This window comes from Pleurodeles waltl, chromosome 12 (assembly GCF_031143425.1).
Source record: "Pleurodeles waltl isolate 20211129_DDA chromosome 12, aPleWal1.hap1.20221129, whole genome shotgun sequence".
Classification (NCBI taxonomy): Eukaryota; Metazoa; Chordata; class Amphibia; order Caudata; family Salamandridae; genus Pleurodeles; species Pleurodeles waltl.
The window spans coordinates 98,188,805-98,332,983 of NC_090451.1; the positions used below are offsets into that span (position 1 = coordinate 98,188,805).

A 144,179-nucleotide genomic window follows, 5' to 3' on the forward strand; every position below is an offset into this window, starting at 1 on the left:
GAAGCTCCATGGAGGCAGCTCTCTAAAGCTAAACAGCTGCAGCACATCCTTCCTTGCAGAAGGGAGCAGTGCGCCTGCTTTACAAGACATCACGCTGTTTACAGCACATGCATTAACCTTGTAACTCCAGGAGTTAGCTTGGATAGTCCACATATTGCGGTTTTTAAATGGAGAGTGACAGGCATCAGGGTGAAGATAGAGGTCGAAGCTTCTTAAGAATATCTGGGGGCCCTGGATCAAGCTTATTTTGGGGGGCCCTGTTCAGAACAGCTTTGAATGTATGATCCAATTTCAGCTCTTTCATGCCCCCCTTGCCAAGATCACTGACTGTACAGACTCACTAGTCCAAATTCCAAATGTGTTCACATCTAATATTCAGGGATAGTGACATGTCTTCAATATTATAACACAGCAGCAGCTAAAATTATTACAAACAGTATTTATGACCCCTCACATTTCTCATATGTGAAGTCCTGTTTTGTTCTAAAATATTTTTTATGGCTGTTGCATGGTGTTGAAAAACATAAGAATTTCTCTACAAAATGTCTGTACTATATTCCCATAAAAACCCTACATTGCAAATAAATTAAAGGGAAACTGTATTTAAAAGAATCTGTTTGAGAATTTTTCAGGGTCATCAGAACAAGACTCCTCGCAGAGCAGAGCAGGCTCTATCTGGGGCTCCTCAAAGGCTGGGGTCCTGAGACACAGCCCCCTTTGCCCAGGCCCTAAAATGTCTCTTCATCTGTGGAAGGGACGGTGGCTGAATAGGTGATTTTTAAGGTCATTTTATTTATCTACGCCCTATCTGGATCCCTATAATTATCCAGTCAGATTTGAATCTCAGCACTCCCTCAGTAGTTCTTTTAACAAAAGGTTGAGTCCGCCCAGGTAGTATCATCTTACCTGGGTGGGGCTAGGTGGTCAAATGATGAAGCATGACACTATAATGTGTGTGAGACCACCTAGTCCGTAAAGGGAACTCCCTCCTGTAGACACAGCCTCATTCACATCCACCCCCCACCTTTATCTCTATCTGGAAATTACACGCATAGCCAGCGCCCAATGAACTGGGCTTAACAGTTGAGTTCCTCCCAGTCTCACACCCCACGCCTTTAGTGGTTTAATAATTTGTGATGTATGTATATCTGTGTGGATTTTATTTTGTTTGCCTCAAAAATGTTATGAGTTGGCTTGTGAATATTATATATATTTTCCCTTTGTGCAGCTTCTTAAATTTGAATATAGGGCACTCTAAATGATTTAGATACCTTATGCAGTGTAAAGGTTTCTTTTTTATCATTTAGCCAAAAATAGTTATCAGTGTAGGTACAGCACTTGAGATGCCCCTAGAGGTTCAGAAAAGGCAAAATTTTCACATTCTGGAATTCAGAAAGAGGCTTTGAAAATCACACTGTTTGCATGCGTGTGTGTGTGCGCGCGCACGTCTGTTGGCATTGGAAAGGAATATGGAAAATAATTTCTTTGAACATGACCATGTTTGTTAGCAGTCTTATTTTGAGGGACACCCTGATTCCCAATGGTTTTTGCCTCAATGTGCTGTTTGCTGGCCCTGCGTACTACTATGAAAGGTCACACCTGGAAAAGGGAAGACACAATGCCTTCAGTGGATAAATACCTTCCATTTGTGCATTGACTATGTCTCTTACCCCAGTGCTCATGCATATCAGAAGTATCAGTGTGAGCTCTGTGTACAAAATTTACTTTCACTCTTTTGTAAGGGTTCAAATATAAAACATGGCATTACGGAGGATGGACCCTTGAGTCTTTAAAATGGGCTTACATCATGCAAGTGGGTGAGGGCAAGGGATCTGATGCGTATCCACCCTTGTGATTAATGATTCAATGCATAAGAACAAGTCAGTGCTGAGGAAATGTTGCTATGGATGCAGGTACAGTTCAAGCAGCACTTGGGCTGCTGGGCTGTTATTCATGGACCATGCTTGCGAATATGAGATCAGAAAATTGGAGTAAACCAGTTGCCTCTACACAGTTGGTTCTATTTGTGACCTAGATCTCCAGGAATGCTGGGAATGGCCATTCAAACTTCCATTAACATTGCTACAGAAAACCCATCAGACTGAGATTATGAAGCTAAAAAACTACTCTGGTTATGGGTAAAGCACCAACAGAGATCATCTCTAAACTCTTCATTAGATAACAATCTTTATATGACTGTTCTAAGCAGAATCCTGTGACAAGACGTCTGATTTTAAAAATTGATCTCAGTGCAGAATTATAAAACTGACTTGTATATTAGGTTCACAGAGCAGCACAATTTACAGGAAGTGCATTGTAAGTCAAAAAGTGGATAATATTTGTTAGCAATGTTTCTAGTGCATCAACCAGATTAATGCAAGGTGTTTGCTGATCTCTGGAGTTATCTCTCTTCATTTTGTTCCAGGTCAATTGAGATGACTGCAAACCAGGGAGGCCCCAGCATGGATGAATATCCTACTGTATCCATGATGACTCCACCTCTAGAAGATTACTATGATATTGACATGGAAATTGACATTAATTATCTATATTACTCCATTATGGCACTACTATCCATACCCGTGGTCATTTCTGTTTTTGGTCTGGCTGGCAATGGATTGGTACTCTCTTTTTTGAGGTTTCGAAATTCTCGGAACTCCTTCACCATATACATTTTGAACTTGGCCATCGCAGATTGCATAGTTCTTGTCTTTATGTCACTTTTTTGCATATTGTTCTTGATGGAAATGACTGGATTGATCGATGAGGATATTCCCTATTACAGTGTTTTAGAAATAGGTTCTTTTGGGTTTTGTACCAGCCAGGGATTCCTTACAGCCATCAGTGTGGAAAGGGCCCTGTCTGTCCTTTACCCCATCTGGTACCGATGCCGCCGTCCCAGGCACCAGTCCACCATTGTCTGCATCATTGTATGGATTTTCTCATGCTTGATGTTGGCAGTAAGTCTTTTGGTTGCAGCAAAATGTGAGAATTGTTCAGAAGTTGACATAATTGAAGCTGTTTTACTTTTTTGTATCTTTCTACCCTTAATGCTTCTGTCGAACTTGTTGCTGCTCATCACTATCTGGAAGAATTCACAAAAGCGTCACCCACCGAGACCCTACATACTCATCCTCTCAACAGTTCTTGCATTCCTTATCCTCTCTTCACCGTTTGCTCTGTTTCAGTTTCTTTATCTGTTTGTCAACATCGATGTACAATTCTCCTATATTTTCATTTTCCTCTATAGCTTCTGCATTAACAGCAGTCTCAACCCCATCATCTACTTTCTAGTTGGTGGCATCAGGCGGCATGGACGTAGGAGCTCTTTAAGGGGGGCCCTTCGGAATGCATTCCAAGATGAAACTGAATCATCACAGGATGATGTTGGTACCTCGTCCCCACGCCAGAGTTTCAGAACCAGTTCGTCACTTTAATCCAGCTTCTTTAGGAACCCTAGTCCATGATATTCCAGATAAGAACTGTCTCAACCAGTTCATACTGATCACTTTTAGGCAGTTGGACTGCCTGGGGCAACATTATCAAATTATGAGTAATCACGGGCTACTGTGATCATTGCATAGCAATTTAGACTCTGCATTAAAGGAGGCATATTGGAAATGATGTCACATACATCTCCAAGCCCAAGCAGACTTCAACAAACCAAACAATATTCTGGTACCCTATTGTTGGTGACTATTAGGAATTGCAGAACTAGTTCAAGACAACTGTTGATTTTCCGTACACTGGATGGCCCTTCTAAGCACTTGTGGATTTCATTCATAAAACTATATCCCGATATCTGGGCTGAGGTTCTAGAGTCTGAAAGGGCGCCACTAAAAAGAAGAATGTCCTTTCCTTACAGGGAAGAATCAACTGTTTGCTCAGGTTACTCAAATTATTTACCAAATTAGCAAATCATCAAATTCAGGAAAACTCCTAGCCGTCTTTCACACCTTCTTCAGTCTCCCACACGACTCCATCCCTTGTTGCATGCTGCTGTATTTAGCTCTTTTTCCCATTTCTCTAATGGTGCAGATTTCCGTACTCAGACCACACCCATCCTGCACCCATGTTTCTCATGATGAGATCAGACTTCCCATCCTGGGAGCATCTGGACCTTGGAGCGGCAATTCCTAAAGTAGTTGTCCTCTCCAGTCAACTCTGATTTACATCATTCCTTCTTGAGAACAACCGTGTACTAAAAAGTCATTTAATCAGACCATCAAGCTCCTGTTGCTGGGCATTCCACACCACCATCCAGAAATGTTAATGATAATGCAATAGGTTTATTATGTACATACACTGCATGGTTTGTCCGGCCTCTGCCTCTATCCCTCTACTCATCGGCTACCGTCATCCCTAATCTTAATGAAAAACCTCCTGATGATAATTTAAGTACCAATATGTTTGTTATATTAAACACTTTTGTTTGAAGAGCTCCCTCAATAATGAGAAATACATTTACAAATCTATGTTTTGAAAAATGATTGTCTTCATTTGATGCAGAATAAAGCAATTTTAATTTCATAAGATTTTGAATTTTCAGCTTTCTTATAGGTTGTTGGTGCCTGGCAGTTCAGTATTTATAATAATAATAATAATAATAATACAGTATGTGGCTGTGAATACTATGTAAGTAATAAGTCAATAAATTAAAACTGGGCTTAATACCTGGTAGCTGTTATACAGAGCAGACAACTTAGGAAAGTATTTTGCAGCACTAAAACAATAAACACACTACAAATCCCACAACCAACTGCTAGAAATTAAGAAAATGTTTAATAGGAAAAATGACATCAAAATGACAAAAAAACAGATAACCGGAGATCTGAACTTTTAAAGTTTTATGGCAAAAAAAGTATCACAAAAAAGTAAAGCGCCAACCAGAAATCAATTTTCATTGTTGCCCAGACCTATGCACAATTTCAGGCTGACCAAAATGCAGAGGAGGCCAGATACACCAGCATGTTGGCCGATCAAAATGTTTATCTTCTGGCTTAGCCTTTTTTATGGAAGTCAAATTCCTCCAGCGAGGCGTGCTTGAAGGCTGTATCCAACGAAATCCTCTTGTATCCGGATAGCTGGTGGAGAAATTCCAGCTGATGCCATTAGTTTTGGCAGGGAAAAGTACCATGCTGAATATTTTTTGGCTGCCAAAGTCCTCTCATTGGGCAGATACTTTTTGCCTCTTCGCCTGGTCAATATTTCTAACTTTGGACTTGAGACCCTTTTTTAGTTTTTCCACAACTGCCTCCCAAATTGGATGTTTTGTTTTTGGAAAACAAAAAACTAATGACCCCAAAATCCTGGGAATGTTCTCCAAAGGTTGTGGGGGTCATTATTGATTTTTCCCTGTCTCCCACTGCAAGGTTTTTCTTGGATGTGATGGGCATGGGAAAAAGGCATTACACAATCCATCTTAAATAGAGCTGACAGTGTAATGTCATTTCTCTGATGGCTCACTCTCTACTGAGACATCGGAGGAAGTATTAATCTAAGGATGAACTGGAGAATTCATCAACTAAATACTTACGGTCACCCCATCTCTAAATGAGGCAGATAGACTGAGGGAGCACCTTGTATGCCAAAATCTAAGTATGGACTTTAGTTTCTTTTTTAGAGATCATGGTCCTCCAGCAGGGCAAGCCTGAAGCTATATCTGACAAACTGCCTCATTACAAGTTTGGCGGAGGGGATCACTCCATCCCAAACGTGACGGATATCCCGCCCGCCATATTACAAGTTCCATTGTATCCTATGCGACTTGTGATACAGCAGATGGAATATCGTCACCTTTGGAATGGAGTAATCCCCTCCGCCAAACTTGTAATGAGGCCCAAAGTCCTTACAAAATCAGTCACCCTTGCCATGTGGTCCCGCTGAAGGCCCGGCATCTTTGGAGCCAAACAGTCACAACTTGTGAGACAATATGAAACAATTTCTGTTGGTTACTTTTGAGGTTCCACATCAACACCACTGATGGACCAGGACACACTCCAGCAGAAGCTACCAGCAGATTCCAGTCCATTTCCTGTAGCAACTGCTGAACTGGTCACCACAGGGAAAATGGCCTCTTGCAATTTTTGACATCCCTGTTGTGACCTAATAGGTTAGCCAACTTAACCTTACCGTTCACTCCTTAGTCCTTCTTACTAGCTTTGAGTCGGGGGGGTGAGGTTCTACTTTTGTTCAAGTCACTTGACAATGGGTGGATGTGACTCCTGGATACAAAATAGTTACCAGGGTAAACCCTCCCACTTTTATGGACATCCTGTTTGCCTCTGTACACCATTCTCAGTAAAAACAATCATTTTGGACTTATGGCTTGATTTAGAGTTTGGCAAATGGATTATTGTCTGTCATGGTGACAGAGTACTTTACATCCCCTCGACGAAATTTAGAGATATCCGCGTTCCCTAAGGACTTCGCTCAACATTTAAAGGAACCACTGTCACGGCTGTTCCTGTCAATGCAGGAACAGGACCATCAGCAGTGACAGCTTCCTTCTATCTTTTAAAGAGTTTTTTGCTTGTCCAAAATAAATCCCAATGTGGGAGTTTGTTTGTGGAAAACATAAAACGGTCTTTTCCGCATTTTTCATTATCCTGTAGTCATACGAGAGGTTAGCCAACCTGCTCTTAGAGTCTACTTCTTAGTCCTTCTTAAAGGTTTTGAGGAGCAGTGGTGAGGTTCTATTTTTGTTCAATTCATTAGCCAATTTGTGGAGGTGACTCCCGGACACACAAAATCCCCAGTGGCAAACTTTGCAACTTTTGCAGGACATCCTGTTTGCCTCAATGCAAAGTATTCCACTATGCACCATTCTCAGTAAAATCAATCATGACAGATACTCGATACCCCAGAGGGAGCTTGTGGCATACCTAGGGCTGTGTTTAGGATAATAAGAAATTCCCACCCACCCAACCATTCCAAACAGATTCTGGGGTCATGTGTTATTACCTAAGTAGGGCAATTTTATTGACCTCAGAGGCATGAAAGGCAGACAGGACCACCCGGGACTCAGACCCGTGATCTTCAGGTTGAACAAAGATCTCTACAATGAATGTATTAGTCCACCGAGCTACCTCCCTAGCTCAGCTTATATCTTATATCAGAAAGATGAACACCATCCTAAAAGAGACACGCCTTTCAGTTGTAAAACATTCATCTCAATACATAGCATTGTTATTCTGTAGAAGTAATGGTGTGATGCAAAAGTATATTACACCTCCCAGTGTCTTATTGACACAGTCGATGTTCTTATAGCTTACCTGCAAACTCGTTGTCTATATGTTTATGCAATAAGAATCCTCCTTAGGCATGGTTTATTAACTGGGGTATGAGAGGCATGTGGAAGGGGGGTGCAGATGAAGTATTCTGGTGGTCTACCTAGTTGAGCCTCAGATTTTCATCTTTAAGGTCCTGACATGTTTGCATGGGATTAAGACTGTAAAAGAAATAGCCCTATAGAACTAATTTCTACTTGTAAGAAAAGGAGTACATTTATTTTGAGACAAACTGTCCCTTACCATTTTAAACGTACGCAGTTAGATTGCTGTTTGGTGGTGGGGCAAATACCATATGTAAGAATTATTGAGCATGTCTGTTGTGTCATTAAGTATCTGGGATTTTCCATTTTTCAATTTATTATTTAGAGTCTTATGGAAAAAAGGTTTTCCTGCAGGATGCTTGCATATGTATTGTTGCTTTTATGCAGAAGCATCATTTTTACTTTTGGAATTAACAACAGTTGTTTTACACTAGAAAATTTAATGACTCAAAGGCAGATATTTGGATGTGTAAATATAGTCGCAGGTAAGCTGAGTGGCTAGGGAGTGCCTTATAAGTTTTTGCACCAATCTGATTTGATACATTTGTGGGTGTTCACAAATTCTCCTTTCACCCATCCCCATTCTGGAAAAGGTTGGAAATTTGTGGGGGCATTTTATTAATTTGGAGAGGGTTCCAGGACGGGGCTCCACTGCCCTGCTGAAGGAGGGCTGCCACAGTTAAAGATCAGCACCTTTTGGGAGGGATCTCCATGGTCAGTGCATCCACCGGTGCAGCGGAGGCACTGAATGCAGATGACAATGTGGAGTGGGAACCACCTTTGTTTGCTGTAGGTAACTCGCAACCCCGGAGATTAGTAAAACAAATAACACCAGAGCTCTTAAGCTCAGGGAGTTTCCCCCTGTGTGTGGGCCAATGATTTGTTTTCTTCACTGGGAAAATCAAGGATGCTTGCCCTGCCTTTGCAACTATGACACATAAGTCCGGTGTGCATACCGGTTCAAGGACGTCAATGGATGTAACGCTACAATGCATACAATTCATGTTGATTGTTATATGTTTTGCTAAGACGTTGCAAGGAAAGTGCAAAGAAACGTTGTGGTCTCGGGTAGAAGGAGCCACAGAAAGGAAACTGCCCCACGAGATGATGTGATGTGCGTGCATCTGTGTGGATTTTACCTTTTTGCACTCGATTTGAAGTCTGTGAGTTGGCTTGTGAATATGATATATTCTCTTTGTGCAGCTTATAGAATCTGCAGATGGAGCACCCTGAATGCGTTGGACCATTGATGTGATATAAAGGTCTCCGTGTTTTCTCGTTCAGCCAAAAATAATTATCAGTGTAGACCCAACACTTCATGTTGTCAAATACGATTAAAAAGGCGACTTTAGCACATTTTGTAATTCAGAAAGAGGCTTTGAGTGTGTGTGTGTATGCATGTGGGTGTGCCCGCGCATGCGCCTTTATGCGGAGGCAAGGTGTATAGAAACTCTTTGCTATGGACGCAGCCTTCTGTGTTGCAGTCCCATTTCGAGGCACACTCCTGGTTTCCCTTGGGGCCTCAGTGTGTTCTTGGTCTGGCCTTTGAATGAAAGATCACACGTAGGAAAGACGCAGCGCCCTCAGTTAATAAATATCGCCCCTTTGTGCATTGACTATATGTCTTACCCCATTGCTCATGCATATAATAAGAATCACTGTGAAGTCGGTGTACCAAACGTACAACCAGTCCTAGTCAGAAGAAAAACTTGGATTTTCTGAGAATGAACCATTTCACTGCACGTCATGCACGAGAGTGGAGGGCCGGTGTGCATCCGCCCTAGTTGTTACTGATGTCCAAGCCCAAGAACTTGTCAGATGTGCTGCGGATATGTTGATATGAATGGAGGCAGAGTCCAAGAAACCTTTAGGCTGTGGTCTGGCATTTCTGACATTTCCACAGTTAATGGGGCATGCTTGGAATATGAGATCCGCATATTGGAGTAGTTGCCTCTGTGGGCTTACAAGTAGTAACCTTCCTACCACAGATGTGTGAGTGATTGTTTGCGACCTAGATCTCCATACACAACAGATGTGATAGTTCATCCTTCTATTAACATCGCTACAAAAAAACTCATCAGACCAAGATTATGAAGATTTAAAAACGTGCAGCAGTTACAGGAAAAGCACCAACAGAGATCATATCTATGCTCTTCCCAAGATAGTTCAAGTTATTGTTCTAAGCAGAGCCTTGTGACAGACTTTTTTCTTAAAGATGAACTCTATTGCTGAATCGTAAAACAGATTTGTGAATTAAGTTTTCAGAGGAGTGCTTTGTAAGTCAAAAACTGGATAATATTTGCTGTAACTGCAAAGTCACCCCTTTCACCACTCCATTTAGCTCTGGGGGCAATGCTTATGGTGCGCTAACCAGAATCATGTCTGGTGTTTATATTTATTCATTTCTTCTGCTCCCTTGAAATTAGTGCAATCCTGGAGGTCCCAACATGGAAGATTATCCTACTGTCATCATGAAGACTCCAGATACAGACAATTACTATGATATTGACTCACTTGACATAGAAATTGACTTTATTCAAATATATTTCTCCGCAAATGGAACTTCTCTCTGTGTAGTCAGAGTATTTTCTGTCTTTGGTTTGGTTGAGAATGGAATGGTACTCTAGTTTTAGAGGTTTTTCAATTCCCAGAACTCCTTAACTACACACATCTTGAATCTAACCATAATAGATCGGATTATTTTTGTGTTCATGACTTTTTTGTGCCGAATTAAAGATGCAAGTGATTGGAATTATCAATGAGAATCTTTTCCTATGACAATGTTTTAGAAATAAGTTGTCTTAGGTTTGGCACCAGCCTGGAATTCCTTACAGAGATGAGCGTTAAGAGGGCTCTGCCGGTCTTCTATCCCATCTGGAACCGATGTCACCGTCTCAAACACTAGTCCACAATTGCTTTCATAACCTTATGGATTCTCTCTTGCATAACTTTAGGAGCAAATGTTTTGGCTGACATGAAATTTCAGGAGTGTACAGAACTTGACATAAATGAGGCTGTTTTACATTCTTGTAAATTTCTACCCATGATGCGTTTGTTCAATGTGTTGTTACTCATCACTATCTGGAAATGTGCACAGAACCGTCACTCACCAAGGGCCAGATGTAGGAACCGTTTCGCATTGCGCAAACTTCACAGTTTGCACCATGCAAAACGAGCATCGCGATGCACATTCACATTTTGCGAGTCGGTACCGACTCGCAAAATGGGAATGCGTCTCGCAAATAGGAAGGGGTGTTCCCCTTCCTATTTGCGATTAGCACCGCGATGCAGAATTGCTTTGTGACCGCGAACGCAGTCATAAAGCAATTCACAGTTAGCACCCATGTGAAGTGGGTGCTAACTCATTCGCAAAAGGGAAGGTGTCCCCATTGGATCCCTTCCCCTTTGTGAATGGCGACAAAAATATTTTTTCAGAGCAGACAGTGGTCCAATGGACCACTGCATACTCTGAAAAAATGAAACCAAATGGTTTCATTTTCCCGAGTGTATTGCAACTCGTTTTCCTTTAAGGAAAATGGGATGCAATCGGTGGCGGCCGGCAGCTTTAGGAGGGAGGGGGGGAGGCGGGACACACACACTCAGTCTTTCACACACAGACACGCACGCACGCACATCCATTAACAACGCTCATACCATTCAAACATGCACGCACGCACCAAACATTCATTTTAAAAGATCGCACACATTCATTCTTTCACACACGCACGCATGCACATCCATTAACAACACTCAAACATGCACGCCTGCACCAAACATTCAATTTAAAACATCACATACATACACACAGACACACACACACTTACCTTCAGCCTCCAGGTCCCAGGAGGGTTGGGACTACTGCCTTGAGGGAAGGCAGCAGTCCCAGCCTCGTCACAGAGTGGGATGGGGTCAGTGAGACTGCTGACCCCACCCCACTCTGTGACGAAGTGTCACTGATTGACACTCGCCCTGGGCACTTCAGGGCTTAAACTGAAGCACCCAGGGACAGTGTCAATTGGTGACGCTTTCCTCGTCACCCAGGGGAAGGCCTCGAGGCACCTTTGCTGAGCCGAGGAGGTCACTCCCATAGGAGCTGTGACCTCCTCAGCCCAGCAAAGTTCAGCTCAGGCAGCCAGGAGTGTGCGGAAATTGCGCATGTCTGCTACTGGTTGCCTGAGCTGAACATGGAGAGTGTCTGTCAGGCTGACCTTTGTTCAGCCTGACAGACACTCTTCATGAGGGGCAAAAGGTGGAGGGGCGTGGCCCCTCCGCCCTAAAGGACGGGCCACCACTGGTTGCAATACAAAAAAAAACTGCTTTATTAAAAAAGCAGTCACAGACATGGTGGTCTGCTGTCTCCAGCAGGCCACCATCCCTGTGAGGGCAGGGAATCGCAAGGGGGTCGCAAATTGCGACCCACCTCATTAATATTAATGAGGTGGGTCTTTGCGACCCCCTTGCTATTCGCAGATGGTGTCAGGGACACCATTCTGCATATGGTTTTGCGACTTGCAAATTGCGAGTCGCAAAACCATTACTACCTACATCTGGCCCCAAGACTCTACATGCTCATCATCTCGACCATTCTTGCATTCCCTGGCCTCTCTTCAATGTACTGCTGTTTATATACACTAATCACCCCGGACAAGGTACAGTATTTTAAACAGTAAATTCCACAAAATGAAACCATTTTATAGAAAGAAACAAAAAATTCAGTAGCAGCAAATGTTTATTCCATCAACAAATGGCAGCCAACACGTGTTTCGTCTATGACAACTTTTTAAAGGCGGCAAAAGCAATATTACAAGCAATCATTGGGTTACACATATACTCAACAATAAACTGAAAAAAACTACACCTACATGTGAAAAACTTGTGTAATTCAAACACAAAAAAATGATGCACACAAGACAAACCATAAGTGATTTACTGAAGGATTTTTTAAGAATGTGAAAAAATCACTGTGCAAAAAGGAGTGCAAAAACACCACCTCCTGTTAGACCTGGCATCCTTGGTGTGTTTCCCCTGGTTTTTTTTTGCCTCTGCTTCCTATGTTTTGATTGTGTGTTGGACTTTTTGTTGGTTTTGGCACTCTGGGCATTTTACCACTGCTGACCAGTGCTAAAGTGCAAGTGTTCCTTGTCTAAACTGTATGTGTAATTGGCTTTTCCATAATTGGCATATTTGATTTAGTAGTAGGTCCCTAGTAAAGTGCACTAGAGGTGCACAGGGCCTGTAAATCAAATGCTACTAGTGTGCCTGCAGCACTGATTGTGCCACCCACGTGAGTAGATCTGGAAACATAGCTCAGAACTGTCACTGCAGTGTCTGTGTGTGCAGTTTTAAACTGCCAATTCGACTTGGCAAGTGTACCCACTTGCCAGACCCAAACCTTCCCTTTTTGTACATGTAAGGCACCCTTAAGGTAGGCCTTAGGTAGCCCCATGTGCAGGGTGCAGTGTATGTTAAAGGTAGGACATGTAGTGGTGGGTTTTACATGTCCTGACAGTGAAATACTGCCAACTTCGGTTTTCACTGTGGCAAGGCCTATCCCTCTCGTAGGTTAACATGGAGGCTGCCTTTAAATAACTTTTAAGTGCAGTTTCCCTTTGGGAGCATATAGGAGATATGGAGTTTGGGGTCTCTGAACTCACAATTTAATCTTGCTTAGCCATTCTCTGCCTGCTTGTGTATTCCCTGTCTGGGTCAGACTGACAGTTGGGCTGTTGTGAATTCCCTCTAGACAGTGACACAAAGGGAGCTGGGGTGTAGCCTGCATATCCTGATGGGTCTCCTGGACTTGAGAGGGGAGGGAGGAGCTGGCACTTATACCTGAAAAGGCTGTGCCTGCCCTCACACAACGCAGTCTCCAACCGCTGGTGTGTGTCTGAAGCCAGGCCTGGGTAAGGCAGGATCTTGTGATCAATAGAGATTTTCCTTTGAAGTTTGCCAGCTTCAAAGGCTAAGCACCGGCACTTATTTTTGAGGGCTGGGGCTTATTCTTGTGCCTCAAGCATTTGCTGCGAGCAAAAGACACATATGGGAAAGACGGAGGAAGGGGAAAATGAAAAAGCATCTCAAAGGGAGAAAGTAGAAAGCTGCAAGAGTGAGCTGAAGGGGGAGGGAGTGGCTTTATATAGATTGAAGAGGCCCGATATGGCTTCAGGATTACGCTGCCTCAGTATTCAATGTTCACACATTTAATTGCAACAGCCGCATGTTTAAGAGGAGGGCTTTGGGCACCTGTAACTTTTTATTTACAAATTAAGCACTAGACGCACCACCTGCATCACAGCTGGGAAATCAACACATCACCTGCAACGTGGCTGGAGAAATGAGGCAAAACCTGCTTGCGGCTGCTAAAATCAACACACCGCCCACACAGCGCAGTGCGTCGTCACAGTGCAGCCAGTTTTCGCATGCATCGTCGCTGTGCGTCAAAATCAATGTGAACCTGCCAGGATCCAAGGTGCCCGTCTGGAAATCGATGCATCGCTCTCTTGCGAAAGAGAAAAAAGACTCATCACCTACCTGACCAGAGAAGAAACCACACACACCCTCACTTGCGAGTAAGGAATCAACGCATTGCTAACTTTTCCGACGCACGATCACCCGTGCACCTTTATTTTTGACGCAAACCAGGTACTTTGTGTAACATCCATGCATACATTGTTTTCTATGGTGTAAGACTCATTTTAATTTAAAAAATCCTAACCTTACTTGTGTATGTTGGATTTTTGTCATTTTGGTCTTATTTGATTTATTGTCTATTTTTGCAAACTGGTGTGGTGTCTACTTTGTTGTGTCATTTTGGTCTTATTTGATTTATTGTCTACTTTTGCAAACTGGTGTGGTGTCTACTTTGTTGTGTTTTCAGTGTATTACTGTGTGTTTGTATAAATACTTCACACATTGCCTCTGAGGTAAGCCTGACTGCTTGTTCCAAGCTACCAAGGGGGTGAGCAGGGGTTGTCTGAGGAATGTAACTCTCTCACCTTACTATAGTGATGGTTCCTGCTTGGACAGAGTGCCAATTGACTGCCAACCAGAGATCCCATTTTTAACACCTCCAAATTACAAATCCCCCACATTTTCATCAATGCAAAGATCCAAGATTCATTAACACTGTCAACCAATCCCTAAGGACTCAAACAGAGGAAATGTGACTGAGTGATCCTCCTTTAATCAGATCTCTGCATTCTGATACAAGTCCTATTTTATCAGACTATCCAAACAAGATTCCGCCCCATTTGGGATGATGAAAATGGCTTGATGCTAATCTGCAATAACATGAATACTGTGTGAAAAGAAATGGAGTTACAACACTTGTACTTTTTAACCTGTTTCCAGCCTTTGACACTGTACACCACCAGACTCTCCTACTGAGACTACAGGAGTCTGGAATCTAATAAATTATCCAGAACGTGATATCTTCTTACTTCTCAGGCAATACTGCTATCATCTTGTCCTCCCCCCCATATACATCAACTCATTTCAGCATTAATTCCAGTTTCCTTCAAAGATTAATTATCTGATCTTCCCCCTTGAATTCCTGCCTCAGCATACTACTGGACCCAATCAGGTTTTTCACCTAATTAGAGTTGGAAAAACAATACACAGCCCATCCTAAGCTGCCTACCAAAGATTCTCACAGTCAAATCTTCTGACCAAAGGTTTTGTCAGAGAGGTGACAAACACCAGACTCCTTGCCTATTATAGTAGATTCAGTGTAGCACAATATCTATCTACAGGCTTTAATACAATGTCAATCAATCAATCAGGGATTTGTAAAGCACGGCTACTCACCCGTGAGGGTCTCAAGGCGCTGGGGGAGTTTGGGGGGTGCTGAGGATCAGTCGAAGAGCCAGGGCTTGAGGTCCTTCCTGAACTGTGACAGGGTGGGGGATTGCCTGAGGTGGATGGGGAGGGTGTTTCAGGTCTTGGCGGGATGTGGGAAAAGGATCTTCCTCTGGCTGTGGTTTTCTGGTTGCGGGGGATGTTGGCGAGGGCCTGGTCGGTGGAGCGGAGTTGTCTGTCAGGAGTGTAGAAGGAGAGTCTGTGGGTGAGATAAGCTGGTCTGGCGTCATGTAGGACCTTGTAGGCGTGGGTCAGGAGCTTGAAGGTGATTCTCTTTCAGATAGGCAGCCATTGTAGGTCTCTTACAGGTGTGGCTGTGTCGTGGGGCATTCTTGATGAGATGGGCAGATGCGTTCTGGATGCGTTGTAGTCTTTTCTGGGTCTTGTCAGTGGTTCCGGTGTAGAGTGCATTGCCGTAGTCGAGGCGGCTTCTGACAAGGGCCTGGGTGACTGTCTTTCTGGCTCTGGTGGGTATCCACTTGTAAAAAAAATGTAAGCATGCGCAGGGTGTGGAAGTAACCTGATGAGACTGCGCTCACCTGTCGGTCCATTGAGAGTGATGAGTCTAAGATAAAGACCGAGCTTGCGGGCATGGCCGGTAGGGGCGTTTCCGAGGGTGGTGGGCCACCAGGATTCATTCCAGACAGAGGGTGTGGATTCGAGGATGTTTTGTCCGAGTTCAGTCTGAACTATTTTTCATCCAGCCGGCGACTGCTTTCATTTCTTTACTGAAATTGTTCTTGGGGGTGGTCGGGTTGTTGGTGAGGGAGACTATCAGTTTGGTGTCGTCAGCGTAGGAGACGATGTTGTGTGTCTTCTGACGATGGCTGCCAGTGGGGTCATGTAGAGGTTGAAGAGGGTTGGACTCAGCGAGGATCCTTGGGGGACGCCGCAGCTGATCTTGGTTTCTTCCGAGAGAAAGGGGGGAGTCAGACCTTCTGTGTTCTGCCGGTGAAGAACGAGGCGAGCCATTGCAGTGCTGAGTCTCGGATGCCGGCGTTGTGGAGACGGATGTGTAGCGTGTCGTGTGAGCTTGTGTCAAAGGTGGCAGAAAGGTCCAGGAGGATGAGGGCGACGACAGAGGTCAGAGTTCGAGTTAGGACGGGCTTCCACTTACTAGTGGAGCTATGCGGAGGCAGAGCAGTTCACTGACCAGGTCACTGACAATGTAATAACAATGTATTAACAATCTACCCTGAAAGACCTGTTAGGCTTTTACAAATGCTTTTCACAATAAATAATCAGGCCTACGGATTCTGTCATACAGTTTCAAAATAACAGATCTACCACATGGCATCTGACATTACTTTCTTAAATGAACCAATCAGATCTTTAACTATTATCTTTGGGGTGTAACAATCACCAGTTCAGGACTACTATATTGATCATAAGCTTTCTTACAAAGCAGCTATGAGGTAAACAGTCAGAAAAATCGCAAAGACGCAAAACAAAGGGGGTCATTATGAGTCTGGTGGTCACTTGATAACTTGGCCACATTATGACCACGGCAGTCGTGCTGCGGTCGGACCACCAGCACCAGAGATCCCGGCGGTCTGGCGGTTGCAGCGGTCCTAATCCAACAGTACAACGCTGCAAGCAGTGCTGCCCTGGGGATTACAACCTTGTTCTCTGCCAACAATTTCAGGGCGGCAGCACCGCCATGAGAAGGCTGGCAGACAATGGGTGCAGGTGGCCCCAGGGGGGCCCTGCACTGCACTTGGCATGAGCAGTGCAGGGGTCCCCCTACCCAGCAACCTCACAATATTCACTGTCTGCTTTGCAGACAGTGAACACTGAGAGGGTGCTGGTGCACCCTGCATCCTACAGCATTGCCACTGGTTCGATTACAAGCTGGAAACAATGCTGTAGGGTGTTTCCCAGCTGACCTAGCGGGAAACTCCTAATGGGCCCAGTGGGGAGGTAGCCACTATGGCAGCAACTTCCCTGTCGGAAGTTCGGCGGATGCCTAAACCGTCTGCCAAACTCATAATAAGGCCCAAAATGTCTAATAAAGATTCTCACTGTGCACATCTTCTACTCATTGAATTTATCCGAAGGGGTAATCAATACTAAAACCCCTTCTAACTAAGTTTATATGTGGGATTCAATGCAGTGCTGAATTTGTAAAAGAATGAGTGCCGGTGCCTAAAGCTGTGAAGGCCGCAACTGGATCTATTAGATATCAGCGTGCTGAATACCAAGGCTGTGTAGGCATGAATCCTCCTCATGCCTCTTTAATCCACTACCAGACACTGACTGGCCCTTTAACTCACTCACAGGAAGCTTTTCATGCATGTACTTCAAGAGGTGGGGAGTGGAATGGAAGTACCAGAGTTTTTGGGAACAACATTTTCACTTTCAAAACCGATGTAGATATATGGGTATAGATTTCGGTGCGTGGAGGAAACACGGAAAAAGTTAGCAGATAAATGTGCTTTGCTCGTTAGAGTTATGCAATGGGAAACATACATATTTGCTCATAAAAAATGGAATTCACAAAACGATTTGTGGAGTTTTCATGAAAATCTGTGACTGTCAAAGGTTGTAACTTGGCCAACCAGTTGTGAATTCCAAAATGAAATAAATTGATCACCATGCGAGGCGATAGATCTCTGGGTATAGGTTTGCACATTTTCATGTGAATCGGAGCCCAAGTCTATGCAGTGCTGGCTGAACGCTTTGAACAAGCTGGGTATTTTCTGATGTCACGGAAACCCACTTAGGGACAGAGAAATCATACAGTATCTGTGACAGTCCAGATGTTTATCAGAAGGGTGGAAGGAAGGAGTGTTCAGCGGCTGATAGAGGCTCTTACAACGATATCTCATGACGAGAGTCCTGCCAACACAGTCACATCTCACCATCGGTCCTGGAGGGTTAGTACTTCGAGATCACCAAACCGCCTGGACCAGAGCTTCTCCGCTCACATCGAAGAGGATGGCCTGGCTGTCTTCGAGCTCGCCTCTAACCACTAAAGAGTAAGTCTATCCCTGCTATGAAGAATTGAAGATTGCCTGTGCCCTCACTGTCTTTCTCATGTCCTGAATCCCACCTCCCATGGCTTTTTTTCCACCCTTTCCATTATCCATTTTATTTTTCCATCTCTTTAACTCACTCATTTATATTCCATCCTCTCCCCTCCTGTTCTTTCTCCTTCTGTGTTTACCTGCTGCCCCCTCTCACTGCGTCATATTCCGTGTCCTTCTTTTCTGTATCGTCCCTTGTGTGGTTCAGCCTCCCATGGTTTCTTCCTCCTCGATCCGGCTCTGACGTTCATGTCAACCTGGGTATCGGTCCCGTACTTTCCTCAGTGCTCTAACCTCCACTGACAGCCCACTCTTTCCACTGCCTGTTAATTTTGCTCTCAGTTTCCTCCAGACATAATATGTCTGATCCCTCCCGCTCCCCCATGAGTGAGCTGTGGTTGGTGCAGCCTGTGAGAACTGGGAAACCCAGACGTGGATATGGGACCTGAGTGCAGCCTAAATAGAAACGGGCTTTGTAAGTGCCCCCGGCAGTGGCTGTACAAGGTGTCTACTCTGAGGTGTTAATAAAGATATGTGAGTGCGGCTCACCTAGGGCCCCAGAAAGGTTAGCAGTAAAAAATGGCGTCCATTGCACCTCCTGCAGCTAGGGAGGCCCCTCACAACGTAGGGGTTGATATAAAGTTTCGTGGAGAGATCCTCCTTCACAACAGAGCTGGAGTCCTCTCTCCGCCAAACTGCCCTATTTAGAGGTGACAGGCAGAAAGTATGTCAACCGACACACATGCTCCTTCAACAGCTTGTCCGAGCACAGGCTGCCCGAGGTTAGCCCCGCCCCCCGCCGAGCATACAGTGAAAGAATGGATGGCTTTTTTGCTGTTACCGCAAGAAGAAAACACCCATAGTGTGGAGTGTCATTAGATTTTAATTTTTCCCGTTTTGGAAGTTTGTTTTTGAAAATTTTAAACTATAAATGTTTGATGGACTGCCGTACAGTTTGACGTAGCCGTCAGTCAAAATTATACAACATTGACACGCAATGGCGACGACTCCTTCAACAGTTAAGGGATGCCCACTGAGCTGGCAGACTTCTCTAATTTTGGGGGCACTATGTATGTCAGGGTGACGGAGTGATTCCCTCATTCGCCCTGACGGACATCATTCCAGCCTCCAAACTTTAAACCAGGCCCTTGGCCTTCCTTGTACCAGGACACCAGCAGTAGAAGCAGTACTTAGCAGCAAATGACAACGTTGCACGAAAATACTTGGGAGCATGTCTTTACTCCATCGATTTAGAAGGATGTATGGTGTGAAAGGGTGGATGCATGGGTGATCCTGAGGATTGATGGGTAGATGGATGGGTGGATCAGTGAAAAGGATAGCGAAAGGATAGGTAGATGGATTGATGGATGGATGAGTGGTTTGATGAGTTTGAGGGATAGATTTGGAGATGGATGGAAAAGATTGGATAAGAATGGGCAGATAGATGTACGGAGGGGCAGGATGTTGAAAGGATGAAATATGGATGAAAGATTGAAAGTATGACTGTAGGAGTCTGGCCTGGTTTGTAGTGGGTACCTAAGGTACTTACACCTTATACCCGGTCCAGTCATCCCTTATTAGTGAGATGTAGGCAGTGTTCTAGCAGCTTAAGCTGTCTAGAGGTAGCTGTAGCAGAGCAGCTTAGGCTGAACTAGGAGACATGCAAAGCTCCTGCAATACCACTATAGTTACACAGTACTTATACACAATAAAAGACAATACTCAGTGTTACCAAAAATAAAGGTACTTTATTTTAGTGACACAAGGCCAAAAATATCTTAGAGGCAGTACTCCTTCTGGAGTTAAGCATTGTACACAATATATACACTAGAGACCAAAATCAGGTAAGTAAATAGTCATAGAATAGTGCAAACTGTAGAAAATACAATAGAATGCAATAGGCCTAGGGGCAACACAAACCATATACTAAGAAAGTGAAATGCGAATCACAAATTCCCCCCTAGGCAAGTGTAGTGTTTAGAGGGGCCCTGGGAGTGAAAGAAAACACCAAAGGTAAGTAAAATACCCCAATCCAGAGCCTAGGAAAGTAGGAGTAAAGTACGGTAAGTTTCCTCAGGACACACTACAAGTCGTGATAAGATTACTGCAAGAATCAAGCAAGACTGCAGCAACAATTGGTGGATTCCTGGACCTGAAGACCTGTGAAGAGAGGAGACCAAGTCCAAAAGTCACAGAAGATTCCAGGAAGGACAGGAGCCCCTGCCAACCTAGAAGATGGTGCAAAAGAGAATTCTCTGGTTAGAAGAAGTCTGCAGAAGAGCACCAAAGAAGATGGCTGCAGGTTCCTGCATGGTGCAGGAGGTGTCCCACATCGAGAAGTTGGATGCAGGCTGTTTGCGTCGCTGGATTCATCCAACAAGCTTTGGTTCAAGTAAGGTCACGGTTTGCGTCATAATGGCGCTGCCTGGACCCAGGAGGGACCTGGGGGCCTCAACTCAGACTGAAAAGGTAGAGGGGGCTCCCAACACTGGAGAGAGCCCACAGATGACCAGGTAGCACCCACAGGAGTCCCAGTACATGGGGACAAAGAAGGTGCAAATTGCTGTTGGTGCAGTACAACAAAAGAAGGTCCCACGCCACCGAAGAACAACTCAGCGAGTTGTGCATCGCAGGATGGAGTGCTGAGGATCTGGGCTACAATGTGCGCAAAGGATTCTTGGAAGAAGTGCACAGAAGCCCAAGGAGCTAGAGATGACGCTGTGCAAACTGTTGCAAACCGGGAAGGGAAGCTCTTACCTCCTCCAAATTTGGACAGCTGGACCTTAGGATAGTCTGGGTCAGATGGGTCCACCACCTGTGTTCCAGGGAGCACGCTCGTCATCAGGAGAGGAGTCCCAGAGAACTGGTTGACGTCTTGGAAGGTGCCTGCAGGAGCAGGGAAGTGACTCTGTCCCTCCACAGGAGATTCATTTGGTTCTTCTGGTGTGGGGTGAAGACAAGGAGTCCTCAGAGTGTGCATACCTTGGAAACTGTTGCAAGTGCTGGCTGGAGCTGAAGTTGCAGGTCACAGGAGTCATCCTGGATACTTTGTTGCAGTTACAGCGGTTCCTGGAGCGGTCTATGGTTGATCCAACGGTCAGAAGCTGAAGCAGAGGATGCAGAGGATTCCTGGAGGAGTCTTGCAAGTTGAATCTGAAGAGGGACCCACAGGAGAGACCCTAAAGTGCCCTTCGAGGGGGATTGGCTACCTACCCAGGTATGCACCTATGAGGAAGGGTCTCTGACATCACCTGGTGGCACTGGCCACTCAAAGATCTCCAGTGAGTCCCCACACCTTGGAAAACAAGATGGCTAATGCCAGGGACACACTGGAGGAGCTTTGGGCATCACCCCTGGGGTGGTTATGGACAGGGGAGTGGTCACTCCCCTTTCCTTTGTCCAGTTTTGCACCAGAGCAGGGACTGGGGGTCCCTGAACCAGTGTAGACTGGCTTATGCAAGGAGGACACCATCTGTGCCCTTCAAAGCATTTCCAGAGGCTCTGGGAGGCTACCCCTCCCAAGCCTGTAACACCTATTTCCAAAGGGAGAGGGTGTAACACCCTCCTCCCAAAGGAAATGCTTTGTTCAACCTTCTTGGGACTCAGCTGCTCAGACCCAGGAGGGCAGAACCCTGTCTGCGAGGTGGCAGCAGATGTAGCTGCAGTGCAAGCACCAGAGAGCTGGTTTGGCAGTACTGGAGGTCTATGGTGGAGCCCCCAGGATGCATGGGATTGGCCCCCCAATACCAGATTTTGAATGGGGGTACAATTCCATGATCATAGACACCTTACATGGCCATATTCTGAGTTACCATTGTGAAGCTACATATAGGTATTGACCTATATGTAGTGCACAGGTGTAATGGTATCCCCGCATTCACGAAGTCCGGGGAATTGGCCCTGGACAGAGTGGGGGCACCTTTGCTAGTGGAAGGGCGCCCTCACACTTAGTAGGTTAGACATCTAGGTGACTTATTTTTTTTATTTTTTATGTTATTTTATTAAAGGTAAACAAAAAGTACAAATATATAGTGAATATTTTTGCAATTTTTCTTCTTCACATTAAATATTTCTGTAATGGGTACATACACAAATGCAATCTAACAACAGTTTCTGGCCCATTAGGTGACATCATAAGCACATTCGGGATGGTAGTCTTACATCAAAGAAGCAATGAATGGGGGTGTCTTATGAGTTAAGAGTGGTGGAAGATAAAGAGGAAAGGGGGGAGAGAAAAGGGGGGATTAGGAGGGTTAGGGGAAGGAGAGGGGTTGCTGAGTGTGAGGACTATGGGATGTGTAGGAGATGGGGTTTTATTGTCCCCGTGCCAGTCGTTATGCTACTTCCGTCAAGGCTTCTCTCTCTCGAGGGCGATCAGTTTTAAGGTTTGGGCTCCCTTTTTTTTTTATATAGGATGACATGGGGGTAAGGGTTCTTGCCTCTATTGGGTATTGGTGCTGAGAAGCGACTGCATGGGATAGGGGGTGGTGAGGCCGTTCGTAACGGACTGTTCATTATTACAAAGTCTTATTTTAAGTTGAACATTCTTTTTGCGTATTTTGATGTTCTGGAATAGGTTATATGGGGAGACCGGTAGAAGATGTTTGCTTGCTTGATCCTGAGTCTGATGTGATTATCTAAGTGGGACAGCTGGGAGGTGAAAAAAGAAAAAAGAAAAAAGAAAGGGGAGAGAGTGGGGCGAGCAGTCATATGGGAGAGGGAAGGAGTAGAGGAGGGAGGTGTGAAGAAGTGAACGATATAGGTTATAAGGGAGGATCATTATTTCTCTCAAACCTTTGTTCGTTGGCCCTCCGCCAGTTGTTTTATGACTTTGTCAAAAAAGGATGCCAGACTTCCTCAAATTTTTCTGTTTGGTCCTGTAAGTTATAGATCACTCGTTCATGGGTGGCTGTTTGATACATAGCAGTCATCCATTCTGTCGGCGTGGGGGCAGTGCTAGCCCTCCAGTGCCGGAGTACACATTTTTTGGCCGTGGCAAATGCGGTGTGTAGTAACCTTTTTTGGGTGCGTGTTAGGGAGGGGAATAGGCGTGTATCATGTAGGAGAATAAGCGATGGAGGAGTCGGGTTTGGGATCTGGATAATATCCAACAGGGTATGACGTACTGCATCCCATAAGGGCTGGATCGTCGGACAGTGACATAGGATGTGGAGTAAGTCGCAATGGGGCTCTATGCATCTCCAGCACTTTGCGTGTGTTAGCAATCCAGCCCTAAGAAGTTTGACGGGGGTCCAGTACCAATCTTGCAGAACTTTAAAGAGGCAGAATTTTAGTCGGGCTTCACGTACTCCCCTATCGAGTGCTTCTAGTATGTCTGACCATTCTTCTTCTGTGTAGGTTAACCCTAGTCTATCCTGCCATTTTACCCGTAAACGTTCAAGGAGGGGTTGCGAGTAGAGATGATTTGTTAGTTCGGCGTAAAGGCCCGCCATAACTCCTTTGTGTCGGCCCCATTTCTGAAGATAAGTGACGATGGGTGAGGTTTTACACGTCCATGGGGGAGTCCCTAGTGAGCTGAGCATGCAATGTTTGAGCTGCAAATATCTCCATTCTTGATTACTATGGATACTGAACTCTTCCTGGAGAGAGGCGAAAGTTTGTAAGTTATTTCCGTGTATTATATGGGATATGTTATGGATTCCTGCCTCAGTCCATTGGGGCCACAAGAGAGGTCTCCCTCCTATTTTTATGTTTTTATTCCCCGCTAAAGGGGCCTGGGCGTGTAGAGAGGGATGTATGTCCAGCAGGCGATGTGCTCTGCGCCATGCTGTGTCGGTAGCTTTGAGGATGGGGTTAGGAAGGGAAGGATGGTCTGCGTATACCCCTCCCATCGTGTGCTGTCCTCTTAGGAGTCTCTCTGTGACCACCCATTGTGGTGGATCTAGCGTATTTGGGAGAGTGTATGCTAGCTGTGAAAGTTGTAAGGCTAGTGAGTATTGTTCTATTGAGGGTAGGCCTAAACCTCCATAGGGGCGTCGGGCTAGAATAGTCGCCGGCTTCAGTCTCGGGCGGAGGGAGCCCCACGCAAAGGCCCTCATGGATGCGTCAATCGAACGGAGTATCGGGAGGGGTATCTGTAGGGGGAGCATGCCCAAGACGTATGTAAAGCGTGGTAATGTAGTCATTCAAACTGCTTGAGTCCGTCCCCACATCGACAGACCCAGTAATGACCATTTAGCAAAATCCAGTTTCATTTTTGATATAAGGGGATCTAGGTTATCTCTAACTATATGTTCCAGGCCTCGGTTGATATACGTTCCTAGGTATTTAAGGCAAGTCGGCGTCCATTGGAATGGCAGACCATGCACTGCTGCTCTCGTTGTCATGCGGGATAGAGGCAGTGCTTCACTTTTGTCCCAATTTACCCGGTATCCAGATATAGGCGCAAATTCCTCTATGGTGGAAAGCAGTGCGGGTAAGGATGTTTCTAGGTCAGTCATGGTTAGTAGGATGTCGTCTGCGTAGAGATAAATTTTAGATAAGCCCCCGGTTATTTGGATACCTTTTATCTGCTGGGAGTTCCGTATAGTAGCTGCCAAGGGTTCCATGGCTAATAGGAATAGGAGTGGTGACAGGGGGCAGCCCTGACGAGTGCCTCTTCCTATGGGGAAGGGGTCTGATAAGAAACCTCCACAGTTAACCTGTGCTGAAGGGTGGTCATATAATAAGTGGACTTTAGAGATGAATTGCTCTCCTAGGCCAAAGTGTTTCATGGTGGCGAATAAATAGGGCCATTCGATGCGGTCGAATGCTTTCTCTGCGTCTAGGGATAATGCAAGGGCTTCGTTGGGCATATTTAGAGCTTCCAGTAGTGTATGAGAGAGAGTGCGCATATGGTTTCTGGAGGAGCGGCCAGGTACGAACCCCACTTGGGTGTTATGGATCAAAGATGGTATCACTTTACGCAGGCGTGCTGCTAGAATGCTAGCTAGGAGTTTGACGTCTCCATTCAAGACGGAGATGGGGCGATAGCTGCCACAAAGAAGGGGGTCTTTCCCTGGTTTAGGTAGTACGACAATTGTGGCCCTGTTGGATAAAGCTCCTAGGGAGCCTTCCTGACATGCTTCGGTTAGTGCTCCATGGACTGCATTGATTGCCTCTTCTCCGGCCCACTTATAGAATTCCACAGGGAATCAGTCCTCTCCTGGAGATTTATGATAGGGGAGGTTTGTTACAACTTGTGTTATCTCCTCTCTGCTTATATCACCGTCTAAGAGAGTTCTGCCTGCTTCCGACAAGCGGGGTAGGTTGGCAGTCCTAAGAAATGTTTCTATGTGTGTCTGATCGGACGATGTTTTCGGCGTGTAAAGGTGCCGGTAGTATTTAGCAAATTTGTTCACAATATCTTGTGGGCGAGTTAGCACTGCCCCCGATGGGGATGTTATGGCCGAAATGGCGGAATCTGCATCTCTTTGTCGGAGCTGGGCCGCTAGGAGGCGTCCTGCTTTCTCTCCTTGTTCGTAATGGCGGTTTCGCAGTTTTTGTAGTGCGTATTCTGCCTGGGACGTGAAGAGTTCATTGTGTGCTATTCTGGCTTGTTCTAAGGAGCAGCGTAGTCTAGGGGACAGTTGGGTAGTGTACTGTTTAGTGAGGTTCTGGATTGTGGTCTCCAGAATCGTTTGACGGGCGATTCTGTCTTTGTTAGCCAATGCTGCGTCTCGCATCATATTGCCTCTCAGTGTCGCCTTTGCAGCTGCCCATAAGATCCTTTTGGAGGTCACTGTATCTTTGTTCTCTGTCATATATGTGGATACGTGTCCTCTTAATTGTTCCTTCCCTTGGGGGGAGCGATATCTGCGCACGGCCAAGCGCCACGGTTTTCGGCCCGGAAGGGACAAGCCTATCTGAATCAGAGTTAGTACTGGGGAGTGGTCTGACAGGCCACTGTCTAAAATACTGGAATCCAGCGCTCTGGGGATTACAGTTTGTGACACCAGAAAGTAGTCCAGGCGTGATTGGGTGCCATGGACGGCCGACAAAAAAGTGTATTCCTTGTCTTTCGGGTGTTGTATTCTCCAACAGTCCACTAGGCCGACATCCGTCGTTATGTCTGTCAGGAGAGCTCTATCATGATTGTTGCCTATATCTATGGGACCTGTCCTATCCAGTATTGCGTCTTGGGCCAGGTTCCAGTCTCCCCCGATTATATACCGGGCTGTCCCGATTTCTGTCAAGATGCGATTTAGTTGTAGGAAAAATGTGCGTTTTGAACCAGTTGGTGCATAGACAGAGCCCACGCATAAGAAAGTGTTCCCTATTTTTAGTTTGACAAATGTGTATCTTCCTTCTGTATCGCTCCATGTTTTAATGATTGTAATCGGGAGAGATTTTCGTATTAATATCGCCACCCCGCACTTGCGAGGTGTACTGCTCCTCGGTTCTTGACTCGCCTGGCAACAACTATGAACGACCCTCCCTACCCAGTCCCGTTTAAGCTTGTCGGATTCTAAAGTATCAAGGTGGGTCTCCTGTATTAAGGCAATGTCTGCTTTTTTGGATTGAAGGTAAGATAGTATTTTTTTCCGTTTAACATAGCTCGTCATGCCATGTACGTTCCATGAAAGGATACGCAATGGCCGTATCCCTTGAAGAGTTCTTCTCGACATCTTTGAACAGATGTACCAGATCACGCTTATTTCAGTGTCAACCCTAGCAGGTGAGGGGAAGGGGAAATGTCACCTAACTCTTTGTTCAAATAAGAGTTGTGTTTGTTATGATACAATGGGTTGTGGGAGGAGGAGGTGCAGCTGGCAGGGGTCGGAGATGTACTCTATGGAAGAGGAAATGAGAGAAAAGGCAAAGGTTGGAGGGGAGGGAAAGAAGCGATATACGCAGGAAAAGAGGGAAATAGAAAGAAAGGTAAGAGAGAAGAAAAGAAAAGAGAAAAGAAAAGAAGGGGAGTGAAGGCTGGAGGACCTGCCTCCTTAGCTTAGTTCTGTAGACGGCGGGTCCGGTTCCTCTCGGGGCTCACGCGTCGACGGGATGGTCCCTATCGGGGGGGCGGAGGGGAGCGCCGGGATGGGAAGGACAGTTGACAGTCGGTTGTCCGCCTGTTAATGACGATGGGGTGCGTAGGGGAACCTGGTTGTATATTAAGGGTCAGGGGGGCAAGTCTGACGTATGTTGCCGTTGGGTTGTGATAGTTGTCATGTTATGTTTGATCATTTATATGACTAGGATATGTGGTATTGGGGGGTAAGGAGAGTGGAAAGGTAGTGAGTTATCTTATGGCTAGGTGGTATTGCCGTAGGTTACGATTATCTGTTTATGAAAGGTGGCAGCCGGTTGGAGGGGAGGAGGAAGGGCTGGATGGGAAAAGTTTGTTCAGGGTGGGGCTCTGTGCATATTACATGGTTTCTGATGTTTCTGGAAATAGGGGGGGATGTGAGGGTGTACTTGGATGGTGTAATGGGGGAGGTGGAGGGGTCCTGCGGTGATATTGTCAGACGAGGATAGGGTTTACAGAGGGGAGAGGGTATTCAATTAGGAAGATTGGGGTGGGGAGGGAGTGGGAGCAATAAGGGGGGGGAGCGGGTGGAGTTATGTAGCATTAGTACCTTTATGGATCGAGATGCTGAGAGTTTTAGGTACACAGTTTACACCGGGTCCCACTCCCTCGCCCCAACATCACATTTTTTATCTGCTTCAACATTTTTATAACCTTTTGATTCTTGTTAACATTACACATCCTTGTGGCTATTATTACTTTGTTATGTTATGAGCTGTGGATCTGAGTATCGGTCTATGTGTCGTGCGGTAAGCAGTGAATGCAGCACAGTTCCGTGGCATGCGAGAGCATTGTGTGGCCTGCCTCCTTGCTGATGTCCTATCAGGTATTATTGCGTCATGATACTATTATGGGGTGTATGGTAAACGGATGCCAACCATTTAGTAGTGTGGTGCTTATTGCCCTTATTGTCGTTCTTTCTAGAAGGGGTTCGCAGGCATTCGTAGTGAATGATCTGTGAGCAATTGAGAGCATCCTGGGTGGAGGGGGGTATGTATCTTATATGTGTTGCGATACCTTGATGCATGGGATCCCGCGTAGTTGTACTATGTTCTTTTGCGTCTTTTGTTGTGTATGTTTGATGTGTGGTGCTAACCGGTCTATTAATATCCAATGGGTCGTATTATGTTACATGTGTCTCAAGGGATAAATTGGAAAATCCTTTCATATCCCAGTCGCGGTCCCGTAGATCCTGGTCTAGGCTCTTATGGAGTCTGAGAGAAGGGGAAGGATTCTAGTCCTTACGTAGGTATGTGTGTTCTTGTCATACACCCAGGGCAAGTTACAGTTTGTACCCATTGTAGGACTTTATACCGGATTGCAGTGTATGTGTGCTTTTGGAATGTCAAATGTAGATGACTATATTAACGATCATAAGCAATTACAAACAATTATAAAGAAGGCACACATTTGTATAAACTAATTGGGTACTCATCCGTCTCCAAGTTCAGGAGCTTCTAGGATTGTCTTGGTTTAGGCAAATGTCTTTTTTTTTCGTGTGTGGGGTAATGTCTTCTACTCAGGGGGGCATAGTCGTTGGTTTTAATGGAGAACGAGATTTGTCCCTTTCCGACAGCTGGGTGTGAGTTACCACTGCGTGCAATACTTGGCCCCTGTCATCATGAGATCTGACCATTCTCTCTATGTCTCTGCCTCTTTCCCCTACTCCAGTGTCACAGTGGGCTGTGTCTGTCCTTTCTTGTCCTGTGGGTAGGTGTCCTTCGTTGTCGCGTCCGTTGTCATGTGAGTCGCTTGTGTTGGTAGAGTCCATTGATTGGGGTTGGAAGGAGTCTAGGAATAGTTGCAGTTCTTCGGGGTTGTAGAAATCCTTTGACACTCCGTTTTTAGTGACCCACATTCTTGCGGGATCGAAGAGGCCGGATTTTATCTCCAATTGGCGCAGTCGGGGTCGTAGGGCTAGGAAGGCCTTTCTGCGGTCATTTGTTTCCTTAGAGTAGTCGGCGGTTATGCGGATGTCATACTGATCCAGATGGAAGAGTCCGTGTTTGCGTGCCACTTGAAGTATTTGACGAGTCTGGTTGTGCCGTAGTAAGCACACAATGATTGGTCGAGGTCTTGAGGAGTTGCCAGGGCGCTTTGGTCCTACTCGGTGCGCCCGTTGGAATTCTATCGGTGGGTCAAAGTCCAATGAGGTCAGTTTTGGAAGGATAGATCTCAGGAAGGTTTGCACGTCCCCGCCTTCTTCGTTTTCCGGTATCCCATGTAGACGTATGTTATCTCTCCGGCTCCTATCTTCCATGTCCGTTAGCTTACTCCTCAGATAGATCAGGTCTTGGTCTCGGTCCTGGGACATGGTGGTCTGTGCCTCTACCAATCCCATGCGTTGTTCCAGTCCAGTCACTCTGGATTGAAAGCCTGCAATTTCAGCTCGCATGGATTTAGTCTCTAGCGTTAGTGAAGTTATAGAGGTGTCCATCCCCTCTATGCGGCGACTGACAGTGGTGATTTCCTGTAATATCCTATCCATTGTTGTGGAGTGGCTCTTTTCTGCCATTGTGGTGGATTCAGTTGGAGGTGATGATGTTTGGGGGTTGATTGAGGTAGAGGCTAGGCGTTTGTGTTGGAGTGCTTCCGAGAAAAATGAATTGTCGTGCGGGTTTACTGGCGGCTTTTTGATTCAGTTTGTTACCGGGCATCGCCTCGATAATCCGCCCGAGTCTTCTGCTTAGTGTACTGTTCTCCCTCCTCTGAGTCCAGTTGAGGCATGGGCTTTTCTTTGGCCGTTGGTTCTTACTTCTATTCTTTCACTTCCATTTTATTCCCCCTTTTTTTTCTCTCTTTTTTCCCTTCCCCCCCTGTCTCCTTGCCCTTCTCTGAGCGATTTCTTTTATTCGTGGTTCTTCGTTTTCTTCTGTTGCCTTTTACCCCTTCTCTGAGCCCCTCTTCTGGGTTGATCGGGTTTGCACGTGGCTGCGTTCCTGTGGGGAGAGGATGGAATGCAGTATGTATGCTTATCGTCGCCTCTCTGCTCCTCGTTTGTCTCTCTGCCCCCTATTTTTTTTTCCTCCACCTTACGCTTTCCTTTCATTTCCACCTTGCCCCCTCTTTTTGTCTCTCCACCTCATCTTGTTCGTCCCCATTCATTCCCCTCTTCCCCTCTGAGGTCTCCTCTGTCCTCTCCTATTCCTTCAAGGGTTATGGGGGGGAGAGGAGGGGTGATTGCGCTTGATATCCCCGTGGGGGGGGGGGAGTATTCCGATCGTCCTATAGTTTTCGGCTTATGGAGAGCTGGGGGGGAGGGTGGTGATGGGTGGAAAATAGATCGTACCTTCGTCTCCGTTGGTTTGCTCTGTTTACGATCGTCCCGGCCGGCGGGCCTCCTCGGAAGATCTAAATGTTTCGTGCAGACTGCTCCTCCGGTCCCGCGGCTCAGCGGTCTGTTCCACGGCCGCACCATGTGCGGCTCTTCTTTCACGCGGCTCCGCCCCTCCAGCCAGGCCCTCTCCGTCGGAAAGGAAGGGACTTGGGCCAGTCGCGAGATCTTGGCTCCCCGGTTGCCCTCACTGTGTCTCCCGGCATCAGACCGGGGCACAACGGTTATCAGGGCGGGTGTCGCCGTGCACAGTTTGTTTTCTTGCCATCTCAGCGCCCCCGTCGCCCCCCGTGTTCGCCGCGACGCGGAGCTCTCGTATTAGGCGGCCATCTTTCTTCGTGGCCCGGCCACGCCCCCATCTAGGTGACTTATAAGTTACTTAAGTGCAGTGAAAATGGCTGTGAAATAGTGTGTGCACTATTATCACACAGGCTGCAGTGGCAATCCTGAAGAAGGGTTTGCTTGAGCTCCTTATGGGTGGCAAAAGAAATGCTGCAGCCAATAAGGATTTCCTGGAACCCCAATGCCCTGGGTACCGAGGTACAATATATTAGGGACTTATAAGGGGGGTCCAGTGTTCCAATTTGAATTGGAATATGAAATCACTAATCTATAGTAACTAATTTGGAAGCAGAGAGAGCATAAGCACTGAAGTTCTGGTTAGCAGAACTTCAGTGACGTGGTTAAGCACTACTGACAACACACACATTAGGCCATAAACTATAAGAACTGAGGAACTGGCTAGCAGGATCCCAGTGAGACAGGCAAAACATATTGACAAACAGGCACAAATTGGGGGTAACATACCAAGAAAGATGGTACTTTCCTACAATGACAGAATGTAAATGTGAAATATGGATATCAGTGTGTGGATGGGAGGATGAATGGATAGATGCTTGGATAGAAGAGACAAGAGAGCTCTTCTGGGAAGCGTTGCCATGACTTGCTTTGCTTGCTTGGTGATATAAGAGCTTTGGTTCAAAGTGGGGGATATTTTAATTTTAGGGCTACTCCCTTGCCACTGTTGGTGCCAGGGTTAAATATATCCCAGGTTTCAGGGGTACTTTAAGGCTGCCATCATATTCATAAAGTTAGGCTAATATGGCCCTGATGGATGGTGTGAGTTCCTGGGTGAAAGGCGCTGTCAGGCTTGGGCCATATTGTGAACAGAAATGAAGGCAAGCTAGCATGGCTGTGGTTCCTGATTTCTCAACCCTTGGTAGCAGCTGAAGGAGTCTATCCCAAGGTGGACTTGTGCCAGGGATACTGTGGCTCAAAAATACTGGTTTGAGTTAACTGAAAACCATGATCCCTCTCTGGATTTAGGCTGCTGGTCAGGCTTTTGATGGCTCGGAGACAGGGCAGAATGTGGAGATGCAGAAATGGCAAACTGGCGTTTAATACTCCCATCAAACATCAGAATTTATGAGTAACAGTTCAGTGAAGTCTCCGCAATTTGGGTTCCTCCCATCGTGAGTGACAGACAGTGCCCTTAAGGAGATGGATGACCACCGTTATGATATGTTGTTTTATGGTATGTTCTGTTCTGTTATGACTTGTGTCAAGTTGTGTTATGTGATGTGATGTTATGGTTTGTTATGGTATGTTAGGTTATGTTATATTATGACGTGTTAGGCGGTCTTATGTTTTGATATGCTATGTTATGTTACGTTATGTTATGATATGTATTATGTGATGTTGTAATATATGTTATGTTATGTTATGTTATGTTATGTCGTGTTATGTGAAGTTATGTTATATTATGACATGTTACATGGTGTTATGTTATTATGATATGTCATGGTATGTCATGACATGTTATGTCATGTCATGTTAAGTTATGTCATGTCATATTATGTTATATTATGCCATGTTATGAAATGACGTGTTACGAGGTGTTGTGTTATCTTATGGCGTGTTATGTTATGTTATGACATGTTACGTGGTATGTTATGTTGCGGCGTGTTATGTTATGTTGTTATGTCATGTCGTGCCATGTTATGTTATGCTATGTCATGTTATTGTATGGTATCCAGTATGTGTAAGGCACAACATCACCAGTGACTGTGCTAGTGGCTAGTGTGGCCTGGGAACGGATGGAGGGTGAAGGTGGGTGCAGAAGGATGCTCTTTGCACTGCTGCTTTTGATGGATTTTAGGAGCAGGGTTTGGTGGAGATAAGACAAAGACTGAGCGGGAGCGCGTTCCACCAGCAGCTGCTTGACAGCCAGGGGACAACCAGCACATCCTAAGTGAGGACAAGAAGTGCCTGGGAAGTAAAGCTCGAGCCTTGGAGAGACATTGCTGATGATACCTATTCACTGAACTCTAGTAATGATGGCCTGAGAAGCAGATTCCATACCTGTCATAAGGGCACGGAGAGTAAGGATTGTGAGGACTGCAGTAGCAAAGCAAGAAAGCCACGATCCATGGATTAAGCATGGAAAGTGGCCTATTTGACTGCTGTCAGGGTAGCAAAATACAGCAATTATCAGGGCTCTGGGTCTTGGTGCCACTGCACCTGCTGCACCAATACTACCTACTTCCCTTGGGCTGTGGCATCTTTCAAAGAGCTAGGAAAGATGCAAGTGGGGAGTGACAGATTAAGTATAATGCATGATTATGGGAGCCGAGAAGGAGAAGTGAACATGGATGATTTAAGAGGAGGGAGTATGCGGTGTTATCACCAAAGGAGCCTTCTATGGGACTGGGGACCCAGTTTTGAATCTTAGCTTCAGCTCAACATCCTGTGATTCTGGACGGATCACTTAGGCCCTCATTACAACCCTGGCTGTAAATCCCGCTTACCGCCGTGCTGAAGGCCACCAACATACTGTGGCCGCGGCGGAAATCCGCTACAGGGATTACGATCCACATCTCGTAATCCGCCACAATACAGACACCCACATAAGTCCGCCACACCAAAGGTCAGTGATAAACTGGCGATAGCAATACCCACACCGTCACGCCAACAAGAATACGCCCACACTACCACGACCCATGAATCAACGCGGCGGTCTTTCAACCGCGGTAATCCATTGGCGGTACACACCGCCGCGCTCATTTACAAAACACAACCACATTGGACAATTCTAAATACACAAACCTGATACACATACACACACCACACCCACACGCCCCCACCACTATAAAACACATTACCCACATTACCCACAACCCCTAACAAGAACATATTTGTGAAGAAGCACAGAGAAAGAATAGCCAACACTACACCAGCATCCACAAGCACACCTCACCATCACTCATACAACATCCAGGCACCTCAAAGAACACACACCAACACAACATTTAACATCACCTCATACATCACCACACCACGTCATGGTGGAGGAAATCATCCGGGTCGAGCCACAGCTTTTCGGTTCTCAGGTGCAACACACCTCCATTGCTAGGAAGATGGAGCTATGGCGGAGAATCGTCGACAGGGTCAACGCAGTGGGACAGTATCCAAGAACACAGGATGACATCAGGAAGAGGTGGAACGACCTACGGGGGAAGGTGCGTTCCGTGGTATCCAGACACCAGATTTCTGTACAGAGGACTGATGGTGGACCCCCATCTCCTCCCCCACAACTATCAACATGGGAGGAGCAGGTCTTGGCAATACTGCATCCTGAGGGCCTTGCAGGAGTAGCAGGAGGACTGGACTCTGGCAAGTCAAATCTTAATTACCATATCCCCTCACCCCACCTGCATGCCATCACATACCCCCACCCTCCCCCTCACCTGCATCACTCCAGCACCTCACATATGCCCCATTATCACAACCCAGCCATCCCAATACCAAGCCCTGCATGCAACACCAAAGCATGGACACCCATTGGCAAAGCATGTCCAGTACAGACACCCACACAGACCCCAAAACACTAATCAAACAATGGCAAACACAACAAGGCAATCACAGGAGTAGAGGGTAACTCACCCAGTGCACAAGATGTCACACACAGATACTAAAACTATGCATTTACACCCCAACAGGACCCATACCCAACGTCACCGGACAGGAGGTGCCAGACATATCCAGTCCCCCCACAGAAGAGGCCCACAGTGACGACAGCAGCTCTGCACGCCTGGATCTGGATGACCAGCCCGGCCCATCAGGGACCTCTGGACAGTCGGTTCCCCTCCCACAGTCACAAGCCACCACAGAGCCTCCCCCCTCAGGAGACACCACCACAGCACCCACCCAGCGGGCCCATACCTCTGTCCCCAGGACACGTCAATCAGCAGTGTGTCCACCACTACAGGGACCCCAGGCAAACCCACCAACCCAAGACAATCAGGGACCTGGGGTCAATGGCAGTGGGCACACGGTCCAGGGGACAGAGGCACAGGATAACAGGGAAGCTGGGAGGACTGCTGTGCGACAGGGGGAGGACAGTCCCAGGGAACCCACTGTCCATGAGGCACTCTCCAACATCATGGGAGCATACCGTCATTCCCAGGAGACCATCGGCACGGTACTGGCCAAGTTTCAGGAGACCCAGCGGCTGCAGGAGGAACACTACCTGGGGATCAGGGAGGACTTGAAGTCCATCAACACCACCCTGGTCATCATTGCAGGGGTGCTGGCAGAACTGGCTAACACCATGAGGGACACAGTGGCACACAAACGGGCCCCTGACACTAGCCTGAACGATGAACAGCCCTCCACCTCCGCCAGCGCTAGTGGACAGGAGAACCACCCCGCAAACGGTCCCTGAGATCCAGGAACAAGACAGAGAACATTGCCAAGACCCCCCCAGGAAATAACACTCTCCTGATTGTCACCCTTCTGTCCCACTTTGTCATCCTGTCCACCTTAAACTGTCATTGCTCCCCTTCCTATGCCCCCTTGGACAATGCACCTGTGAGACCAAGAGACTGAACTTTACCATGGACATTCCTCCACCATCACCCCAGCCCATTGCACCCCCCCACTCCACTCATTAGTACAGAAATAAATACCCTTGAATCACAAATCAATCTGGAGTCAGTCAGTATTTTTACAAATGTGCAATTGCAACCTTTCGGAAATATAGCAATGTCAATGTTCATGTTCACATACCAATGTTACACAGTTGTTGGGCAGCAGTAAACATAGCAGACGGCACAAAGTGGTACCCAGATCTGTGAAATGGAAAGCCAAAGTGACATGTCAGGGTCCATACACAGAGGTAAAAATGCAGATCTATGCTATGTCCTACAGTACTATGAGATGTGAGAAGGAGTGCCATCCTCTTACCTGTGTCTCACTGGAAGTATTGCATGATGATGTTGTTTTGGTTGTCTATATCTTCTTCTTCTGCCTACTCTTCTTCATTGTTCACAGGCTCCACAGCTAGCATAAGACCAGCATCAGGCCCATCCTCCTGCAGAAAAGGCACCTGACGTCACAAAGCCAGGTTGTGCAACATACAGCATGCCACGATGATCTGGCACACCTTCTTCAGTGAGTAGTATAGGGAGCCACCTGTCAGATGGAGGCACCGGAATCTGGCCTTCAGAAGGCGAAAGGTGCGCTCTATTATCCTCCTAGTTCGCCTATGCACCTCATTGTAGCGTTCCACTGCCCTTGTCCTGGGATTCCTCACTGGGGTCAGTAGCCATGACAGGTTGGGGTAACCAGAGTCACCTGCAAATATTGAGGGGCATCTATTAGACACGCACCAACCCTTAGTGACTCTCCCATACCCAGACACCTATTAAAACTGTGTGGGGACCTTGGGCTCACCTATTAGCCACACAATGTGCCTCTGGAGTTACCCCATCACATAAGGGATGCTGCTATTCCTCAAAATGTAAAAACAACAAGTGATGGACGGAATGCTGAACATTGTCAAACATTCACCCCCAGTACAGTGATCTGGGCCTAAATCCATCGTTTTTTTGCTGCCCATGCCATTCCAGTTTGGACCCAGCCATATGCAAATCAGTCTTGACCCTGTTCCCCATGGGAACAGTCCAGCCCGAACTGCTAGGCCAGGTCTTCCCTGGACTGGAAACAAGCATCCTGGGACCGGTTTCGGGGTTTCACCCCTCATCAGCCAGGCTAGCTTGAATCCAGTGGCATGGGAAGCACGGGATCCACGTCTGGGCATACCCTTACCACTTAGGGCGACACAGCAAAAACAACAAGTGTTGGACGGAATGCTGAACATTGTCAAACATTCACCCCCAGTACAGTGATCTGGGCCTAAATCCATCGTTTTTTTGCTGCCCATGCCATTCCAGTTTGGACCCAGCCATATGCAAATCAGTCTTGACCCTGTTCCCCATGGGAACAGTCCAGCCCGAACTGCTAGGCCAGGTCTTCCCTGGACTGGAAACAAGCATCCTGGGACCGGTTTCGGGGTTTCACCCCTCATCAGCAAGGCTAGCTTGAATCCAGTGGCATGGGAAACACGGGACCCACGACTGGGCATACCCTTCCCACTTAGAGCGACACAGCAGCAAAAACAACAAGTGATGGACGGAATGCTGAACATTGTCAAACATTCACCCCCAGTACAGTGATCTGGGCCTAAATCCATCGTTTTTTTGCTGCCCATGCCATTCCAGTTTGGACTCAGCCATATGCAAATCAGTCTTGACCCTGTTCCCCATGGGAACAGTCCAGCCCGAACTGCTAGGCCAGGTCTTCCCTGGACTGGAAACAAGCATCCTGGGACCGGTTTCGGGGTTTCACCCCTCATCAGCCAGGCTAGCTTGAATCCAGTGGCATGGGAAGCACGGGACCCACGTCTGGGCATACCCTTCCCACTTAGGGCGACACAGCAAAAACAACAAGTGATGGACGGAATGCTGAACATTGTCAAACATTCACCCCCAGTACAGTGATCTGGGCCTAAATCCATCGTTTTTTTGCTGCCCATGCCATTCCAGTTTGGACCCAGCCATATGCAAATCAGTCTTGACCCTGTTCCCCATGGGAACAGTCCAGCCCGAACTGCTAGGCCAGGTCTTCCCTGGACTGGAAACAAGCATCCTGGGACCGGTTTTGGGGTTTCACCCCTCATCAGCCAGGCTAGCTTGAATCCAGTGGCATGGGAAGCACGGGACCCACGTCTGGGCATACCCTTCCCACTTAGGGCGACAAAGCAAAAACAACAAGTGATGGACGGAATGCTGAACATTATAAATGTAAGCATCATGCACAGAGCCAGGATACTTGGCATTCACATGGGAGATGTACTGGTCTGCCAAATACACCATCTGCACATTCATAGAATGGTAGCTTTTGCAGTTTCTGCACACCTGTTCATTCCTGCGGGGGGGACAAATGCCATATGTGTACCATCAATGGCACTAATAATGTTTGGGATATGTCCCAGGGCAAAGAAGTCACCTTTCACTGTGGGTAAATCCTCCACCTGAGTGAAAACGCTGTAGCTGCGCATGTATTTCATCACGGCAGATAACACTATGGACAACACATTTGAGAACATTGGCTGTGACATCCCTGATGCCATGGGCACTGTTGTTTGAAAGGAGCCACTTGCCAGGAAATGGAGCACTGACAGGACCTGCACTAGAGGGGGTATTCCTGTGGGATGGCGGATAGCTGACATCAGGTCTGGCTCCAACTGGGAACACAGTTCCTGGATTGTGGCACGATCAAGTCTGTAAGTGATAATGATGTATCTGTCTTCCATTGTCGACAGGTCCACCAGGGGTCTGTACACCGGAGGATACCGATATCTCATCACGTGCCCCAGCGGACGTGCCCTATTGAGGAGAAGGGTGAGCAGAGGGTCATTCACCAGATAGGTTTCACAAGGCTGTTTAGCACAATCATGAAATAATCTTTGTGTGCCTTTGTCTGTCTGTATTCCTGGCCAAAAGTGCTGTGACGCAGTTAGTTGGCTACCTGAAATGGCGGCTGCCTGACCTGTAAGGAGGGACAAGGGGAAATGAGGTAACTGTGCTGGTGTTGTGCTGGTGTTGTGCAGTGTCGTGGTAGGCGCCGCGCAATTCAGCATTGTTTGTCATTGGGCCCTATGGGTTCCATGAGCCAATGATGATGTACGGCGGCATTGACGGTACGCACCACCGCGTACATGACCGCCATATTCTATCACTTCCCTCACTTGATACCTGACCTTCAACAGGAGAGGACCTGTACTGCAAGTGCTGCTGTGACCTGCGTCTGGAAACGACAATGGCTACAGTGTTTGGGGAAAGGGCCCCTGCCTTCACTGCGGAGGAGTTGGACAAACTGGTGGATGGTACTACGCTACTCTACGGTCCTCCAGACAAACAGGTGAGTAAACTGTGTGCATGGTGGATGGCACATGATTGTATGGAGTGTCGTGGATGGAAGAGACGGGGGGTACAGGCCAGCATGTGAGGATGGTGAGTGTATGTTTTTCTGGGCCAGGGTGGGAGGTTTGTGGCGAATGAGTGAGAAGAATTGTACGGGGGAGTAACATCCATTTTTACTTCACTATTCCTCTAGGTCAGCGCCCACCAGAAGATGGGTATTTGGCGTGCCATCGCCAAGGAAGTGCAGACCCTGGGGGTCTAACATAGACGGAGCACCCACTGCCAGAAAAGATGGGAGGACCTGCGCCGTTGGAGCAAGAAGACGACAGAGGCCCAGCTGGGGATGGCCTCCCAACGTGGAAGGGGTGCCCGTTGCACCATGACCCACCTGATGTACTGGATCCTGGCGGTGGCATATCCTGGGTTGGATGGACGCTTGAGGGCATCACAGCAGCCACAAGGGGGTGAGTACAGTCTCATTCAGCTGACTCTGCATGCTTGACGAGGTGTCTGGGTGGGGGAGGTGGGCTGTGGGTTCCCCTAGGCCAGGGCAGACGCGCCAAGGTACACCCATTGTTTTGCAGGCTCAGTGCCACCCCCTCCCCAAAGGTGGTAGTTGCCCTCTACACCTAGTCAGGCTCCTATGGGTTCCATCTGTGCATGAAATGGGTCTAGGCAGAGTCCCCCATGGGCATGTGCTTTTCCCCTGCACTGTTAGTGCATGCGCTAGTGCATAGGGCTGCTCCCTGTGTGTTGTGTCCGCCAACGGTAGTGGTGTTGCAGGCATTGACCATGTGTCTCTTGTGTCTTGCCCCCCCTTTTTGTTTTGTCACCCTGTCCTTGTGTGCATTAGCATCATCTGGCGGAGGAGCATTGGCACCGGAGCAGGAGGGAGCTGCAACCCACATGGCCCTGGATGGTGAATTTATGGAGTCTGAAGGCACCTATGGGACGGAAGGCGAGGGGAGCTCCACGACGGGGACAAGAGCAGGGGACAGCGACTCCTCCTTTGATGGGAGCTCTCTTGTGGTGGCGGTCACCTCTGTGCCCACCGCAACAACAGGTACAGCCGCCACCCCCCCTACCAGCACCCCCTCATCGAGTTTCCAGTGCCCGACACCCAGGAGGGTGGGCATCTCCTTCGCCCCAGGCACCTCAGGCCCTGCCCCAGTCAGCCCTGCTGCCCTCAGTGAGGAGGCTATTGACCTCCTGAGATCCCTCACTGTTGGGCAATCAACCATTTTGAATGCCATCCAGGGTGTCGAGAGGCATTTGCAGCAAACAAATGCATACCTGGAGGGCAATCATTCTGGCGTGGCAGCCCAACAAAGAGCATTTCAGGCACTGGCCTCAGCACTGATGGCAGCCATTGTCCCTGTGTCCAGCCTCCCCCTCCAACATCCACTACCCAGACCCAATCCCCTCTACCTCAGCCTATCCCAAGCACACCTTCAGACCAGCATGCCCACTCATCAACACACAAGAGTGGACATGGAAAACATAAGCACCACACATCCCACAGGCACTCACACAAGCACCATCCCCATGCAGACACACCAACATCCACTGCCTCCACTGTGTCCCCCTCCTCCACGTCCTCCTCCACCCTCCCGGTCTCATCTTCACTCACACCTGCATGCACCACATTCTCAGCCACTACCTCCATCACCAGCACGCCCCTCACCACACACCGCTCACGTACACTCACCACCCCCACTACCATGCACACGTCCCCTGTGTCCTCTCCAAGTGTGTCTGTTAGCCCTCCTCCCAAAGTACACAAACGCAGGCACACACCCAGCCATCTACCTCACAACAGCCAACGGCCCATGCACCTTCACCCAAATTCAGCAGACATACATCTCCTACAACCACTACCTCTTCCTCCACTCCCAAACCTGCTCCATCTTCCCGTCCCAGTGTGTCTAAAAAACCTTTCCTGGCTAACATTGACCTCTTCCCTACACCCCACCCCGTCCTTCCCTTAGGGCCAGGATGTCTAGGTCACAGCCCAGCACCTCAGCGACCAAATCCTCCAGCACTGTGGTCTCAGCAAGACCGGTCACATCGTGGGCGGCACCCATCAGGGCTGCCAGTGTGCCACTTAGCGAGGCCAAGGATCAGCCCATTCCGCCACCTGCCAAGGTGAAGAAGGTGCTCACATGCCGTAGGGAAAAGCCGCACCAACCACCCAGCAAGGCCTCCTCCAAGCCAAAAGGGGACAGTGCCAAGGGACCAGCAGCAACATCCAAGGTGGGGAAGGACACAAGGCTAAGGGGAAGTCAGGATAGGGCATGGACCCTCCGACTGAGGGACTAGAGTCACCCCTTCTGGCAACCAGAACAGCAACCTGTACGGCGGTGGACACCGCTACCTGCACCGTCACCTGCACCACCACCTGAACCACCACCTGCACGTCTGCTGCCTCAGCAACAGTCCCCAGCATCATCCCCAGTGCGCAGCTGTTCAAGGCTGTAGGAGACGTCCTGGCCCCTGCACAGCATACATGAGGCACGACACCCAGCACTGTTTGTACCAGCAGGTGGCAGGCAAAGTCGCAGCAGGGTGGAGTGTGTCTCAGACCATGGAGTATCATGCTACCTGTTCCAAGGCAATCTCGTGGCACACACACCCAGGTGAGGGAATGGGACCTGCCACACTGCATGTGAAGCACTCTGGGCACCAAGCCCCCTTCCAGAACCAGTGGAGAAAAACATCCACAACCCCAGTCCTTAGCAGGATGAAGCACTCTGGGCACCAAGCCCCCTCCTGAAACAGTGGAGAAAAGCATCCACAACCCCAATCCTTGGCAGGATGAAGCACTCTGGGCACCAAACCCCCTCCAGAACCAGTGGAGAAAAACATCCACTCACACAGTCCTTGGCAGGATGAAGATCTGGGCACCCAGCCCCCTCCGTAACCAGTGGAGAAAAGCATCCACAACCCCAGTCCCTGGCAGGATGAAGCACTCTGGGCACCAAGCCCCCTCCAGAACCAGTGGAGAAAAGCATCCACAACCCCAATCTTTGGCAGGATGAAGCACTCTGGGCACCAAGCCCCCTCCAGAATCAGTGGACAAAAACATCCACTCACACAGTCCTTGGCAGGATGAAGCACTCTGGGCACCAAGGCCCCTCCAGAACCAGTGGAGAAAAGCATCCACAACCCCAGTCCTTGGCAGGATGAAGCACTCTGGGCACCAAGCCCCCTCCAGAACCAGTGGAACATGCCAACATCTTGAGAGACAGTGGCTTTGCACTCCCCAGGACCAAACAGTGGGCAACCCACCCACTTGAGAGACTTGAGAGATTGTGGCTTTGCACTCCCCAGGACCAATCAGTGGGCAACCCACCCACTTGAGAGACTTGAGAGACTGTGGCCTTGCACTCCCCAGGATAAAGCAGTGGGCAACCCACCCAAGTGAGAGACTGTGGCTTTACACTCCCCAGGATAAAGCAGTGGGCAACCCACCCACTTGAGAGACTGTGGCTTTGTACTCCCCAGGATAAAGCAGTGGGCAACCCACCCACTTGAGAGACTGTGGCTTTGCACTCCCTAGGACCAAACTGTGGGCATGGAGCACCCTCTTGGAGCAGTGGCATTGTCCGTTCATCCGGCTGAGGTGCTCCCCCCACCCTTCCCCCTGAGGTGCCTGTTTATTTTTGATGTGATGCCCCAGCAGTGTTCTCTCTGTTTCGAGTCAGGTATCATGTGTGGGCTTCACCCATGCATTTTGGGACCACTGGTCCACGGACAATGAATGGAACACTATCCGGACTTGTGTAGTTGCTGTACATATTTGTATATACTGATGATTTAAAGTTATCTTGGCCTATCTGATTTTTCGATGATTACACTCGTTACAATCATTTAATTTTGTCCTTGCGTTCTTCCAGGGGGTGACGGGGTGTAAATGTCATGTTGCTGCCTGTATTTGTATGTATGTTGTTGTGGGTGAGGGTGGGGTTGAGGGTGTTGTGTGTGTGTGTGTGCCACTCTCTCTTTCCTCCCCCCCTCCCCTGTGTGCTAGGTGCAGTACTCACCGTGGTCATCGTCGGCGACTTTGCTGCTCCTGGTAGAAGAGGAGGTAAACCAACATGGGCAGGACCTGTAACTCGGGCTCCATGGCGTCCTGGTTCCTCGTTGGGTGTCAAAAGGTGAGTGGTTTCGTTTCAAGTCCTGTTTCCGCCGTGCTTTTGATGGCGTTGGTACCGCCCCGGAAAAGGTGGCGGCTAGGCCTGTTGTAATACAGTGGGCGGTACATTGTGTTCCGCATGTCTGTGGGTGGTTACCGCCGCAGTGTTTGTTTCTACCGCCGTGGCGGTCGGAATGTTAAAGTGGCTGTCTATGTTGCCGGTTTCCGCCATGCTCGTGATTCCATTTTTTTAACCGCCGGCCTGTTGGCAGTATTACCGCCGCTTTAACACCGACCGCCAGGGTTGTAATGAGGGCCTTAATCTCCCAGTGCCCGAAAAACAGACTGTAACCTTGTGTAATGTAACTGGTGCTCACTAAAGGGCTCCATTCAATACCATCAGGTTGAGTTTGCGCTATACCAGGGGTTCCCAACCTGTTGACTTCTGTGGACCCCCCCACTTGAAACATTACTGGAACCCGGGGTCCCCCACTGAATCATTATTGAAATCCAGACACCCCCCCACTGAGTCATTACTGTAAGCTGGGGACCTAATCTGTTAATAGTTTTTAATTTTCTAAGCAGTTGCGGACCCCCTGAGGAGGCTTCACGGACCCCCAGGAGTCCCCGGACCACAGGTTGGGAACCACTGCACTATACAATGTGCAAAAAATAAACAGACATGTATGAAGTTTATCATGTATTCACGTATGGTGTCAGTGATAGCGTTAACAGAAGGAAAGTCCTTCTCAAAGGTGTTAGACTTGGCATCCTTGGCATGGTCTCCCCTAACTTTTTCCCTCTGTTTCTCAGGTTATTGATGTATGCTGGTCTCTGTTTTTGCTGTTTTTGTTACTCTGGGCACTTTACCACTGCTATCCAGTGTAAAAGTGCAAGTGAGCCCATGGAAAATGTATGTGTAATTGTCTTTCTATTATTGACATATTTGATTTACTAATAAGCCCCTAGTACAGTGCAATTGAGGTGCCCATGGCCTTTAAATCAAATGCTACTAGTGGGCCTGCAGTACTGGTTGTGCCAACCACATTAGTAGCCCTGTAAACATGGCTCAGACCTGCCATTGCAGTGTCTGTGTGTGCAGTTTTAAACTGCCAATTCGACTTGGCAAGTGTACCCACTTGCCAGGCCTAAACTTTCCCCTTTTTCCTATATGTAAGGCACCCCTAAGGTAGGCCCTAGGCAGCCCCATGGGCAGGGTGCAGTGTATGTAAAAGGTGGGACATGTACTTATGTGATTTACATGTCCGAATAGTGAAATACTGCCAAATCTGTTTTTCACTGTTATGAGGCCTATCTTTCTCACAGGTAAACATAGGGGCTGCCTTTAAATATTATTAAGGTGCAGATTCCCTTTGGAGTTTAGGGTCTCTGAGCTCACAATTAAAGTTGTTTTTAAGATTGTGTGTTTGAAAATGCCACTTTTATTTTCTTGCTTGAACCATTCTGTGACTCTGCCTGTTTGTGGAGTCCCTGTCTGGGTCACTTTGAGAGTTGGGCTGGTTGCACCTCACACTAGACAGTGACACAAAAGCTGGGGTGTAGTCTGCATTTCCTGATGAGTCATCTGTGCTAGGAGGGAGGGGAGGAGTGGTCATTCACACCTGAAAGGGCTGTGCCTGACCTCACACAGTGCAGTCTCCAACCCCCTTGTGTGTGCCTGGCAAGGCAGCATCTCACAAACAAGAGAGGTTTTCCTTTGAAGTAGGCCCACCTCAAAGGTAGAAAGGGGTATAAGAAGAGCACCCCAAACCCCTGAAAATTAGATCATTTCTGGAATCAAGAGGAACCTCTGCCAAGGAGAAGAGCTGAGGAGAAGTGCTGCCCTGCCTGTGACTGTGCTTTGTTGGGCTATCCTGCAGTTGCTGCTTCTACCTGTGAAAGGGGAGAGAGACTGGACTTTGTGGTATATTCCTCCTTGAGAAGAATCTCCAAGTGCTTGGACTGAGCTTGCCCCCTGTTCTGAAGTCTCAGGGCCATCAAAGACTTCCCCGTATCAGCTCATGGACTCTCTGCTGCGACTCCTGCCCTGACAAGTGGTACCCTATCCAGTCCCTGGGCCCTTGAAAGGAGAAGTTGGTGAAAATCCAAGAACACCAACTTCGGACGACTCCGGACCGATGCCGCTGCTGGATCCCGTGACGCAGCCTGCAACCGACTCCGTGGTCTTCCCTGGAGTGCGATGACCCTTGCAGGCCCGACATCACTGCAGCCCTGCCAAAGTCCACGAATCCGTAGAAGTACATGGATTCAACGCTTCGCACTGACGCTGCCTCACCTCCACCGCTCTGCAGAAAGGACCCGATGCTTCTTCGTGATGCCTCCGCTCCTTCGCCCCGCAGCACCGGAACCAACACCGCCTCGGATCCAGCAAAGCCACGATCCCCGACTTTGCGCACCAGCTTGTTCTCACATTTTACTAAGGTACTGTACCTGGGGGTCTGCGTGACTCTGTACATGGCGCCATTGGCGTCGGATTGTTGGGAACGACTCCATCACAATGCTGTGTTATCACCTCATCGAAGCATTTTGTGTTTCTAAGCACTATTTTTTAGTTTAATCTTTAAAAATTCGAAACTTGAGTTGTGTATGTTGGATTTTTGTCATTTTGATCTTGTTTTTGATAGATAAATATTACCTATCTTTTTAAACCTGTGTTGTGTCATTTTGTATCTTTGCACTCAGTTACTGTGTGTGTTGGTACAAATACTTTACACCTTGTCTCTGAAGTTAAGCCTACCTGTTCGTGCAGAGCTACCATGGGGGTGACCAGGGGTTAACTGAGTGTGATTTCCCTTTACCCTGACTGGAGTGAGGGTCTTTGCTTGGATGGGGGTAACGTGACTGCCAACCAAAGACCCCATTTCTAACAGTGTGGAATGGGGCAAATACATGTCCAGAATATTGATTTTAGGGGTGAAATGTAGCAAAAGAGGCTCCATTTAGTGGAGGCAGGGAAGTTGAGCTGGGGGTGGGTACCACTTGGCAGTTCTCTTTACATTTTTGTACATCCTTTGACTGCGTTCACAGACTGCTGTTCTCCAAGGCAGGAACTCAGGGATACCTCTTGATGGGGCTATTATGATGGAGTTGTGGGATGGGCAAAGGAATAGGACAAGAGAGCATAATGGGAAGGAAGGAAAGTGAAGGAAGTTTCAGAGAACGATTAAGTAGATGGAAAGGAATGCAGGGGAAGGGAGAAAGGGAGGATATTAAATCTGTGCCTAAACTCAATTAGCAAGGCACAGAGTACTGCGGATTACTTTATCACCTTTGGCTCTAAATAGGGAGTAATTAATAGTTTGTTCTCAACGTTCTGTATGGCTGCTGGTGGCACTTCAACTTCCCTGTGACTGGTCCTGGGACATATTTGTTTTGGGGCAGTCATGTGAAGGGGTGTCCTGAGGGGGAGTGAGGGGATCACTGTTCTGGATGGAGCTTCCTGGCTCTGTTGGAAGGGTCAATGCTTTGTGGGAGTGGCACACAGCTCCATGGACGCAGCCCTCTAAACCACTGCAGCTCACCCTTCATGGCAGAAAGGGGCCTTGCGCCTGATTTACAAGATGCCATACAGTTTACAGGCATGCCTTAACCCAGTTACTCGAGGAGTTTTCTCCTCTAGTCAAAATATCACAGTTTTTAAATAAAGGGTGCCAGACATCAGTTTGTAGGCCTTACTATGACCTCACTCCCAGCCTGCCCACAGGCTGAGAATGGAGCTGTGCATGGGTTTTACGAGAAATATTTCAGTAAACGGTGAGTGAACTAACTCAGTAACTATGTGACCTCAAACTTTAAAGCCACAATAGTTTGGAAACATAGTGACCACATCTCATTGGTAAATTTGCATGTCAATTTACTTAATTGTAAACTTACTCATGCACCCAGTAATAACAAGACGTGTTTGCTATTAACCAGTTGTGAGTGTAAAGTTAGTACTTGCATGTCTCCACCACGCAATAGAACCTCTGTAGGAAGTTTGCTCTGTATATACTATCTCAAAGTGAGATACAGTGTGCACAGTTCAATGGGTCCCCTTAGAGGTTGATAGTGGCAAAATTAGATAATACAATGCTCTATTTGTGGTATTGTGGTCGAGCAGTTAGGCTTATCCGAGGGCTGTGTTAAGCATTTGTTGTACACACACAGGCAATAAATGAGAACACACACTCAAAGACTTAACTTCAGGCCAACAGGTTTTTGTATAGAAAAATATTATTTTCTTAATTTATTTTAGAACCACAAGATTCAGAACTCAAGTAAATGCATAAATTATAAGGTACTTGACATAGGTAAGGATGGAACTTTGAGATAAACAATAATGTACACAGTTTTGGCAAAAATGGCAATAAGCTTTTTTAAAAGGGGACACACTGCAAAATTCAAGAGTTCCTGGGGGGGGGAAAGTATTGGTTAGTTTTTCAGTAGGTAAAGCACTTACAAGTTCAGTTCCCGGGGCATAGATAGCCCACTGTTGGGGGTTCAAATCAACCCCAAACACCCAGCACCCAGCAACACAGGGCCAGTCAAGTGTAGAGGTCAAAGTAGGGCCCAAACAACATAGGCTCCTATGGAGACAGGTGGTGCTCCGGTCCCGGTCTGCTGGCAGGTAAGTACCCGCGTCCTAGGGGAGCAGACCAGGGGGGTTTAGTAGAGCACTGGGGGGGCCCAAACAGACACACACAGTACACCCTCAGTGGCACAGGGGTGGCCGGGTGCATTGTGGGAAGTAGGTGTCGGGTTTTGTATTGAAAGCAATGGAGGGCCCCGGGGGTCGCTCTGGCAAAGTAGGCAGGGCACCGGAGGGGCTTCTCAGGCAAGCCACCGACTGGGCATGAAGGAGGGTCGCCTGCTGGTCACTCCTGCACCGGTAGTCATCTTCTCTCAGGCCTGGGGGCTGCGGGTGCAGTGCTTCTTCCAGGCGTCGGGTTCATAGTTACCGGGCAGTTGTGGTCAAGGGGATCGTCTGGATTCTCCCTGCAGGTGTCGCCGTGGGGGTGCAGGGAGGTTGTCTCAGGGTGTCCACGTTGTGGGAGTCACCTGGGGGTCCTCACTGTGGTGTTGGTTTCTCAGGACACGGGCCGGGGGCGTCGGGTGCAGAGTGTTGGGGACTCACGCTTAAGGAGTGAGGCTAGAGTCCCTTTAAAGATAGTTTCTTTGTTGATGTTTTGGACAGAGCCGCTGTCCTCGGGAGCTTCTTGGTCCTTTGGTTGCAGGTCAGTCCTCTGAGTCCTCAGAGGTCGCTGGTCCTGCTGGATGCGTCGCTGTTGCAGGTTCTTTGAGTCTGGAGACAGGCCGGTAGGGCTGGGGCCAAGTCAGTTCTCGTCTACGTCGTCGTCTTCAGGTCAGCAGTCCTTCTTCTTGTTAGGTCGTCAGAAAATCTGTTTTCCTGGGTTCAGGGTCATCCCTAAATACTAAATGTAGGGGTGTGTTTAGGGCTGGAGGACAGTAGCCAATGGCTACTGTCCCTGAGGATAGCTACACCCTCCTTGTGCCCCTCCCTTCGGGGAGGGGGGCACATCCCTAATCTTAATGGGCTAAATCCTCCATGCCAAGGTGGAGGATTTTCTAAGGAAGGGATCGCCTAAGCTCTGGACACCTTAGGGGCTGTCCTGGCTGGTGGGTGACTCCTCCTTGCTTTTATCATTATCTCCCCCTGGACTAGCCGCCAAAAGTGGGGGCTGTGTCCCGGGGGGCATCTCCACTAGCTGGAGTGCCATGGGGCATTGTAACACGAAGCCTGAGCCTTTGAGGCTCACTGCTAGGTGTTACAGTTCCTGCAGGGGGAGGTGTGAAGCACCTCCAACCAGTGCAGGCTTTGTTTCTGGCCTTAGAGAGCACAAAGGCTCTAAACCCTTGGGGTCAGAAACTCGTCTCATGGGCAGGCTGGCACAGCCCAGTCAGTCCTGCACTGAAGGATTGGGTAAAACACAGGGAACATCTCTAAGATGCTCTCTGTGTGCATTTGTTAATAAATCCAACACTGGTATCAGTGTGGGTTTATTATTGATACCAAACTTCCCAGTATTCAGTGTAGCCATTATGGAGCTGTGGAGTTCGTTTTTGACAAACTCCCAAACCATATATGGCCACACTGTACTTACAATGTCTAAGAATGGACCTAGACACTGTAGGGGCATATTGCTCATGCAGCTATGCCCTCACCTGTGGTATAGTGCACCCTGCCTTAGGGCTGTAAGGCCTGCTAGAGGTGTGACTTACTTGTCCCACAGGCAGTATTTTGTGTGCATGCCATCCTGAGGGGGATGCCATGTCGACTTTGCTTTTTTCTCCCCACCAAAACACACAATCTGCAATGGCAGTGTGCATGTGTTAGGTGAGGGGCCTCTCAGGGTGGCACAATACATGCTGCAGCCCTTAGGGACCTTCCCTTGTCACAGGGCCCTTGGTACCACAGGTACCTTTTACAAGGGACTTATCTGTGTGCCAGGAGTGTGCCAATTGTGGAAACAATGGTACTTTTTTAGTGAAAGGACACTGGTGCTGGGGCCTGGTTAGCAGGGTCCCAGCACACTCTCAGTCAAGTCAGCATCAATATCAGGCAAAAAGTGAGTGGGTAACTGCAACAAGGAGCCATTTTCCTACAGCCTCCGATAACACAATTGTGAAGCCTCCGCAAACAGGATTTGGATTGCCTTTTACTTACAACTTTTCATACATAGGTGGAGGTTTCTGCCATTGAGCGAAGATCTCCCTGTCGTAAAATACAGAAACCTTCAAAAATATTACCAACATTTTATTATTAAATATTAGTGTACAATAATTTGAATTGTTTGGAATTACCACAGAAATGTTACAGCACATTAACTTAAATGAGTATTGTTGGAACTGGCTCTTACTAAAGGGTCACCCCAAACTTTTTACCTTCCTCCTCCTCTTTTTCTGACCTTGTTTTTGTTGGCATCGGGACTCGGGGCATTTTACCACTGCTAAACAGTGATAAAGGATATGTGCCATCTGCTTAAAACATGGTGACATTTACTTTAATTATACGTCACCCCTAATGTAGTCCCTGGGTAGCCCATGAGGTAAGGTGTTATAGAAGTAAAAGGCAGGACATATAGTAGTAATGAAAAACTCTCAAATTCATTTTTCACTACTATGAGGCCTACCCCTCTCATAGGATACATTAGGGATTCCTTATTACAGTTAATACGTTTTATTTCCTGATTGACCTGTCATGTTTAGTTGAATTGTAGTGACGAATCCTCTTTAATGGTAAAGTCAGATTTATTATTACAATGTTGAAAATGCCACTTTTAGAAAGTTGGTATTTTCCAGCTCTTAGCCTTGTGTGCCTGCAGACTGTCTCCAATACACATCTGGGGAGGGATGGCAATTGGACTTTGTACATTCCCTTTAGACAGCCACACACAAAGGGAGTTTAGGTGTGACTGATGGGCCATCAACATCCTGATGGGCCATCCGAGGCTGGATGGGAGAGAGGGGCTTACACCTTACTAGGCAGTGTCCTGTCCCCACACAAAGGGTTGCATACCCCCGTAGTGAGTGTGGAGCCAAAGCAAGAAGAAAGGATTTCTATGCACTTCAAAGCCCTTTCTTGAAGTCTTCCCCACTTCAAAGGCACCACTGGGTATAAGAACTGGACGTCTGACCCTACCAACTCAGTACAACTCTGCTAGACCCCTGCTTTGCTGAGCTGACCTGCTGCCCTCTTACCTAAGACTTCCAGCTAACCTACTACAGCTTCTGACCTCTAAAAGGTGCCACTCTGATCCTGGGCCCTTGGAAGTGGGTTTTGGCTCCTGAAATCAAGCTTTTGGGCTCTTCATGACTGTGAACGTGCCCGCTCGCACCGGAACTGCTCTGCTCACCTGAAGAATGAGTGCAAGTCGCCAGAAGTTCATCTCTTCGCACAGCAAATATTGCCGCTTGCAACCATGAGGCTTCAGCCTGCCCGTCCGTAGTGCCCAGCTGCCTCGTCTTGCCCGCGGACCACCGCCAGCGTCGCTCTTCTTGCTGTCAGTGACGTTCTTCCCCTTGAACAGGACACTTGGCTCAGTTCTTGAGAAGGTAAAACTTCAACGGGACTTATCACAGTCGACCTGAACTTTTGGATTTAACCTGATCTAGCGTGACCACATATCCCCGGTTGGCGCTTTATGCGGCTAAGCTCTATATTTCTTTCTAACCTTTAAAAAATCACATCTCGACTTCTGCTTATTGGTTGTTTGCCATTTTCGCTTTGTTTTGTTAATTACACTCAATGTTAATAATCTGGTGTGGATTATTTCTGTGGGTGTCTGCACTGGTTTCTGTTTAAAGTGTTATGTTAAGTCTGACTGCTCTGTGCTAAGCCACCAGAGGGTGAGCACAGGCTAACCTAGGGTGTGTTTGTGACTTACCTTGACTAGGACTGTGATTCTTGCTTGGACAGGGCGCATGCCTCTGCCAACCAGAAATCCAGTTTCTAACATGTATTAATTACTTAATGATTTAAAATATATTTTTTATTTAGAAATAATAACCATAAAGATTAAATTCAAACAATTGCAACTACATTGAAATATTTATTTTTATTTAAATGTGTTAAAAGGTATGTAGTGAATTATCCTTAAATACTAATAATTATTTAACAAAATTGTTAAATTTCATTACTTTTTTTTAAAGAATCTTTATTGATTTTACGCACCTTCACAATAAATGGTATTATCAAAACCAAATAAACAGATTAAGCACACAGTGCATGAGTAAGTGTAGGAAGCTGTCTCTGTATATACTATGTCAACATGAGATATGGTGTGCACAGAGTCCAGGAGTTCCCCAGAGGCTTAACATAGGCTAAAGTAGATAATACTAATGCTGTCTTTTGTGGTAGTGTAGTGGAGCAGTTAGGCTTATTCGGAGGGTAGTGCAAAGCATTTCTTGTACACACACAAACAATAGAAGAAACACACACTCAACAACAACTCCAGACCAATGGTTTTTATAAAGCAAAAGTACATTTTCTTAATTTATTTTTAGAGCCACAAGATTCAAGTTGCAGATAAGTACTTCAATAGATTCGTATTTCACACAAGTATCAACAGCACTTTATTTGAAATAGGTAAGTAATACAGCTTTTGAAATATTGGCAATAATCTATTTTAAAAATGGACACTACAAATTGCAGAAACAGTTCCTGGGGGAAGAAATGTTAGATTGTTTAGCAGGTTAGTACAACACTTACAGTTTGATTCTCCAGGTTTTAGGAAATCAACCGGTTGGGGTTCAATTTAACCCCAAACACCCACCACCAGCAACACAGGACCGGCTGGGTGCAGAGGTCAAAGATGAGCAATTTTAACATGGGCTCCTATGGAGATAGAAGGAATCAGGTTTGCCTGCAGGTAAGTACCCGTGAGTCTGAGGGCAGACCAGGTGGGATTAGAGGAGCACTGGAGGGGCCACAAGTAGGCACCAAACACACACCTTCAGCGGCACAGGGGCGGCCGGTTGCAAACTGGACATCGGGCTTCCAATGCTGGTCTATGAGGGGACCCCGGGAGTCACTCAGAGGCTGCAGGCGAGCTCCAGTGGGGTGTCTCAGGCACACCGCCGGCCGGACAGGAAGGAAGGCCGCCTGATGAACGTTGCTGCACTAGAGGTCGGGTTCTCCAAGGCCTGGGAGCTGCGGGTGCATGGTGTCTTTAGGCGTCGGAAATCTTTGTCTGAAGCTTCGCGGTCAGGGGGTCTTCAGGATTCCCTCTACAGGCTTCATCATGGAAGGATGGAGAGGTCAACCCAGGGTGGGCACTTGCTCGTAATCACCTGGGGACTCTCTCTAGCTGGGTGAACCACCTGGACACTGCCCGTGGGCGTCAGGTGCAGAGTGGTCAGGACTCACGCATCCGGAGTGAGGTGGAAGTCCTTAGTTGTTTTTTTTTCTTGGACAGGGCTGCTGTCCTCAGGAGTTCTTGGTCCTTTTGGGAGCAGGGCAGTCCTCTGGAGCTGAGCAGAGGTCTCTGGACCCGCTGGATGCATCGCTGTTCTTTTGCAGGGTCCTTGAAGCAGGAGACAGGCTGGTAGGGCTGGAGCCAAAGTAGTTGTCATCTTCCTTCTTCTCTGCTGGGGATTTCAGCTCAGTCGTCAGGAATCTGGTGAGTTGGGTTCAGGAAAGCCCTTAAATACAAGATTTAGGGGCGTTACAGAGGTCAGAGGGCAGTAGCCAAAGGCTACTGTCCCTGAGGGTGGCTACACCCTCCTTGTGTCCACTCCCTTTGGGGAGAGGGGCACATTTCTATCTCTATTGGTCCCTGTCCTCCAAACCAAGATGGAAGATCCTGCAGGGATGGGGACACTTCAGCTCTGGCCACCTTATGGGTGGTTCCCAACTGAAGAGGTCACTCTACTTGTTTTTCTTAAGTTTCCCGCCGAACTGACCGCTAAAAGTCAGGTTTTGTCCATGGGGTGGGCATGTCCACTAGCTGGAGTGCCCTGGGGCACTGTAACATGAGCCGCGAGTCTTTGAGGCTCAACGCCAAGTGTTACAGTTCCTGCAAGGGGGAGTTGTGAAGCACCTCCACCCAGGGCAGACTTTGTTTCTGGTCTCAGAGAGCTCAAAGGCCCTCACCACGTGGGGTCAGAATCTCATCTGCTAGTGGCAAGCTGGCACAGACCAGTCAGTCCTACACTAGAGGATTAGGTAAAATACAGGGGTCATCTCTAAGAAGCCCTTTGTGTGCATTTTTTTATTAAATCCCCTACTGGCATCAGTGGGGATTTATTGAGCTGAGAAGTTACCAAACTTCCCAGTATTCAGGGTAGCCATTATGGAACTGTGGAGTTCGTAATGAAAAACTCCCAGACAATATACTTAACATGGCCACACTGCATTTACAATGTCTATTAATGGTCTTAGACACTGTAGGGGCATATTGCTCATGCAGCTATGCCCTCACCTGTGGTATAGTGCACCCTGCTAGAGGGGTGACTTACCTATGCCACAGGCAGTGTTTTGTGGGCATGGCACCCTGAGCGGGATGCCATCTTGACTTTGCCTTTTTCTCACCACAAACACACACAATCTGCAATAGTGGTGTGCATGTGTTTGGTCAGAGGTCCCTGAGGATGGACCTTCCCTGGCCACAGGGCCCTTGGTACCACTGGTATCTTTTACAAGTGACTTATCTGTGTGCTATAGGTGGCCAATTGTGGAAACAATGGTACATTTTTAGGGAGAGAACACTGGTGCTGGGGCCTGGTTAGCAGGATCCCAGCATACTCTCAGTCAAGTCAGCACCAATTTCAGGCAAAAAGTGGGGTGGGGAGTGGTAACTGCAACAAGTGCCAGTTTCCTACAGCAAGGTTTTGCAACAAATTAAACTCCCCCTCCCTACCCCTACAAACCTTGCATTAGGGATTTGATACAGTACCTCCAGGAGAGATGTAACAGTTATTCAAGCTTTTGAATAGGGATAGTGTCAGGTGTGTATTCCACAGTGATATTTAAGGGAGGCCTTTGAAGTTCAGTAACATGGCCGCCCAAGCATGGAGATTATCTCTACTTTGTTGTCCGTATGGACAACTTTTATACTAATTTCTATGGCTGTAACCCATTACCATAAAGTCTAGCCAGGAGGAATGGGATTCATCCATTTAATCGGTATGCGTCTCTTCACAAGCGTTAGGCCGAATACAACAAATTTCCTACTGAGTTTCCAATTTGAAGGAGAAGGGAGTAAGCCTAATAGTACTTGTTGGGACTCCACCTGCGCTGTCTAACCAGAGGCCCTATTAAGGTTGTCACGGACTTGCTACCAAAATACTGAAAGGGCCTTTCAGTGCCATGATATATGTATAAAGTCAGCTAATGGGGGATGGCTTTGGAGGCATCTATCTGAGCATGTAGGGTAAGTTTTGCTCAGTGTGGCCAGGGAAAGGTAAGTTCGGTGAATGTAAATTGTATTGTTAGTTTAAATTGTGGATTGGAACAGACTTGTTGCACCCCTTCATGGATGTGTTCCCAATCCTTACTAGTCAAAAGATATGGATGTAATTGATCCCACTTAGTTTGAATCAGGAGAGGGTATTTCAGGAGATCATCACGTAGTGCCCTATATATGTGTGAGACTAAATGGCGGCCTCCCGCCATATCAAGCAGCGTGGTGAGGGTAGTAAAAGCTGGGTGAGCATCGGGGAATGTGGTCCATATTTCTCAGGCTGTAGCTGATATTTTTTGATATTGCAAAAACTGACCTGAACCTAAGGCAAATAATTGAACGGCTTCAGCGTATGGTATAAACCGCCCTCCCAGGTAGAGATCTCCTAGGGTACGACAACCCCCCTCCTTCCATCACCGAAGTGACACAGACTTCTCAATCTGGATAAAGAGTTTTAATATCCAAATTTCAAAGTCTGGCGTAAATGGGGCTCTTTGTATCACCCTTTTCACTAAGTCCTCCCAAATTCAGACCACCTGTTGGATCACATAGGGTTTATTAGAGGGAACACCTGAACTGGTCATTAGTAATCTAGGAAGTGTCTTGTCTCCATAAGAAGCTTCCAACAGTGTTGTCTCCCATGAATTTTCATCTGTTAACCAATGGATGGCATGTTGGAATTGTGCTGTCATGTAATAAAATTCAAGGTTAGGGACCTCAATACCACTGTGGGGCCATGGTCTTTTCAATGTGGAGAGACTCACTCTTTTACGCTTATCAGCCCACAGCAAGTCAAGTAAGATACTATCAATTATTCAGAAGTATCAACGGGAATCGCGTAGAAGGTATTCTGAAGGGTATAAAGGCATCGAGGGAGAAGTATCATTTTTGAGATTGCTAGTTTTCCCATAAGGGAAAGAGGCAGGTTTTGCCAAAAATAAACTGATGCTTTAAGGTTTGTGATCACCCTCCCAATGTTCAGATCTAAAAAGTCCTCTTCTGTAGGGGCTTAGATATCGAACATCTCTAGGTTGCCAGGTAATACCCACCAGGGAAGAGCCCCCGTCATGTCTCCAGTCAGTGAGCACAGAGGGCATAATTTGGAATTGGAGGGATTAACTCGTAGCCCTGAAATTTCACAGTACGTTTGTAGTAGCCGCATAAATATATGGACAGAAACTGTTAGATGACGGAGATATACCAGTGCGTCATCCACATGAAGAGAGACTACATGTGTGGACTTCCCTATAGTGATCCCCCATGGCTGCAATGTATGGTGTTATTGCCATGCCAGAGGCTCCATCGCTAGGTGAACAGGAGTGGTGAAAGAGGGCAGCCCTGCCTAGTGCCTCTGTGTAAACTGAACAGATTGGAGACCTACCCTCTGGTGCGCACCCTAGCACAAGGGTTTGTGTATAATAGTTGTATCCAACGAATACATTTCGGTCTCAGTCCAATTTGTTTAAGAACATGCCATAAGTATATCCAGTTTAATTAATCAAAGGCCTGCTCGATATTCAGGAGCGCTACTGGGAACTCCTCTTTTAAGTGTTGCAAAGCGTGATATACATGTGCAAGTCTTCTCAAATTATGTAACGTACTATGTTTTGGGATAAACCCTGATTTGTCTGAGTGGATGAGGAAGGGCAGGAGCGGCATAAATGATTGGCAAGGACCCTACTGAGTATTTTAATGTCTATATTAAGGAGAGAGATGGGTCTGTATGCTGAGGCTGTGGTGGGGTCTTTACTGGGTTTATGAATCATGATGATCAGTGCTTCCCTGAGTGTGGAAGGGAGGTTCTCTGTTTGAAAGGCTGCTTGGTAGACTTCTAGTAACATATCTACCAGTAGTTCTGCATATTTACAGTAAAATTTGTCCGGGAAGCCATCATTCCCAGGAGTTTTTGCAGTTCTCAAGGTTCGAATAACTGCCAGGAGTTCTTCTTGAGTGATAGGGTTATCTACATTCCTACTATCATCAGAGGTGAGGCTAGGTATTGGTATATCAAGGAGGAAGTCTGTTATGGTGTTGAGTTGGGGCTGATCACGGTTAACATAGATAATACTTTACTTAAGGGTGTATGTAAAACTCCATTAATGTCTCTTTTGGTATAGACCGGTGAGCTCATTATGACTTTGGCGGTCTTTTGCCAAGACCGCCCTGCAGAATGCTACCACCATACCGCCAGTGCTGGGGGTACAGTGACCACCGTATTTAAACATTTGCAATGTGATTTAAGTAACAGGGGAAGCAGATGTAGCGTCAACGAAACCCACACATAATCCCAACACTCCCCACCCCGTGGGCAGTAGTGCATTTTCCCCCTCCCAGTGTATTGACTGTCAGGGGATGGAAAAAGCCACCACATTTCCCAAAAACAAGACATACAACTACTTTAAACCATGAAACACAATATGAAGTTAGCTAATGCCTTGCTAGAGCCATGGGCAAGCGAAAGTGACAAGAGGTTCAAATCACACAGTTACCCTATCACTCCCTCACCACTCTGTCCTAGAGCAGCCCATTGTTGTTGTAAGCAGAGAATCAGGATTGACCTATTGTTTACATGTGTGGCTGCCATCCTTTCTTTAATCATGAATATGTATAGTCTCAGTGTTTATTAACGGGAGTAAATATCCTACAAAAAAAGGAGGGTTGATCCTTAGTTAACCCCGACATGGGAGTCCCGACTAATAGTATGAGAAAGTCACAGTTTTTGGGATGGTGCAGTACTCACTGAGTGCCATACATATTTGAAGTGTTACTCCATTTCGGAGCCCTCCCTGACTGTCTCAGCAATGTTGAGATGACTCTCTGGAGTCTGGGATCACATCCGCTGCTTGAAGAGTTCCATCAGGACACATTATGATCTTCCTGGTTTGAGAAGAGTCATCTGTAGAGGTTTTCTTTCCTTTTCCTCGTTGACTGGGACAGGCAGACTGTCTCCACCACTGTGGAGACCGGAGAGTCAAGGACCTGTCCGAGTTTTTAGAGAGGATGTCCCACTAATCATTCACCTCTGTTGGATTTAAAAACAACTTAATAGTACCCAGGTGCGGCTTCTCCGTTAGGGCGGAGGAGCATCGCCACCCACGCCAGCAGCAGCTGCTGCAAACCTTTTACTAAAGAACGATAATAAACTTTGTTTATTATTGTTTTTTAGTAAAAGGGGTAGGGCCACAGGCTGTGACGAGCAGTGAGGGTAAGTGCACTGTCATCCCCTCAGATTGCATGTTTGTTTAGCCAGCCGTCTCGGGCCGGCCAAACACACATGCACCGTAGGCAGAAGTCACAGCCCTGTGGACGTGACCTCTTCAGTCTAGCAAAGGTGCCTCGAGGAACTCCCCCTCATGATGAGGGGGAACATCACTGATTGCTTAGGACCTGGGTGCTTCAGTTTTCAGCCCTGAAGTGTCCAGGGCCGAATGTCAATCAGTGACACCTCGCTACAGAGTGGGGTGGGGTCAGCAGTCTCACTGACAGCATCCCACGATGTGACAAGTTGGGACTTCTGCCTTCCCTCATTGGCTGACCTTAGGTTGGCCAGCGAGGAAAGGTAGCAGTCCCAACCCTCCTGGGACCTCCAAGGCAGAGCAGAAGGTAAGTGTGTGTGTGTGTGTGTGTTTTTTTGTTTTTTAAATGAATGTTTGGTGCGTGTATGTTTGACTTTTTGATAATAAGTGTTGTGAATGGATGTATGTGTGTGTGCGCAAATGAATGAGTGTTAGTGTGCCTGTGTGTCCCGCCCGCCCCCCTCCCTCCTGAAATTACCCGGCGCCACTGCTCTGCAGCACATTCTCATATCACAAATGTGCCTTTTGGAAATTCATTATTGTACTTTACAACACTTTCTTGTGTTGGTAATTCTCCTACTCCCCTAGCACTTTTTTACTTAAGTTTCTATGTCCATTTCCAACATACTTTACATGTTTATTAAAAAGGTACATGGGACAAGTTTACCCTTTACTTCTATTACATTATGGGTGTCCAATAAAAGACCACAAAGGAAAACAAGTAAATTTATAAATAAGAAAGAACAACCAGAAAATTAAAAGTGCGTTTACACTTCCTTTAATATTTTCTATGTGCTTTTTTAGGTTATTATCATAAGCAAATAATTCTTTATCAATAAAACATTCACCATGACTACATATGTTACAATAATTTTACTATTTAAAAAAATACCCCTTCCTGTATGCGTTTCCTTCTGAACTCAAGCCAATAGCCCAAATTATTTACAGTGACAAAAAAAATCTTAGAGCGCATACCCTTTTTTGTACGCAAACACACAGTATTTACTGTTATCTCACTCACACATGCTAATAAATTTATGTCTTCGTATTTCTGCTCTTTAGATTTAATCTCTTGTCAAATCAAATCAAATCAGGGTTTATAAAGCACAACTACTCGTCCATAAGCGTCTCAAGGCGCTAAGGGGTTTGCCCTCTGAGTTTTGGTCAAAGAGCCAGGTTTTAAGGTAGTTCCTGAATTGGGGTAGTGATGGTGACTGCCTGATGTGCAGGGGCAGGGTGTTCCAGCTCTTTGCCATGAGGTAGGCAAAGGATCTCCCAACAGCAGAGGTCTTCCGTATGCTGGGTACGGTGGCTAGTGCTTGTTGAGTGAAACGGAGAGACCAAGTGGAGAAGTAAAAGGTGATGCGGTGGTTGAGATAGGCGGGGCCTAGGTCATGGAGGGCCTTATATGCTTGGACAAGGAGCTTGAAGTTAATTCTCTTCTTGACAAGGAGCCAGCGGAGGTCTCTTAGGTAATTGTAGACATGTTCGCTGCTAGGAATGTCCAGGATGAGCCTGGCGGATGCGTTTTGGATGTGCTGTTATTTCTGTTCTTCTGGGTGGAACCGGCGTAGAGGGCATTACTATAGTCAAGTCTGCTAGTAACCAGGGCATGGGTTACGGTTTTGCGGGAGTCCTTTGGGATCCATTTGTAGATCTTCTGAAGAAGTCAGAGTGTGTTAAAGCAGGAGGATGTGACTGAGTTGGCTGGGTGGGTCAGGGTGAGTGATGAGTCCAGGATGACGCCAAGGTTGTATGTGTGGTTTGTTGGGGAGGGGAGGGTTGATGGCTACCAGGAGTTGTCCCAGGCTGTTGTGGATGGTCCAAGGATGAAGATTTCGGTCTTGTCAGAGTAGAACTTGAGGAATCTGTCCTTCATCCAGGCGGTGACGTCTTCCATCCAGTTGTGGAAATTCTTTTTGGCAGTAGTAGGGTTTTCCGTCAGTGAGGTGATCAGCTGGGTATCGTCAGCATAGAAGATGATGTTTAGTCCATAGTCCCTGATGATGGATGCAAGAGGGGCCATGTAGATGTTGAAGAGTGTTGGCTCAGGGAGGAGCCCTGTGGAACTCTGTAGCTGATCTCCCTAGGTTCTGACAGGTAAGGCGGGGTCTGACTCTTTATGTTCGGCCAGACAGGAATGATCGTATCCATTGTAGGGCCTTTCCGTGGATGTGGGCTGCATTAAGCCCGGAACATGTGGTGAGGTATGAGACCGTTTCAAAGGCGGATTATAGGTCCAGTAGGCTGAGGGCTGCTGTACAGCTGTGGTTGAGGAGAGAGTGGGTGTCATCTGTGGCAGCAAGGAGGGCGTTCTCCGTACTGTGATTGCTCCTGAAGCCTGATTGAGAGGTGTCCAGGATGTGGTTGCCCTTGATGTGCTTACAGAGCTGAGCATTGATGGCCTTTTCAATAACCTTGGCTGGAAAGGCAGTAGAGAGATGGGGTGGTAATTCTTGAGGTCCAGGGGGTCAGCTTTGGATTTCTTCCAGAGCAGGCGGATCTCGGAGTGCTTCCAGTCCTCTGGGAAGATGTCTGGTCACCATTACTTCCTTCTTTGAGCACACAACTTAAACTAAAGCTCTGATGTAGGCTTTTTACTGCATTCCGCTAGGTCACTGCACTCCATACCTCTCAACTCTACACCAACTATACACCACTGCACTCTACGCAACTCTACTCCGCACCACTGTACTCTATGCCAGTGTAGTCACTACAAGTGCACTCTACGCCACTATACAAATACACCACTTCACTCTGCACTGCTACACTCTGCACAACACTACTCTATGCCACTGAATTCTGCACCACTCAACTCTACACCATGGAATGCAAAGGCACTCTACTCCACTGCACTCTGCTTTACTCTGCACCACTCTACTTTGCATAACTGCATACTACTCCATTTTATACCACTTTACTATGCTCTCTACTGTACGCAACAGCACTGTGTGCCACTCTACTCTGCACTGCTCATTGCCACTGCAATTTATGCTACTGTACTTTACACTACTGTACTCTACACCACTGCATTCTACGACACTCAAATCTACTCTATTCAACTCCACTCTATGCCACTCCACACTATGCCACTGTATTGTCCCCTAATCTACTCCGAATCACTCTACCCTACCCCACTGTACTTTATCCCACTCTCCTCTACTCTACTCTTCACCACTGCATTCTATGCCATGGCACTCTGAGCCACTCTATTCTACACTAGTCTTCTCTACGCCATTGAACTCTATGCCACTGCACTTTATGCCACACTACTCTGCACCACTGCAATAATGCACTCTACATCACTCTAGGCCTCACCACTTTACTCTACACTACTCTATACCACAGTACTTTATGCCACTGTACTCTACACCTCTATACTCTACACCACTCTACTCTGCACCACTGCACTCTGCACTACTCTACACCACTCTACACCACTGCACTCTGTGCCTCTGCACTCTACACCACTCTAGTCTACACTGCACTTTATGCCACTGCATACTACTCTGTTCTACTCTATGCCACTCTACTTTACTGTGCACCACTGCTCTCTAGGCCAATGCACTCTATGCCACTGTACTCTATGCCACTGTACTCTCCACTGCTCTATTCTACACCACTCCACTCTATGGCACTGCACTTTACACCACTGTACTCTACTCTACACCACTCTAATCTACACTAGTCCACTCTACTCTGCACCACTAAATGCCACTGCACTCTATTTCACTCCATTCTTCATCACTTTACTCTATGCCACAACACTCTAAGCCACTTTACACTACTCGTCTATGCCAGTGAACTCTCCGCCACAGCACTTTATGCCACACTACTCTAGACCACAGCTCTCTAGAACACTTTACACCAACACATTCTATGTCACTCTACCCCACTGCACTCTAGGCCACTGCACTCTACTCTACTCTACACCACAGCACTCTTTGCAGCTGTACTTTACCCCACTGTACTCAAGCGACTCTACTCTTCACCACTGTACTCTTCACCACCCTACTCTACTCTGAATCCCTCTAATCTGTGCCACTGCACTCTACGCCACTCTACTCTACACTGCACTCCATTCCACTGCCCTCTACTCTGCTCTACTCTACTTTACTGTGCACTGCTGCACTAATGCATGTTATACCACTGTATTCTATGCCACTGTACAGTATGCCACTCTAATCTACACCACTCCACTCTATGCCACTGCACTCTATGCCACTGTACTCTACTCTACACAACTCTAATCTACGCTAGTCCACTCTACAGCAGTGCTCTATTTGTCACTCTACTCTGCCCCACTTTACAGCACTGCACACTAAGCCACTGCAACCTACATCACTCTACTCTGTGCCACTGCACTCTAAGCCACTCTACACTACTCATCTTTGCACCACTGATCTCTATCCCACTGCACTTTATGCCACACTATTCTACCCTACTCTATACCAGCGCACTCTATGACTTTTTACACCAATGCACTCTATGTCATTTTGCACCACTGCACTCTTGGCCACTGTGATTTACTCTTCTATATACCACAGCACTCTTTGCCACTGTATTCTACGCCACTCCTCTACTCTGCACCACTTTACTCTTCACCACTGCACTCTACACACCTCTACTGTATGCCACTTTACTCTACTCTGCACCACTCTATTCAATGGTACTGCACTCTATGTCACTGCACTTTACGCAACTCTACTCTGCACCACTTTAATCTATGCCTCTGCATTTTATGCCACTGTACTCTACACTGCACCCTATGCCACTGCATTCTACTCTGCTCCACTCTACGCCACTCTACTTTAGTGTGCACCACTACACCAATGCACTATATGCCACTGTACACTATGCCACTGTATTCTATGCCACTCTAATCTACACCACTCCACTCTATGTCATTGTACTCTACTTTACACCACTGTAATCTAAACTAGTGCACTCTATAAAAATGCACTATTCGTCATGCTACTCTATACCACTTTACAGCACTGCACTCTATGCTACTGCAATCTATGCCACTGCACTCTACTCTACAGCACTCTGATCTAAACTAGTGCTCTCTACATCAATGCATTCTATGTCACTCTACTCTGCACCACTCAATGCTTACACCACTTCACATTTACGCAAATGCACACTATGTCACTGTATTCTAATCTGCACCACTCTACTCTACACACCACTGCACCATATGCCAGTGCACTCTACATCACATAAGCCTTAATAAATAACGCAACAATAAAGGCTGTATCTATTTTTAAATACAATTTTAAACATAATGCACACCCATACTGCTGTAACACAAAGCTGAAATAAGCTAAACCAATAACTCTCACAGAGGCAAGACCTATTGGCGTTGCCAATGCTTGTTGAGGGATGGGGATAGTATTACTGAAGTATTGCTAAAAGTACTGCTAAATGTATGTTCATATGAAAATGTTCGATTCAAAAAAGTTGTGAGCAGAAATGAAGGGGTGAAAAAGGGAGAAGTAAAAAAGTAATAACTTCCATGTATTTCTAGGTGAACCACAAAAATGTAGTGGTAAACATTTTGGGGTCCCTGAGTGGAACTTTAAGGGGGCGTCCTCTTCGGGGTTATAAGGTAAGGCGAAGGGGAGAAAACAGAGTTCAAAGCATCTGTGGAAGGGACAGTGGCCAGAGAACTGACCCCTACAACGGCTAGACGAATGCTTGAAGGGTATAATCTGAGCAGAGAGCAGACAAAAGCAGCCACATGCAGTCTGGGGGACGAGTCACAGGAATAAGCGTTCCTCAGACTGGAGGCACCCTGAGACCCTCCAAAATGAGGATCCTCCTAAAGAGGATGGAAAATAGCACCGCCTAGGAGAGCAAGAATAGTGTCTACTAGTTGAGTTTGAAGTCAATGAGATGGCCATGGTGTCACTAGAAAAGACACCAAAGACAGTGTTATTTACTTCTCTGGGAAGCAAGACACAGGAAGGAGGAACCATCCTTGTATCATCATCAGTAGCCATATTTATATTCATCAGCCCACCCGAACTGGGTCCTGATGAGGAGTGGGGCTCAAGCATCTTTCAAAATGAAGTGTTCATGTCTCTTACATAGTTGTGTCCTGGCTGAGCACTCCCCTTTTAGCCTGGTAAGGCTTCATGAATGCGCTTTTATTTGCACAGTGCTTAGGGGACCGTGGATCAAGACATGTTGATGGCGGGCTTGGAGCAATGGAATAAGAAGAGCTAACGTCTCCAGGGCTGTGTTAAAAGACTGCAATTTGTCGCCGGGATCTTTAATGACTTGCAGCCATTTCCTCAGAGACAAAGGTGGAGGAGAGGAGGAAGAGGCCCTGTTGGAGGGTGCGTTAGGCATGATGAAGAATAGCACGGCTAACACATGTACACCCACCTGCTTCCTTCTAGAGGCGGAGGATGGCTGACTTCCCGTTGAGAAGTCCCCTCTTTGCTCAACCATGTAAAATCCCCATTTACTTTTCTATTTTTTTGTGCAAGTCCCTTCACTCATTGCTAGGGTTAAAAATCTCTTGATTCACTATTAGCAATCCTAGTGAGTGTTCCTGGGTTAAGTACTTAAGCATGAAGCACAAGACGGCCCGTATGTTTTTATTGTTATTGATGTTTTTCAGGGGAGTAAAGGAGGCTGTGGGCAAAGTGAAGAAATGAGTTAAAAGATGTTAGTGGCAAAGGGTTCAAAACTAACAATTATTGAACTACATAGAAGAGACTGTTGCAAAAGATTCCACAAAGAAGAAAGGAAAACGAGCATGAGAAACCATCTGTAGCCACCTCGACATGTTGGTGACTAGAAATTAGCATCTATTGTTATTCTTTTTCAGCAGAGTTCTGGGAATTATTGTGCTACATTTACCTGAAGGCCACATAGGCTCTCATTACAACCCTGGCGGTCAGTGATAAAGCGGCGGTAATAGTGCCAACAGGCCGACGGTAACAAAAATGGAATTATGACCGCGGCTGACCCCTCTCAGACAAACACCCAATTTTACACACCGACCGCCACAGAGGTAGAAACAAGCACCGCAGCGGGAACGGCCAACAGCCAGACGGAAGACAACGTACCGCCCACCATATTAAGACAGGCCTATCCGCCACCTTTTCCGGGGCGGTACCAACAACATCAAAAGCACGGTGGAAACAGTACACAGAAGGCAAAGGACTCACCCCTGGAGACACCGGGAAGAACCACGCCCCCATGGAGCCCGAGCTGTAGGTGTTCCCCATGCTCGTAAATCTTCTTCTTCATCATGAACATCAAAGCCGGCGAAGACGACCACGGTGATTACAGCCGCCTAGCACACAAAGGAGGGAGGAAAAAGAGAGTGACACACACACGCAGCACCCCCACCACCAACAACACACACACCTAGATGCAGCAACATTACATTTTTACCCCATACCCCTCAGGAATAATGCAAGGACAAATGGGATTGATTAAAGTGAGTGTAATAAGATAAAAATCTAGAGTCATGCACTTCAAAACCAAAACAGTATATACATATATACAAATGAAGGGACACAGCTCAGTCCACAATGTCCCTGGGCCACATGGCCACATCACATAGGCCAAGGCCCCACTTGACTCCTGTAACAACACAGAGAGAACACCGCAGGGTCATCAGATCGAAAATACACAGGCACCTCAAGAGGACGGGGAACAGGGGGGCACCTCAGCCGGAAGATGGTACAATGCCACTGGTCCTGGGGGGGCAAATGCCCATCACTCTGTCTTGGGCACAGCCTCTCAAGTGGGTGGGTTGCCCACTGCCTGGTCCTGGGGAGTACAAAGCCACAGTCTCTCAAGTGGGTGGGTTGCCCACTGCTTGGTCCTGGGGGTGGATTGCCCTTTGCCTGGTCCTGGGGAGTGCAAAGCCACAGTCTCTCAAGTGGGTGGGTTGCCCACTGCCTGGTCCTGGGGAGTGTAAAGCCACAGTCTCTCAGTGGGTGGGTTGCCCGCTGCCTGGTCTTGGGGAGTGCAAAGCCACAGTCTCTCAAGTGGGTGGGTTGCCCACTTCCTGGTCCTGGGGAGTGCAAAGCCACAGTATCTAAGTGGGTTGGTTGCCCACTGCCTGGTCCTTGCGATTGCAAAGCCACAGTCTCACTAGTGGGTGGGTTTCCCACTTCCTGGTCCTGGGGAGTGCAAAACCACAGTCTCACTAGTGGGTGGGTTTCCCACTGCCTGGTCCTGGGTAGTGCAAAGCCACAGTCTCTCAAGTGGGTGGGTTGCCCACTGCCTGGTCCTGGGGAGTGCAACGCCACAGTCACTCAAGTGGGTGACTACTTCCACTGGTTCTGGAGGGGGCATTGTGCCCAGTGTGCTTCATCTTGGCAAGGAGGGGGTGAGTGGATGGCTTCTTCCACTGGTTTTGGAGGGGGCCTTGTGCCCAGTGTGCTTGGTCCTGGCAAGAATGCGGTGAGTGGATGGCTTCTTCCACTGGCTCTGGAGGGGGCCTTTTGCCCAGTGTGCTTCATCCTGGCAAGGAGGGGGTGAGTGGATGGCTTCTTCCACTGGTTCTGGAGGGGGCATTGTGCCCTGTGATGCAGCACTTGGGGAGTGCAAGATCACAGTCTCTCACCTGGGTGTCACACCCACAGGAATTGCTGGTGCCAGGCCGCACAACAGCCCATGGACGCAGGTCCACACACTGACCGCCGGCTGTGACGGCTGTTCACTGGTGGCAGTGGTGCTGCTGCTGCTCCTGGTGGGGGGAGGCTCCAGTCCATCCCCTGCAGCGTCGGACGGCAGCCCACTGGGCCTGGTGGTGGTACTGCTGGCAAAGCTGGTGGTGGTGGAGGGAGGCTCCAGCCCTTCCCCTGCAGCCTCGCATGGCTGCCCACTGGGGCTGCTGATGCCGGTGGCGGTGCTGGTGGATGTGTTGTTGTCGGGCCTGGCAGTGGTGGGGGGAGACTCCAGCCCATCTCCTGCAGCCTTGGATGGCTGCCCACTGCGGCTGCTGGCGGTGCTGGCAGTGGTGGGGGGAGGCTCCAGCCCTTCCCCTGCAGCCTCGGATGGCTGCCGAATGGGGCTGCTGCTGCCAGTGTGGGTGCTGGTAGCAGTGTTGTTGTTGGGCCTGGCAGTGGTGGGGGGAGGCTCCAGCTCTTCCCCTGCAGCCTCAGATGTCTGAGCCAGCATGGTTGGTGGTGTGGGCTCAGAATCAGTCCCAGCACCAGGCCTCCTGTCCTTCCTGCCTGTAGGCCCCTTGCCCTTGGCAGCTGGTGGTGCCTCCTTGCCCTTGGCAGCTGGTGGTGCCTCCTTGGCAGATGGTTCAGGCACACTGTCAGTGCTGATGGCTGGTTCCCTGGAGACTTTCCCACCTGCAGTAGTTGCCAACACTACTGTGGCCATGGACTTGGTGGGTGAGGTGCTCGCCTGGGTTCTGAACACCCTGGCCCGACGTGAAGGGTGGGGGGGAGGGGTAGGGAAGAGGTCAACGGCGGAGAGGAAAAGCTTCTTAGGGACACTGGGGCGGGAAGAGGGTGAAGGTCTGGGAGTGGAGGAAGAGGGAGTGGTAGTAGGAGGTGTCAGTCTGCTGTGTTTGGATGCAGGTGCATGGGCCGGATGCTGTAGTGAGGTGGATGGCTGTTGGGTGTCTGGGTGCCTGCGTTTGTGCACTTTGGGAGGAGGGTTCACAGACACAGTGAGAGAGGACACAGGGGACGTGTGCATGGATGTGGGGGTGGTGACTGCCAGTGAAGGGTGTGTAGTGATATGTGTGCTGGTGATGGAGGTAGTGGATGAGGATGTAGTGCATGCAGGTGTTAGTGGAGACGCTACTGGGAGGGTGGTGGACGACGAGGAGGAGGGGGACACAGTGGAGGCAGTGGATGCTTGTATGTCTGCATCTGGATGGTGTTTGTGTGAGTGCCTTGATGTGTGGTGCTTGTGTTTGCCTGAGCCACTCTTCTGTGTTGTCCTGGGTGCCTGCTCATCTGCCTGTGTGCTTGGGATAGGTTGGGGATGAGGGGAATGGGACTGGGTAGAAGAAGTTGGAGAGGGGAGGCTAGAAACAGGGACAATGGCTGCCATCAGTGAGGAGGCAAGAGCCTGGATTGATCTCTGTTGGGCCACCAATCCACTGTGAATGCCCTCCAGGAATGTGCCTGTTTGTGGCAAATGGGCTGCCAGCCCCTGGATAGCATTCACTATGGTTGACTGCCCAACAGAGATGGATCACAAGAGGTCAATAGCCTCCTCACTCAGGGCAGCAGGGCTAACTGGGGCAGGGCCTGAGGTGCGTGGGGCGAAGGGGATGTCAACCCTCCTTGGTGAGCGGGCATGGGAAACTCGCTGAGGGGCTGCTGGGATGGTGGCGCTGGTACGGGGGTGGCGGCTGTACCTGTAGTTGGGGTGGCCAGAGAGGTGCCCGCCACCACCAGGGAGCTTCCATCGGAGGAGGAATCACTCTCAGAACTGTCCCCTACTGTCTCCGCCGTGGTGCTCCCCCCACCCTCCATCCCACTTTGTGGATTCGGCCTTCTGGGCCATGTGGGATGCAGCTCCCTCCGTCGCCGGTGCCTCTGCTCCTCTGCCAGATGATGCTAATGCACAGAAGGACAGGGTGACAAAACAAAAAGGGGGGGGGGACAAAGGATACACTTGGTCAGTGGCTGCACCAACACCACCGTTGGCGTACACAGCACCCTCATACAGGGAACAGGCCTACGCACTATGCAATGCACTACCAGTCACAATGCTAGTCACCAGCCCAGGGACAAGAATACCCAACGCCAATAGCAGCATACCTCACACCCACAGACCCCTGCCCAGTAGTGGATGCCTACTACCTTTGTAGGAGGTGGGGTCAATCAGCCCCTGCCCAACATGGGACCTACCCTGCAATGCCCGGTCTGGCCTAGTGGCACACACAGGCCCACATCCCCCACCCAGAGACCACCCCACCACCATGCGCAAGTAGTATAATAGGAAACTGTACTCACCCCCTCCTGGCTGCTGTGATGCCCTCAAGCGCCTATCCAGCTTGGGATAGGCCACCACCAGTATGCGGAAAATGAGGCGGATCAGGATTCGACGGGCACCCCCTTCCAAGTTGGAAGGCCATCCCCAGCTGGGCCTTCACCGTCTTCCTTGCCCAGCGTCTCACATCCTCCTACAGTTTGCAACAGTGGGTGCTCTGCCTGCCATAGACACCCAGGGTCCGCACGTCCTTGGCGATGGTACACCATATACCCTTTTTCTGATGGGCGCTGACCTGCAGACAAAAAATACAGAAAAAGGTATCAGCCATACCGTCCGGCCTGTTACACTCATGGCCCACCATATCCCTCACAACCCCTCATGCACAGACATTGGCCACCATACATGCAGAATGCTGCACAGGACCCTTTTACCACCCCCCCTACACAAGGCCCTCACACAGACCACTTCATGCATTAATGCCCCATGCATCGTGCTCACAGTGTACTCACCTGTTGGTCTGGAAGCCTATACAGCATTCGCTACTGGGGTAGGACCTCGTCCACCAGTCTCTCTAAACTCCGCAGCTGGTGAAGGCAGGGGCCATTTCCCCAGTGACTCAAGCCATGGTCGATTCCAGACACAGGTCACAGCAGCACATGCACTGTAGGTCCTCTCCTGTTGAAGGTCAGGTAGCAAGTGAGACAACAGATAGAATATGGAGGTCACGTCCGCGGCGGTGCATACCGTCACGCCGGCATACATCGCCATTGGCCACTGTAACTCATAGGGCCCAATAACAACCAATGAGGAGTTGCACGGCAGTACTCGACTGCCTCCCACAACAGCGCACAGCGTCAGCGGAATTACCTCATTTCCACATGTCCCTCCATTCAGGACAGGCAGACACCATTTCGGGCGGGGGGGGGCAGGCCATGGCACCTAACTGCGTCACAGTACACATAAGCACCATTTGGACCTATCCAACTACATACTGTTTCAGTCACAACATGCAATGCAGTATACAGTTTGGAAACTTTGAATACTGACCAGCCGCTCCCCGTTTTGCCCCCTAGATTACAACCGCCACAGATGAATAGGAGATGGAGACATCCCCCAGTCTACAGACCCCTGGTGGGCTGGGCAACAATGGAGGACAGGCACATTATCCTCACCTATATACTTGACAGGGCCACAATCACGAAGCTGTGTGCCCAATTGGAGCCAGACCTGATATCTGCCATCCGTCAGCCTACCGGGATCCCCCCTCTTGTACAAGTCCTATCTGTGCTCCATTTCTTGGCAACTGGTTCTTTCCAAGTGACAGTGGGCTTGGCAGCAGGAATGTCACAGCCAATGTTCTTAATAGTCCTGACAAGAGTGTTGTCTGCCCTGATAAAACACATGTGCCGCTACATTGTTTTCCCCCAGGTTGAGGATTTGGCCAAGGTGAAAGCTGACTTCTATGCAATGGGACATATCCCCAACATTATTGGTTCTATTGATGGTATACATTTTGCATTTCCTCCCACCCCCCGGAGAAATGAACAGGTGTTTAGAAATCGAAAGAGCTTTCACTCTATGAATGTGTAGATAGTGTGCCTTGTGGACTAGCACATCTCCCATGTCAGTGCAAAGAATCCTGTGCATGAAGCCTTTATCCTCAGGAATAGCAGCATCCCTAATGTGATGGCCCAACTACAGAGGCACAGGGTGTGGCTAATAGGTGAGCCCATGGTTCCCATCCAGTATATTTTGGCGTATGGGTATGGTGTGGGCCCTAAGGGTTAGTGTGTGGCTAACCGGTATCCCTCGATATTTACAGGTGACTCTGGTTACCCCAACCTCTCATGGCTACTGACCCCTGTGAGGAATCCCAGGACAAGGGCAGAAGAACATTACAATGAGGCACATGGGCGAATAAGAAGAATAATCGAGAGGCCATTCGGCCTCCTGGAGGCCAGGTTTCGGTGCCTCCATCTAACAGGTGGTTCCCTGTGCTACTCACCCAAGAAGGTCTGCCAGATCATCGTGGCATGCTGTATGTTGCATAACCTTGCCTTGAGACGTCAGGTGCATTTTCTGCAGGAGGATGAAGCTGGAGATGGGCGTGTGGCAGCAGTGGACCCTGTGGACAATGAAGAAGATGAGGCAGAGGATGAGGGTGAGGACAACAGAACAGCAATCATTCGACAGTACTTCCAGTGACACACAGGTAGGACACTGTAACTTCACCTTTCATTGACAGTTTTGTGTTGGACATTGTACATGGCAGGATATTTTTTACACTACTATGGCCACTTACTTCACCCTTTGGCATCTCTATTTGCAGATATCTGTGCCCCATTCTGGCTCCTGGTGTGTTGACTGTAGCCAACTACAGGTCATACCTATGTATACATTACTGTACAGTTGAAATGCAATGTTTACAGCTTGTTACATGAATACATACTACAATCAATTGACAGACTCCATACTTTTTACATAGTTTTACCAAGGGTGTTTATTTAGGTGCGAGGGGGATCTGCAATTGGCTGGGTTGCTGATGGAGGAAAGTTCAGGTAGAGTCCAGTCTATTTGTTTCACAGGTGCATTGTCCAAGGGGGCATAGGAAGTTGAGCAATGGCAGTTCAAGGTGGACAGGGTGACAAAGTGGGACACAAGGGTGACATTCAGGAGAGTCGTATTTCCTGGAAGGGGTCTTGTTCTCTGGCTTCTGCCTGGATCGCAGGGACCGTTTGCGGGATGGTTCCCCTTCTGCAGAGGGAGGGGTGCTGGTGGCCTGTTGTTCCTGTGGCAGGGCCTCATGTCCACTAGCAGTAGCGGAGGTGGAGGGCTGTTCATCGGTGTGGCTAGTGTCAGTTGGTGTGCCACTGCCTCCCTCATGGTGTTGGCCATGTCTGTCAGCACCCCTGCAATGGTGACCAGGGAGGTGTGAATGTCCATCAGGTCCTCCCTGATCATCAGGTACTGTTCCTCTTGCATCCGCTGGGTCTCCTGCAACTTGGCCAGTATCTGGCCCATCGTCTCCGGGGAATGGTGGTGTGCTCCCAGGATGTTGGTGAGTGCCACGTGGAGAGTCGGGTCCCTTGGCCTGTCCTCTCCCTGTAGCACTGCAGTCCTCCCAGCTTCCCTGTTGTCCTGCACCTTTGTTCCCTGAACCGTGTGCCCACTGACCCCAGGTCCCTGATCATCCTGTGTTTGTGGGGTTGCCTGGTGTCCATGTAGTGGTGTACACACTGCTGATTGACGTGTCCTGGGGTATGGGCCCGCTGGGTGGGTGCTGTACTGGTATTTTCTGAGGGGGGAGGCTCTGTGGTGGTATGGGACTGTGCCTGGGTAACCGACTGTCTGGAGGTCCCTGATGAGCCAGGTTGGTCATCCAGATCCAGGCGTCCATAGCTGCTGTCATCACTGTGGGCCTCTTCTGGGGGGACTGGATAGTGCTGGCACCTCCTCTCACGTTGGATGGAGGACCTGTGGGGATGTAATAGCAGTGTTATAATTTCTGCGTGTAACATCTTGTGCCTGTGTGTGTTGCCCTGTATGGTTGTTATTGCCCTGGCAGCTTTGCCTTGTGTGTGTAGTGATTTCTCTAGTGTGTATGCTTTAGTGATAGTTGTCCATGCAGGTCTGTGAAGGGTGTCCATGCATTAGTGTTGCATGCAGGGCTTGGTTTTGGGAGGGGTGGGTTGTGATGGTGGGGTGTGTGGGAGGTGGTGGAGTGATGGGAGTGAGGGTGGGGGTATGTGATGGCATGCAGGTAGGAGGGTGATAATAATAGAGATTTGACATACCAGAGTCCAGTCCTCCTGCTACTCCTGCCAGGCCCTCAGGATGCAGTACTGCCAAGACTTGCTCCTCCCATGTTGTTAGTTGTAGAGGAGGTGGGGGTCCACCGTCAGTCCCCTGTACAGCTATCTGGTGTCTTGCAACCACGGAACGCACCTTCCCCCGTAGGTCGTTCCACCTCTTCCTGATGTCATCCTTTGTTCTTGGGTGCTGTTCCATGGCATTGACCCTGTCCACGATTCTCCGCCATAGCTCCATCTTCCTTGCAATGGATGTTTGCTGCACCTGTGATACGAATAGCTGTGGCTGTACCCTGATGATTTCCTCCACCATGACCCTTAGCTCCTCCTCAGAGAACCTGGGGTGTCTTTGTGGTGCCATGGGTGTAGTGTGTGTGTGAGGGTGTGTGGGGTGATGTGTTGGGGTGTGTGCTGTAAGCTGCGTGGATGTTGTATGGGTGATGGTGTTATGTGGCTCTGGTTCTGTGGGTGCTCTTGGTGTCTCTCTCTCTCTCTGTTGTAAATTTATTTTAGTTGTAAAGGGTTGTGGGCAATGTTCCCTGTAAGGCGCGCGAGCGTGCGCGCACCTTTCCTCCCCCTATCGTGCAGGCCCCTTCGGCAAGCGCGCACGTTAATAAATAAGCCTTTTAGAGCGATATACATGCTCCCCTAAGGCAGATAATGCTCATATTTTAATCTGGATTGAAGTCAATGAAAACCGTTCAAAGGCCGCGGGAGTGTTTTAAACATCATTTGGCGTACTTTAGCATACAAGCGAGCAAGTGATATTTATGTTGAAAATTAATGGTTAATGAGCTGGGAAATGCTTCAGAACAGTAGGAAATGTGCTGTTATCAACTTTTCCATCATTGTCATACTTCATAGTTGTTTATATGCATTATCACTTTCTAAGCTCAAATAAGCCTTTTAGAGCGATAGTCTTGCTCTCCTATTGCAGAAAATGCTCATATTTGAATCTGGATTGAAGTCAATGAAAACAGCGTTTAAAGGCCGCGGGGAGTGTTTTAAACATCATTTGGCGTACTTTAGCATACAAGCGAACAAGTGATATTTATGTTGAAAATTAATGGTTAATGAGCTAGGAACTGCTTCAGAACAGTAGGAAATGTGCTGTTATCAACTTTTCCATCATTGTCATACTTCATAGTTGTTTATATGCATTATCACTTTCTCATCTCAAATAAGCCTTTTCGAGCGATAGTCGTGCTCTCCTATTACAGAAATTGCTCATATTTGAATCTGGATTGAAGTCAATGAAAACAGCGTTTAAAGGCCACGGGCAATGTTCCTCTGTTTTCTCTAACTGGGGTGTAGGTGGCACTTAACAGGTCATGTCCTTGGGGTGTGCAACCAGGTCACAAAACTGCCTTGATGCCCTATTGCATGGAGCAATGATATCCCTTTTTGCTTTAGTGGTATGGAGAGGCTAATGCCAAAGATCTTGGCTAGTTATGCGCTGCACGCGCGTGAATGGTCAATTTCTTGGCGCACGTATCCTCGGCTGCAGCGCACAGAGACCGCACACTGCCGCACACAGTGGAAAAAAATTAGAGGGAACATTGGTTGTGGGTAGTGTGGGTGTGTGTTTTATAGAGGTGTGGGTGTGTGGGTGTGGTGTGTGTATGCGTGTCAGGTGTGTGTTATTCAAATTGTCCAATGTAGTGATGTTTTGTTAGGTTGTGCGTATTTTGAGCGCAGCAGTATGTACCGCCAATGGTTTACCTCGGTTGAATGTCCGCAGCGGTGATTCATGGGTCATAATGCTGTGGGCGTAGTTCTGTTGGCGTAACGGTGTGGGTTTTGGGACCGCCAGTTTATCACTGACCTCTGGTGTGGCGGACTTGTGTGTGTGTCTGTATAGTGACGGATTGCTATGTGTGTGTCATAATATGGGTGGCGGTAATCCGCCGCACCGGCAGTATGTTGAAGGACTTATCGCCAATGTCATAATGAGGGCCATAATGTTTAAAACCTGACATCACATATTTACCACAACGTCATGCTGGAAGATGTGCTGCAGTCTAAATAACTACAATGGTTTGAAAGCAGGGTTTCCTTCAGAAGTGCATTAAAACCAGTGTCCATATGTGTTTCCTCTGTCAGTGGATGGCTCTTAATGAACTGTAATACATGGAAGCCTGCAACCCCAGTGCAAAAATCAGCCTTTAATTGCCTCACTGTATTGAAGTTATGCCCTCCTGTGGTCACCCATAGCAAAAAAATGACATTGCTGCTCAGCTGTAATACCTTATTAAAGTTGAGTTATTATGTAATTTGCCAGAGCCTGCTGCCGAGTTAACCAGGCCGTGGACCACACCTACGGATGTAGTTTAAACAACAAATACGAGAACTGACTTTTCATGTTTGAGATCTATTTTTCTAAAATTAAATGTGATCAGCGTCGCTATGTTTTTTGCATATTGTCCATTTGAGGTAAGAAAGAATCCCAATGCATGATTTGAACGACACCATATTTTAATGTGACCTACTTAAAAATTATTCTTACACTCATCGCTCTCAATAGACCGACAGGTGAGCGCCATCTCAGCGGGCTGCTCCCACACCCTGCGCATGCTTCGAAAAATCTACAAGTGGATCTCTACCGAAGCCAGAAGGACTGTCACCCAGGCCCTCATCAGCAGCCGCCTTGACTACAGCAATGCACTCTACGCTGTAACCACTGCCAAAACCCGGAAAAGACTACAATGCATCCAGAACGCCTCCGCCCATCTCATCAAGAACGCCCCACAACACAGCCACACCTCCTCCCTTCTGAGAGACCTACATTGGCTGCCTATTGACAAGAGAATCACCTTCAAGCTCCTGACACAAGCCTACAGGGCCCTACACGATGCCGGACCAGACTATCTCAACCACAGACTCTCCTTCTACACCCCGCCTGACAACTCCGCTCTGCCGACCAGGTCCTTGCCAACATCCCCCGCATCTGGAAAATTACAGCCGGAGGAATATCCTTCTCCCACATTGCCGCCAAGACCTGGAACACTATCCCCATCCACGTCATGCAGTCCCCCACCCTGTCACAGTTCAGGAAGGACCTCAAGACCTGGCTCTTCAACTGATCCTCAGCACCGCCCCCACCTCCCCCAGTGCCATGAGACCCTCACGGTTGAGTAGCCGTGCTTTACAAATCCCTGATTGATTGATTTGATTATTCTAAATGGCTTTGTAACAAATTACTTTGATTGCGATGTACATGTACCTCAGTAGATTTTATTTTGTTATCCTCTAAAAGAATTTTATGAGCTGGCTTGTGAATATAATATATTTTCTTTTTGTTCGGCTTTTAAAATTTGAATATAGAGCACTCTAAATGATTTAGATCCTTTATGTGATGTAAAGATTTCTTATTTTTTTTACCATTTGGCCAAAAACTATTTTAAACGTAGGCATAGCACTTGATATGGCCACGGAGGTTGAGTGCAATTCATGCTGATTGCAATATGTTGTGCAAAGAAACTGCAAAGAAATGTTGTAGTCTCAGGTAGAAGAATCTGAAGAAAGGAAACTGCTCCAAGAGATGATTGTGATGTACATGTCCCTGTGTGGATTTTAGTTTGTTTGCCTCTATAAGATTTTTAAGAGCTGGCTTGTGAATATAACATCGCTTCTCTTTGTGTAGCTTTTAAAATGTGAAGATAGAGTACTCCAAATGAGTTAGATCCTTCATGTGATGTAAAGATTTCTTATTTTGTTTTACAATTTGGCCAAAAAATAATTATAAACGTAGGCACAGCACTTTTGATTTGGCAAAAGGCAATATTTACACATTTTGGAATTCAGAAAGAGGCTTTGAACATTTCTGTAAAATCGTTTCTTTGGACATGGCCATGTTTATTGCAGTCTCATTGTGAGGGACACCCCTGATTCACAGTCGTTTGTGACTCAGTGTGTTCTTTGCCTGGCCACGTCTTCCAGTATGAAAAGTCACACCTGCAAAAGAATGACGCAATGCCCTCAGTTGATAAATATCTCCTATTTATACATTGACTATGTCTCTTACCCTAGTGTTCATGCATATCACAGATATCAGTATGAGCTTGTGTACAAAATGTACTTCTCCTCCTTTGTAAGGATTCAAAATATAAAAGTTGGCATTACAGAGGATGAACTCTTCAGCCCTCAAAATGCTGTTATATCATGCAAGAGGGTGAAGGGCAAGGGGTCTGCTGCATATCCACCCGCATGATTATTGAGTAAGTGCTAAAGAACAAGTTGGTGCTCTGGATATGTTGCTATGAATGCAGACATAGTTCAAGCAGCACTTGGGCTGCTGGTCTGGCATTCATTGGCCATGCTTGCTCCTAACCCAAGCAGAATTTATCAAACCATGCAATATTCTGGAACGCCTATTTTTGGTGATTGTTAGGAATTGGAGAACTAATTCGACACAACTATTTATTTCCTCTACACTGGTTGCCCCCTTTAAAGACTTGTATATTTGATTAATTCTCTTTATTCATGAAACAATATCCTGATATCTGGACTGTGGTTCGACAGACTGAAGGGTTTCACTAAAAACGAAGAATGTCTTTTACTTACAGAGAAGAATCTACTGTTTGATCAAGGTTACATCAATTATTTACCAAATTAGCATGACTGAAATAATCAAATTTAGGAACACTCCCATCCCCCTTTCCACTCCACCACCTTCTTCAGTCTCCCACATCAATCCTCCCCTTGTTGGACGCTGCTGAACGAATCCATTTTTTCCCATTTCTCTAACGGTGCAGATTTCCATACTCAGACCAATGACATCCTACACCCAGGCTTCTCATAATGAGATCAGACATCCCCTCTTGGGTACATCTGGACCCTTGAGCGGCAATTCCTAAATTAGCTGGCCTCTCCAGTCAACTCTGATTTACATCGCCCCTTCTTGAACACAACCGTGTACTAAAAAGTAATTTAATCAGACTTTCAAATTCCTATGGCTGGACATTCAACACCACCATCCGGAAGTGTTAATGATAATGGAAACAGGTTTATTATGTATATACACTGCATGGTTTGTCCTGCCTTTTCCTCTCTCTTCTACTTATTGACAATCATCATCCCTACCCTTAAAGAAACACTTCCTGATGATGTAACTTAAGTACCAATATGTTTGTTATGTTCAGCACTTTTGTGTGAAGAGCTCCTTCAATAATAAGAAATACATTTACAAATCTTTTTTTTTGAAAAATGATTGTCTTCATTTGATGCACAGTAAAGCAATTTTAATTTGATAAGATTCTGAATTTTCAGCTTTCTTATGCAGAAGTGATGGAAGTAACAGATGGTTGTTGGTGCCTGGCTGTTCAGCATTATAATATTATTAACAATAACAGCAGTAATAATTACAGTAATAATAATAATAATAATAATAATAATACAGTATAAGAAAATGGTTACTAAGGGCCAGATGTAGCAAACAGTTTGCGAGTCGCAAACGGCGAAAATCGCCGTTTGCGAGTCGCAAACGTGTGTTTGCTATGCAGAAATGCATTTTGCGAGTCGGAACTGACTCGCAAAATGCATTTCCGACTCGCAAATAGGAAGGGGTGTTCCCTTCCTATTTGCGACTCGCAGTGGTATTGTGAGTGGGCCCAAAAATATTTTTTCAGAGCAGGCAGTGGTCCAAGGGACCACTACCTGCCCTGAAAAAATCCGAAACTAAAGGTTTCGTTTTTTTTTTCTAAGTGCAGCTCGTTTTCCTTTAAGGAAAACGGGCTACACTTGGAAAAAAAAAACTGTTTTATTTCAAAGCAGTCACGGACATGGAGGTCTGCTGTTCCCAGCAGGCCTCCATCCCCGTGAGTGCCCAAAGTCGCTATGGGGGCGCAAATTGCGACCCACCTCATTAATATTAATGAGGTGGGTCTTTGCGACCCCATAGCGACTGGCAGACGGTGTCTGAGACACCGTTCTGCATAGCAAATTGCGAGTTGCAATTGGCGAGTCGCTCGGACTCTTGCAAGTCATAATTTGCCGTCTTCCTACATCTGGCCCTAGGTTACCTAGTAGCTGTGGTACAGAGCAGACAGGCCTAACTTAGAAAATTAGTTTGCGGTACTGAAACAGTCAATACTAAACATAATACAAATCCCACAAGCAATCGCAAAAAATTAAGAAAATGTTTAATATAAAAAATGACGTCAAAATGACAAAAATTAAATAACCTTAGATCTGATTTTTTTTAGTTTTAAGGCAATAGGTACCAAGGAAAAGTAAAGTGGCAATCAGAAATCAATTTTCTCTGTGACCCTGGACCTAGTTGCAATTTCAGGTTGTCCACAATGCAGCAGAGGCCAGACACACCAGCATGTTGGCCGATAAAAGTTTTTATCTTCTGATTTAGCCTTTCTTATGGAAGTCAAAATTCTCCAGTGAGGCGTGCTAGAATGCTGTAACCAACAAAATCTTCTCAAATCTGGATAGCTCCTGGATGAAGTCCAGCTGATGCCATTATTTTCAGCAGGGAAAATCACCATGTGGAATAATGACATTTTATGGCCGCCAAAGTCCTCTCACTGGGGAGATGCCTTTAGCCACTTGGCCATGTCAAGATTTCTACCTTTGGACTTGATGCTTGATTTATAATTTGGCAAAAGGATTAATCTCCTTCAGGGTGATGGACTACTTTACTTGGTCATCCGAACAGACATCTGATTCAGCAAAATTAGAGATATCAGCATGTTGCATGGATATCTCTCTACTTTAACAGGAACTTGTGGGATGTGTAGCATTTAGTTATGCCACACTGCCTGCCTCGCACTGCTGTTCTCTCTCCTATTACATTGTGGAATCCTACGGGACGGAAAATGTTATGAGCTGCATCCTGGTCGGGCCTAAATAAAAGGGCATAAATCTTGTTTTGCCTACCGTGTTATCTTTATACGTAGTGACGAGATTTGGCCTCGACCTACACCACTCTTTTACCCGCCTTCCAGTGCATACAAGGGTATATTGTGCGGCATGAAGAAAGGTCTTTGCCCGCTCAGGTACTAATGTTTATTAGTGTTCGGACACAGCACTGGAGCAGGAATTAATATTCCTGTTAAAATACACAGAATTATATGCAGAAGTAATTTTACCTGGAGAGTGCAGCACCCGGCGGATCTAAACTGTATGTGCTTGTGTGCGTATCATACTCAGAACGGAGGAAATAAGTCACGCGCCATTTTGGATTGGACTCAATTGTTACTGTTGTGACAACCATATTTGGCAGATTATAGACACGGGTGACCAGCACACCCTTTTACTGCCATATTAATAAGGAATTAACACATAGTCACATTGTGGACACGGTGATCAACGCACATTTTCTAATAAATTTAGGCTCTCATATAGTAGAGCCCACTGGTTACACAGAGGTTATAAATAAGATGATACATTACTGAGACGGCGATCCGCACACCTTTTACAAATAAAGCTGGGCCCTTTGAATAGCGGATTTGGTGATCCACACACCTTATATGAAAAAACAAACACTACTGGAATTTTAGAGTACATTTCTTTGTGTATATTTTGTGTCACCCTATTTCAGTATGCATGCAAAGTCTCCAACTACCACCACCACAACCCTTTTTTGTCTGTCCTGGAGAGCCACCTATGAAATGGACTGAATGGAAGGCTGATTTTTTAAATTGTATTGCAACCTTGGAAGAAGTCAATGAAGAGGAGTTATCAGCTAAAAAGAGGAAAAAACTATTATTGAACATGCTGGGTCTAGAGGGGTTAAGATTGTATAAATAAATGGAAAACAACCTAGGGCCAATGATGATATTGATGTATTAAGACATGTGCTGGAGGATCTTGACCAGTACTTCACAACATCAGTTTGTGTCTATAGATATATTCAATTTTTGTCATTGAAGTCAAGGCACACATAAATCGATAGACGACTTTATTGCTGAGGTGAAAAAGCTGGCGATTACATGTAGATTTGGGAGTCTGACAATGAGTTAATAAGGGATCAAATAGTCATGCATACGAATGATCCACGTGTTCAAGAACGATTGTGGCCAATGGAGACTCCTCTCTTCAAGAAGCAATAGATACAGTGAAGAAGGCTGAATTAGCTAAGTGTTGTGCTAAGGCAGCATTAAACAAACAGGATAAGAAGGAAACAATAGGAATGGTCAAATGAACAACATCAAAGGGAAAGGATTGCATAAATGCTAAAGGAAAAAATGAAACAAATTCACAAATGGGTGCAAATAATCGTAAATACATAAGCAATAGGTCGCAAAAGAATAAAAACAATGACAAAGCTTGTTATACATGTGGGATCAAAGACCACTTAGCCTATGACAAGGAGTACCCTGCAAGAAACAGCAATGTTCACATTGTGGAACTGTAGGTCTTTTTGTGAAAGTGTGTCTTCAGAAACAGAATCCATCGGTAATTAAATGTGTTGATGACTCTGAGTCTTCGGAACAGGAAGAGGATGATGAACAATGCATATTATGTACTGAATATGATTTGTTAGGATTAGACTATGGCATTAGGAAAAAACCTGCATGTGATGTATTAATTGGTGGAGTTAACATCAATATTGTGGCGGATTCTGGTTCACCCTATACCATTGTGAATCAAAGGGTATGGGGTGAGAAATTCAAAGATTTATTAGGTAATATTCTGGAATCATCAGATATACATCCTCTAAGTTTCACAGGAGACCCAATAACCATGGTAGGGTTCTGTAAACTCATTTTTTAATTCAAAGGTAGGATGGCTGAAGGCAAGTTTTATGTTGCTGTAAAGGGTCCTTCTGTTCTAGGATGGAAAGATCAAGGCACTTTAGTTATAATGTTGGACCCCAGCAACCTAGAGCAAGTTTTAATTACTGAAAATGCATATAACCACTCTTTATGTCTGCAGTTCCCTTAAGTTTTCTTTAAGAAAAAAGATTGTCTAAAAGGTTTTCAACATGAGCTAGTTCTAAAGGAAGATAGCAAACCATTTACACATAAAGTAAGGAACATTCAATTTAGCATTAGAGAAGATGTGAAGAAAGAATTGGATAGACTTGTTCAAGCAGGTATAATAGAAAGTACTGAATGAAGTGAATATCTGTCCCCTTTGGTAGTGGCAAAACAAGTAACAAAAAATTAAGGTTGTGCGTAGATTTAAGAGACCTTAATCTCAACATTCAAGTGGATAAATTTCCATTTCCCAAAATTAGCTAAATGTTAGCCATGACGAAGGGGATCAGCTGATTTACTACTGTAGATTTCACTATAGCACATCATGCAGTTGAAATATCACCCAAGTAGTAAACTTGTAACTGCTTTTATTATGCAATATGGATGCTTTCAATTTAAATGGATTCTGTTTGTCCTAGTGGTGGCAGTATTTCTAAAGCAGATGTACAACATGTTTAAGACTGCCCCAGGCATAATGTTCTTTCAGGACGACTAATTGATTATGGGAAAAGATAGACAGGAACATATTGAGAAACTGTTGGAAGTACTAAGAATCTTAAGTGCTAATGGGTTGATAGTGGAAATGAATAAGTGCGAAAGTGCTGTAAATAAAGTCACATAGTTAGGGCTCGAGGTGAGCAGTGAAGGAATGTTCCCGAGGTCAGAATTGTTAGAGGCCATTCATAATGCTCCTGCACCGAATTCGAAAGAGGGGGTCAGATCATTTCTAGGCCTGACTGAATTTTACTTGAAATTTGTCAAAAACCTTTCCGCAAAAACATTCTTGTTAAGACAGATATTTTTTTTTAAGTATGCAGTTGAATGGGATGATAACCTTCAGGAATGTTTTGAATCCATCAAAAAGGGCATTTGTACAACGATGCCCCTTCAAGGTATTGATCCCTTAAATGAAACTATGATAATTACTGATGCAAGTGGAAAGGGTTTGGAAACTGTTTTATCCAAAAAGGATGCTAAGGGACAGGAATACACAATAGTGTTTGCTTCACATTCATTAACACCTATGGCAGAGAGTTTTTCCACCATTGAAAAATAATTATTGGCAATTGTGTGGGGCGTTAGCAAGTTCAGGAAATATTTATAGGGATTTCAGTTCTTGATACAAACTGACCATAGACCATTAACCAAGGTATTTTCTATAGTAGGAATAGTAAATTAAACTCCTAAATTAGCCAGGTTATCATTGAAACTTTTGGATTATAATTATAAAGTAGAGTACCTGGAGTTATGAATCATGTGGCTGATTATCTGAGTAGATGCCCTCTTAAATAGTGTGGAATAAATCAAGAGGGTGAATTTTCAAGATTATAGTTGAGCAATTGTGGACAAGTTGGAACGTGCAGGGATCACTAAGGAAGACCGGGCGCAGGCTTATTGTGAGGACGCCATTTTATGTAAGGTATTAGAGTGTATGCTAACTGAATGGCCACAGAACAAAGACTTGAGTGATAGCAAAAGGCATTTTTGGGAAGTGAAAGATTAACTTTCTTGGGAAGATTACTTTTTATTGATAGGGACTAGAGTGATATCTCAAAGAACTTGAGGTAAAGTTTTGAGCATAATTCATGAGGGCCACTTAGGAATAGTCAAAAACAAAAGGAGGTTCAAACAACACTAATGGTGGCCTGGAATAGATAGTCAGAATGAAAAGATGGAGAGAGAGTGTGGAGAATGTATTTTGGCAGATAAAACCTTGAAAACATGTAGACCACCTCTAGAGCCCACTAAGTGTCCTGAAGGTCCAATCAGAAGACCTTGCAATAGATATACTGGTCCCTTTGGATAATGGTAAAGAATATGGCTGTTATGTAATAGTGTTATTAGCTCGCTTCACTAAATGGCCTGAAATTTATTTTACTAGTGTGGTTGTTTCTGATTCTGTAGCCAAATGTTTAGAGGTTGTGTTCTTATGGGAAGGAATTCGAAAGATGATTCTAAGTGATAATAGTACACACTTTAAGGCCAGGCATTCCGGACTTTTCTAGAGAGGAGTAACATTAAGTGGAAGTACACATCCTTTTACCACCCTGCTGGGAATGGGGCGGTAGAGCGCTTCAATATATAGTCCCTTTGAACTGCTAATAGGAAGGAAACCATGCACCAAAGATAATGTAGTATGATTGAAAAATAAATTATTGAACAATTGGTATTTAAAAGAGGTACAAAATAACAAGGAAAGCATAAAACACATATAAAAATTATTATGACTTTAAGCATGGGGTGAAGTCTGACAAACCGAATATAGGTGATTGTTTTATGATTAAAGTGCAGGGATTGATAAATGAGAGATGTTCAAATCTTAAAGGTCCATTTTGAGTAATAGAAGTCAGCACAAATTCAGTCAAATTGTGCAATGGAGAAATATGGCATTTGACAAACATGGCCAAATGTAATGCATCTACATGTAGGGATGTTGGCACTTGAAGAAGGAAGAGTTGGTTGTGGGAGTGTGATGGGAATGATGGTCCCCGCTAGGGGAATGAGTATGGTGGAAATGACCGTGACCATAAGAAGGCTGCAATGAACACTGAGAGGCTTGAACATCACAGGGGAAAAGGGGTCGGTAAAGAGAGTCTGACCTCTGCAGGTTGTTCCAAAGACACTCCTCAAGCAGAAAGGATAAACACAGATAACAGAGTGGGAAGCAAAGCAAAACCAATTAAGAGTGGAAGGATCGTGGTTGCCTCTAAGAAATGTAATTATTTCATTACATGTTTACAAGCTAAATAAGTGGAATCTGAATGTATGTACTATGAGTGATAAACCAGTATAAAGTAATTTAAGCAAAAAGATAAATGGACATGCTTGATGTTAATTTAATTCCAGGAAAGAATGCTGAGGTGTTATATCTACTTTAGTAGTGCCATTCAATTTTATTGTTTTAGTTCTATTGTATATTGTTATGAGAGGGAAGATGTGTGGCATATAATTATGCCACACTGTTTGCCTCGCTATGTTGTTCTCTCTCCTGTTACGTCGTGGAATCCTACGAGATTCCAGGAAGATGGTTGAAGAGAACGACGAGCAGTCTGGACAGAGGGGAAGATGTTATGAGCTACATCCTGGTTGGGGGCCTAAACAAAAGGACATACATCTTGGTGTGCCTCCTGTGTTATCTTTACAGAACTGTTGCGATGGCAGTTCCTGTCAATGTAGGAAACGTTTGACAGATGGTGCCATTAGCCATGACAACCAGCAGTCAAACTTTTCAAAATTCTTTTGTTTTTTCAAAACTAACTCCCATAGTAGGTGTTTGTTTTTTGGAAAACAAAAGAGTAATGACCCCCAAACCCTGGGTTTTTTCCTCCAAAGAGTGTGGGGGTCATTATAGGATTTTTTCTGTCTCCCACTGCAGCGTTTTCCCTGGAAGAGATGGACAAGGGACAAAGACATTACACAATCCCTCCTAAACAGGGCTGACAGTGTAATGTAATTTCTCTGATGGCTCCTATTGCACTGGGTGGTAGGAGGATTATTAATCAAACGATCTAGCAGAGAATCCACCAGCTAAACACTTACGGTCACCCCATCTCTAAATGAGTCAGATAGACTTAGGAAGCACCCTGTCTGTCAAAGTTTAAGCCAGGCCTTTAGTCTCTTTTCTTAGAGATCAAAATCTTCCAGCAGGGCAAGCCTGAAGCTGTACCTGACAAAGTCCTTTCAAAATCAGACATCTTTGCCATGCTGTCCCACTGAAGGCCTGCGGTCTTTGAAGTTCAACAGTCCTAACTTTTCAGACATTCTGAAGCAATTCCTGTTGGTCATTTTTGAGGCACCACGGACACCAACACCACTTATGGACCAGAACACACTCCAGCAGAGGCCACCTGCAGATTACAGTTAATTTCCTGTGGTAACTGGTCAATTAGCCACAATAGGAAAAAAAGCCTCTTGCAGCTTTTGACGGCCCTGTAGTCACCCAGGAGGTCAGCCCAGTGGCGTAATGAAACTTGAGGGAGCCCCCCTGCAAAGTACCTAGTGTGGGCCCCCCTTGACCTCTGGACTCAGTCACAGGTCTGCCAACCTTGCACAGCGCATTGTGCTGAGGGGGCCACTGGAGCTCGGGTTCCCCACACCCCCAGCACTGTGGGGTCTGCAGTGGCCTTTGTTACACCAATCGGTCAGCCAACTTAAACTTACAGCTCACTTCTTAGTCCTTCTTACAAGCTTTGAGTTTCTGGGGTGAGGTTCTACTTTTATTCAATTCACTAGCCAATTGGTGGAGGTGACTCCTGGACACACAAAATTCCCCAGGGTAAAGCAGATCACTTTTGATGGACATCCTGTTTGCTTCTGTTCACCATTCTCAGTAAAATCAATCATTTTGAAATTATGGCTTGTTCTAGAGTTTGAAGAATGGATTCATGTCTGACATGGTGACAGAATACTTTACATCCCCTCCACTAAATTTAGTCCCTAAGGTCTTCTCTCTGCATTGGAAGGAACAACTGTTATGGCAGTTCCTGTTGACGCAGGAACTGGACCATCTTCAAACTTTGTAAAAGTTTTTTGTTTTAAAAAACAAATCCCAAAGTGCGAGTTTTTTTGTGGAAAACACAAAACTAATTATCCTCACACAATGGGAGATTTCTCCCCCGTGTGTGGATCATTATTGATATTTCCCTGTCTCTCAATGCCTATTTTTTCCAAGCAGTTGTGGGCAGTGAAAAAAGGCATTACACTGTTCATGCCAATTAGACAGGTGGTGTAAACTCAATCCTCTGATGGCCCCTAACATGTCAGAGGAAGTATTCTGTCAATGAATCTAACAGAGGCTCAACCGGTAGAGGACTTACATTCCTCCGATCTCTAAATAACACGGACTGAACGATTGAGTACCCTGCCTTCCAAACTGTGAGTCAGGCCATTAATCTCTTTTTTTGGACCACAAACTCTTCTAATGGGGCAAGCATGAAGCTGTATCTGATGAAGTCCTACTGAAATCAGACAACTTTGCTGCAGGGTCCTGTTGAAGCGCTGGAGGCCTTGGATTTCCAAAAGTCACAACTTTTCAGATTTTCGGAAGCATTTCCTCTCAGTCACCTTTGAGACTCCAAGAATATCAGCAACATTTATAGACCAGGAAACACTCCAGAAGAGACCACCAGCAAATTCCAGTCCTGTCTCTGTGGCACATGGTCAACTGTTCACTCCAGGAAAAAGGCCTCTTTCACCTTTTTCATTATCCCATAGTCACATGGGAGGATACCCAGCCTGCTCTTAGAGTCTACTTCTTAGTCCTTCTTAAAGGTTTTGAGAAGCAGTGGTGAAGTTCTAAGTTCTATCAATTATTTAGCCAATTTGTGGAGATGACTCCCGGAAACACAAAGTCCCCAGTGGCAACTTTGTAACTTTTGCAGGACATCCTGTGTGCCCCAATGGAAAGTATTCCATTGTGCACCATTTTCAGTAAAATCAATCATGACAGGACCTCAGTGCCCGTAGGGGGAGCTTGCGGCACCCCTAGGACTGTGCTTAGGATAATAAGGAGTTCCCACCCACCCAACCATTCCAACCAGGTTCTTGGGTCAGGTGATATTACACAACTAAGGCCATTTTATTGACCTCAGAGGCACGAGAGGCTGAGTGGACCACCCCAGACTCAGACCTGTGATCTTCAGGTTCAACAAATATCTCTACAATAGATACATTAGTCCACTGAGCTACCTTCTTAGCTCTGCCTTATCTTACATCAAAACGATGGACACTTTTCTAAAAGAGACACCCCTTTCAGTTTTAAAAATGTGCACATCAATTCATTCAAATGGTATTGTCTAGAAGCAATGGTGTGATGCAAAAGTATATAACACCTTCCAGTGTCTTGTTGATATATTTGATATTCTTAAAGCAAACTCGTCTAAATGTTTATGCAATAAGAATCCTCCTAAGGCATAGTTTATTAATTGGGGCATGAGATGAATTTGGAAGGGGTGTGCAGCTGAAGTAGATGGTCAGGTGGTCTACCTAGGTGAGCCTCAGATTTACTTCTTCAGGGTCTGGAACTGTTTGCATGCGATTGAGAGTGTAAAAGAAATAGCCCCATAGAACTCATTACTCTTTGGAAGAAAAGGGATACAAACCTTATGAAGCAAACTCTCCGTTACCATTTTGAAACACATCTATAGTTAGATTGCTGTTGGGTAGCAGGGCCAAAGACCCTATGTAAGAATTATTGAGCATGTCGGTTGTGTCATTAAGTATCAGAGATTTTCCATTTTTTAAATGTATTATTTAGAGTTTTAGGGAAAGAAGGTTTGAAACACTAAGTAATTTTTATGTATTTTGGCTTATATGCAGAAGCATCATTTTTATTTTTGGAATTAACAACAGTTGTTTTGCACTAGAAAATGGAATGATTCAAAGTCAAATGTTCAGATGGGTAAATATAGTCGCAGGTGAGCTGAGTGGTTAGGGACCATTGTGTTAAGAACGTTTCCAACCGCAGATAAGAATGAGTCCAAGAATCACGGTAGGATGAACATATTTATTCTTCCAAGATAGCAGTGTTTAAACAAGTAGATTCTTTACAAAAAAATAGCCCCGGCTGCACACGGACCTGCCACCTCTTCTCCTGTTGTCTCCGTCTCAACCGCCCCCAAATCTTACCCTACATTCATTCCACAAAATGTACTCCTCGACATTCTCCCGTTCACCGGCTCGCGCTAATCATGCGCAATCCTAATACATATAACAAAGATTGTATCTACAATACAACATATCTTCCTCTTTACACTTGTTGTTTTTTTTTTTTTTTTTTACATAAAACAATGTAATAATAAAAGTACTACTACATGCCTAAAGCTATAAGAGACTTAAAGCATACAATGTTGGAATTTTCTTTCTTAATAAATCTTATACACATCATAACTATTGCTAATAATAATATAACCTGTAATATTTGATCCAATACCTTACTGATACTCAGTTACATACATAGTCGTCGAGCTTTTCTGGTCTTGTAATCCTCCTGCCACACCTGCTAAACTTATTCTTCACACGGTCGTGTCGCTGTTCCGTACATTGGCTCCTTTATCCCTCTTCTCCATTCTGCGCTCCTCTTGTGTAGGAATCACGCTGCTTCTACCAGCCTGTGCAGCCTGTGCAACATTGGCACATTGTATCGGAACACCAACCACACCTTGCAAACACCTGTTATTCCTAGTATCGTCTTACATTAGCCAGTCAGTTCCAACCAAACCTCTCCTTTCATTGCCTTTGTACAGAGAGACTCTGCTTGAATGCCATACTTTTCCATTCTCGAGTTGTACTGCATTACACAAAATTTTAATAACCTTTAAGGGAGGATAGAATTTTCCCTTTTCATACTTTTTGAACCCTGGAACCTTCACCCTAACCAAATCACCCACCTGTATTTTTACATTTTTGCATTTATGTTTTGCATCATAGTATTCCTTCGAACGAATTTGTGTTTTTTAAATATTTTTCCTAACACTTTCGCTGGTCCAACTGCTTTTCCTACCCTCGATCATCCAACCTACATTGTCTTTCTTCAATGGAACCCTTTCTCTCATTATCTCAAAGGGGTTGTGACCAGTGGAACCGCATGGTGTAGTCCTGTACGACCAAACCATTTTCCAAATTTCCTTTTCCCAATCTACTTTTGCACATTCAGCCAATTGTATACTATTCTTCAATACTCTGTTGAAACTTCCACAGCGCCATTACCAGCTGGATGATAGCTGTAAGTAGTGATGCGTCTAATACCACACCTCATTAAGAAAGCCTTGAATTTGTCAGACATGAATGGCGCCCCATTGTCCGTGATAATGGTTTTGGGAAGGCCCTCTCTCAAAAAAACAGTATCCAAAAATTCCACAATAGACCAGGAATCCACCTTGGTCACAATTCCAATTTCTGGCCATTTAGAGAAATGATCAGACATCACCACAATATATCTGCACCCACCCTCGACTTGTATCGGTCCAGTAATATCCAGGCCAATCTTCTCCCAAGGCATGTCTGGACACCCAACAGGAACTAACAGTGGTTTAAATGTGGGTTACGTTTTTTCTGACTCATTGCATAGAACACATTCTCTTACTGTCCTTTCAACTGCTAAATCAATACCTTGCCACCAATACAATTGTTTAACTTTACTTTTCGTTTTAGATATACCCAAATAACCATCATGGCATAAATTCAAAATGTTATTCCTGAGTGCTTCTGGGGGAATGACCCTTCCGTTGCGCATTAATCTGTTGTGTTCAACAGACAACTCTTCCTTGACTTCCCAAAACCCCTTTACATTTTCTTCAAGATTTTTTTATGGGGCCACCCCTCACTTAACAAGATTTGAACTTTATTTAACATCACGTCTTCAACCATGGCCTTAACCCACTCGCTTTCAGAGATGCCCTGAGCGTCTTGAATAACATCAGCTACACAACAATCCTCCAACTCCGTCACCTCCTCGTCAGTATCGGCTAAAGGCATTCTACTTAAGAAATCAGCAATCTTATTCTTGATCCTTGGTACGTAACGTACTTCGTACTTGTAGTCCAAAAGTCTTATGGACAACCGGGCAATATGTGGCGAGGCTTTGAATAAGCCTTTTGTCGTTAACACTTTGGTATGCGGTTTGTGGTCACTTCGTAAGATGACATTCATACCCCATACAAATGATCTGAAATGTTCCAAACCCCACACGCATGCAAGGGCCTCCCTTTCAATAACAGAATAACTTCAGTATTGGTTGTAGAACGAGAATCAAATGCAATCACACATTCCTTATTATTCGTATCCACTTGTGTAAGAACAGCTCCCAAACCCTTATTGCTAGCATCTGTTGTATCAATACTTTGTAGATTATGGTCAAAACCTTGTAAGGCAGGTGCTCGAATAATGTCACTTTTAATCAATTCAAACGCTGCTTCACACTCTTCACACCACTTAAATACACATTTTCCTTTCAGCAATTGCCTAATGGGAAATGTTTTATGGGAAAAATTATGTACAAACTTTGCATAGTACTCCACTAGGCCTAAAAAGGTTCTAACTTCGTCCTTATTAGTAGGTGCAGGTGAATTTCTTATGGCTTCTACTAGACTAGCTTTTGGTTCAATACCCTTGCTGCTAATTTCGTGTCCTAAATAAGTGACACTTTTTCTAGCTATTTTACACTTACTGTATTCGGCCGTAAGCCCATTATCTCCTAGCACCTGAAGAACATTCTTGACCTTAGTGTCGTGGTCATCTTTCGAATCACCCATAATCAAAATATCGTCTTGGAAAAACAGTACGTCCCGCAATTTACAAAAAAGTTTATACATCAGCCTTTGGAACATAGCAGCTGCAGAAGCTAACCCAAATGGAACTCTGACAAATTGATAACACCCAAACGGCGTAATAAACGCGGTTAGTCTACGGCTGTCAGGATGCAACGGAACTTGGTGATATGCAGAAGTAAGGTCTATCGTGGTGAACCATTCCTTACCTTTGGTTAGTGCTACAACCTCATTGATCTTGGGCAATGGAAATTGATCTACCAAAATATTCTTATTGAGGTCCCTAAGATCCACACATAACCTCAATTTGCCATTCGAATATCTAGCTACCACTAGTGGAGAAATCCAATTGGATGACTCAACCTGTTCAATGATACCTGTCTGTAGTAACTTATCCAACTCACCAGAAACTTCATTTCTGATACTAAGAGGAATATTCCTCACCTTATGAATGACAGGTACAGCATCATCCTTAAGTATTATTCTATGTTGGATTTTTTTTAGCTTGCCACCAGTTCCTGAAAATACTAGGGGATACAGGTCCTTTATATCTGCATCACACACCTCACACTCCTGAATCACTGATACCGGTTCTGCACCGTTAGGGTCTAAAATCATTCCCAGCGCTCCCTGGTCCCACCAACCTAATACTGAGGGCCCAGACTTAGATACATACATCGTACATTCTGCTTTACGATCTTTGAATGCAAATAACAATTTCTTGTAACCAAGGACTGGATTGATTCTACTGTAAAACGTTTTGGTGAGATATCCGGTGTATCCAAAACCCCACCTAAAGTGTGCTTAAATTTTTTTAACCAAACTAGTTCATTCACAATTGTATAAGGTGACCCAGAGTCAGCAGTAATCGTGATGGTAACACCCCCAATTGATATGCCACACTTTGGTCTTTTCCGTTGGCACTCCGACAATACAGTTCCAGCATTTCTTACATTAAGCACCCACATATTCTTGTCGTCACTATCCGAGGAGGAAGCTGATTCAGTAGCATCCTCTAACAATGTTATCGCTGTTCCTTTTTTTTCTCCTGCAAACCTTAATAAAATGGCTAACAATACCGCAACTAGAACACTTCTAATTACATGCTGGACAACTTTTGTCATTCGCGTAGTGACCAAGTAATCCACATCTGAAACATGTAACATCCGCCTTTGTGATGTCCCTTTTAGACTTCTTATTTTTACAGGAGTTGTCCTTCCCTGAGAATCCATCTGATCCAGTCGAACATTTTTTTGTTTCTATGACTCTGTTCACTAGTTTATAAGACTCTGCTTTTAAATAATCTTCTTTGTGACTTCCCTGTAGAACGGCTTATGCGCACCTCCCTGTCAGTTCTGCTTTTTTGACTACTTCTATTACTTCTTGTAAAGGCGATTCCCCTTTAGTCCATAAGCAACCCTGTATGTTCTGGTTGGCTGCATGCATAACTATCTGGTCTCTAATGAGTTCATCATGTAAGGTGCCAAATCTACACGTTAAAGCCAAATATTTTAAGGCTGACACATATTCTTCAATGGTTTTCTCTTTTCCCTGCTTCCTATGAAAACATTTGTAGCGGTCAATCCCTACGCAAACTGTGGGAGAATAGTATCTATCCAAATCCTCTAATGCATGAATAAAGACATCTCCTTGCTCTCTGTGTTTCTTTTCAATCCTATTGTAAGTTTTAAGACCGTGCGGCCCTAAACAATGCAGTAAAATCTTCTTCTTCTTTTCCCCTGAAAAATCGTTTTCTTCATCATATGCGGAGATGTAATTTATAAAATGTTCTTGCCATTCTTGCCATTTAATTGAGACATCGCTACTTCCAGGAATAAAAGGTTGCGGAGGTGGTAGGTTCGTGGGGCGCGCGTGTACAGCCTCCACTTTTGCACTGAAAGTTGGAAATAAGCTACTCACACATAGCAACGGTTGCAAAACTATACGTGGAGATCGTTGAAACTCGAATTGCGTGGGGATCACCGAAACTCAACTTGAAGACCGCAACCTGGACGCAGACGGGGCTAATAACTCGTCGCCAATTTTGTTGAGAACGTTTCCAGCCACAAATAAGAATGAGTCCAAAAATCACGGTCGGATGAACATATTTATTCTTCTAAGTTCGCAGTGTTCAAACAAGTAGATTCTTTACAAAGAAATAGCCCCGGCTGCACACGGACCTGCCACCTCTTCTCCTGTCGTCGCCATCTCAACCTCCCCCGAATCTTCCCCTACATTCATTCCACAACATTCACTCCTCAACATTCTCCCGTTCACTGGCTCGCGCTAATCACGCGCAAGCCTAATACATATAACAAAGTTTGTATCTACAATACAACACATCACAGCGCTGGAGTACCTTAGAAACATTTGCACAACTCTAATTTGATACATTTGTGATTGTGCACAAATTCCTCTTTCATCGTCTCATTTTGAGGCACAACCCTGATTCCCAGTGGGTTATGCCTCAGTGTGTTCTAGCCCCGGCCTTGCATTGAATGAAAGATCACACGTGGAAAAGAAAAGACGCAGTGCCCGCAGTGGATAAATTTCACCCCTTTGTGCATCGACTATATTTCTTACTCCAATGCTCAAGCATATAATAAGATTCACTGTGAAGTCGATGAACCAATCGTTCATTCACTCCTTTCTTAGAGTCAAAAGAAAAGCTTGGATTTTCTGATCATGGACCCTTCCACCATCAAAATGTGCCTACATAATGCACGAGAGTGGAGGGCTGGTGTGCATCCGTCCTAGTTGTTACTGCAAGCCAGTGCCCAAGAACTTGTCAGATGTGCTGCGGATATGTTGATATGAATGGAGGCAGAGTCTGAAAAACTATTGGGCTGTGGTCTGGCATGTCTGACATTTCCACAGTTCATGGGGCATGCTTGGAATATGAGATCCGCATATTGGAGTAGTTGCCTCTGTGGCCTTACCAGTAGTAAACTTCCTACCACAGATGTGTGAGTGATTGTTTGCGACCTAGATCTCCATACACGATGGAAGTGAATGCTCACCTTTCCAGTAAAATTGCTACAGAAAGCCTAGCAAACCGAAAATACGAAGATTAAATAATCTTGCTGCAGTTACAGGGAAAGCACTAACATGGATCATCTCTAAGCTCTTCGTGAGATAACCATGTTCATATTATTGTACTAAGCAGAACCTTGTGAACAGACGGTTTACCTGAAAAGTGCAATTCATTGCTGAATCATAAAACAGATTTGTGAATTGTGTTTTTCATTGGCACTCAATTAAGAGGATGTGCTTTGTAAGTCAAAAACTGGATAATATTTGCTGTAACAGCAGTCACTCTTTTCAGCAGTTAATTTAACTCTGGGCGCAGGCTTTTGGTGCACTAATCAGATTCATGCCTAGTGTCAATATTTCTTTATATTTTTAGGTCAATAGAAATTAATGCAATCCTGAAGGTCCTAAGGTGGAAGATTATCCTAATGTCCTCATGATGACTCCAGATACAGGCGATTAGTTTGATATTGACTCTCTTGATATAGAAATGGACTTTATTCAGCTACATTTCTCCTCTATGGCACTCATCTCTGTGCACTCATAGGGCCAGATGTAGCAATATCCGAATTTGCGATTCGGAAATTGGGAGTCAGTGCAACTCGCAATTTCCGAATCGCAAATTCGGATGCAGAACGGTGTCTCAGACACCGTCTGCAATCGCTATGGGGTCGCAAAGACCCACCTCATTAATATTAATGAGGTGGGTCGCATTTTGCGACCCCATAGCGATTCCCTGCACTCACAGGGATGGTGGCCTGCTGGAGACATCCTTAATCCTCAAAGGAAAACGAGTTGCAATACAAAAAAAATAACGAAACCATTTGGTTTCATTTTTTCAGAGTAGGCAGTGGTCCATTGGACCACTGCCTGCTCTGAAAAAACATTTTTGGCAACATTCACAAAGGGGAAGGGGTCCCATGGGGACCCATTCCCTTTTGCGAATGGGTTACCACCATTGGGGACCCCTTCCCTTTTGCGAATGTGTTACAACCAGTGACACTGGTGGGAACTGTGAATTGCTTTGCGACCGCGTTCGCGGTCACAAAGCAATTTAGCATTGCGGTGCAGGTCGCAAATAGGAAGGGGACACTCCTTCCTATTTGCGAGTCGCATTCACATTTTGCGAGTCGGTACTGACTCGCACAATGTGAATGAGCATCGCAATGCGCATTTTGCGTGGCGCAAACTGTGAGTTTCGCAGTTTGCACCATGCAAAATGCTACCTACATCTGGCCCATAATAGTCCTTTCCGACTTTAGTTTGGTTGGAAATGAAATAGTACTCTGGTTTTAGACGTTTTGAAATTCTCAGAACTCCTTAACTACTTACATCTTGAATTTAGCCATAGTAGATTGTATCATTCTTGTCTTCTTGTCTTTTCTGTGCCTAATTATGTTGATGCAAATGATTAGATTTATCAGTGAGGATCTTTCCTATGACAGCATTTTAGAAATAAGTTGTTTTGGGGCATGGCACAAGCCTGGGATTTCTTACAGAGATACATGGTTGAGAGAGCTCTGCCTGTCTTTTACCCCATCTGTTACTGATGCCGCCGTCTCAAGCACCAGTCCACAATTGTTCGCAACGCTGTATGGATTTTCTCTTGCATAATGTTGGCAACAAATTTTTTGGTTGGCGTGAAATGTTAGGAGTGTGCAGAACTTAACATAAATCAGGCTGTTTGACATTTTTGTATTTTTCGACCCATGATGCATCTGTCCAATGTGTTGCTACTCATCACTATCTATCTGGAAAAGTGCACAGAAGCGTCACTCACCAAAACCCTGCTCATCACCGCGACAGTTATTGCATTTATTATCATCTTTTCAATGTACTGCCTGTTTAGTTTTCTGTCTCTGTCAACATTTATTTACACTTCTCCTTTGTTTTAATTTTCTTCTACAGCTTTTGCAGACTCACTCCCATCATTTACTTTCTAGTAGGCATCATGGGTATGGGAGGTGTTTTAGGATGGCCTTTTAGAATGTGTTCCAAGAAGAGACATAGATGGTCATTATGAGTTTGGTTGTCCTGCTCTGCTACGCCGGTGGTGGCGGTAACACCGCCAACAGCGTGACGTAGCAGGACAGCCAAATTATGACCACGGTGGTGAATGGGCTGCAAAGCAGCCATCTCACAGCCTATACCGCCAGGCCCGGCAGTCCACCTTATACTGCAGACCGTATTATGGGCATCCTTTCTGCCAGGGATTTCCTGGCTGCAACCCCGCCAGGAAATCCCTGGTGGAATGGATACTGGTGACAGGAATTAACATTCCTGTCGCCAGTATGTGACTCGCCCCCACCCAAAACAGCCATGGCCCCCCTCCCACCCCTGAACCCTGTAGACACCACCCTCCCCCGAACCCCGTACATACCCCGCCCCCCTATCCACGAAGGCACACACCACACACACATACACTCACACATTCACGTACACACATTCACACACATACATGCGTCCACGACATTCCCCCACACCCTGCTGACACGCATTCACACACATACATGCACGCACACAAACACCCTTCCCTCCATTCACACACACTCACACCCCCATTCATGCACACAACACTTAACACCTCACGTTACCCCCCTACCCACCTCCCCTGTCAGACGATCACCTTACCTGCTTGCGGTGGTCATCTGGGAGGGAACGGGGTCCATGGGATCAATCCGCTGGCACCATCCCATCACCACAACACCGCCACACCGATTACAAAGTTGTAATACGGTGGGCGGTTTTGTGATGACGTGGCGGTGCCAGCGGAACAACCTCCACTAGACCACCGACCGCCAGTATGGATGGTCTCCTGGCCGGCGTGACTTCAGTGGTCAACTGTTTTGACCACCTAAGTCATAATGAGGGCCTTAATCATCACAGGATGATAATGATGCTTTGTGCCCACCTCAGGTTTTCAGGATAAGCTTGTCACTTTATTCCAGTTGCTTCAGGAAACCTTGTTGGATCCAGGAAATTTCACATACATTCTCAACCAATTCATACAGTTCATGTTTGGGCAGTCAGACCCATCCAGGCAGCATTATCCACTGATGAGTAATCATGGGCTACTGTGACCAATGGGCACCAATTTAGACTGTGCTGGAATATTAAAGTGTTTAAGTATACATGGGGTGGGCCTGGTAACACTTAGGTGGTCATTATGAACTTGGCGGTAAACACCGCCCAGGCGGCGGTGGCGGTAACTACCACCAACAGGCTAGCGGGCCGCACTGCCAAATAATGAAGCAAATGAGAAACAAGTAGCAGTTCATCCACACACCGCCATCTTTGTAGTCCAGACGAGGACGGAGGAGGCCACCTACAGGCCAGCAGAAAGGTCCTACCCACCCACCAAATAATGAACTACCAGACCACCAGCAGTTCCGCAAAGTGTGGCGGAAATGAACAATTCAAAAGGAAATACTCACCGAAGGCACACACAACAGGGCGACGCAGACATGGAGAGAGAGTTGGAAATAATGCCAGTGATGCTCCTTGCCATTTACCTCCACGACCGTGACCGACGACAAAGACGACAACAGTAAGTACCACAGCCTAGTACACATGGGAAGAAAGGGCATAGTTACACAACCACCCCTCCCACCCTGCAATGCACTCCCAACCCCTCCCACGTCCCAAGCCATCCATACCATAACAAGATGTACTTACCAGACACAAGGCAACAAAGACCTGCACCAAAGTACACATACGTGCACACCACCCCACCCAGTGAAACGCTGAAACAACGTCACAATAATGTGCCAACAGCACTACTCGGCACTCTAAATTTATTAACTGGAGAAAACGTAATGTCTAAATAAGGCCATTGGCCAGTCCATGTGAAAGACCCTGAACGGCCAAAATAGCCCGAACTTGACTCCCGCATGTGCAAAAGGTTCTCCAGTTGAAGGGGGCATCAATGGGGCAGCCAGGCACCTGGCCTGCTGCATGCTGCACAACTTGGCTGTGAAGAAAGCTACCCCCCTTCTAGAAGAGGAGGGTGCTGTCCAACTAGCCCAGCAACCTCAGAGTGGGGATGTGAGTGATGGTGAGGAAGAAGAGGGGGAAGATGTAACCTCCAGGAACCAGCTGATCTGCCTATACTTCCAGTGACTATAAGGTACTGTTCAATGATGCTGATGTTTTCACTGCATATTTTGATCTGACTAATATAATTGGTAATGTGGTGTCTATAGTCAGTGGCACTATTAACTGATGTCTGCAGTGGCATGTGCCAGGTAACCCAATATTATGTACAGTGTGACATACTTCAGACAGTACAGTATGTTGGATCCCTTCCTGCAAAAAAAGCATGATTATGATATTTACTGGCTAATGCAAACACTCTCAAATCTTAAATAATAATGATGATGGACAGATGATTAAAGTGCATAGATGTATTTATTGTGTGGCAAAATATACATAAGTGTTGGGACAGTGAAAGGGAGTGGGCACATGGTGTATGAACAAGCGACGGAACATCTGCTCTGGGGTTGGTAGCACAGGCTTTTGTTCCATGTGGCCATTGATAGATGTTGTGCTGGCAGTGACAAGTCAACAAGGGAGCACAGTGGCACACAAGGGAGTCAGTTCAGGGCACAGTCACTTCCTAGTGGTGGGCTTGGTCTTGGCTGATGTATCTTTGGCATGTCTGGGTCTGAGGGCACATTTGAATGGCTGGAGCTGTGCTACAGGGGTAAGGGTGCTGGTTTCCTGTGTGTCTCCTGCCAGTGCCACCAGTCCAGTAGCTGCTGCAGATGTAGAGGGCAGGACAGTGTCCTGGCTTGTGGTGTGGGCTTGCAGTTGAGTGGAGGACTCAGACTGGCTGTGGTACTGGTGCTGCAGCACCCCTGCAATGGTGGCCATGGTGGAATTGAGCTGTTTCCATTTCTCCATGGCCTCCTGGTGGTGTGCTACCTGCAGCCTCTGTTTCTGCTCCAAGGTGGCCCATGCTGTCCTGAGTATGGTAATATGCTCCTAGTACCTCAGAAGTCACCTCCTGAGCTGCTGCACCCATCCTTTGGCCACCCCCCTGGGTCACTGAAGTCCTCCCACTGGGCCTAGCCCCCTGTGCCTGTGTCCCCTGCACAGGACTGGCAGTCCCACTTACACTGGGCCCTTCATCATCCTGTCTGTTGGTGGGTGGAAACTCTGGCCTCTGTACATGTGGTCCGCCAGTCTGTGGCCGGGAGACACAGGTGTGGGGTCGTGTGGCCAAGACTGATTATGGTGGCGAGTGGTAGGGGTGTCAGTCGTATCCTGGGTAGAGCTGCTGGAGGGTGACAGTCCAGGACTGTGTGATGGACCAGGGTATACCTCAGATTCGATACATCCCTCAGCACTCTCCAGAGTGGGGCCTCTGTCTTCGTGTGGGGTTCAGGCACTCCTTGGCGTTTCCATCCAGGTGGCATGGGTGGTGGTGGCTGTGGGGGGCAATGGACATGTGGGTGTCAGGTACGTTTTGGCCAATTGATGCACTGTTTGCCCTATTTTGTGCTTATATTCCCCGGTCGTGGCATGCAAGGTCCCTTCCTGTACTTTCTTTGCATTTTATGTGGGGGGTGGAGGTGCATTGTGGGTGCTGTAGTGCCACTGGGATTCCATGCAGAGGTAGGTGACTGTGCACAGGGGGGAGGATGAAGGTCTGTTTCTGGGATCGTGGGCATGCAGGGTATTTGGGTGTGGGTGATGTGGACATGCTGGGGATGTGGTTCTGGTGGTAGTGTGAGGGGTGGGGTGATACATGCATTATAGGTTGGGTGGATGTTTTGGTTTAGTACTTACACCAACACACCACTTATCAAAGCTCACTATATTCAGGAATTGTAAGACAGCTACATTATATATGGGTGTTTCAAATGGTGAGATCGACATAGTGCTTGTGAAAGTGGCATCACAACAGAACTCTGTAAAACATATATTACATCAATGAGACCCTGTAAACTATTATGTTTAAAGTTGTCAAAAGGGGACAATTCGTCAACTCCTTATTTTGCCCTGTAACAGTCAATCTTTATCAAGCTCATCATTTATTTCATTGTCAATGTTTTGACGCATATATGCTTTGGAACTGGGTCCTCCTCAAGACAAGAAGGAAGGGATATACTCTCGAAAACACTTAATGGTGTGCAGAGGTTCTGGTATAGGTCCTTGGCAGGTATGCAAAACAGAAACCATCCACTGAATTGGTATCTGAGCAATAGACCTCTGTGCTTAAGCTTGTGATTATGCCAATCTCTCCTCCCTTGATTTAGGTCCTTGACCATTAGGCTATACACAGATCTTTACAATGAATGCAGAAAGGGACTGATCTACATTCCTCCCTTAGTTTATATCTAACAAGATGGATACCAAGCAAAAAGAGACTCGTGCAGCCTTTTTACCAGCACAAAACCGCTTCTGGAATTAACAAAATGTGGTTTTGGACAAGTAAATATTTTACTCAGAGGCAAATATAATGATGAGTAAATCTATTCCCAGGTGAGCTGAGTGGGCAGGGTGCATACCAAGGATTGGTTGGCCAATGACGTTTTGCACAATTCTAATCATACACACTTTTGGGAAACCCCAAACTCCTCGTACACCTATTCCCACCCAGTAAAAGGTTTACATTTATGTGGTCATGTTATTAATTTGGGAAGTAGTCTGATGGGGCAGTGGGAATCTACGCTCCTACTTCCTGCTGAAGGATGGTCCGCCTCAGTTACAGATCCTCACATTCCTGGCAGGGATCGCTGTGTGTCAGTTCATCCAAAGGTGCAGTGAATGTAGAGGAGAAAGCACTGTGAGCCTCAGGTTTCTTTGGTGCAGCTCAGCATTCATTTTGTATTAATGAAACAGAGTTTAATTCTGTAAAACATGCTTAAGGAGATTTTTCTTACTGTGTGTAGAGGAAGTATTTTGTTTTCTCCGCTGGGACATTAACGTCTTTCATCCAGCCATTGCCACAGTGACCCACGTGTCAGGTGGCGGACGAACCACTGGTTCAAGGATTTCAGACAGAGAAGTTGGCTTAATTTCCATGTTTCAGAAAACCCGATTATTCCCTCAACTCCAAATGATGAGCGAGTTTGACGAGGTGGGAGCACCAACACTTTATTATGCAGGTTGTGCTTCCATTCCACCAAGGCCATAGCCAGAGGTAATTAATTTGGGGAGCCTGGGCCCCAGTCTATAAAGCAATCAAACTAGAGCTTGTTTGGTTCTTTCTGAAAAGACAGTATATGTTATGTCTTTATCACTTCATGCATTCTCTTTTGTATTATTGAATGGCATTCCAGAGTAATCCTGGGAATATATTGACAAATTGTAATCCTGGCAATATATTGACAAATTGTACATTGCACAGTACACACAAATGACAATTGTCTATGATTAAATTCAACTCAGGCGCACAATCACCAAGGCTTCACACCCTCAAGTATCTGCAACAATTGGAGCCTACTTTCTTTCAAATTCAGATGTGCAAAAAAAAAAAAACATTTAAGACCCCCCTAACATCCAGGCCACTCAGACCAAGACTTTTAAGATGATTACAGCATTTGGTCCTGGCAAACGTCTATTATCAGTATCAATTCAAGGAAATAGTGAAAACAAAAGGGCCAGCAGGATTACCATCATACCTGTCCCCTCTCAGGCTGTCAAGAGCAATCCACTCTCAAGCACGACCAGAACTCAAGAGAAATCCTGATTCAACCTTAAAACCTGCCTCCAAATTCCAGATCCTCCACACTTTCATCAAGGCAAAGAACCACGTTTCAGTAAACCTGTCAACCAATCCCCAGTGACTCAAACAATGGAAATCTGACTGATTGATCCACTTTTAATCAGATATTTGCCTTCTGATACAAACTCTATTTTATCAGACTATTCATCAGGATTCCAATCCACTTGGGACAATGAAAATTGCTTGAATTTCATCTGTGAAAACATGAATACTGTGTGAACAGAAACAGAGTTGCCGCATTTGTACCTTTGAACCTGTCCCCCGTCTTAGACACTGTCCACCACCACCACCACCGCCAGACTCTCCTATTGGGACTATAGGAGTCTGGAATCAATGGAATGATCCAGAACTTTATATCTTCTCTGGCAAATCTGCTATTATCTTCCTGCCCCCATACAAATCACCTCCTTTCAGCAGTAATTCCACTGTATATGAAGGATTAATGATCTGACCTTCCCCCTTGAAGTCCCACCTCAGTACACTACTGGACCCTATCAAGTCTTTCAACATAACTTGCTAATTAGAGTTGGGAAAAGAGCACACAACCTGTCCTAAGATGCCTACCAAAGATTCTCACAGTTCAAAAGTCTCCCCAAGGGTTTTGTCAGAGATATTACAAACACCAGACTCCTTGCCTATTATAGTAAATTCAATGTAGCACAATAGCTATCTACAGGCTTTAATACAATCTACCCTGAAAGACCTATTAGGCTTTAACAAGTGCTTTTCACAACAAATAATCAGGCCTACCGGTTCTGTCATACATTTTCATAACAAACAGATCTATCCTATGACATCTGGCATTACTTTCTTAAATGAACCAATCAGCTCTATAACTATTATCTTTGGGGTGTAACAATCAACAGTTCAGGGCTACTATATTGATCATCATAAGCTTTTTAACAAAGCAGCTAAAAGGCAAACAGTCAGCAAAATTGCAAAGAGGTAAAAAAGATGTCTAACAAAGATTCTCTATGCAAATCTATCACCCATGGAATTTTTCCGAGAGGGTAATCAATACTAAAATGCTTTCTAACTAGGTTTATGTATGGGATTCCACGCAGTGCCTAATTTGTAAAAGAATGAGTGCCGGTGCCTAAAGCTCTGCCCGGGACTGAACCTATTTGATGTCACCATGCCAAATACCAAGGCTGCGTAGTAATGATTCCACCTCATGCTTCTTTAATCCACTACCAGGCACTACCTGCCCCTTTATCTCACTCTTGCATGTTCCTGATTTCTCTCTTTGAGACAGTTTTTCCGTCTTTTTTTCCTTTTTGTTTTTCCCTCTCTTGCTCTCCGTAAATGCCTGATGCAGAAAAATAACTGCTGATCCCCAAAAATGAGCCCCACTATCAACCACGGGATCAAATTACACACTCATTCCATGTAACAAAATACCAGTCTATAACCTCCAACACAGTGTAAAAACAATCCATCCTTAAATGCCTACCGGCTTCAGCAAATTCATTTCATAATGAGGCGGTCAAGCCTATTGCCTTTGTCATAACTTTCATAATAAACAGCTTAGCATGATGGTATCTGCCATACCCTTTCCCATCAAGCCTGAATCCTTTGCCATTGGTTGCTTATTAGTTATGTGGAATTGACATGATTACAGCATTGAGAAAGCCCTAGGTGTCTGAGCCATCATATAGGACAACACATGTTGACTTCCCGTAGAACCTGTGCATACAAAATGGATGTTTGATCCTTATTAAAAATAAAAAAAACAACCATTTTTGATTTTGCAGATATGTTCCATTTACCAAAGTGGTTTTTCTATAAATGGACGCAGAAGTAAGCAATGTATTATATGCCCCTGTGGCATATGCACAACCTATGCTAAAAATATTGTTTCTAACAAGGTTCAAGGGTCCTTACCTAGATTGATGCATCACCAAATGCTAATATATAATATTCATATATACTTTAGAGTGACTCCTTTAGCATACAGCCTTTCTCTTCCTTCAAAAGGTAAATGGGTGTTTGTCACATGAACTTTAAAGGCATGTGCTGCATTATAATACAACACATTAGCATTACACAATGGAAAAAAACAACACAACAAATACATAATATGGAATAGCAGAACACAACAACAAAAATCAGACTAAAGCATCACTATCAAACACAACGCAAAATCACAACAACATAGCAAGAAAAATTGGAAGCTTAAGACAACCCAAGATACAACACAACAATACAGCACAAAAACAGCAGATTGGCACAGCAGAAAACAACATGATGGTATACTTAAAAGAATAACACAACTGAACACAGGTACAGCTATGCTCTACACCACAATAAAGTAATAACACATTTATCAAAGGCCAATAAAGTGCTTTGAAGAAACAGAGCACAACACAACGGAACATAACTGCAACCACAGCAATAATACCAAACCACAACTCTAGAAAACAAAAACAAAAAACACAAACACAATCAAACATACCATATTTAAAAATTGGTGTGTGTGCTATTTCATATTGATGGATTGCTGTGTTATGTTCTTTTGTTGGTGTGATATGATGGTTTGCTGTGTCAGATTGGTGCATTGTTGAGTTGTGGTTTTGTGTGTTCATTGCGTTAATATTTTGTTCGGCTATGTCGGTGTGTTGTTTTCTGTTGTTTATTTGTTAGTGTATCATTGTTGTCTTGTTTTGGTGTATGATTGGGTAGCCTTCCTTTTACCGTGTTGTATTATAATAATGGATTTTAGTGTTGTGGTGTGTCTGTACCTCAAATGCAATCGGTCTGTTTTAATATGGACAAATAGACTTGTCCACTGTATATGCACTAAGCCCTGTCCTACTTACCAGCGAGGTGCTGTAATAGTGCCAGCAAATACTGTTTTGTGATTTAGCCCAATAAGTGAAGTATAAGAAAGATAGGGGGTATCTCAAGGGGAGGGTAAGAAGTACAAATGCCTGCCTGGTAGTGCAAGGGAGTGAGAGACATTTTAAAGCTGATTGTTTTTTTGCACAATAAACATCATATTTAGAGAACCAACCTTCTGTCTTTGTAGGTTGTGCGCCCAAATGTCCTTGAATGAAAGTGGAGCTACACACATCTGCCACGGAACAGCTTCAAGGTAATTTCTCTTACATTGCCTTCTCATCCCTACCTTCAACAGTTCTCACATCACGACTGGGGCGTTTTAGGGTGTTTAATTCCCTTCCCCGCCTGTATTTATTCATATTTATTTATTTGCTAATTTTATCTGTATTTACACATATTTATAGTGTTATGTGAAAAAGAACCTGCAACTTGTGTGTTTCCACTTTTACTTAACTGATGGGATTTAGTACTATAAATTGAAATATACAATTCATCACTCATGTGCCATAATCTACTTTGAAAGTATTAGCAGAAGCACATGTACATATGCAGCTATTTAAAGCTCCACTGGAAAATCATGTCCCTTCTTTAACTCCCCGGTCTATCAGTCTGTGTGGAGTGATAGTAAGAACCGTCTCAAGGGTAGGAAGGTGGGTTCAGCATTTGGGGCCAGATGTAGCAAAAAAAAAAATTGCGAGTTGCAAATTGCGAGTCCATGCGACTCGCAATTTGCAACTCGCAAATTGGTATGCAGTACGGTGTCTCAGACACCGTCTGCGACTCGCTATGGGGTCGCAATGACCCACCTCATTAATATTCATGAGGTGGGTCGCAAATTGCGGCCCCATAGCGAGTCTAGGCACTCGCAAACATGGAGGCCTGCTGTAGTCAGCAGACCTCCATGTTCGTGACTGCTTTAAATAAAGCTTTTTTTTTTTTTTACGTGTAGCCCGTTTTCCTTAAAGGAAAACGAGCTGCACTTAAAAAAAGAAACCTTTAGTTTCGGTTTTTTTTCAGGGCAGGTAGTGGTCCCTTGGACCACTACCTACCCCGAAAAAAATATTTGTGGGTCCATTCACAAAGTGGAAGGGGTCCCATGGGGACCCCTTCCAATTTTCGAGTGGGTTACCATCCACTTGAAGTGGATGGTAACTGCGACACCCTTTGCGACCGCATATGCGGTCGCAAATGTTATTGCATACCACTCCGAATCGCAAATAGGAAGGGAACACCCCTTCCTATTTGCAATTCTGAAATGCATATTGCGAGTCGGTACGCATAGGGAAACGCGAATAGCGAGTCGCAAACGGCAATTTTTGCCGTTTGCGACTCACTATTTGTTTCCTGCATCTGGCCCTTAGTGTCGTCTTAAGGATTTTTGGGCCCTGGACAAGGCACGTTTTGGGACTCACTGTTCGTAACAAATTTGAATTTTACTACTCACTTTTGTACTTGGTGCAGACCACAGGATGGATGGCAAACAAATTTTTGGAAATGGATTTCACACAGGAGCAGTTGAAATACGTCTTTCCGAGGACCTCAAAAATCCCCAAAAGTATAATAGGCAAAGAGGGACAGAGGCAGAGGTAGGCAGATAGAAGAAGAGAGGTTCAGATACAGACAGAGAGAGAGGTGAGGTAGAGAGAGTGATAAAGCTTACTTCCCCTTGGAAAGTGGGGGCCCTGGGCAATTGCCCACTTTGCCCATCTCTATCAGGTATCAAGAAACCTCAGTCACAGTCTCTAGTCAGCTGTCCATATCTAAAAAAATATACCCAGATAAAAGTCCATCTAGGATGGGTAAGGGATTTTGCCTATGGTGGCATGTGGAGTTAGTGTCTGTTTGAGGAAAGTGTTGAGGTCAGAAATTGGTGTGCACCCTGCACAGCCTTCAAACTATGGAGTCAAACTTGCCTGTAGAAACGGTTTGAAACAACTTCCATCCAAGTGGGTGGGTAGAGATGCCGATCTAGGGGAGATTCAAGCAAAATAACACAGGACCTTCTGGAAACGCCTACAGGTTATTGGTTGTCCCAATGCATTGATACCCCCAGAAGCTGATGAGGTATAGAAGACCTTATTGAATCCGCTCCACACATATCTGAAGAAATGGTAATGTAGTCACTCGAAGTGTTGAGATGTGAATGAGAGTTATGATGGTCACTGATGTGAAATCTTACTAAGAATGGAAAGGTCTTCAACATAAGTAGATAGGTTCAGCATCTCCTTGATTAAAACACCTCAACCACAGTCTCTTGTCGACAATGCAGATTTCAAGAAAGAGCTCCCACATACTGTTCTAGAATCCATCCAGGTGACATCACCTGCACCGAAATAGAGAGGGTTCAAATGCAGAAACATCAACAGTCAGCAGAGTAATTGGTATGGCAGTCAGTAGTGATAACATTGAGTCTGTCGGCCTTCTCTTGAGTGTACTCCCGGCTGGGCATGGGGCTAGAAGGTACTTGTAGGTTCTGAGGCAATGGAGGCCCCACAATGCAAAATAGGTTACTTTTGGTTACTTTTACCTTCTCTTTCTGTGTCGATGGCTTTGCATGGGCTTCCCAGTATGTCCCCAGCTGGACTGGAGGCTTGCTCATGGTATGAGGTCTTTGTGCAATGTCATTCCTGCTGATAGACATTGAGAAGCCTCCACGGCAATGTGTAAACAAACAGCGCAGCAGATGCTGGTAGTGAAATGACGTGGCTGTGAGGCAAAAGGGAGCACCCCCATAAAGATAAAAGAAGCAAGAACATGGGGGCACTCATATGAAGAAAAAAAAAAGTATGTATGAGGACCACAAAAAAATGTGCTCCAGTGCCCTATTTTCCCTGAGGCATAGTGCCTAGTTGTGGCCTTTTGCCTCAGAATTCAAGCATGGTTAAGGATGACTTTGTTTGATGGGGTCTCAATTTCCAGTCTCGGGTCTGGGCATTTACTTTTGACATTCCCTTTCTGCCTCCTTCATTGATGGTGGGATTTGATGGTGGGATTTGGTGACATCCGTTTCCCTGGGCTCTCATTCTTGCTTGAACTTCAGAGTACCAGCTCCGCTGGTGGGTCTTCGTGCTGGTGTCTTTTGGTCCCTTCTGGCTCTTTCTTTGTTTGATGTGGGTTAGAGCTGCTACCTTTGTCTTCCCCGGCTTTCTTGTTTCCTATTGTGCGTCACTTATGTGTGTTTTCAATGAATTTGGGCCTCTGCTTCTCTCGTCGCGCAGGTTTTGACTTCTAGTTCTCGCTGGCATGCTTTGGTACTGGCCCTTGGGGCTTTGCTGGCTCCTGAGTTTGGTCAATCCACCTTTGTGTGTTTTCTTTGCATGTTCTGGATGCCTACCTTGGTGGTCAATCGATTGTTGTCCTCGCTGCTTTAGTTTATCTTAATGGAGTAAGGACTGGGATGAGGAAGTGATGAAGACAAAAAACTTAAATTATTTACCATAATCCCATTCCTCTAAATATACTTCCTTATGCCCAGATTTGATCACACACTGCTGGGCTGATTTGTTAGTTGGCTCAAGAGGCTTCTGATTAGAGGTGACCCTTTATAATCACTCATGGAGTAAGAGGACTTTACATTTTCTTAAGAAAGGCAGCGGAAAGTAGCCTGCTTCCGGAATGTGAACACACCTCAAGACATATGGACTCGGCCAAGGGAGTATAATTGGAGTAATGAGATTGAAGCGTAAGCAAATGTGGTGTTTTGATGCCCACTAAATTAGGCTTGACTGGAATAACATTCATCGGAGTGAATTCTCTCTCACCTTTATCAATATTGATACTTAATGGAATTCACCATTCCATATCAGTTATGGAGATGGCTTGTGAATGGTCATTTCCTCTGAGAATCTACTAATCTTGGCAACTGATTGCTCCACCCCAACAGATTTGCGTCCTTTGAGCGATTTAAGATTCTATTTGCTTGGCTCGATTAAGAGGAATTGAATCAGCTTGGACATGTCTGTTTGGAGGGATACGTTTATTTCAATAGAGGCACTGAAGGGCACATGCAGGGCTTTATTATTGACTCTAAAGTATTTAGATCACCAAACAATTTCAGCATATCGACCTTCCTCGTCAATATTCATGAGGTAGGTCGCAATTTGCGACCCATTGTGAACGGCGATAATCACAGGGATGGTGGCCTGCTGGACTCAGCAGACCACCAAGTCTGTGATTGCTTTTAAATAAAGCAATCCTTTTTTTATTTTTAAATGCAGCCCATTTTCCTTAAAGGAAAACAGGATGCATTTAAAAAAGAAAAATAAAAAGTTTTCGTTTCATTTGTAAGAGTAGGCAGTGGTCCGTGGGACCACTGCCAGCTCTTAAAAATCTTTTGGCATGCATTCACAAAGGAGAAGGTGTTCTTTGGGGAACCCTTCCTGTTTGTGAATGGGTTACCACCTACTTGAAGTTGATGGTGAAATGCAAATGTTTTGTGACTGCATTTTGGTCACAAAGCTTTCCTACATACCGCTGCGATTCGGTATTAGAAAGGGACGCCCTTGACACGCCCCTTCCTAATACCAACAATTCCAGTTTGCGATTTGGGAACAAGTTACCGAATCGCAAATTGGAATTCATACATTCCAAAATGCATTTTTGCGATCGCAAATGGTCCAACGGGCCGTTTGTGATTGCAAAAATGCACGATACATCTGGCCCTTGGTATTCTCAAGGGTTTAAACATGCCTCTCCTCTCTCTTTAATAACTTACATAATGGTCTTGAATAAAAGCCTTTCAAATCACCAATGGTCTTGATCACCAGGACTGGAGACTTTCACCGAAAAGCCTCATCATGCGGTATAGTAAAGATATGCCGTTTACAATTTCATGCTCTAATTGCAACTACTAAATAGCATTACAAAATGAATGACAAGGAGAAAAAATATCTTTCAATTATTATGGAGGAGACTTCTCACTTACCAATATGAAATATTTGTGAAGATTCATTACTGTTGGGTGGTGTGCACAATGGAGAGTTGTGGGTTTCTTAGGAAAAAACATCAGTGTTACTAAATGTCAGAATTTCTTATTCTTAATTCAAGTATTTAAAGTGTGAGTCATGCACCCACTCATTAATCTGTTTGGGAATATATGTCTAAATTAAGGCCCATTTTTATGGATTTTGACTCAAGACTGAGTTAGCACAGTCTTGCATCAAAATCCATTGCACCTGCCAGCGCCATTCCAAAGCGCCAGCCAGGTACCATATTAATGGAGTGGCGCACGCTGGCACTAAGGAATGGCTAGCACCTAAGAAAAAGACACTATCTGGGGGGGGATAGCGGTAGGGAAAAAGGCGTTAGCAGGTCAGAAATGATACTAGGCTGGTTAGCAGCAAGAAATATGCTGCTAACCAGCCTAGCGTCATTTCCTGATGCTAGCACCCAACAATGACTCCTGTCTTAGTAAAGACAAGAGTCATGACCACCACCCCAATGGCCAGCACTGGGGACCAGTGTCCATTTAAGGGGCCCTGTAACAGGGTCACTGTAATGGAGGCTCACAATGGATAGTATAATGTTTGAGGTTTATTTAATTTTTGAGGATATTACAGCTTTGTAAATCTATTCCTTATTCTCTATTTGTTCTTGTCTTTTCCTTTGCGTTCCCACGTGGTCTTAACTCTCTCTCTCTCTTTCTCTGTATTATTCTTTTCCCAGATGGTGACTCAGGAGGCGCATGGAAAGAAAGAGGAATACAAGAACATTGGTTGGTAGGTACGTAGTACAACTACTATTTTCCTCTTTCTCTCCCTTCTTTCCTGTTCTGTCTGGCTCTTCTCTCTTTTATTTTAAGTCCTTTTCCTTTTTCATGCTGTCTTTCCTTTGCCTTTCCCTGTTTTATTTCTTCCTTTCGACTTTTCTTCCTTTCTATCTCGTGATCTTCTTCTGTCTCTTGCTAAGGTTTTCTTTTTCTCTATCTTGTGCCCTCTCTTCTCTTTTCTTTCTTTCTGGCTTCTTTGTCTCTCTCTTTAGTTGTCTTCTTATTATATTTCTGCTTTCTTCCTCTTCCCCCCCACCAGTGATCTACGTGTGCTGCTTGTATCCACTCGTAGTAGCCCTGGACTACTGAGTAACGTGACACGTTCTAGTCGAAACTGGAATCACCAGACAAAAATAATACCAACCAAAACAAAGAAAAATAAAACAAAACAAAAAAAACTGAAGAACAGAAATATTCCACTGTTTAGCTAACCCCCACCCCTTTTTTGTTGTTGTGGGATCGAACCTGGCTAGGCCACGCTGTTCCCAGAGCGTGCCCGGTCTGTGCGCTTCACTGCCTCCTGTTCATCCCAACGGGCGTCGGGATAATCTCCTCACGATTGCCTCCTCAGACATTCTGATTCCGGTCTTCTCTCCTCTGCTCCGTGGTGGTCAGCGGTGCGTCGCTGTCCGTGGCATCGGGAGAATCCTGTCCACACTCAGTCAGGGTCGCAATGGGTTTAAAGACCCCCTCCTCCGGCTGACGGCGCGTCTGGATTGGCTGCCGGGCAATCCTCTTCTGGATCACCTGTTCCCGATCCGGAAGTTCCCCCGGGGTATTGCTGGGCCGTATCTCCAACGATAGGCCTGGAACAGGCCCTCAATGGCACTTAAAAAAAAAAGTAAAAATAAAATGAAAAAAGTCTCACCTGAACTTACCCTCGATGGGGTCCCCAATTAGGGGTCCCCAAAGGCACTGAAAAAAAAAACTAAAAATAGAATGAAAAATACTCACCTGTACTTACCCTCAATGGGGTCCCACATCCTGTGGTGTCCCTTTGGTGTGGCTAGGGGTGTTTCTGAGGCATGGAGAGGGCCTCTGTGGACCTGTTTCATGGTGTTAAGCTAGGGAAATGGGTCCACAGGTCCCCTAACGCCTGGTCAGACTCAGGCATTAAATAATTGGTCTGCCTACTCCATGAGCGTCATGTTTGTGCCGGATTATAAATAAGGCATTGGGGGTTAGCGTCATATTGTGCTTGGGAATACCTACCATGCATCTCATTAGCATAAGGTAGTTTGCCGCATCCACAATATGGCGCTAAGCCCTATATTTTGATGCTAGACGGGCCTAGCGTCAAATATAAATATGGAGTTAGGTTTGCACCTTTTTAGAGTCAAAATAAATTACGCTAAAACGGCGCAAAGCTAGTATAAATATGCCCCTAAATGTGCAAATAGCTTATATTACTAGTATAAAACTCCTCCTGCAGTTCACACTTGGTGGTTTTGAAACTATACATGGTTTTTGATGTGAGAAAAACTACTACCAGAGTCGTGGAGCATTAGATGGAGAGAATGCAGTTACATTTATTCACAGTGGACATACTTTATGGATATGAATTTCTTAATTGACCTTCTCTAGAACCAATTGTAAAATGAGTCCAGTAATGGCAGCAGTAAACCACTTTCAAGGAGGAGCAGAACAACCTGAAAATTGGTGTAGAAATATATCAAAGGGTTTCCTTTTTAAAAAACAAGACAATATGCGCCACTGCACAAAGTTAATGGCGCATCCCTGTGTGCATCTATACAACATGTTACATGTAACATTAGGCATGCAAAAATACCTCCACATTGTCGGAGACAGTAATCCACATAAGATATCGGAAAGTACAGCTTGAAAACTGCAGATAATTCAAGTTTCCCGATGTACTTTTAGAAATATTTGCCAGTTCTTGAATGCTGTGAAGTCATTGACATGCAGGTGCAGATTTATGTATTGATTATGTGAGAATTGGATCTCAAGTCTCAGAACATATCACACGCTTTTGAAAGAGACATTGGACAGGCAACTATTGTCAGACTGTCTGTGGAGGGACAGCGAGGATATACACCATGCATGGGAGTCCTGATGTCTAACATTAGGGAGAGAGGAAGAGGTGTTCAGCTGCTGATAGAAGCTGTTAGACTGATATCTCAGGGTGAACGCCAGTACAAATAAAGTCACATCTATTCATCTCCAGGGTCAGTGCTTATCGATCACAGTACTTGACCAGAGCTTCTCGGAGTCACATTGCATTGCATGTTCCTCCTCTCAACAAGTTGATGAATCTGCAACAAAAAGTAAGTAATCTCTTTATTGTGTTATTGTCTCTCTTTGCATCACTGGGAATCCCAAATGCCACCTCTCATGCTCCTGTCCTGAATCCCAACACTCCTCCTCCCTCTCTTCTCCATCCCATTATCTTTCACATCCTCCATGTTACTGTTCCACTCCCAGGACTTTGCATCCTCTCCATGTCTGTTTCTTCTCTCTCCTTCTGCGTGTGCTCTCTTTGAGCCATATGTATCAAAAAAAGATTAGCATTTCTTAAATAGCAAATTTTAAGAAATCGCTATTTAAGAAATGCAAAATGGTATGTATGATTTTTGCGACTCGGTAATGGCGATTTCTTAAAATTCGCAAATGCTATTACCGAATTGCAAACAGAGAATCCGACCCCATTCGCACTTATGAGCCTGTTACGAATGTTTTTGCATTTACCAAATTGCGAATTCCAGTTAGGAATTCGCAAATTAGGAAATGCAAAATCCCAGGGTGCTGGGGGCCAAAGCCCCCCGCTGCTGCACCCCAAAAATATTTTTACAGACATGTGAAGCACACACATGCCTTAGGGGCATGTGTGCGCTACATGTCAATTTTAAAAATGCATTTACAATGCATTTTTTAAATGTGCACATTGTTACCACCAAACTTTAGTTTGTGGTAATTGCATTTCCTAAATGCTCAATTCGCATTTAGGAAATGCTTGATACATGTGCTTTGGAAATCGCAAATAGGAATTCTCTATTTGCGATTTCCAATTTAGAGAATCGCAATTTGCGATTCTCTAAATGGGGTCGCAATTTTAAGGAATCGCTATTTTAGTGATTCCTTAAAATTGCACTGCGAATGCCTTTCATACATTGTGAAAGGCATTTTTGCATTCGCAAATGGACGAATTTTGCTATTCGCACCGATTGCAAATGTAAAAAAGCTTGATACATCTGGCCCTTTGTGTTTACTCTCTGTCTCAGTCTCCTCGCCCTCTTACCCTCGCGCTTTGATCAAGCAACGTGTAAAATATGACAAATAACTCCTGGGTCCTAGAAACGAGGGCAGGTGCAAAGTTGCAACTACCAGCACAAATGAGTCCCTGGGAATAAATGTGTACCTCAACAGCTATTACTCAGGAGGTTAGGCTTTCATCATGAGTAACACCTATGGGCGATATGTCTCTTGCACCTTCATCGCTGCAGCTGCTTATAGAGGTTTACCAATCCATTTTAGAGACACGTATGACTTGTGAATTATCATCCCCCTTGTGCATAGATTCATTTACCTTGATCTTCCCTGCCCAAGTCAGATAGATCGGTTTTCTGGGAGTGGGGTTTCCCTTTTGGCAGGATCAAGAGAAATACTATTTAGAAGTAACTACTACTAGGCCTATTGTTATGCATATGGGGCGTTGTTAGGACTATGTACACTTTTTACTACTTCTCAAAAAGACTACGAGCATCATCTCCAACTTTCAGAAAATGCAGATTCCTTGGTTTGCGGGTCTTATTGTTAAAGGAGTCGGAGAGACGATGGAGAGCTTTATAGAACTGAAAAACACATTATGCAACTGAAAGGTGGGCAAATAATACCACCGGGTAAAGTAGGTATAGCAAATAGGAAACTATATAGTTTAAAGTTCCTTCACATTTAAATTCTTCTTGGGCACTGTAGACCTCTGTGCCTATCTCTTGTTGCTCTACCACAATATAGAGTTATGAATAATGTCGTACAATATTGTCAGAATATCCACTATTGACGTTTAGTGAAGATAAAAAATATATATAGTAGGTATAGATGTGATAGCTTGCCTTCCCTTGTCTGCTATTGAAATTATCTCTCATTCACTCACCTAATTGCAAGAAAGCATTCTTAATCCAGAAGAAAAATTACTATGGTGTCAAAAGTGTAGAGCATACTCTGTTGCAACTATTCTCCACTACTAAGCTCCTGCAGGTTTAGTTTGGACGAGCCTGGAGTTAATGAAAGTGAATGGTGTGATGCATTTAGCGCTTAGTAAATTCACAGCTCCTGTTTGAACAATTAATATTGTGTATTGCATAATGTTTTCAGATTCATTTTAAGAATGATTTAATAGAGTCAGTCTGGTGATGTATATATGGAACAATGTTTACCACTTGACTTTTTATGGGACTATGAAAACCCCCCATGGGCATTCTATATTGTAGAGTGCTGAAGTGGATCTAGGTTTTTAATGGTTAAAGGAATAAGTAAAATGACCAAGTCTTTGAATATCTCTAAAGTAGTTTGTCCTGATGGCATACCTGCCTGTGTCTATGGGCGAAACCATGAATGCTGGGCATTACGGTTGTGCACAATTTATAGCTGTTTTGTGAAGAGCGTTTTGGTTCCCCGCACTTTGAAACGAGACAAAATTGAATCTCTGGTTAAAAAATCCCATAGGCATGATCTGGATAAAAAAAAATAGAAAAAGAGAAATTTAGCATAAAACTAGAGAGTCACTACCAAATGGTCTGCTCAAAAATGTTTTCGGTAAATAACATAACAATTCCAAGGATAGTTTTGTATGAGTTGAGTTACTTTAGAACACAGTAAAATGGCCTCTCTAGCAAACCTTTAGTGAAGACCCATATTGATAAAGTTGTCTACTCATCTCTTATGGAGAGAGATTGTCAGGCTAACCCAGCTCTTGACCTTCAGTTTATATGAGGAAAAGTTCTTGATCTGTACTTTGGGGGCCCCATTGACCACCCTGGTTCAGGCTAGCACATTGAAACTGGTTTTCCGGTCGATGGAGACTGTGGATGAGAAAATCACTGCAGGACCTACACAAGCTAGATGTCCCAGAACCATGGGCAAATGTGAACGTAAGCTCTGAAGCCCACTCTGAACAGGTTGTATGAACTCATTTTAACAATGGATGGGTTTATGCTCTTACAGCTTATTAGATAACCATTAGTTCTGAGATTAGCTATTCAAGAGATTTGTGTATATGTGAGTACGTTTTATTACCAGGTTCTGTGATCGTGGAATCATGCTGATGTCTTTAAGCTCCATAGTTGAGTATTTTAACATATGTTCTTGACTGGATGTTCTCTTTAATGTTATAATTTGAATGTTGTGAGAAAGCAGGTGCAGGTTGGCCTCGTTGAATTATAAATTGTACATTGACTGCTGATGTATCTATTCATCAATTCTGCTTGTCTCCCTTGTTGTACTAATTTTATGAGGTTTCTGATCAATAATTCTTATTATTACTTAGAGAGATTGATATGTGGTGCATTTGCCTATCTCTGGTTTTATCTGAATTGTATTTATTTACAGGTCAGAAAAGAAGAGTAGACCCCAGAGGGCCCAAAATGGAGGATCATTTCACCGCCACCCAGATCCCTGCAGAGATGGAGGATGACGATTATTACAGTATCTTTAATATCACTGAACCAGACAGCAGTCACTTAGATTCAACTACTCTTGCTGCACTTTCCATCCCATTGGCTATTTCTTTTTTCGGTCTGATTTGGAATGGGATGGTCATCTGGTTCTTGTGGTTTAGGATGGTCAGGAATGCCTTCGCTACGTACATCTTGAATCTAGCCATCTCCGATTTCAAATTTCTTCTCATTCTTTGCATTGTGTGCCAACTTGTGCTGATCGATCTGCATGGACAAATCAGCGAAGGTCTTTCCTATGACATTCTGATTGTAATGTCTTTGTTTGGGTATCAGAACAGCCACTGCTTCCTTGCTGCTATCAGCGTGGAGAGATCTCTGTCAGTCCTTTACCCCATATGGTACAGATGTCGCCGTTCTAACCACCACTCTACTGTTGTATGCATCATTCTATGGATCTTCTCTTGTGTAATGGTTGGAATAGATATTTTGGCTTGTGTTCAGCACAGCAAATGTAAAGAAATCACCATAGTTCAGTCTGTTATATACTTGTGGATCTTTCTACCCTTAATACTGCTGTCCAATGTGATCCTGATCATCACAATCTGGAAGAGCTCCCAGAGACGTCACACACTGAGACCCTATATTCTCATCTTCGCTACAGTCCTTGCATTTCTCATCCTCTCTGCACCATTCTCGCTGATGATATTCCTTGAAGTCCTCGATATTGTTAATATGGAAACATCACTAATGATTATTTTTATTCAGTGCTTTTGCATCAACAGTTGTATCAATCCCATTATATACTTCCTAGTGGGCAACCTTCGGCATCCTGGATGCAAGAGCACTTTAGGGGGTGCCCTTCATAGAGCATTCCATGAAGAACCCGGTACATCACAGAATGAAGAAAGCGGCTCTTTGCAACGCCAGAGTCTCAGAATAAGTTCCTCTCTTTAAGGCATCACCTGAAATATGAACAAATGACAAAATCATGGAACCATTACTTTCATTCTCCACCAGCTGCACACCATCGGCTGACTCATCCTCTACATTTTGTTCACTTGGTAATATTAGCCCGTATTATCCAATGATAAGTGCTTACAATTGACTGCAGCTAAAAGGGACCTATTTAGGCCACATCGAAAAACTGTGATATTTACTATATATCATTGTGTGTCAAAGCTGTTCCCTCAGATCTAAGCACTTCAGCCCCAGGCTCTGTAAAGTTTAAGTGGGGAAGATATTTCTTGTGGTTTCTCTTCTGTGCTTGCCAGAACACTTGTGGGTATTGGAATGCCTATACCTCTTTTGAGCTATTATAGAATGAAGGCTGTTTGTCACTGAAGCCAGTTGCCGCAGTGCCTGCCTCCTGTTTGTGGATGATTAAAAGTACTCAACCAGCCTTCACTTTGTCATGGTTATTACACTTCAGATCTTAACAGTATTTTTTCTTAAATGGCGGTATGGAATTTGTCAACGAGGATACAGAAATTATTCTTTTTCAAACGTATTTTCTTTAAAATGTGATTCACTTTTTTAAAATCTTATTTTGATCAATATTCAATGTGTTGTCAAAGCGGACGTAATCTTTTTAAAGTTTTGATATCATAACTAATGACATTTTACATTCAATTGGTTATTCAGATCTGAGACATTCAACTGAATTAATACTGGCAGCAGCGTTACTGCATAAAAGTAAAATAATTTTTAAAAACTCAATCTTCTGACAGTCTTCCCTTTTGATTATGCCCAATAATGACAAGCTGCTGCTTTCTTGTAGTGCTTTGAAAACAAAAAGAGAGAAGATCAGTTTTATGTAAAATCCTGTAGAAACGGGCAACTGGACAAGGAAAGAGGATCTGGAATGTAGATGGGTGTAGCAGTGAGAGAGATGGGAGTTGGTCCAGGAGCTTATTCTACTATATAATGCTGATATGTGTGGATGCATTTTTCACCTTTCCCTCACCTACCAGGTTTCCAATGCCTCTATAAAGTCACTGAGACCCAGTAAGATATGCGCCGAATCCCAAACAACAATTTACATTAATACCACAAACAATTTAAACACCATGACCAATGTGGCCACAGAAGGAAAACTCCAATCAGGAATAGAGTTCAAAGCTTTAGTTACAACCACAAGGCCAATATCATGAAGACAGTGCGCAAAACCAAATTATAAAGCTCTGTGATTACTATCGGTTGCCCAAAACGTGAAACAAATTCAAGCAAATTAGCATCAAAACAATTAGACATTCAAGAATAATCATGCATTTCATTATGACATCAGTCAAAATCAGATTCTGCATAGATCAATGAAACCTTGCGCTGGGCACAGTGGAAACCCTACAACTAACCAAATTTTGAAATGCATATATGGGGAGTAACATATGCGAGCAAAATGCAAAAAGCAGGCAATAGGAAGAATGTAACTTGGGCTACAGAATGCTAGCGAGAAAAATAAAAGTGAGTGTCAGCATTTCAATTCCATTCTAGAAATCAATCAATCAATCAATCAAAGGCATTTGTATAGCGCACTGCTCACCCGGAGGGTCTCAAGGCGCTGGGGGGGGGGGGAAACGCTACTGCTCGAACAGCCAGGTCTTGAGTTGCTTCCTGAAGGCGAGATGGTCTTGCGTTGTCCGGAGGTGGATGGGGAGGGAGTTCCATGTCTTGGCTGCCAGGTAGGAGAAGGATCTTCCTCCGGCGGTGGCTCCGCGGATGCGGGGGACGGTGGCGAGAGCGAGGCTGGCGGAGCGGAGCTGGCGGGTGGGCTTGTGGAAGGTCAGGCGGCTGTTGAGGAACTTGGGGCCCAGGTCGTGGAGGGCCTTGTGTGCGTGGGTGAGGAGTCGGAACGTGATTCTTTTGTTGACGGGGAGCCAGTGCAGGTCTCTCAGGTGTTCGGAGATGTGGCTGTGTCGGGGGATGTCCAGGATGAGTCGTGCTGAGGCGTTCTGGATCCGTTGGAGTTTCTTCTGGAGTTTGGCGGCGGTGCCGGCGTAGAGGGCGTTCCCGTAGTCCAGCCGACTGGTGACGAGGGCCTGGGTGACCGTCTTCCTGGTCTCGGTGGGGATCCACCGGAAGATCTTTCGAAGCATGCGCAGGGTGTTGAAGCATGAAGATGAGACGGCGTTGACTTGTCTGGTCATCGAGAGGGAGGAGTCCAGGATGAAGCCTAGGTTGCGAGCGTGGTCCGTTGGCTTGGGGGTGGCTCCCAGGGCGGGGGGCCACCAGGAGTCGTCCCAGGCGGATGGTGATGATCCCAGGATGAGGACCTCCGTCTTGTCTGAGTTCAGTTTCAGGCGGCTGTTCTTCATCCATTCGGCGACGTCTTTCATCCCTTCGTGTAGGCTGGCTCTGGCGGCGTCCGGGTCGCTGGTGAGGGAGAGGATCAGCTGGGTGTCGTCGGCGTAGGTGATGATCTTGAGGTTGTGTTGACGTGCGATGGTTGCGAGGGGGCTCATATAGACGTTGAAGAGGGTGGGGCTGAGCGATGACCCTTGTGGAACTCCGCAGATGACTTCGGTGGCCGCTGACCGGAACGGGGGGAGGCGGACTCTCTGGGTTCTTCCGGCGAGGAATGAGGCGATCCACTCCAGGGCCTTCCCCTGGATGCCGGTGTTGTTCAGGCGCTGTACCAGGGTGCGGTGGCAGACAGTGTCGAACGCTGCGGAGAGGTCCAGGAGGATGAGGGCCGCAGTTTCCCCATTGTCCATTAGGGATCTGATGTCGTCTGTGGCTGCGATGAGGGCGGTCTCCGTGCTGTGGTTGGCTCGGAAGCCGGATTGCGAGTGGTCGAGGGATCCGTTGGTCTCGAGGAAGGCAGCTAGCTGTCTGTTGACGGTCTTCTCGATGACTTTGGCAGGAAACGGGAGGAGCGAGATGGGGCGGTAGTTCTTGAGGTCGGAGGGGTCTGCAGTTGGTTTCTTCAGCAGGGCACTGATCTCGGCGTGTTTCCAGCACTCCGGGAAGGTGGCGGTGTGGAAGGAGGCGTTGACGATGTCACGGAGGTGGGGTGCGATGATGTGGTCAGCCGTGTTGAAGATGTGGTGTGGGCAGGGGTCCGTAGGAAAAGGGTGACATGTCAAGGGGCAAAGGCAATTGGATGGGAGGGTATATCTCTCCTATGGAAACAGCATCAGGGGTGCTTCATCAGCAAAGTTCATGATTGTTAGACCTGACAGCCTTAGGGTGGTCACCCCTCACTTTTTGCCTGCCTCCCTCCACTTTATGGACATTCTTTTTGCTGGCTTTTAGACCCTGCACACTTTATCACTGCTAACCAGTGCTAAAGTGCATATGCTCTCTCCCTTTAAACATGGTAACCTTGGACCATACCTGATTGGACTATTTAATCTACTTTTAAGTCCCTAGTAATGTGCACTATATGTGCCTAGGGCCTGTAGATTAAATGCTACTAGTGGGCCTGTAGCACTGGTTGTGCCACCCACTTAAGTAGCCCCTTTACCTTGTCTCAGGCCTGCCATTGCCAGGCCTGTGTGTGCAGTTTCACTGTCACCTTGACTTGGCATTTAAAAGTACTTGCCAAGCCTAAACCTCCCCTTTCTCCACATATAAGTCACCTCTAGTGGGTGCCCTAGGTAACCCCTAGAGCAGGGTGCTGTGTGGGTGAAAGGCAGGACATGTACCTGTGTAGTTACATGACCTGGTAGTGTAAAACTCCTAAATTCGTTTTGCACTACTGTGAGGACTGCTCCCTTCATAGGCTAACATTAGGGCTGCCTTCATACAGTATTGAAGTGGTAGCTGCTGATCTAAAAGGAGTAGGAAGGTCATATTTAGTATGGCCAGAATGGTAATACCAAATCCTGCTGACTGGTGAAGTTGGATTTAATATTACTATTCTAAAAAAGGCACTTTTAGAAAGTGAGCATTTCTTTGCACTTAAATCTTTCTGTGCCTTACAATCCACGTCTGGCTGGGCTTGGTTGACAGCTCCTTGTGCATTCACTCAGACACACCCCAAACACAGGGTACTCAGCCTCACTTGCATACATCTGCATTTTGAATGGGTCTTCCTGGGCTGGGAGGGTGGAGGGCCTGCTCTCACACAAAGGACTGCCACACCCCCTACTGGGACCCTGGCAGACAGGACTGAACTGAAAGGGGACCTGGTGCACTTCTTAGCCACGCTTTGAAGTCTCCCCTACTTCAAAGGCACATTTGGGTATAAAATAGGGCCTCTGCCCTACCTCATCAGACACTTGCTGGAGAAGAAACCTGAACCAGAACCTGCATCCTGCCAAGAAGAACTGCCTGGCTGCCTAAAGGACTCACCTGACTGCTTTCTACAAGGGACTGCTGCCTTGCTGTTGCCCTGCTGCCTTGCTGAACTCTTGTCTGGCTGTAAAAGTGCTCTCCAAGGGCTTGGATAGAGCTTGTCTCCTGTTCCCTGAAGTCTCAGGACCAAAAAGACTTATCTTTTTCATTTGGACTCTTCGTGCGCCGAAAATTTCGACGCACAGCTTGTTCCGCGGTGAGAAAAACACTGCACACCGACGCTGATCGACGCAACGCCTTCGGGACGACCGGAACTTCGACGCACCACCTCGCAAGGACAACGCCGCCCGACTTCCAGAGGAGAAATCGATGCAATGCCTGCCGCGAGAGCGAATCTTCGACGCACAGCCCCGCGGAACGACGCGCAGCCAGAAAACAAGCAGGAGAATCCACGCACAGACCCCGGGACATCTGGTAATCCCGCGACCCACAGAAAGAGACTGTCCGCGTGCCGGAAACGACGCACGACTTCCCACGTGAAAAATAACGACGCAAGTCCGTGTGTGCAGGGGAGAAATCGACGCACACACCATTTTTCCACGTATCTCTTCTTCTGCGGCCCTTTGCGGAGATTTTCCACTTTAAACCAGGTACTTTGTGCTTGAAAAAGACTTTGTTTGCTTTTTGAAAGACTTAAGACACTTTATATCACTTTTCAGTGATATCTCTACAATTTCACATTGCATCTTTATTCGTTTTGACCTACAATTATCCTGATAAATATTACATATTTTTCTAAACACGGTATGGTGTATTTTTGTGGTGCTATATTGTGTTATTGTGTGATTTATTGCACAAATACTTTACACATTGCCTTCTAAGTTAAGCCTGACTGCTCGTGCCAAGCTACCAGAGGGTGGGCACAGGATAATTTTGGATTGTGTGTGACTTACCCTGACTAGAGTGAGGGTTCTTGCTTGGACAGAGGGTAACCTGACTGCCAACCAAAAACCCAATTTCTAACATTGGTGATCAGCGGTGAGGATAGGACTTGTATTTGCGCAGTGACATACAGTAGCTAAGTATTTCACTACCTACCCACAGTTGAAGGTCAACTTGATTTATATCTCTTGTTTTGCAAATTAGTTTTCCCTACAATTTTCAAAAACTAAATCCTCACTCAACATGTCTCTGACTGGGTCTCAAGTAGGAGACTTTGACCTAGCCCTGTTGGATACATATACGGTCAAACAGCTAAGAGGGTTCTGCAGGGTGATGAGAGTACCCACCCAAGGGGCATCCAAAAAGGAGGACTTTCAAGTGGCGCTGAGGGCCTGGGCAGAAGCCCATTTACAGGAGGATGATGAGGAAGAGGAGCCAGAAAATGACCCCTCAGAGGATTTGTTGCTATCAGTGGATGATGTTACCACTGCAATTGTGCCCCCTTCCAGACCAGGGAGCAGTGTCTCTGTGCAAAGCCTGACCGCAGAGGAAAGGAGAGAAGAAAGGGAGTCCCAATTGCAAATGGCAAAACTGAAAATTAACGCCCAACAGGAAGACAAGAGGGCAGAGAGAGAAGCCAAACAAGCTGAGGCTGAGAGAGAAGCCAAACAAGCTGAGGCTGAAAGAGCAGCCAAACAGGTGGAAGCTGAAAGAGCTTTGGCTGAAAAGAAACTATTGTTGGCTCATGAACTGAGTCTCAAGGAGCTGGAGACCAAGGCGAGACAGTCTGAATCCAGCAATAATGGTGGCAGCATACAGACAGGACCTGCTGGAGAAAAGAAGGTTTGTATACCCAAAAATGTGGTGCCCAGTTTTGTGGTGGGAGATGACATAGATAAATGGTTAACTGCTTATGAAGTTGCACTAAGGGCTCATGAGGTTCCTGAAGGGCAATGGGGGGTAGCTATGTGGGGTTATGTGCCACCATTGGGGAGGGACGCACTTCTCACATTGGATCAACCTGATCAAAACACATACCCACTTCAGAAAGCCACTTTACTTGCCAAGTTTGGGCTGACCCCTGAGGGATACTGTCAGAGGTTCAGGGACAGCACCAAACAAACCGCACAAACATGGGTAGATTTCTTTGACTTTTCCAGTAAGGCACTGAATGGATGGGTGCGGGGCAACAAAGTAGATAATTATAAAGGGTTATATGACTTGATTCTGAGAGAGCATATGCTCAATACTACTTATACAGAGTTGCGCCAGCACTTGGTAGATAGTAAGCTGACTGATCCCAGGAAGCTTGCTGAGGAGGCGGACCTCTGGGTTAGCACCAGAGTGTCCAAAAAGGTACCGGGGGGGACACCCACAGAGGTGGTCAGGGTTCCCAACAGAAGAAAGAGGGGGGAGATAAACTTACAGATAAGGAACTCTCCAAAGGCCCCCAAAAGAATTCCCAGGGAGGGGGGGGCAACCATTCCTTCTCCAGATTTGGGAAAAAGCCAGGAACTTATGATAAATCAGGGAGATCCAACCCCAAATGCTTAGAGTGCTACCAATATGGTCACTATAAAGGCGACCACCAGAGCTCCAAGAGGGCACAGTCCACTACTGGACAGACACCTGGGTTGACTAGTATAGCGCTCGGGGGGAGATGGACCCAGATAGCTTTGGGAAGCAGGTAGAGATTTTCCTAGTGTCCCTGGGAGAAGGAGAAATGGTGCCCAAAGCCCACATGCCCCAAAATACTTCCAAGTACAGGCAGTGGGTTACCATTGATGGGAAAAAGGTGGAGGCTCTGCGTGACACAGGAGCCAGTATGACTACTATCAAGAGTCAGCTGGTGTCAACAGAGCAGATAGTCCCTAATACATTCCACCAGGTCATAGTCACTGACAATTGTGAGAGTCACCTACCCGTGGCTCTGGTTCCCTTTGAGTGGGGGGGGTCTCTGGTACTCTGAAAGTAGCTGTGAGTCCTGCCATGCCTGTAGATTGTCTGTTAGGCAATGATCTTGAGCATACTGTTTGGAAAGAAGTAGAGCTCAGATCTCACCTGGAGATGTTAGGGTTACATGAGTGGGTCTGCATGACCACCCGGTCCATGGCTGACCGAGAGGGAAGTCAAGGGCGTCTGGAGCCTGGAACAATGGCCCAGAGAACTGCCAAGAGGAGGGGCAAGGGGCGCGGGAAACCGGTCCCAGAAGTTCCCACAGTGGTTGACGGAGCTCCTGAGGAGGAGGCTTCAGAACCAACTGGGGAAGACATTGACACCCTAGGTGATCTACCTAAGCTTGCTGGCTGGCAACTTGAGGGTGGACCCACCAGGGAGGAATTCTGCAAGGCGCAGAAAGAATGCCCCACTCTAGAGGGTCTGAGAAAGCAAGCCTCAACCCTGGCAGCAGGTGAAGCCTCTGGCGATCACCACCTATATTGGGAGAATGAGCTCTTCTATAGTGAGCCTAAGGTTCCGGCCATTGGGGCAGCATGTGCGCTGGTGGTCCCCCAGTGTTACCGAACCTTCCTACTGGGTCTGGCTCACGACATTCCCCTGGCAGGACATTTGGGGCAAGACAAGAAATTTGCCAGGCTTGTCACCCACTTTTATTGGCCCAGAATAAGGACAAACTGAGATACGTTCTGTAGATCTTGTCCTATCTGCCAGGCCAGTGGTAAAACAGGAAAAAGGGTTAAGACCCCCCTGATTCCACTTCCTGTCATTGGCACCCCCTTTGAAAAGCTGGGCATCGACGTTGTTGGTCGATTGGACCCCAAAACTGCCCTTGGCAACAGGTTCATCCTGGTTTTGGTGGACCATGCCACCTGTTACCCAGAGGCAATCCCTCTGAGGACCGTAACGGCACCGGTGGTGACCAGAACTCTGATGGGGATATTTACCCGTGTGGGATTCCCAAAGGAGATAGTGTCTGACAGAGGCACTAACTTCATGTCTGCATACATGAAGGCTATGTGGGATACGTGTGGTGTAACCTACAAGTTCACCACACCCTATTACCCCCAATCTAATGGTCTTGTGGAGAGATTCAACAAGACCTTGAAAGGCATGATTGGTGGCCTCCCTGAGGCGTAAGTGGGACGTCCTCTTACCATGCCTTCTCTTTGCTTACAGAGAGGTACCCCAGAAGGGGGTAGGGTTCAGTCCCTTTGAGCTTCTCTATGGGTACCCTGTCAGGGGACCCTTAAGCATTGTCAAGGAGGGGTTGGAGAAAGCTCCAAAGGCACCCCCTCAGGATGTGGTCAGCTACATGTTGGCCCTCCGCAACCAGATGACCCGATTCTGGAAAGAGGCCAAAAGTAACCTTGAGGCCAGTCAAGAGGTAATGAAACGCTGGTATGACCAGAAGGCCACCCTGGTAGAGTTTCAACCTGGAGACAAAGTGTGGGTAATGGAGCCAGTAGAGCCTAGAGCTCTCCAGGACCGCTGGACTGGCCCATTTGAAGTAAAGGAGCAGAAAGGGGAGGCCACTTACCTAGTGGACCTCCAAACCCCTAGGAACCTCCTAAGGGTGCTCCATGTCAACCGACTGAAGCCTCATTTTGAGAGGTCTGAAATCAACATGCTTCTGGTCACAGATGAAGGAATGGAAGAGGAGAGTGAACCTCTCCCCGGCCTCCTCTCTGCCCAAGAAGGTGATGGGTCAGTGAAAGGTGTCACTCTCTCTGACTCCCTGCCTCTAAACCAGAGAGGAGACTGCTATGAGCTGTTGGAGCAGTTCTCCCCCCTGTTCTCCCTTACTCCGGGACTGACCCACCTCTGTGTTCATGACATTGACACAGGTGACAGTCTCCCTGTGAGGAACAACATTTACAGGTTATCGGATAAGGTGAAGGCCAGCATCAAGGAGGAGGACTCCAAGATGTTAGCTTTAAGGGTTTTCGAGAAATCCATTAGTCCCTGGGCCAGCCCGGTGGTGTTGGTCCCTAAGGCTACTGCCCCAGGTGCGAAGCCAGAACTCCGGTTCTGTGTGGACTATCGGGGTCTCAACACAGTCACACGGACTGATGCTCACCCCATCCCCCGAGCTGATGAGCTCATTGACAGACTGGGCGCAGCCAAGTTCCTGAGTACGTTTGATCTTACTTCAGGGTACTGGCAGATCGCCCTGACTGAGGGGGCTAAAGAGAGATCCGCATTTTCCACACCTGATGGCCATTACCAGTTCCGGGTGATGCCATTTAGGTTGAAAAATGCCCCGCTACCTTCCAATGGTTGGTTAACGGGGTCCTAGCTGGCAAGGATGCCTTCTGTGCAGCCTACCTGGATGACATAGCTGTCTACAGTTCCAGCTGGGAGGAACACCTGCTCCACCTCAAGGAGGTGCTTCAGGCCCTGCAACAGGCAGGCCTGACCATCAAGGCTAGTAAGTGCCAGATTGGACAGGGTTCCGTGGTGTATTTGGGACACCTAGTGGGTGGTGGCAAGGTGCAGCCCCTCCAGGCCAAGATTGAAACTATCAAGGCCTGGCAACCACCTAGAACACAGACTGAGGTGAGAGCCTTTTTAGGCCTCACAGGATACTACCGCAGATTTGTCAAGGGCTATGGTACCATTGTGTAACCCTTGACAGAACTCACTTCCAAGAAACAACCTAGGTTGGTGAATTGGACAGAGGCTTGTCAGAAAGCCTTTGACTCTCTAAAGGAAGCCATGTGCACGGCCCCCGACTACTCCCAGGAATTTATCGTGCAGACAGACGCTTCAGAGCATGGCATAGGGGCGGTCCTAGCACAGCTAAATGAAGAGGGCCTAGACCAACCAGTAGTCTTTATTAGCAGAAGGCTATTACCACGGGAACAGAGGTAGAGTGCTATTGAGAAAGAAGCTTTTGCTGTGGTCTGGGCACTGAAGAATCTGAGGCCATACCTGTTTGGGACTCACTTCCAGGTTCAGACAGACCACAGGCCCCTCAGATGGCTCATGCAGATGAGGGGTGGAAATCCTAAACTCTTGAGGTGGTCCATTTTCCTACAGGGGATGGACTTTACGGTGGAGCATCGCCCAGGGGTTGACCACGCCAATGCTGATGGTCTCTCCAGATACTTCCGCCTTAGCGATGAGAGCTCCCAGGAGGTCGAGTAGCTCTCCCCACTTTCAGCTGGGGGGGACACATGTTAGACCTGACAGCCTTAGGGTGGTCACCCCTCACTTTTTGCCTGCCTCCCTCCACTTTTTGGACACTGTTTTTGCTGGCTTTTAGACTCTGCGCACGTTATCACTGCTAACCAGTGCTAAAGTGCATATGCTCTCTCTCCTTTTAAACATGGTAACCTTGGATCATACCTGATTGGACTATTTAATCTACTTGTAAGTCCCTATTAATGTGCACTATATGTGCCTAAGGCCTGCAGATTAAATGCTACTAGTGGGCCTGCAGCACTGGTTGTGCCACCCACTTAAGTAGCCCCTTTACCGTGTCTCAGGCCTGCCATTGCCAGGCCTGTGTGTGCAGTTTCACTGTCACCTTGACTTGGCGATTAAAAGTACTTGCCAAGTCTAAACTTCCCCTTTCTCCACATATAAGTCACCTCTAGTGTGTGCCCTAGGTAACCCCTAGAGCAGGGTGCTGTGTGAGTGAAAGGCAGGACATGTACCTGTGTAGTTACATGACCTGGTAGTGTAAAACTCCTAAATTCGTTTTGCACAACTGTGAGACCTGCTCCCTTCATAGGCTAACATTGGGGCTGCCCTCATACATTATTGAAGTGGTAGCTGCTGATCTGAAAGGAGTAGGAATGTCATATTTAGTATGGCCAGAATGGTAATACCAAATCCTGCTGACTGGTGAAGTTGGATTTAATATTACTATTCTAGAAATGCCACTTTTAGAAAGTGAACATTTCTTTGCACTTAAAGCTTTCTGTGCCTTACAATCCACGTCTGGCTGGACTGGGTTGACAGCTCCTTGTGCATTCACTCAGACACACCCCAAACACAGGGTACTCAGCCTCACCTTGCATACATCTGCATTTTGAATGGGTCTTCCTGGGCTGGGAGGGTGGAGGGCCTGCTCGCACACAAAGGACTGCCACACCCCCTACTGGGACCCTGGCAGACAGGATTGAACTGAAAGGGGACCTGGTGCACTTCTTAGCCACTCTTTGAAGTCTCCCCCACTTCAAAGGCACATTTGGGTATAAAATAGGACCTCTGCCCTACCTCATCAGACACTTGCTGGAGAAGAAACCTGAACCAGAACCTGTATCCTGCCAAGAAGAACTGCCTGGCTGCCTAAAGGACTCACCTGACTGCTTTCTACAAGGGACTGCTGCCTTGCTGTTGCCCTGCTGCCTTGCTGAACTCTTGTCTGGCTGTAAAAGTGTTCTCCAAGGGCTTGGATAGAGCTTGCCTCCTGTCCCCTGAAGACTCAGGACCAAAAATACTTCTCTTTTTCATTTGGACTATTTGTGCGCCGAACATTTCGATGCACAGCTTGCTCCACGGCGAGAAAAACGCCGCACACCGACGCTGATCGACGCAACGCCTTCGGGACGACCGGAACTTCGACACACGGCCTCGCAAGGACAACGCCGCCCAACTTCCAGAGGGGAAATCGACGCGACGCCTGCCGTGAGAGCGAAACTTCGACGCACAGCCCCGCGGAAGGACGCGCAGCCGGAAAACAAGCAGGAGAATCCACGCACAGACCCCGGGACATCTGGTAATCCCGCGAACCACAGAAAGAGACTGTCCGCGCGCCGGAAAATGACGCACGACTTCCCCGCGTGAAAAATAACGACGCAAGTCCGTGTGTGCAGGGGAGAAATCGACGCACACACCATTTTTCCACGTATCTCTTCTTCTGCGGCCCTTTGCGGAGATTTTCCACTTTAAACCAGGTACTTTGTGCTTGAAAGAGACTTTGTTTGCTTTTTAAAGACTTAAGACACTTTATATCACTTTTCAGTGATATCTCTACAATTTCACATTGCATCTTTATTCGTTTTGACCTACAATTATCCTGATAAATATTATATATTTTTCTAAACATGGTGTGGTGTATTTTTGTGGTGCTATATTGTGTTATTGTATGATTTATTGCACAAATACTTTACACATTGCCTTCTAAGTTAAGCCTGACTGCTCGTGCCAAGCTACCAGAGGATGGGCACAGGATAATTTTGGATTGTGTGTGACTTACCCTGACTAGAGTGAGGGTTCTTGCTTGGACAGAGGGTAACCTGACTGCCAACCAAAAAAAACATTTCTAACAATGATCAGCAGCAAAGCTCAGTTACAGCTGTCATCAGGCAGGATGCAAAGGGTAGAAGTCAGCAGTGTCATGGACAGCAACTCAAGGTGGGATTCAAAAGACTGACTGAAACATACAAGTCCATTCACTAATTTGGATAGCAGAATTCATTTGATTCGCCAAGCCAATAAGGCCACATAGTGCAGAAGAGGCTCCAACCATTCATGCTCTTCTGGTGATTTCAAAGATGCAACAATCAGTCCTGTTCTCATTGATGTCATGAGAAAGCATCTCCCTAGTGCGACACCACGGCCAATTGAAACATGTGTTTACAACTCGGTACATGTTCCTGCAATTTATACATTTGAAGGAGAAGCGGATACTGTTCTCCACACTAGACAAGGCCAGTCCATTACAAATAACTGGCGCTTCTCATGGGGAAGATTCTACAAGAAAGCTCGCGTTAAACAGAAAACATTGAAACATTCACATACCTTTCAGAAATACACGCTCTGCAGGCCTTGTTATGCTAACATAAGAATTCAGCTGCTGAAGTACATGAAACATAAAATAATGGGCGTTCGATTCATTAGTGCTAATTCAGTGTGAGCAAGACATTTCAAAAATATAAAGGAAATCTGTCAACGTACATTAGTGAAAATGTCAGAAAGGCACATTTCTATTACCTCTGCATGAAACGTTCAACTAATTATTGACACTTTAAACATTAAGATATAAAATTCGTGTTCGCACTCATGATTAGTCTATAACCTGAATTCCATTTCGGCAGCACCTTTATTCAGTAACATGCTAATCAACAGGAGCACCACAATTGTGACCGGGTGAAATGAAAAACAGGTGCACGTGTTCCTGCATGTCAGGACAGCTTTCTGCATTGGGCTTGTTAAGGCTGGGCAAGATTTATCACTTTTGCCGACGCCTGGGCCACTAAAAACTTTACTAGAAATTACGCCACAACATATGACATACAGTTTGGATGACCGTGGCCCTGTCAAAACATGAGCTGTCTGCTAACTCGCAGGAACATTTTCCCAGCGGTTGCCCCTCTGCATGTAGAGGTGCAGGAACAGCAGGTTTGGTTGAGTTTCTGGTCCCACCAAACCCTCCAGTGCTTTAAATGGGCCGGTACTCTCCGGTACTGAGTACCGGCACTTTTTTATTTTGAGAGGGAGAGTACCGGCATATCTCAAGAAAAACGTAATACTTTTAATTGGAGAGTACCGGCACTTCTCAGAAACAAGCAGGTACTCTATTACAGAGTGCCTGCACTTCTATTTTTCAATTTAAAGCACTGCCTATAGTCTCAACAGTTTGCTGGGAGAGGAATCTACAATGCACAGGGAGGACAACTAAATGAGATATTTTCTATTTGTGGATAATTATTATCAACCCAATGACCGTCATGCAATTACTGATCAAATTCTAACTTGCCTCATAAGCCAGCACAAGCCCCACCATGCAAATTCGAAATAAAATGTTTCTTAAAACGGTGTTATGTAGGACAATCGATGGTTATGTACTAATGCGCAATAATAACTCGATATCAATAAAATGAAAATGAGGAAAATGCATTCTAAGATGCTTTTGAAGATTTTTTTTGCTGCACAATGTTTTAATATTATCTTGAAAGAGTGCCGTAATTACAGCAATGTCAAAATAACTAATGACATTTTCTCTTTAACTACTCATAATCATTTTCGAAACATATTGGGGTTCGTTGGCTGACACTTCATCGTTTGTTATTTACAACCATTAGAAAACTTGCAGTGTACATGTTCCCTAATAAATTGGGCCCCGTGAATCATCCACAACTCTTCCACCCACATCCAAGCCCACCAACTTGCACTTATAAACTTCTTGTGGCTACCTCCATCACCAGTTCCACATACAGTTGGGGGTCAAAACACCATTATTCTGACACACCCTCAAAAAGGCCCAGAATGCTCATAAGTGTGGTTAGTCCCTCACCAAAGGGGTGGGATAATGGATTAGTGGCTTCACATTGTCAAAGGTTGTGGTGGTTTGCTATATCTCATGCGTGAGCTTTTCTAGAGCCATTGTTCTCCATTCGTCTGGTATCCATAAAGCCACATGAGCAAAGTGGCTCTTTTTCCAGAATATTGCAATTAACTCTTTTCCTCCACCCAAAATGCAGAGGATGAAAGTGTTCCTAATTTTACCACCTTGCAATGTGTTCACAATGTCCATGGGCAGGATACATATGAGTCAGCATTCTTTCCAAAATATCTGAATTTTTCACATATTCCACACCACACGTATCATTGTTCCTGCCTCAATATTATATCTCCAACATGTTTCTGAAACATGTGGATATGCACAGTGTGCACTATGTGGTGTGAGTTACCACCTCATCCTAGCTTTATATTCCGTTTCCCTATTGTGTGTGCGTCTAAGGATTTTAGCCATGGTGTACCAGCTTTTCCACTATTGTACATCTGGGGGTTCTTTCCCCAGCTCTGACTCCCAAATCTTATTAGTATTTTCTATTGTTTTAATTATTGCATTATTAAGAACAGCATATAGGTTTGAAACTAAAACTTGTGGATCTAAAGCGGGTCAATATTTTTTCAAAGGCAGCCTAGTGTCTGAAACCTGATACCTGTGTGGAGCACCCAATGTCAGAACTGAGGTCACTAGAGTCTGTCCTTTATGGTCACTATAGAGGTTTTTTTATGGTCCATAAAGATGTGAAGGTTTACTGATTCCATCAAAAAACGTCGCTTAGCGTAAGATGCTGCCCTTGCCTCCATCTCTCATATGCCTAAGAATGTAGGACTGTTGTAAAATCAGGGTTTAGGTGCAGCGAGTAAGGGAAGATGAAAACGATATGAGGCTCTCTATAAATGCCGCAGTGTCTTATATTTCAAGGACACTTCTTGCTATGTCACAAATTTACATGTAGAAGGGGGCAGTCCCCTTTATGTAGCCATAGGTGTTGCAAAGGTTTACCAGCTAATGCCCTTCTATATGTATCCAATGCTTCTCCATCTTGCGAAGGGACCACTCAGCAACAGTTTGCAAGTAAGCTGCAAAGAAGTCTTTTAATATGTCTGAACATGCCAGTCCCGCTTTGTCATGTGGCGCAATAAGCATTCTCTGGGCTATCCTAGCTTTGCTTGAGGCCACAGAAACATGTCATCTGCAGGCTCTAAATCTCACATATAAGTATGGCGCTAGGCAACATTGGAAATAGGTAAGGAAGACATTGCCCCTCATTCGCAGAGATAAGCTACATTTTTGTGTAATTTAGTATTATGTAGTAAGTTTGCTGCTTTCGTTATTCACAAACTCAAGGTGTAAACTTACTTCAGAAGTGTAAGTTACATGTCTCCACCAGCGGAGTAATACAATTGGCTTATTGTTGTGTGAGTGGGTAACGTCCCTCGCTAATCCATTCCCTGACTCTCCCTAAACCACTCTTACTCCTCCATAATCCTATCCACATTTACTACTATGCTCTAGCCCTTCATGTCCAGAAACCAAACAGACAGGTCGAGATCGCCACACATAGAAGGAGAGGCCAAACTTACAACTTTGTAGTACTTTTTTGTAGTAAGTTTTGTAATATAACTTTTAGACCTGACAGCCTTAGGGTAGTCCCCCCTGACTTTTTGCCTGCCTCCCTCCACTTTTTGGACACTGTTTTTGCTGGTCTATAGACTCTGCGCACTTTACCCGTGCTAACCAGGGCTAAAGTGCATATGCTTTCTCCCCTAAAACATGGTAACCTGGAATCATACCTGATTGAACTATTAATTTACTTATAAGTCCCTAGTAAGGTGCACTCTATGTGCATAGGGCTGGTAAATTAAAGGCTACTAGTGGGCCAGCAGCACTGGTTGTGCCACCCACTTAAGTAGCCCCTTCTCCTTGTCTCAGGCCTGCCATTGCAAGGCCTGTGTGTGCAGTTTCACTGCCACATCGACTTGGCATTTAAAAGTTCTTGCCAAGCCTAGAAACTCCCCTTTTTCTACATATAAGTCACCCTTAATGTGTGCCCTAGGTAACCCCTAGGGCAGGGTGCTGTGTAGGTAAAAGGCAGGACATGTACCTGTGTAGTTATATGTCCTGGTAGTGTAAAACTCCTAAATTCGTTTTCACACTACTGTGAGGCCTGCTCCCTTCATAGGCTAACATTGGGGCTGCCCTCATACACTGGTGAAGTGGCAGCTGCTGATCTGAAAGGAGCAGGAAGGTCATATTTAGTATGGCCAGAATGGTAATACAAAATCCTACTGACTGGTGAAGTCGGATTTAATATTACTATTTTAGAAATGCCACTTTTAGAAAGTGAGCATTTCTTTGCACTTAAATCCTTCTGTGCCTTACAATCCACGTCTGGCTGGGCTTGGTTGACAGCTCCTTGTGCATTCACTCAGACACACCCCAAACACAGGGTACTCAGCCTCACTTGCATACATCTGCATTTTGAATGGGTCTTCCTGGGCTGGGAGGGTGGAGGGCCTGCTCTCACACAAAGGACTGCCACACCCCCTACTGGGACCCTGGCAGACAGGATTGAACTGAAAGGGGACCTGGTGCACTTCTTAGCCACTCTTTGAAGTCTCCCCCACTTCAAAGGCACATTTGGGTATAAAACAGGGCCCCTGCCCTACCTCATCAGACACTTGCTGGAGAAGAAACCTGAACCAGAAACTACATCCTGCCAAGAAGAACTGCCTGGCTGCTCAAAGGACTCACCTGTCTGCTTTCTACAAAGGACTGCTGCCTTGCTGTTGCCCTGCTGCCTTGCTGATCTCTTGTCTGGCTGTGAAAGTGCTCTCCAAGGGCTTGGATAGAGCTTGCCTCCTGTTCCCTGAAGTCTCAGGACCAAAAAGACTTCTCTCTTCCACTTGGATGCTCCGTGCGCCGAAAATTTCGACGCACAGCTTGTTTCGCGGTGATAAAAACGCCGCACACCGACGCTGATCGACGCGACGCTCTAGGGACGATCGAAGATCCGACGCACGGCCTCGCAAGGACAACGCCGCCCGACCTCTAGAGGAGAAATCGACGCGACGCCTGCCGTGAGATCGTAATTTCAACGCGCAGCCCCGCAGATCGAAGTCTAGAGGAGAAATCGACGCGACGCCTGCCGTGAGATCGTAAATTCGACGCGCAGCCCCGCAGATCGACGCGCAGCCGGAGAACAAGCAGGAGAATCCACGCACAGACCCGGGACATCTGGTAATCCCCGCGATCCACAGAAAGAGACTGTCTACGCGCCGGAAAACGACGCCCGACTTCCCCGCGTGAAAAATAACGACGCAAGTCCGTGTGTGCTGGGGAGAAATCGACGCACACATCCTTTTTCCACGCACCTCTTCTCTTGTGGCCCTCTGAGGAGATTTTTCCACTCCCAACCAGGTACTTGTGCTTGAAAGAGACTTTGTTGATATTCTAAAGACTTAAGACACTTTATATCACTTTTCAGTGATATCTCTACAATTTTCCATTGCAACTTTATTCTTTTTGACCTACAATTATCCTGATAAATATCTTATATTTTTCTAAACACTGTGTGGTGTATTTTTGTGGTGCTATATGGTAGTATTGTATGACTTATTGCACAAATACTTTACACATTGCCTTCTAAGTTAAGCCTGACTGCTCGTGCCATGCTACCAGAGGGTGGGCACAGGATAATCTTGGATTGTGTGTGACTTACCCTGACTAGAGTGAGGGCTTTTGCTTGGACAGGGGGTAACCTGACTGCCAACCAAAAACCCCATTTCTAACATTGGTGATCAGCGGTGAGGATAGGACTTGTATTTGTGCAGTGACATACAGTAGCTAAGTATTTCACTACCTGCCCACAGTTGAAGGTCAACTTGGTTTTTATCTCTTTTTGAAAATCCGTTTTTTTTCCTGACAATTTTCAAAAACTAAATCCTCACTCAACATGTCTCTGACTGGGTCTCAGACAGGGGACTTTGACCTAGTCCAGTTGGATACATACACGGTCAAACAACTAAGAGGATTCTGCAGGGCATTGAGGGTACCCACCCAAGGGGCCTCCAGAAAGGAGGACTTTCAAGTGGCGCTGAGGGCCTGGGCAAAAGCCCATTTAGAGGATGATGAGGAAGAGGAGCCAGAAAATGGCCCCTCAGAGGGATTTTCACTATCTGTGGATGGTGTTACCACTGCAATTGTGCACCCTTCCAGACCAGGGAGCAGTGTCTCCATGCAAAGCCTGACCGCAGAGGAAAGGAGAGAGGAAAGGGAGTTCCAATTGCAAATGGCAAAACTGAAAATTGAGGCTCAACAGGAGGAAAGGAGGGCAGAGAGAGAAGCCAAACAAGCTGAGGCTGAAAGAGCAGCCAAACAGATTGAAGCTGAAAGAACAGCCAAACAGATTCAAGCAGAAGCTGAAAGGGCAGCCAAACAAGCGGAAGCTGAAAGAGCAGCCAAACAAGTGGAAGCTGAAAGAGCTTTGGCTGAAAAGAAACTATTGTTGGCTCATGAACTGAGTCTCAAGGAGCTGGAGATCAAGGCAAGACAGTCTGAATCCAGCAATAATGGTGGCAGCATACAGACAGGACCTGCTGGAGAAAAGAAGGTTTGTATACCCAAAAATGTGGTGCCCAGTTTTGTGGTGGGAGATGACATAGATAAATGGTTAGCTGCTTATGAAGTTGCACTAAGGGCTCATGAGGTTCCTGAAGGGCAATGGGGGGTAGCTATGTGGGGTTATGTGCCGCCATTGGGGAGGGACACACTTCTCACATTGGATCCACCGGATCAAAACACATACCCACTTCAGAAAGCCACTTTACTTGCCAAGTTTGGGCTGACCCCTGAGGGATACCGTCAGAGGTTCAGGGACAGCACCAAACAAACCACACAAACATGGGTAGATTTCTTTGATTTCTCTAGTAAGGCACTGAATGGATGGGTGCGGGGCAACAAAGTAGCAGATTATAAAGGTTTATATGACTTGATTCTGAGAGAGCATATGCTTAATGTTACTTATACAGATTTGCGCCAGCACCTAGTGGATAGTAAGCTGACTGATCCCAGGAAGCTTGCTGAGGAGGCGGACCTCTGGGTTAGTACCAGAGTGTCCAAAAAGGTACCTGGGGGGAACTCCCACAAAGGTGGTCAGGGTTCCCAACAGAAGAAAGAGGGGGGAGATAAACTTGCAGATAAGGAACTCTCTAAAGGCCCCCAAAAGAATTCCCAGGGAGGGGGTGGCAACCCTTCCTTTTCCAAATTTGGGAAAAAGCCAGGGACATTTGACAAGTCAGGGAAATCTAGCCCCAAATGCATGGAGTGTTACCAGTATGGTCACTACAAAGGCGATCCACAGTGCCCCAAGAGGGCACCGTCCACTACCGGACAGGCACCTGGGTTGACTAGTGTAGCGCTCAGGGGGGAGATGGACCCAACTAGCTTTGGGGAGCAGGTAGAGATTTCCCTAGTGTCCCTGGGAGAAGGAGAAACGGTGCCCAAGGCCCACATGCCCAGAAATACTTCCAAGTACCGGCAGTGGGTCACCATTGATGGGCAGAAGGTGGAGGCTCTGCGTGACACAGGAGCCAGTATGACTACTATCAAGAGTCAGCTGGTGTCAACAGAGCAGATAGTACCTAATACATTCCACCAGGTCAGAGTCTCTGACAATCGCGAGAGTCACCTACCGGTGGCTCTGGTTCCCTTTGAGTGGGGGGGGGTCTCTGGTACTCTGAAAGTAGCTGTGAGTCCTGCCATGCCTGTAGATTGTCTGTTAGGCAATGACCTTGAGCACACTGCTTGGAAAGAAGTGGAGCTCAGGTCTCACCTGGAGATGTTAGGGTTACCTGAGTGGGTCTGCATGACTACACGGTCCATGGCTGACCGAGAGGGAAGTCAAGGGCATCTGGAGCCTGGATCGATGGCCCAGAGAGCTGCCAGGAGGAGGGACCAGGGGTGTGGGAAACCGGCCCCAGCAGTTCCCACAGTCGTTGACGGGGCTCCTGAGGAGGAGGCTCCCGAGCCAACCGGGGAAGACATTGCCGCCCTGGGTGACTTACCTGAGCTTGCTGGCTGGCAAGTTGAGGGTGGACCCACCAGGGAGGAATTCTGCAAGGCACATAAAGAATGTCCCACTCTGGAAGGTTTGAGGAAACAAGCCTCAAACCAGGCAGCAGGCGACACCTCTGGCGATCACCACATATATTGGGAGAATGATCTCCTCTACAGTGAGCCTAAGGTTCCGGGCTTTGGGGCAGCACGTATGCTGGTGGTCCCCCAATGTTACCGAACCTTCCTACTGGGTCTGGCTCACGACATTCCCCTGGCAGGACATTTGGGGCAGAGCAAGACCTTTAACCGGCTTGTCACCCACTTTTATTGGCCCAAAATGAGGACACACTCAGACAAGTTCTGCAGATCCTGTCCTACCTGCCAGGCCAGTGGTAAAGCAGGAAAAAGGGTTAAAACCCCCCTGATTCCACTTCCTGTCGTTGGCACCCCCTTTGAAAGGGTGGGCATCGACATTGTTGGTCCCTTGGACCCCAAAACTGCCTTAGGCAACCGGTTCATTCTGGTTTTGGTGGACCATGCCACCCGTTACCCAGAGGCAATCCCTCTGATGACCGTAACTGCACAGGTGGCGGCCAGAACCCTGATGGGGATATTTACCCGTGTGGGATTCCCCAAGGAAATAGTGTCTGACAGAGGCACTAACTTCATGTCTTCATACATGAAGTCTCTGTGGGATGCGTGTGGTGTAACTTACAAGTTCACCACACCCTATCACCCCCAGTCAAATGGTCTTGTGGAGAGATTCAACAAGACCCTGAAAGGCATGATTGGTGGCCTCCCTGAGGCCATGAGGCGTAAGTGGGACGTCCTCTTACCATGCCTTCTCTTTGCTTACAGAGAGGTCCCCCAGAGGGGGGTAGGGTTCAGTCCCTTTGAACTTCTCTACGGGTACCCTGTCAGGGGACCCTTAAGCATTGTCCAGGAGGGATTGGAGAAAGCTCCAAAGACACCCCCTCAGGATGTGGTCAGCTATATGTTGGCCCTCCGCAACCAGATGACCCGCTTCTGGAAAGAAGCCCAAGATAACCTTGAGGCCAGTCAAGAGGTGATGAAACAATGGTATGACCAGAAGGCCACCCTGGTAGAGTTTCAACCTGGAGACAAAGTGTGGGTAATGGAGCCAGTAGAGCCCAGAGCTCTCCAGGACCGCTGGTCTGGCCCATTTGAAATAAAGGAGCGGAAAGGGGAGGCCACTTACCTAGTGGACCTCCAAACCCCTAGGAATCCCCTAAGGGTGCTCCATGTGAACCGACTGAAAGCTCATTTTGAGAGGTCGGAGATCAACATGCTTCTGGTCACAGATGAAGGAACGGAAGAGGAGAGTGAACCTCTCCCCGACCTCCTCTCTGCCCAAGAAGGTGATGGGTCAGTAAGCGGGGTCATTCTGTCTGACTCCCTGACTCTAAATCAGAAAGGAGACTGCTATGAGCTGTTGGAGCAGTTCTCCCCCCTGTTCTCCCTTACTCCTGGACTGACCCACCTCTGTGTTCATGATATTGACACTGGTGACAGTCTCCCTGTGAAAAACAAAATGTACAGGTTGTCGGATAAGGTGAAGGCCAGCATCAAGGAGGAGGTCTCCAAGATGTTGACTCTAGGGGTTATTGAGAAATCCAGTAGTCCCTGGGCCAGCCCAGTGGTATTGGTCCCTAAGGCTACTGCCCCAGGTGCGAAGCCAGAACTCCGGTTCTGTGTGGACTACCGGGGTCTCAACTCAGTCACACGGACTGATGCTCACCCCATCCCCCGAGCTGATGAGCTTGTGGACAGGCTAGGCGCTGCCAAGTTCCTGAGTACGTTTGATCTTACTTCAGGGTACTGGCAGATCGCCCTGACTGAGGGGGCTAAGGAAAGATCCGCATTCTCAACCCCTGATGGCCACTACCAGTTCCGGGTGATGCCGTTTGGGTTGAAAAATGCCCCCGCTACCTTCCAACGGTTGGTTAACGGGGTCCTAGCTGGCAAGGATGCCTTTTGTGCAGCCTACCTGGATGACATAGCTGTCTACAGTTCCAGCTGGGAGGAACACCTGCTTCACCTCAAGGAGGTGCTTCAGGCCCTGCAACAGGCAGGCCTGACCATCAAGGCCAGTAAGTGCCAGATTGGGCAGGGTTCCGTAGTGTACTTGGGACACCTAGTGGGTGGTGGCAAGGTGCAGCCACTCCAGGCCAAGATTGAAACTATCAAGGCCTGGCAACCACCCCGAACGCAGACTGAGGTGAGAGCCTTTCTAGGCCTCACCGGATACTACCACAGATTTGTCAAGGGCTATGGTACCATTGTAACACCCTTGACAGAACTCACTTCCAAGAAACAACCTAGGTTGGTGAATTGGACAGAGGCTTGTCAGAAAGCCTTTGACGCCCTGAAGGAAGCCATGTGCATGGCCCCCGTACTCATGGCCCCTGACTACTCTCAGGAATTTATCGTTCAGACAGACGCTTCAGAGCATGGCATAGGGGCAGTTCTAGCACAGCTGAATGAGGAGGGCAGAGATCAACCGGTAGTCTTTATTAGCAGAAGGCTATTACCACGGGAACAGAGGTGGAGTGCTATTGAGAGAGAAGCTTTTGCTGTGGTCTGGGCACTGAAGAAGCTAAGACCCTACCTGTTTGGGACTCACTTCCGGGTTCAGACAGACCACAGGCCCCTCAGATGGCTCATGCAGATGAGGGGTGAGAATCCGAAACTCTTGAGGTGGTCCATTTCCCTACAGGGGATGGACTTTACGGTGGAACATCGCCCAGGGGTTGACCACGCCAATGCTGATGGTCTCTCCAGGTACTTCCGCCTTAGCGATGAGAGCTCCCAGGAGCTCGGGTAGCTCTCCCCACTTTCAGCTGGGGGGGACACATGTTAGACCTGACAGCCTTAGGGTAGTCACCCCTGACTTTTTGCCTGCCTCCCTCCACTTTTTGGACACTGTTTTTGCTGGTCTATAGACTCTGCGCACTTTACCCCTGCTAACCAGGGCTAAAGTGCATATGCTCTCTCCCCTAAAACATGGTAACCTGGAATCATACCTGATTGAACTATTAATTTACTTATAAGTCCCTAGTAAGGTGCACTCTATGTGCATAGGGCTGGTAAATTAAAGGCTACTAGTGGGCCAGCAGCACTGGTTGTGCCACCCACTTAAGTAGCCCCTTCTCCTTGTCTCAGGCCTGCCATTGCAAGGCCTGTGTGTGCAGTTTCACTGCCACATCGACTTGGCATTTAAAAGTTCTTGCCAAGCCTAGAAACTCCCCTTTTTCTACATATAAGTCACCCTTAATGTGTGCCCTAGGTAACCCCTAGGGCAGGGTGCTGTGTAGGTAAAAGGCAGGACATGTACCTATGTAGTTATATGTCCTGGTAGTGTAAAACTCCTAAATTTGTTTTCACACTACTGTGAGGCCTGCTCCCTTCATAGGCTAACATTGGGGCTGCCCTCATACACTGGTAAAGTGGCAGCTGCTGATCTGAAAGGAGCAGGAAGGTCATATTTAGTATGGCCAGAATGGTAATACAAAATCCTACTGACTGGTGAAGTCGGATTTAATATTACTATTTTAGAAATGCCACTTTTAGAAAGTGAGCATTTCTTTGCACTTAAATCCTTCTGTGCCTTACAATCCACGTCTGGCTGGGCTTGGTTGACAGCTCCTTGTGCATTCACTCAGACACACCCCAAACACAAGGTACTCAGCCTCACTTGCATACATCTGCATTTTGAATGGGTCTTCCTGGGCTGGGAGGGTGGAGGGCCTGCTCTCACACAAAGGACTGCCACACCCCCTACTGGGACCCTGGCAGACAGGATTGAACTGAAAGGGGACCTGGTGCACTTCTTAGCCACTCTTTGAAGTCTCCCCCACTTCAAAGGCACATTTGGGTATAAAACAGGGCCCCTGCCCTACCTCATCAGACACTTGCTGGAGAAGAAACCTGAACCAGAAACTACATCCTGCCAAGAAGAACTGCCTGGCTGCTCAAAGGACTCACCTGTCTGCTTTCTACAAAGGACTGCTGCCTTGCTGTTGCCCTGCTGCCTTGCTGAACTCTTGTCTGGCTGTGAAAGTGCTCTCCAAGGGCTTGGATAGCGCTTGCCTCCTGTTCCCTGAAGTCTCAGGACCAAAAAGACTTCTCTCTTCCACTTGGACGCTCCGTGCGCCGAAAATTTCGACGCACAGCTTGTTTCGTGGCGATAAAAACGCCGCACACCGACGCTGATCGACGCGACGCTCTAGGGACGATCGAAGATCCGACGCACGGCCTCGCAAGGACAACGCCGCCCGACCTCTAAAGGAGAAATCGACGCGACGCCTGCCGTGAGATCGTAATTTCAACGCGCAGCCCCGCAGATCGAAGTCTAGAGGAGAAATCGACGCGACGCCTGCCGTGAGATCGTAAATTCGACGCGCAGCCCCGCAGATCGACGCGCAGCCGGAGAATAAGCAGGAGAATCCACGCACAGACCCGGGACATCTGGTAATCCCCGCGATCCACAGAAAGAGACTGTCTACGCGCCGGAAAACGACGCCCGACTTCCCCGCGTGAAAAATAACGACGCAAGTCCGTGTGTGCTGGGGAGAAATCGACGCACACATCCTTTTTCCACGCACCTCTTCTCTTGTGGCCCTCTGAGGAGATTTTTCCACTCCCAACCAGGTACTTGTCCTTGAAAGAGACTTTGTTGATATTCTAAAGACTTAAGACACTTTATATCACTTTTCAGTGATATCTCTACAATTTCCCATTGCAACTTTATTCTTTTTGACCTACAATTATCCTGATAAATATCTTATATTTTTCTAAACACTGTGTGGTGTATTTTTGTGGTGATAAATGGTGGTATTGTATGACTTATTGCACAAATACTTTACACATTGCCTTCTAAGTTAAGCCTGACTGCTCGTGCCAAGCTACCAGAGGGTGGGCACAGGATAATCTTGGATTGTGTGTGACTTACCCTGACTAGAGTGAGGGCTTTTGCTTGGACATGGGGTAACCTGACTGCCAACCAAAAACCCCATTTCTAAAAATAACCAAACGTTCTACAAAACAATGCCCCTGTATTTCATTTTAATAACATTGCTCAGACACATCCATGATAAATAGAGTACTGGTCATCTAGCCAAGCCTAGATACAATTTGTGCTTTCAAAGTGAGCCAATTAAGTTTTGGCCAATCCAAGACAGTGTTTAAGATGATGAGGTCTAAATATTTTATTTTCCATGTTTCCAAATATCGTTCCTTTATTTACAGGTAATGGGAGGCTAGTATATCGATAGAAAGGGCTAATTGATCTTAATATGTTATGATTATTTACCATAATCTTTTTACTCCGATTGTACTTCCTCATGCCTGCCTTCAACCGCAGTTTGACGGGCAAATTTGTTAGTTGACTCAGGATACTTCCTGGTAGACGTGATCCTTTATTGGCGCACTTGAAGGTTGAGGAATTTGCATATTTTTATTTTGGGTTTCTTTTGGGTTGGTGGTGGCTTGCCTGTCTCCAGAGAGTGGGCACACCTCATGGCTAAGGACCTAGTCAAGGAGATACAAGTGGAGTAATAGAATTAGTGGTAAGCAATCAAAGTAAGCAATCAAAGTATTCTGACACGAAAAATAATCATGGGAGGGATTTCTCCCATACCTATATCAATGTAGATCCATACTGGTGTTTGTCACTCTATTTAGGAAATAAAGATGCCTTGTGCATTCTTATTTCTATAAGGTTTTAAAAACGTCAAAGACTGATTATTCTGTTTATTCTGCCCCCATGGAGTTGTATGTTTGAGTGTTTTAAGATTGCCTTTGTTTGGTTCGACGACGGTGAATGTCTAGAAGCATAAACATGTCTGTTTGGTGCATATGTTTATTTGTGATAGGCATGGAAGGGCAAGTGTAAATCTTTATTATTTCTCTAAAGAACTCAGATAACCTTCCAGTTCAGCAGTCAAAGTGTTGCTAGCATATTCCTGTTACAGACAATTCAATAAAAAATCATCAGGAAATACACTGAAAGTATCATCTTCTCAGTATCTTGATATATCTAGAGAAATTCAGTAAATATTTTTCTTAGAAATTGCACATTCTATTTGCACCAACACCAGGAGATGACTGACTAATGTGTTCTAGAGGGATAATCCCACTAACGCACTAATTCACTCACTCAGTCACTCAAAAGAATAAATCCATCCTTCGCCCAGACCCAGTAGTTTTCTGGTGTCAGAAGTGCTGTGCCACCATTCACACATGCACCTTTATGGAGAGTGCTCTCCGTGCTCTATACACATGGATGTTGATTGTGTTTGATAATGTATGGTTTTATGTCATGTTCCTACTTACACGTCAGAGAAAACAGCAGAAAGCCCCAGAGGTCTTTGTGTAGAACAGAGTGGTTGTCACTACATTTTGAAACTTGCCATCTCAGATTTCATATGTCTTCTTATTCTTTCCATCTCCTTTCGAATATTGGTAATGTGGCTAATAAGTGATTAAGTTAGGCTTAATGAACTTATGAATTCTATGTGTTAATTTCTATCATTCCTGTTTGCTGAACACTTCCTCCAAGTTCTGAAGAGTTCCAACTAA

The 144,179-nt window shown here is 46.2% G+C and overlaps 2 protein-coding genes across 5 annotated transcripts in view; both read left to right on the plus strand.

Annotated features, from left to right (window-relative positions):
• Window positions 1–4,510, plus strand: part of LOC138268358 (mas-related G-protein coupled receptor member H-like) — an 11,695-nt gene extending 7,185 nt beyond the window's left edge. The window contains exon 2 of the mRNA XM_069217918.1: window positions 2,426–4,510. Coding sequence (XP_069074019.1) covers window positions 2,426–3,437 — 1,012 coding nt within the window. The 3' untranslated portion in view covers window positions 3,438–4,510. The remainder of the gene's footprint in view (window positions 1–2,425) is intronic.
• Window positions 4,511–18,036: 13,526 nt separating this feature from the next.
• On the plus strand, window positions 18,037–117,590 carry LOC138268024 (mas-related G-protein coupled receptor member H-like). Of its 4 annotated transcripts, none has more exons than XM_069217339.1 (4): window positions 18,037–18,168; window positions 104,928–104,993; window positions 110,405–110,461; window positions 116,073–117,588. In XM_069217339.1, the coding sequence occupies exons 2-4, from the start codon at window positions 104,951–104,953 to the stop codon at window positions 117,092–117,094; spliced, it is 1,122 nt and encodes a 373-aa protein (XP_069073440.1). In that variant the 5' UTR covers window positions 18,037–18,168; window positions 104,928–104,950; the 3' UTR covers window positions 117,095–117,588. The 4 variants fall into 4 exon arrangements, with proteins under 4 accessions (XP_069073440.1, XP_069073441.1, XP_069073442.1 ...); XM_069217340.1 differs by having other exon boundaries at window positions 18,052–18,168; window positions 110,405–110,457; window positions 116,073–117,589; XM_069217341.1 differs by lacking the exon at window positions 104,928–104,993 and having other exon boundaries at window positions 18,052–18,168; window positions 110,405–110,457; window positions 116,073–117,590.
• The last annotated feature ends 26,589 nt before the right edge of the window (window positions 117,591–144,179 follow it).

Coding starts and splice junctions, on each gene's coding strand:
- LOC138268024 (XM_069217339.1), top strand. CDS start 104,951: ATGAAAGTGGAGCTACACACATCTGCCACGGAACAGCTTCAAG. Junction 104,994..110,404: donor TGCCACGGAACAGCTTCAAG/GTAATTTCTCTT, acceptor TTCTTTTCCCAG/ATGGTGACTCAGGAGGCGCA. Junction 110,462..116,072: donor ACAAGAACATTGGTTGGTAG/GTACGTAGTACA, acceptor ATTTATTTACAG/GTCAGAAAAGAAGAGTAGAC.